Below are 144,179 nucleotides of genomic sequence, written 5' to 3' on the forward strand. Positions count from 1 at the left end.
TTTGGAAACAGACATTCCACGTACTACTTCCTGCAGAGGGAGTTCGGGACTGCCTGCAGGAAGAATTACTGCACCAGCATCTGGTTGTCTGGCCAATAGTATTTAAAGGCGAGAACCAGCAACGAACGTACGTTCACGCCGAATACCAACCTCAAGCACGTCTCCACGGAAGACTACGTCTTCGCCATCGGAATAGGACTTGGAATTAAGTGTATGTGTGTTCCCACGGACTCTTGTGGGAAACTTAGAAGTTATCTTTTGTTGCCTCTAGTAGGAAATTCTTACTGGCTTTGTGATTGTGACTTTTCGTTGTTACTTAGTCACTTCCTTGTAGACTCACGTAAATAAAAGTTGTGTTGTAAAAACTTTCAAGTTGTCAGTTACAACATATGTAATGCCTGAAGTCATTACTACAGGACAAACTGCTGGGTCAGCGTAATGCGCATTTTCCTTCGTAGTAAAGGAAAAAAGCTTGTCCACCATCTGACCTAATGCCTGCATCATTTCATTCGCAGAATATAACTCTTTTCATAATAATAAAATTTGGCATACTCAGGAACATCTCAGGCTTTAGAAGTAATATTATGTTATACCCTTTTGTGTATAACATTGAATTGATTGTGCAGTTACTAATCACACTTTACACTTGTGGTGGTGTAATAGTATATCTTCCACATAACCATTAATAAAACATGTCAGATATCGGCAAACACTACGCATATGCGAAAGTAACGCTATTCCGTGAAAAGACGTTAATATGAAGACAGATGATTCGTCGAGATCAGAAAAGACTTTAGTAGAGGCGGATTGAAACGAAAAGAGAGGTATCTTCTCAACAAACAAAAGATATTTCATAAAGAAGGAAATCGGAAGAGTTGTTTGGCTATGAATACATGAAAGGCAGTCGAAAAATGAAAGCTGAGAATCGAGACGAAGGCAGATGACCTTAGATAGTATATAAAATTTACTTAACGTTCCTACAACGTGAAGTAAATCAGTAACACATATAGCTTTCAGTATTAACTACAATTAAAATTAACTGAAGACCGAAATCTGGGATCAGATTCGAGATAGTATTCAACGTCAACCGTCTGCCGTTGTATCCCGTGCCTAATTCTATACTTATACTGGAATAATATTGTCAATACTATTGCTTGGACAATAAAATATTTAATTCATGATTCATTTATTATTATATTTTTTGTTGTTAAAAGTGGAATAAATGAAAGAAAGTTGATCTCTGGTCATATTCAACTGATTTAGACTAACCACCGGTGACAAACCGAGAGTACAATATAGCTGTTTCAATGAAAAATTCCCTACCACGGTTCGACGGGTTGGTCATCGAAACATATTACATTCAGGCCTGATGTCTCAATCCGTCAAGTATAAATGCGTGTGTGTGGAAGGGGGAAGGGAGGGGAGGGGGGAATTTACCAACGTTTTCCTGACCGATAATGCAAGGAGTGAATCTCATTTATGGGACCAGCGGAATATAAAACTGAAACGGTGGGAGTCTGTTACAGATAAGCTATCAGTGTAAGGCTAATTGCAATTACGGTACTGTTTAATCATTGATTTCTTGATTTCAAATTACTACACTCATGCTCATAAATGAAGGATAAATGCAGAATGTGGTGCCACACTACGTGGCAGTACAATAAACTGGCGCTAATACCACAGGCAAGTAGGGAACATACACGACACATATTCGTAAGTCCACGGTATTGGTCATAAGTTGAGAAAACCCGTCCCGAAACACATGTGCTACATAACGCTACTGTTTCCTGCTCGTGTACCCCGACATCAATATGGGATATGATCACCATGCACACGTACCCAGGCCGTACAACGGATTGGCATACTCTGTATCAGGTGGTCGAGCGGCTGCTGGGGTATAGCCTCCCATTCTTGCACCAATGCCTGTCGCAGCTCCTGAAGTGTCGGAGGGGTCTGAAGACGTGCAGCGATACGTCGACCGAGATCATTCCAGACCTGCGCGATGGGGTTTAGGTCTGGAGAACAGGCACGCAACTCCATTCGCCTGATATCTTCTATCTTCTGTTTCAAGGTACTCCTCCATAACGGCAACTCGGTGCGACCGTGCGTTATCATCCATCAGGAGGAAGGTGGGACTCACTGCACCCCTGAAAAGGTGAACATACTGGAGCAAAATGTTGTCCCGATACACCTGACCTGTTACAATTCCTCTGTCAAAGACATGAAGGGGTGTACGTGCACCAATCATAATCCAACCCCACAGCATCAAACCACGACCTCCATAGAGGTCTCTTTCAAGGACCTTAAGGGGTTGGTATCTGGTTTCTGGTTCACGCCTTTGAAAACCCGGCGAGAGTCACTGTTCAGACTATACCTGGACTCGAAACTTCCTGGCAGATTAAAACTGTGTGCCCGACCGAGACTCGAACTCGGGACCTTTGCCTTTCGCGGGCAAGTGCTCTGCCAACTGAGCTACCGAAGCACGACTCAAGCCCGGTACTCACAGCTTTACTTCTGCCAGTACCTCGTCTCCTACCTTCCAAACTTTACAGAAGCTCTCCTGCGAACCTTGCAGAACTAGCACTCCTGAAAGAAAGGATATTGCGGAGACATGGCTTAGCCACAGCCTGGGGGATGTTTCCAGAGTTCGAGTCTCGGTCGGGCACACAGTTTTAATCTGCCAGGAAGTTTCATGTCAGCGCACACTCCGCTGCAGAGTGAAAGTCTCATTCTGGAAACATCCCCCAGGCTGTGTCTAAGCAATGTCTCCGCAATATCCTTTCTTTCAGGAGTGCTAGTTCTGCAAGGTTCGCAGGAGAGCTTCTGTAAAGTTTGGAAGGTAGGAGACGAGGTACTGGCAGAAGTAAAGCTGTGAGTACCGGGCGTGAGTCGTGCTTCGGTAGCTCAGTTGGCAGAGCACTTGCCCGCGAAAGGCAAAGGTCCCGAGTTCGAGTCTCGGTCGGGCACACAGTTTTAATCTGCCAGGAAGTTTCATATCAGCGCACACTCCGCTGCACAGTGAAAATCTCATTCTGTATACCTGGACTCGTCGGTGAACTATAACCTGGGACCACTGTTCCAATGACCATGTATTGTGTGCTTGACACCGGGCTTTATGGGCTCTCCAGTGACCAGGAGTCAGTGGAATGCGCCTTGCAGTCTCCGGGCGAATAAACAATGTCTGTTCAGTCGTCTGTAGACTGTTTGTCTAGAGACAGCTGCTCCAGTGGCTGCGGTAAGGTTCCGAGCATGGCTACCTGCAGTACTCCGTGGCCGTCTGCAGGCACTGATGGTTAGATATCGGTCTTCTTGTGGTGTTGTACACTGTGGACGTCCCGTACTGTAGCGCCTGGACACGTCTGCTGAAATCGTTGTCATAATCCTGAGATCGCACTTTGTGGCACACGGAGGGCCCGGGTTACGACCTGCTGTGTTTGAGCAGCCTCCATTCGCCCTAGTATTCTACCCCTCATAACGTCATCAATGTGTGAACCATTTTCAATACACAGTCACCATTAGCATGTCTGAAAATGTCTGCACACTTACTCGCTGCACCTTACTGTGACATGTACCAACACAGCTCTGCGTATGTGGACTGCTGCCAGCGCCACCGTGCGACGACAGTAGGTCAAATGCACCGCTTGGTCATACCCCGAGGTGATTTCAACCCACAAACGGCCTACCAGAGCGTTGTTTCACCGTGTATCAGCATTATCCTTAATTTATGAGCATGAGTGTAGAAACTGCATTGGCATGAACTTATATCATTCTAATTATTAGTATTTGTAGTTATCAAAATTATTGTTATTAACTGATACTTCAGCGCACGTTTTGACTTGGAACCGCGGCGACTGCGTTGAAGTACAACTAGAAAGGTTCCATAGTGATTTCATACAGGCCTGTCGAACGTTCTTGACGAGCAGCTTTACTGAAGTGCTACCTCAGTGAAACAAACTCTAAAATTCTCGGCGTTGGAGTCACCGCGTGGAGAGTCAATAAGTTTTGCTGTAAACACTAATTTTAATATCATCTCTGTTATGTCAATTTCAATTATGTCAATTTCAATTAATGTGCATTTTTCCAGTGAAAGTCACGTAGAACTGAATATAGAGAAGACACACCCGCGAATCATATAGACGTCGCTAAACTGTGTTTAAAAACTTTATCTTTGTGTGTACCACGTCGTCTGGAACACTATGTAAATCTCCAAGCATGACAAACACTGATTACGTTCAGTTTCTTCGACAAATGGTGGTTGCAGTAACGTAGCATAACAGGTCTGCAGGAATGTAGATAAAGTAGACGCGGAGCCGTTCGTCCGTCGCTCGGTTTCCATACCATGAAAAAAAGAAAACAGAAGCAAGAAAACGATAGTGTGCAACTACCTGCAACACAACTGAAAAATATTTTGGAGTTTATATGCATATTTTTAATAAACATTTTATTAGCAGAGTAGACCTAAGATCTCGCCATTGCATTCCTATAGCAATCGCTGGTGTGAATTACGACTTTCTTCTGGAGATAAGAGAGGCACGATTCGACGTCCATCTTTAGTCAATTCTCATCTGGCTCTCTCTCCTACAGCCACTTAAAAAGTAAGCATCCTTGTCCTTCAAGTTAAGAATTTGTGTAATAATCATAGTAACCTCTATTTTGTCCTACTTTCGTTTACAGAGCGCTTTCGTTATCTCTTTGTCACTAATGACACAAAAAGTTCCTGTATTTCAGTGTTATTACAGTTGGAAGGAGGTAAGTTTGGTGACGTGTCGATTTGCGCGCCAATCACTCCCCATTGTATACAAAAATGGTTCAAATGGCTCTGAGCACTATGGGACTCAACTTCTGTGGTCATCAGTCCCTAGAACTTAGAACTACTTAAACCTAACTAACCTAAGGACATCACACACATCCATGCCCGCGGCAGGATTCGAACCTGCGACCGTAGCGGTCGCGCGGTTCCAAACTGTAGCGCCATTACGTACAGATTTGCGCTCTGCGGAAAAGTAGAACTTATGTAGTCTAAATATACTACACGAGGGCCGATCAGTGTTATTCAATGTAACGCAAAATTATTTTTGCAATGTATTCTATACAAACACACTCCGTAGACACAAAAATTTTCTGCTCGTCAAGAGCGATTCGGAGCCTGACAACTATCAAAGCAGGTAACACAACCAATCATATCTGACCATTCGCAGTAGAAATCGTAATAAATCGTCATTACTCGTTTCAGTTATGATTTTCATGTTCCATTCCTGCGATAGTCACTGTGTCTCATCCCGACTTCCTATCTGTTAAGATTCGAAAGAAAGCAACATTAACAATTAAAAACATAGACACATTGTAGTCTCAACATGTCTCTCCGTCTCTTCCTTTTTTTATGTGGTAATTTTCAAAGCGGGAATTCTCGTTTTTCCCATTTAATTCGGATGAATCTGTTTCGAATGCATCTAACGGCATGAATAAACCTGCCGTGCAAATATTTCGTCGAACTTTATTCTAATCTAATGCATAATTTTCCCCATGTTGTATCCACAGCCGACTGGAAATACTGGCCAACCGTGCAGTCATTCATTCCTACCGTTAGAGCTGGGAATTAAAATGGCATTCCCGTCGCTATAACTGAAAGAAACATATTGCACCATTAATCATGGGATGACGCTATGATTTCGATGTGATATTATGCAGTTATCTATAGAAGAAAATTATTATGTGTTTTGTATTATGTGTCAGTTTTTCACGGTTCTCGGTTTCGTTAAGTATGAGAATACCTCTGAAACACGTAAACATCTGCCTCTGGTAAGTGTCTTTATTCAAACAACATCATCAAAAGGAAACTGTGACACCAAAAGTCACCACAAGTACAGGAGGTAAACATTCTCCTCGTCAGCAAGTCGCTGGCACCGGAGATGAGTAATTTATGACGAATCAGACACCAATCTCTCTTCAACACAATGGTAGTGATCTGTTTCATTCTTCACATTACCATCGCATGAGGGGCATTGTCACTAAAAATGATTAAAATTCAAAGACATCTGACACTGAAAATGGGACGGTCGCACTGATAATACAGCACGTTTCTCGGGAAACAACATATCAGGACGATTAAGTCTGTTTCGATAACCGCGAAACTGATCAATTATCTCCAATGAAAATCTTCGTGGTGAATATTATGCTAAGGCTACACCGGCGTTTTTTAACGCAACCTTTGTACGATAAATAACGCAAGAAATATGGACCCACTGTTGCGATATATGACGTAGCTAAACGTTACGGAAATTAAGCTACAGTGTCGAAGAAAAGCAGCGTTCACAAGGTAGTAACAAGGACTGACGGTTCTGAGCTTGAATTACTACCGTATCTTTTCGGAGAAAACTGGGAAACAACCAGCCTGGTTACAGTGCAACCTCTCCCTCCCCACCAAGGTACCCAGGACTTTTTTAAATTCGTAATATAAATGTTTTGTCAGTACAGTTTGTTAATCCAATGATAATCTTTTTATTATTAGTAGATAAGATTAAAAACAAACTTGCTCTGATCCATTTCTACTACACTGGTACTCACTACTGGTGCAAGGTTGTTGGGGAGTGGAAAGACCGGCCCAAACAAGACTTGACCATCATTTGTATCAAGATTTTTATTAATACTTCCCTGCAAAAAAAAAAAGTCTTTGGCAATAAGGCCAACAGGAACTTGACATTTTAGGACAAAACTGTTCAAATAAATAAAATTATTTAAAAACAGTTACTGATAATCGATCAAGAATGTTATCAAATATTTCAGTGAAATCAAATAACAAAAGTTTATAGCGTTAATTAAAATATTCGCTCATACCTCTCCAAAGTCATTCATGGGAACATGAAGTATGAAAATTTAAGTTTACAACAAACGTTATTCTCTTTCTAAAAATACACAAATATTGTGTGTCCCCGGTAACTCATGTCGAAATATTTACAGTGAATTTTAATAAGAGAAGAAAGATAGTATTTCACCAATTGAAGTTACATAACAATCTCTCCAAAGTTATAATAAAGTAGGCCACAAATATCTTTAGAAAATGTTTTACTAGAATGCAATACATAATTCAGGTTTACCTAAAAAGGAGTTCTTTAAAAGGAAACAGAAACTAATAAAGCTGCTTGACATTAAACCACAACGCACAGGGAATGTGGTCTGGACAGACGGACCCGAAATTACTTATTGCAGGTCCAATATGCTCTTCACCACACTCCTTTTCTAAGCTACCAGAGGGAAGGCGCCCCAAGGTACAAACATACAATGAAAGCCTGAAGAACAGAGAAGTAACTTCTAAGTGAAACGACTAAATCTAACTCATCAGATTACACACTCGCAGCACAGAAACGACATTTGTGAAAAATCACTAAGAGGTAATAAAGTAATTGGCCAAGGCAAACACCCCGACTTATACTTGATAGTAAAGAAGGTCAGCGGGCGACCGAGAGGCATCTTCAAATCACGCCACGAGTCGGAAACACTAAAAACTATATTTAACCACCGCGCGGGATGCAAAACGTAGGTGAAAGGAAGACGCGACTTCACCTACGTACGCACAAGCTTGGCTTGCAAGTATAGCCCATCAGAATACAGGCAACTAGGTTTGCCCCAGAGACACTCATAAGCTTGCGGACTATAAATAACTAAAGGAAGAGATTTGGTGATTTAGTACAGATGGTACTAGGCAAGAAAAATGTTTTGGACGTCATGGTTAATGACACTGACACAAAGGAAATTTGAACAAGTCCCAGTAGTTTAAAACACACAGTCAGACAATGCCGAGTGACTAGGTCCACCAGTCGGGTAGACCGTTCGCCGGGTGCTAGTCTTTCGATCTGACGCTACTTCGGCGACTTGCGCGTCGATTACCAAATGGAAGCTTTATGTTTTGATACGAGTGATTTACACCTCAAATGGCCATAAACAGCAACAGGGAACAACAAAAAAGGAGGCTGAACCATGTCCAAAATAGAATCTGCAGGTCATAAACACACACAGCAAGCGAACCAGTCACAATTATCACGCTCGCAGGAAGGAGGAAGATCAGTCTTTACTAATGCCGCGTGGTGTCAGCACAAAAGCAACAAACTAAATGTAGCTCACTGAGCATACAAAGGCGCTGTGGGCTAACACACAGAGAAAATACTGGCCGCCAGAAGATATGTGGATCACAACTACCCACCACTCGCCTAGAGACCTGGTCGTCTCCCGTTTCCGGTGCATGTCCTTCGTATCCGGGAGATGCTCAACCAGACCAACTTGGAAGTCGCATGGCTGGTAGAACAAACTGACAGCCCATTGCCCTGCAGACATGTGTTATCTGTGCTCCTTCACTGACTACCTTTCCCCAGAAAACGGCCTCAACGGCACTCGAGGCAAACGGGCGACGCCCCCTTCACACCAAAGATTGAATATCAGGAGACGTGGTGTGAGCTATCGAACAAACAACATTTCAAATATCTGTTTAATTAATTATGTTTTACGTCTTGTTGTCGTGGTCTTCAGTTCAGAGTGGTTTGATGCAGCTCTCCGTGCTATTCTATCCCGTGCGAGCTTGTACATCTCCAGGTAACTACTGCAACCTACATCCTTCTGAATCTGCTTAGTGTATTCATCTCCTGGTCTCCCTCTACGATTTTTACCCTCCATGCTTCTCTCAAGAACTAAACTGGTGATCCTATGTTGCCTCAGAATATATCCTACCAATCGATCTCTTCTTCTAGTTATGTTGTGCCACAAATTACTCTTCTCCCCAATTCTATTCAGTACCTCCTCATTAGTTACGTGATATACCCATATAATCTCCAGCGTTCTTCTGTACCACAACATTTCGAAAGCTTCTATTCTCTTCTTGTCTAAACTATTTATCGTCCATGTTTCACTTCCATGCATGACTACACTCCATACAAATACTTTCAGAAAAGACTTCCTGACACTTAAATCTATACTCGATGTTAATAAATTTATTTTCTTCAGAAACGCTTTTTTTGCCAGTGCCAGTCTACATTTTATATCCTCCCTACTTCGACCATCATCAGTCATTTTTCTCCCCAAATAGCAAAACTCATCTACTACTTTATGTGTCTCATTTCCTAATATGATTGCCTCAGCATCATCTGACTCAATACGACTACATTCCATTATCCTTGTTTTCCCTTTGCTGATGCTCATCTTATATTCTCCTTTCAAGACACTATCCATTCCGTTCAACTACTCTTCCAGAAAAAGGAAGTGTAGCTCTCAGGAAATATTGCTTCTGACAGCAGACAAAAATGTATGAAAGCGACAGGCTGTAGATAGCATCAAATCAATGGGAGAAAATTCTCCTGAGTAACAGCAAAGTAAGTACAAATATAATTGTCAGTCCAAAATTGCAAGATAAGAAAAGAGAAATAGGCTGTAGTGATATCAGTCCGATAGTAATCGAGATCACAGTGTAAGTGTGTTGTATGTAAAGCTGTGTGGGATTGTCCCATTCGTGAAATACTTTGACATTCATAATATGGTGTACACCCACACTATGTTTGGTTCTCAAGCCTTCCACTTCCAAAGCGTTCGGATGACAAATACGACGAATTCCGTATGGTCCGTTACAGCAAAGAAAGAATTTGCTGAACAAGCGTCTTCCTTTATGAGACAATCTGACGATTGTTTCTTGACCTACCTGAAGTGTTTGTTTGATACCGGATGGCTGCTGGCGTTGGATCCTTTTGTCTGCAGCTCGTTTGATGTTACGTAAAGCTGTTTTCACAATTTGATGGTGTCGTAAGCAACGTGACTTAGATATCGGTACAAGTTCTCTGATTCTGTCAGGTGACAGTTTGTTTTTCAGTACAAGATACGAAGGAAGTAAGGTAGAAGCGTTGAGAATAGTGTTGATATTATCCTGAAATGTCTAGATATATTTGTCCCAATCTCTGTTTCTTGTGGCAATACAATATGTATAGCCTACCTATCTTTTCCTTAATGCGTCATCTGGATTTGAAGAAGCATGAGAGCGGGAAATGTAAATGGGTTTGATTTTCCTGCTCGAGAGAGTGCGAGTCCAATAACTTGATGTAAATTGCAGACCGTTGTTTGAAATGACCATGTCCATGTGACCAACGTCTATTGAAAAATTTTTAACAAAGGCGGCGGACACAGTTTTGCCAGTAGCTTTACGCAAAGGTGTGAATGAAGCAAATTTCGACGTGAGCTCTGCAGCTACGAAAATATAAGAGGATCCTTGTCTGCTGGTAACAACAGGACCGTATAAGTAAACAGCACAGGAATGATCGGATACAACTGAGCATAAAAGGAAGATGTTCTTGTCTTGGCTTTCTGGCATAATTGTACTTAATAAGAACACAACGGATGCGTTTCTCCATGCTAAAGAATTAAGACGTTTGACGAAGAATGAAAAAGCGTTTGCCGGCTCCATAATGAGCGTAACTGAGACGTATGTACCATATAAGTTTGTTAAGTAGATGCTCGGGAATGCAGGTAGGACTGTCAGGTGTCAACCGTTTAAACAAGATTTTGTTCCGGACGAGATAGTAGAGTCTGACAGAAGGTTTTGTTTTGTCGCGCCATTGCCGTTTGATGTCTTTCCAGATCGGATCGCTGTCTTGTTCAACAGCAATTTCGGTCATCGCCGAAGAAATAAAGTTTCAAAAAGCTACCTGTAGAATATGTAACACTCTGAAATTGGCGAGACAAAATTCTGTTGAAGAATCAGACGGAGTACCACAAAGTGAGCGAGATAATGCATCCTCGACAATATTTTCAACACCGGGAATGTAAATGACCGTAAAGCGAAATTCTTGTAAATACATAGCCCAGCGAAGTAAACCCTCATGAGAAAGTCTTGCTGACATAAGAAATGGCAACGCTCTGTGATCAGTATAAATCTTGGCATGTCTGCCAAATAAGAAGTGACGGAATTGGGAAAAGGCCCATATGGTACGTAAACATTCGAGTTCTGTTAGAGAGTAGATACGTTCAGCTGGAGACAGAATGCGGCTAGCGAAAGCAATGCTTTTTTTAACAATAATGCCGTCTTCTCTGACTTCTTGAAACAGACACCAATGGCCGTTTTAGAACTGTCAGTGGCCAAACAGAGGACATGTGAAAGATGAGGATGAGAAAGTACAGGAGCGTTCAACAACGCTTGTTTTAAATTGACAAATCCTTGCTGAGTTTGTCGTCCGAGAACCAGTTGGAGTTTTTGCCGCTAAACTGGCAGAAACGTGGGGTATCGAGAGCCTTCTAGTGCGCAAAAAGACGGAAAAAGAGCAAACCGAGATAACTTCTCACTCGACGTTTGGAAGTGGGTGTGGTGATGTCACGGATAGCTTGCAACTTATCCGGGTCAGGTTCAATGCCAGAAACAGATATGACTTGACCTAAAAAATTTATGTTATATTTGCCGAAATCAGATTTTCTGAGGTTCACTGTAACACCATGATAGGAAAAGACTTGTAATAAAGAATTCAAGGAATCACTTGATCATCCCAGGTCTTTTCGAATATGAGAATATCATCGACACTAATGGTAATATTATTTTCAATTGCTCTGTTAAAATAGAATTTAAACCTCTGGTGAATGTTGCAGACGAAATGTTTAATCCAAAAGGGAGTTTACGGATCTGACAGCATATGCTAAAACAGAGAAAGGCCGTATATTTGAGGCAATTAGGACGCATTTCAGTTTGCCAGAAACTATATTCTACATTCAGAGAGGAGAAAACGGTGACGCCATGAAATTTCTGAAGAATCTCCTCCAAGATTTCTGATGTATCGGTTTCCAGAATAATAATGTTATTAATTTGTTTGGAATCGAGAACAAGCCTCAGTGAGCCATTTTTCTTCCGCACAATATGAAACGGACTGTTGTAAGGGCTGGCTGCCGGCTCAGTAATACCTTGTTGAGGCATGGAATTAATTTCTTCTTTAACTTTCTGACGATAAACAAAAGGAATGTTGTAGTGTCGTCCAACAAAAGTATTGTGGCTTAACCTGAAATTCATAAAGAAAACCACGAATACAGCCAATACATGATAAAAACGTGAGCATGAATTTGTAAGATTTCGTGTATTTGTTGTTTATGAAAATAGGGGGTGGCTTTAGAACTGTCAGCTTTGTCCTAAATCTTCTCGAAAACATCAATCACAGTGCCGTCATCGTTGTGCTGACAGAGCGGGTCAACAGCATTAAACTGTGAGGTGTACCACTCAGTATTTCCATTTGAGGAAAGAAAATGCGGATCATTGATATCTTGCTCCTCGCTAGAGAAGCTCTGATCAAAATTTATAGATATATTGCCGTCGTTTTGTATCGTAATACAAGAGTTATTAAAATCCAGCACTTCTTTATATCTGTTTAAGAAATCGATGCTCAGAATGACTTCAGTTGTTAATAGTGGAACGATAAGAAAGTTTGCAAAATAACGTGTGACCTTGACTAGAAAATTGTAAATGAGTTTGAGATTTGAATTCAACGCTTTTACCAGGTACAGCACCATTTATTTTGATTTTATTGAGAGGTAACATCGGACAAGAATCATCGTAATTGCAGCGATTGAAAGCTGCGTCACTCATGACAGTAATGGGAGAACCAGAACCCAGAACTGCTTTTAATACGTATTTGCCTACTTGAATGGTAATAACAGCATGATAAAAATGCTTCAGACGGTGTTCAGTTTCACGTAACAGTATATCCCTGATGTCTTCTAAGCGAATCATACGCTCTATAATGTGTGCAGAATGTGATATACCCTCTGTTGGCGCAGCGTCGGCCAGCTAGTCATTGTTGCGTAGCGTCTGCTCCGTTCGGTGTGTTGGCAGAAGGGACTTTAATGATTTGAACAGCGCGCTCTGGCTCTGAATGATTTTGATTACTTTGTCGCGGGTGAAAATGTAAAACTGGTTCATTCAAGCGTAAAGACTGGTTGTTATTGAAGTGCCCTTTATTCCTGTAATTATGTTTAAAATGTTTGTTTCCCTGTTTATTTCCATTTTGACCTTGCAAATGCTGGACATTGCCATAAGAGTTTTGCTGGTACGGCTGCTGTCTGTAGTTACGGAAATTGTTCTTTTGTACAAAATTATTGCCAGATTCATTTTGAGAGAATGACTGCTGCTGTGACAGCTGATGCGGGAAAGCCTGATTTATGTGTTGTCCGGAATTAACATATGGTGACTAGACTGTTGAAAATTATGATTCTGCAGTTGGTAATTATTAGGAAGACTTTGGTTCTGCTGAAAATGTCGTTGCTGATCACCATTAAAACTCTGATTGTTGTTGTCAAAATTTCTGTTAGTTCTTTCTTTCCCAAAAAAATTACTCTTACTGTAATTGAGAAACGTACCAGAATGACCACCGTTGAGTCTGTAGTGATAATTGCGGTTGTCGTTATAAAAGTTATTGTTATTCTTCTGCTGAGAAAACGACTGATCAATCTCGAGTAATCGTAAAACGCAACGAAAAGCATGTACGTTACATGTTTGTTGACCTGCTCGTAACGCACATTTCAAATGTTCTGCAAGTTTTGAAATACAGAGGCGGATCAAACCTGATGGACTAAATGGCTCAAGGAAATGCTGGTTTTATTGTACCATGTATTCAAAGTATTGTGTTAACGTTTTAAAATTCGAGTTGTTGAAGTTCGGTAAATTTATCAACTTGTCTTTTACAGCAGGCTGTGCCTTCCCAGAGCAGTAGGCTGCGAAGAAAGCACATGAATTCTTCAACTGAAAAACACTGGCTTGCAATAGGTCGCATTCTCGCCGATATTTCCTTTTCCAAAAAGCTACAAATAAATTCTAATTCTTGTGAGATAGGCCAGTTCGGCAGCAAAGAAAAAGTAATTTCTGAATTCAGTCCAATGGATGCAGACAATTAGGACTGTTACGAAATACCTCGAATTTCCTGGCAGATATAAAATGCTTCTAGTCTCTTCTCTGACTGGTTTAGTAACCTGAGGCTGCGGAGAATGTTCTGTATTCTGATCGATACAATGCGTGGCAACGTTGTGTGAGCAGTCGTGAGAAACAGTCGGACAAGCGAGCATTAAGTTCCTGTTTGATATGACGATTAATTTGCATGTGTCCCTGCCGAAAGTTTTCAAGTGACTGAAATTTTTCAGTGTCTGTGAAGTGTACCGGTTGTGTACCGTCAGAGCGATTGCCATGATTTTATTGTAATTGTGCTACAGTGTCGGAGAGTTCATCACATTCAGCTTTGAGATTGTCGTATTGTTCGTGAATTTTGGTAGTATCATCTTTATGTGACAGTAAGTGTACAGCATGACTACGCGTTTTCTTTTGCAGAGTAACACCAATTTCATTGGGTATCGATTTACTAATTTTAGCAGAAAGTAGGGCTTCGTCTTGCTGCTGAGTTTCAGAAATGGTGTTAAGTTGTTCATCAACGGCTGCTTCTCTGTCTGACACGCGTGGATTAAGGTTGTCATGAGCTGGTGTTAGTTCGCTTAAACGAGATGTGGCATTGGTAAATTCTGTTAAAATATAATTACGCGATCTGTTAAAGCTTTGTGACTGTCTTTTAATTCATCAGAGAGTGCTTTCTCATTGTCACGAAGCATATCTAAAGATTTTTTATGCTCTCCGAATTTGTGATTAAGCTTTTCCAAATGAGTAGCCTGTGCATCAAAACGTTCTTTAAAAGATTCATGATTTTTAGAAAAATTATCATTAAGTTCTTCAAATTGCTTTGTAAGGGACTCGTTGCCGTTTTTAAGTTCGTCAAAACGAGTGTCAAAATGGATGGATTGTTCCTCAAAATGTTCATTATTCTGTTTTTGCATTTCACATAAGAACTGAAACAAACGATTGAAATGAGCTTGCGGGGAGAAATTCATAGTGTGTGTAGTTAAATGAAGCTGTTGCGTAACAGTTCTGTCGGAAAAATTCCATAAATTCTGGGTGGCGGATTTTGACAAAGGTAATGAGTCTTCCATATTTATATGTGTGTTAATAGTATTGCCGGACGGTGTGGCCGAGCGGTTCTAGGCGCTTCAGTCTGGAAATGCGCGACTGCTACGGTCGCAGGTTAGAATCTTGCCTCGGGCATGGATGTGTGTGAGATCCTTAGGTTAGTTAGGTTTAAGCAATTCTAAGTTCTAGGAGACAGATGACCTCAGATGTTAAGTCCCATAGTACTCAGAGCCATTTTTCAGTACAATAATCAAGTTAGTCCGATGGGGCAGCAATAGCGAAAAAAAAGTACCATCAATATTGTATAAGGGGCATTCAAAAAGAAACTAGCTGGAGGCATAATTACAGAAACATAATGTTAGAAGTATAGACCCTGGCTGTTGAGACACTTGTCCCACTGTGACACAAAGGCGGTGAATGGCTGTCGCTTAAAACTCCCACGGCTATAATGTTAACCAGTTCCGCACGTACAGCTGGACGTTGTCCGAGGTGAATCGTTTGCCCCTCAGAGCCTTTTTGAGGGGACAGGGAGAGAGGTCCGGACTGTGTGCAGGGTGGCCGAGAACCTCCCATTTCCATAAGTGGTCTAACAAGTTCAACTGTAAGCATATTCGTGAAATCTAATTGGGAAAGTGGCAGATTGTTTATACAAGGGCCATACGTCATTAACTTATATACTACACTAATGTCAGTGATCTGTAAAAGATTAGTTCGATGACCACACCTATAATTAATACATTTTGCATCATCATTGTGTTCACTCATCTGCATATGACGAATCATGATCAGTGTAGGGCACAGGTTCTTCCTCACAAATCAGTTATTTCTTTCTCTAGTAACTGCAAACCTATTCGATGAAAATCCTGATGATACCCAGGCGTGGTCCCTCAGACCACACAGGAAAAAGTCGCAAGACACAAAACTACGCCAAACAGGAAAACTGCAAGGAAAGAAACAAACAAGCATTGGTCGATAAGAACGAAGGATTGTGTGCGTATGTGTGCGCGCAGGTATCTGTGTGACAAAATGAACTGTAATAGCAACTTCTGAGGTTATTAAGGGTTAATGAAGATTTTTTTTTCTAGCGTAGAAATAATTTGCCACATGTCACCCACCTGCGCAAACCCATTTTTGGAGGTGCTATGTCACATGCTAAACCCTATTTTTCTTGTTTCCAGAGACCCATAGCTCTTCTCGGAATTCTATGACATAATTCGGAACGTTTTGTGGCTTTTGCAATTTTTCCCAACACATGCAATCTGTCAGCGTTCAGGGCTGCCGTGAATAGTCGCTCTGTGGGCAGTGCACAAAAGTGCGTTTGTTTCTTTGTCTTTGTGACGTGCTACTAATATGTACCACATGCAACGATAAACGTCTATGTAGTCAGGCGCTTTCACGAAACCTATCGCTCCCAGGCGTCATTTACAGCGAAGGAAGCAATCAGTACGCAGCACAAACGGTGACCGTTGGAAATTCTGCGAGAACTCTTTGTCACCTCTACTCTCAATTGTTACTTTCCCTCCGCCCAGCACGCTCCACTCTGGTCAGAGAACGAGATAATCTTATAGTGATATAACGTCATTCTGATTTACATAATTAACTTCGTCGTTATACTTCAAAAGTATTACATTTTACCGTTCTCCTTTCTTTCACTGACTGGTCCCTATCCAAGAGCGCTGAGGCACGTGCGCAAGGGGCGTGGGCTCATCTCCTCCCCTAAGCTCTCAGATAAAAGAAACAAATATAGCGTAATCGTGGTTTTTCCTTCAAGAAAACGATTTAAAAATCAGTATTACGCAGACTTTTAACTGGATCGCAACTGGAACATTTTTATAACTACTTGCAAGTCGCCATACATCTTCCAACATAATAAAAATACTCTGTACCCACAGCCGCGCGGGATTAGCCTAACGGTCTCAGGCGCTGCAGTCATGGACTGTACGGCTGGTCCCGGCGGAGGTTCGAGTCCTCCCACGGGCATGGGTGTGTGTGTTGCCCTTAGGATAATTTAGGTTAAGTAGTGTGTAAGCTTAGGGATGATAACCTTAGCAGTTAAGTCCCATAAGATTTGACACACATTTGAAATTTTTTTTTCTGTACCCACATCCCTCTACAAACTGTAGTACGGGCTTACTCGACCTCATGTGGTCTTAAAGACATAATCAAGTCAAAAAGATGTATGAGTAAAATTGATTTGTGAAAATAAATCATCATGAGATAGGCTGGCTGTGCCTGAAAATGTAGGACAGAGGGGAGTGGACGGGGGACGTGTGGGGTGGTAGCTTTTGAAATTCTAGCAGAGGGCGGCAAAATCTCTGGAGCCAGCCCTGAACCAACATGGACTACAGTCAGTAAAAATCTTTCAAGTGTATCTTTGTGAAGTTTGGCGGTACGTTTTGCTCACTAGTTTACGGGTGTCCGATGGGCATTCAATAAGTAATGTAAAACTTTTTTCCTCGACCAATTTCGATTGAAGAAACTTGGAATTTGTTGTGCGACGTCGTGGAATACTCCCGCTTCAGCCCCCAAAGATGCAAGGTCCGATACGTAGGTTTCAAACTGGCGTCTGTAGTGAGGATGCGTTCCAAGCAGACAGCTGTCACGGAGTTTCTTTTGATGGAAAACCATAGTCATTCACAGGCGTATTCAGAAAATCTGCGGAGACTTGGCAGTGAACATATGCACGGTGAGTGGTTGGGTGGGGCTTTGTCATCGTCGTAATGAGGTCGCCCATACCTGTCTGATCTCCCGTGTGCTGGCCGGCCACACACAGCGTGACTCCTGCAATGCTGGATCGTGTAGACACACTCATTCGAGGTGATCGACGGAGCAAACACCTCGCTGCATAACTGGACGTCTCTGTTGGTAGTGCTGACATACTCGTCCAGAAGTTGGGATACTGCAAGGTGACACCCGCTGGATTCCTCGCTGCCTAACAGAAGACCATAAAAAAAAGCACTCCGTCTTCAGGCCACGAGTGGCCGACCGGGACCATCCGACCGCCGTGTCATCCTCAGAGGAGGATGCAGATAGGAGGGGCGTGGGGTCAGCACACCGCTCTCCCGGTCGTAAGATGGTATTCTTGACCGAAGCCGCTACTATTCGGTAGAGTAGCTCCTCAATTGGCATCAAGAGGCTGATTGCACCCCGAAAAATGGCAACAGCGCATGGCGCCTGGATGTACACCCATCCAAGAGCCGGCTACGCCCAACAGCGCTCAACTTCGGTGTTCTATCGGAAACCGGTGTACCCACTGCGGCAAGGCCGTTGCCTAACAGAATACCATAAGGATCAACAAATGAACTACTGTGAGGAATTACTTAATGGGTTAGGAAGATGATGATGACAATGTTTCATCGAACATCTTCACAGACGATGAAACAACGGTTCATCACTTCGAACCGAAAATAAACGGGCAATCCACGGAGCGGTGCCACGTCACCTCTCGTGTGACTGTCGGTCCTAGTTGCCGTACTTAACGTGCGGATGCTCGTCGGCGAACAGTTTCCGCCAAGATGCAGTGATTTCGAGCTCTTGCACTGGCTATTCCGACTGCATATTATGCGTTATCAAATGCAACTATTTCATACACCTAAAGATGGTATTTTAAAATCCCGAAACCGGTCGTGGTTAGTATAAATAATCAGTACGTCTCAAGTGGGTCTCTCCAAATTATCATGCCTCTCAGTCCTGCATACCAAATCTTGTGCATGTCTTCATGTATAGTGATAATTTATGCAAGTTTTTACAGTACATTCCACAAATATAAACTTGCTGCAAGGGCATGTATAGCACACTACCCGTTTCTCTTCAAAGCATGGTAGTCTGTGTTGAATACCCAAAACTCTCCTAATGCTGGGTAGGGGGCTTAGTAGTAAGGTGTTTTTAATTCCAATATCCATAAACCATATAACGAGCTTCTTTGCAAGTATTTTCATGAAATATACTCTGGAAAAGTCATTATTGCTTTTGTAACTGCCATACATTACTATGCTTTTTCCGTGCTCCAGTGGTTCTGTAAAAAATGGTGCAGACCACGGCGAAATCGACGCCCTCAGCTGCAGTAAGCACATTTTGCAGCTTCATTGTGTTGTCTCTGACCATCGCTCATCGCTATTGTAGATGCAGAATCACGACCAGTTTATAATACAGATTGTTCGTCACAATCTAATTTACAAGCAGTTGCTCCCTACCCTTACCACGGTAATAGTATGCGATCAAAATCTGGACCATCCACCTCAATCCGTGGGGAAGGATTATCAGTCATGACACAGCTGCGTCGGCCGCGGTGGCCGAGCGGTTCTAGGCGCTTCAGTCCGGAACGGCGCGACTGCTACGGTCGCAGGTTCGAATCCTGCCTCGGACATCGATGTGTGTGATGTCCTTAAGTTGATTAGGTTTAAGTAGTTCTAAGTTCTATGGAACTGATGACCTCAGATGTTAAGTCCCATAGTGCTCAGAGCCATTTGAACCTTTTTTTTTTTTTTTTGACACAGCTGAAACCCAGGTGTGGCCTCTCTGACCTTGCTGCTGAAAAAACTGAACTCCGCAAAGTTGCACCTAACAGGAAAACACTATCCGATGACAATGAAGGATTACGTTTCCGTACAGCTGTGTAACTGAGATAGTTTAAAGAAACAAATAGTACTGCCTACATCTGAGGTCTGACAGACCACATATGGGTGGTTAAGGTTAGTCAGACACAGAGGGACTATTCAAGAGATCATTTTATTTACACTACAAATCGCACCAATGGAAACTGCTGCCTGGGAGAGAGAGGTACAAGTAAACTATATATCCAATGCACTGTCTTGCTCGCAGACATTTGACATCCTGCAATACCATAGCGAAATTCCAGCAACAACTATGAGAGGGATAAGGGCGCATGAGTACAATTTTGATATCAAATTTATATCCAAAATAATTAAGTTGATAAATTAATGACCCTTACCCCCCCCCCCCCGATGACGTCTTGTGTTTTCCACAGCCGGCAAGTGGTGTTCGCCCCCTACCTGTCCCCCTCCCTTCCCCTACATTTCCTCCCCCCCGCCACCCTATTGGCGGGTAATTCGAATTTTCGCGGGAAATTAAAAAGAAGGGCAGGAATTTCAGGAATAGCATCCAAGGCTGTGCTGACCTCCCACTTCACCCCTTACCCGAGAATTAGCGGGAAATTCAAACTGGCTGTGCCCTTTCCGAGACTCAAGCCCCGATCCTTCTGGACAGAGTGCCCAAGTGTACCCCTCAACATATGGAATATATCCAGATGCAGGGGAGGAAGGTTGTTATGATACTTTATTTCGTTGTTTGGGAATCTGAAGCAAAGATCGACCCTGGTTACGTAATTAATCGTAAAGATCAGTCCGAATTACATAACTATATGCATAGCACTACGCAGGCAGCGCCTACGTGCACAATACAGTTAAAAAATTGACGTCGCCATAGAATTGGTGTTATCCTGCCGGGCAAAAATTTTACATTACCACTCAAACTAGTGGCAGACGTACTCAAACTTTAACTTTCACCTACAAACTGGCGGGAAAAAAGGATGGGGTGGGAGGTACTATCTATACTTTTGGAGGGAAGTATGTTCAACTGACGAGATGCTGGTATTGGGTAGAGCGGAGTTTAATATGTTTATTACTTGTAAGCATACAGCTGAGGACAGTGTCTATCACTGACGTCAAGAGTTCACTACAGAAGCCTCCTGCTGCATAGCTCGACAATAAACCTGCAGCACAGGTAACCGAAATTAAGTGAAGTTAATAAACTCTACCACAGCTCATGGAAAGAGCTTCACTGTTCTAATCGAAACTGCCGAGAGAAATCCAGCACTCGTAACCAACGGGACGTACTGCGACACATGCACATGGGATTCGGGAAAATAATTGCCCCAAAAGTTGCACCAGGAGAGAGAGGCAGCAGTTGCATGTGTGTTCGCACTGATGTGCGGTCACGGACTCACCAACTTATAGCAATTCATACCCCTATTCATCAGTTCTTCTCCTTCCCTCTCCCCACCATAGGTAGGAATGCAGGCCTGTTCTATCTTGCTGCGGATGGTCTACAAACTGATCCACATGGTGGTAGTAATATACTGTGAGTCTACAGAACTCAGACTTCCTGCATACTGTTAAACGTTTTTCTTGGAAGGAATGGCACAACCTCGAAATTCCGGAAAACTCCCCACACTGCTTTCTCAAACGGACAGCTGCTACCGCTTCTGTATGCTGTCTTTGCTAACTGCAGCCCCCCACCGTATCTGGGAGCAGAGTCTTCAGTGCAATGTGACCCCAGCGAAGAACGTGGCTGGAGGTCAAGGCGGTCCAGACGGTCGATGTGCGTTAACGACGCCGACATACACGATAAGCCGTAACGTTGATGGCCTACAGGACATAGGGTGATATGTGATGGCTACCCTGAGTGTGACTTGTTCGTCTGAAGTGCAGCTTGCCGCACCAGCCCACATACTGCCCCCAAGTTGCCAGGATTCCACCTCCCCCAAGTTCACACTGAGTTTTACTGATGCAATACTATATCGTACTGCCATTTACGAAATGTAAGAAACAAAAATCTTAAGAGCATGTCTTACAATAGAACCTTCTAACGTCACCTAGTAGAGAACTCTGTAAGATACCTCTGATACGTCGAAAACGAATACTATCTGCGTGCAGACATTTGACTTTTTGGTCCATAACTCATCTCTACTGACCTGCGAGTAGAGTTTCTGCCACACATACCTCAAGAAGTAGTCGAAATGCAGTATAGCAATTGCAGCAGCAATAGTAGCACATTATGACATTCTAGTTTCATAAGCAATTTGGTCATCACAGAACAGTCTGTTTCACACAATCTACACACATGTTGGTAACAACACTATCACTTCTAGATTCAACAATGAGCTTAATTCAAGTGCTGTCTACTTTATTATCAGAGGTTACGAAGTATGAAATAACGCAGGACTTGAAGTTCATCTGTTTTTAAACATGCAATCGTCATGAAATTAATAAAAACAGTCATGATTACAAGAGAATGGATACAGTCGATTAACATTACTTTCATGTGGGAAACGGGTGTCGTTTTAGAGTATTCTTTGCGTTCAAGTTACAAACTGCCATGCGTGAGGGAATCAAATTTATTTCAGATGTATGAAATACCGATACAGATCTGCATCTATACAGTCACTTAGTATATTCGAGAGCAGTCCTCATAGTTATTTTGTAACATCCAATGTAGGAGAAAAGAACTACAAACTACCTGCTCCAAACTTTAACTACTCACACCACTTATTGTAATAGGATCTCCTATAAAATTTTACAGTTTCTCTCTCTTCTGATATATTGAAAAACAAATGCTGTCTACATTTTGACAACAGACATGCTGTAACACATCCAGGCAGTGTATGACTACAATTTTGTACACCGCCATATATTTCGTGTTTCTACCATGATTTTGCAGGCTGTGACAGGTGATAAACCAACATTAACACGTTGCGATCCACTGGCTCTCAAGGAAAGCGAGACATTGCATGGTGTAAACTAAGCTGCTCCTACAACACATACGATATTGGAAATGAAACACAATGGTGATGTTTATTATTATCAACAATGTGGAAGAGTTTGTGGCACTGTGGAGCGTTTCCAAACAGCTGTCTGCAAGTGATGACTTGTACAGTCAATCTGACCTTCGCCAGTGACAAGGTAGCAGATGTCCTAGTGTTCCATTTCGAAGAGTATTGTTTCCTCATTTTGCACTCATGCGCTTGATCTCTGTTCCAGTCCTGACCATTCATCGCGGGTGCTATTCATAACGCATGCTAGGTAGCAGAAATAAAAAGAAGTACTGTTATCGTACTGGTAACAAAAAATGTGGAGGGCATTGCAGTGTAAGGAAATAGGTGGAGTCTGCAGCATAGAGGAACACATCCAAATGAGTGCCTAAAGGTGTCTACATTGAATCCCATCTTCCACAGTAACAGATAGCAGATGTTCAATGTCCCCCCCTCCCCCTCCCCCCCAAGGCTCATCCCATCTCAAGAAAGTGGTAGCAGATGTTCAATTTCCCCCCTCTCCCCCCCCCCCCCCAAGCCTCATCCCATCTCAAAAAAGTGGTGTCAGTGAATCACTATTTGGTAATCAACAGAATGCCAGTGGATGGATAGGATGGAAAAGACACTGTCGACATGCGATGATGTACTGTAACAAGCACCACAGTTGATAGTGTGATCAATTTTAGCAACTGTTCTGTAATTTGAACACCAGCCAATGATGAAACACAATACTTACCAGCTTCTATATAATTGCTAAACCACCCATTCACTATTCGGCAAGTACCATATATTATACTGTGAATGCAGATAGATGACGCGGCAGTATGTCCACTCAGTCATATACACCAAAGTATACCAGACAGCGTCCTATACTGAATCAATTAGGTTATGTAAATATTTATATGACATTGATCATAGTGCAAAATTTACAGTTATGACTGGTCATCTTTCCCTGTGTGGCAGGAGTCACAGAGTATTCTCGCAATTGTGGGATAAAGTCGGGGATTGTCTGATACCTCTGCATTGTCCTTGACCAACGCATCCTACAACACAGTCGCCGAATTAATCTGCACCTGACCAGAAGTAAGAAGGTATTATATGTACTACATTCCACATCTCATGAAGAAACAGAGTGAGCTGTGTCTGTAACTGCTGTTCAGTGAAGACAATTTTGCACCAGTCTTACCCATCGCACCATCCCAGTGCACAAGATGTCTCCAGATCCATGCACGTCGTCGAGTTATCACACCTTATTGGTGTATAGTAGACATGACTGTATTGTGGCGATATAGCAGATGGTTAAGAAGAAATCTGTGGTTTATACATAATGGAACTCCAGACAGATGAAGTTTGAACGTTTTCGTAAATCAACTGTGCTATCAATTCTGGTGTCTTATTCCAGTGTCTGTAGTCAGTTCCAAGACGATACCGGCAGGAGAGAATGATCATAGAGCATAAACACACACTCCTGTGGTTACACGGTTCTGTATTGTTAAAGCCATATGGTTTCTGAAGTATTGGTTGTGCCAAATGAAATATTCCTAATACTCTAATGCTGGACATATATGTCCATCATCTGACATACAACATTCTGCAAGTTTTCTACCTCAATCACTAAAGTGACAAACTATCAGATGACAGAACTGCATCCTTCTACACTATTCATATGCCCTACGAAGTGACTGAGGTGTCCCTCAGTCAGTGTACATCCACCGCTCGAGCTGCTTAGAAAGCAACTAGAACAAAGTCAGGAGACTGATCCTCTGTCTCTTAGGAAACTGAGGAGATTTATACGCCTTTTCAAGTTGGAACCGCATGTAGCCTCAATCACACTTCCCACTTTGGTCATGCTCATTATTAGTAGTAGTAGCAATTATGACAGAGGTGGCTATACCTTACGAGGCAGCAGATCGAGGACAATGACACGAATATTTGCGATAGTTGATACACCGAGTTACCATCCACACCCTGCTGCACGAAAATGCACACGAAGAAACAGCAACTTATTACTAGGGAGTAAGCACCATAATCAGTGCCCAAAGCAGATGTAACAGTCTTATTGCTGTTTACAGTGCCTTTACCATGTTCCTGGTAGCATTCGTCTTGCGCTCAGAAGTCTGCAGTTAGATTGTTTGCTCATGTGTAGTATAATATAGCAATTTCATCCTAATACCATGTCTCTGGAGTACATCCTCTTCACAATATTAAGACTGTTATATGTGCCATCTGTTCACTCTCTTATAGAACACGTTAGGGAATGGCTCAAATCTGAGAAATGCATTGATTCTTCTCTTTAATACTTATGGAATAACATTGCTTGTGAGAATCAACAATAATTTGGTAAAATCTATATTCATGTGTGAGAACACAGTTAGGACAGGGATACATATGTTTTGCATGCTTTAATATAGTGCCTCTGTGTAATACTTATGTCGCCTTTGTTGAAGTATGTGTAACGAAAACCCACGTAGTTTACAGGTGGGAGGGGGAGGGTTAGATATGAAAGCTGCCAGAGCATAATTTTTAAGCCGGCCGGTGTGGCCGTGCGGTTAAAGGCGCTTCAGTCTGGAACCGCGTGACCGCTACGGTCGCAGGTTCGAATCCTGCCTCGGGCATGGATGTGTGTGATGTCCTTAGGTTAGTTAGGTTTAATTAGTTCTAAGTTCTAGGCGACTGATGACCTCAGAAGTTGAGTCGCATAGTGCTCAGAGCCATTTGAACCATAATTTTTAAGCTTATCTCAGACTTCTTCGAGTACCCCCAAGCCACCTCAGTTCCACACATTTCGTGGTATGTCTTCCCTACTTTTATGTGTTCTTAGTCAATTTAAGTAAATTGGCGAACTTTTTTGCGATATTACAAATGTCACCCGTATTTACCTCAATTTTACGTATTTCTCGCCAATTTCTCGTAATTACGGGGGTTTTCCTCAATTATTACCGATTTTATTTCATTTTTCATATTTATTTTGATAGTTTTCCGTACGTATATGGCCATATTGCTGGCATACCTATGTGTTGATCGATTTTAAGCAAGGATATTTGCATGTCCTATACGCCACCTACTAAAAGAAACTCCTAATAATTACGCTTTCCTGATGATCTGCATTAATGCATTTAGAACAGAAAGATCATGAGAAGCATAGTAGCCCTCACCTCGTACCTCATCGAGTGGCGCAGATCGGAAAATCGAGGTCTGTAGACAGTCGGTGTAATGCTGCGACTCGTCAGAGTGCTTCTCTGCAGACTCAGGTAGCGATGTACTTGATCGAAAGTCAATATCTGAAACAGTTACACATGTTAATTTGATTTCCACTGCACTGTGTACGAATCTGGAAGAGGGAGATGACAAGTGTGCAGAGTTGACTTTTTATGTTGCTCTGATATTTTTCCCATACCTATATATCTGGATGTCATTCCTCTCTTTCAAATTCTAAAGGTGGCAGGGGTAAAATAAAGGAAGCGAAAGGCTATTTACAATTTGTACAGAAACCAGATGGCAGTTATAAGAGTCGAGGGACATGAAAGGGAAGCAGTGGTTGGGAAGGGAGTAAGACAGGGTTGTAGCCTCTCCCCGATGTTGTTCAATCTGTATATTGAGCAAGCAGTAAAGGAAACAAAAGAAAAATTCGGAATAGGTATTAAAATTCATGGAGAAGAAATAAAAACTTTGAGGTTCGCCGATGACATTGTAATTCTGTCAGAGACAGCAAAGGAATTGGAAGAGCAGTTGAATGGAATGGACAGTGTCTTGAAAGGAGGATATAAGATGAACATCAACAAAAGCAAAACAAGGATAATGGAATGTACTCTAATTAAGTCGGGTGATGCTGAGGGAATTAGATTAGGAAATGAGGCACCTAAAGTAGTAAAGGAGTTTTGCTATTTGGGGAGCAAAATAACTGATGATGGTCGAAGTAGAGAGGATATAAAATGTAGACTGGCAATGGCAAGGAAAGCGTTTCTGAAGAAGAGAAATTTGTTAACATCCAGTATTGATTTAAGTGTCAGGAAGTCGTTTCTGAAAGTATTTGTATGGAGTGTAGCCATGTATGGAAGTGAAACGTGGACGATAACTAGTTTGAACAAGAAGAGAATAGAAGCTTTCGAAATGTGGTGCTACAGAAGAATGCTGAAGATTAGATGGGTAGATCACATAACTAATGAGGAAGTATTGAATAGGATTGGGGAGAAGAGAAGTTTGTGGCACAACTTGACCAGAAGAAGGGATCGGTTGGTAGGACATGTTCTGAGGCATCAAGGGATCACCAATTTAGTATTGGAGGGCAGCGTGGAGGGTAAAAGTCGTAGAGGGAGACCAAGAGATGAATACACTAAGCAGATTCAGAAGGATGTAGGTTGCAGTAGGTACTGGGAGACGAAAAAGCTTGCACAGGATAGAGTAGCATGGAGAGCTGCATCAAACCAGTCTCAGGACTGAAGACCACAACAACATATGCCCTTATCTCTTACCAGATGAGATTAACTAGTTTTGATTATACCTTCCAACTCTGATACGTTCCCACAACACTATCGGGACATCTAAAAAATGTAGACTTCGGGTACTTTTTATCCTAGTAATCGGTTATTCGTTAGTTGTCGGTGAGTCAACTGTGCTTAGCAAGCTGGAACATGAGATTTGGCCTTCTAAGTACCTACAGAGTGCGTTTCGTTGGCAGTGTAATTTATAGATGAACATTTATGAAGGTAAGCAGTGGAATCGCAACCGCCCACCACTGACAACTCTATGTAGAGTCATGCTCAAAACCATTCGAAGGACCTGAATTGCATTTCGCCTGACGCATGCAACCCACATAACGCATCTGTCTAGCAGGTCCTCTAATCGCTCCTCGGTACAGTCGTTTGACCATCGAAAATGGTTCCAACAAGCCACCACTAGAGAACACTACTCGGTATCGCAATAACTCAAGATGTAAAGTAATACCAAGGTAATACAAATATCAGGGAACCCCTTATCACAGATAAGACTGTCCTTAAGGCTTATAAGCTCACATTTATTACAATAAATGACATACCTGAAATGTTACCACCCTCATTATTACGTCATATTCATGATTTCCTCTTTAAAGTAGCGTACCGTACTTATTGTTTAACACAAAAAGACATAAAAATTTTAAGTTATTCAGGAGCAGCTAGTTGAGAATATGTATGAACTTCAAATGACATGACGAACCGTCTCGTTCTGCATATTGATTCAAACCCAGGTCATGCAGGCTAAGCAAAGAGTTCGTGACCGACGGAAACTAAAAGTCATTCCTAACCAGGCATACAGAGAGTGATATACCTCGTTTTTAGACAGTATCAGTTAGCAAAATCAATTTTGAATTACATAACGTAAACATTATTAACGGACGCGAATTCCTACCCATCATCTATTGTCCTTGTTATCGAACTACGAGAGATGTTAAATATTGCTTGTCAAAAATAACTTCCATGAAATGAAATGTCGTCAGGGAAACCTTTGAGTTGGACAGGGATTCTAAACCAGAACCTAATCGGATTGTTATCGAAACACAATCAACTGTGACATATCGGAATTTCTAGGCAGTAGCCAGATGTTTTAACTGAAATGACGAGACAAAACATTTTTTTTCTTCCCAGGACTCCAAACTGGCATCTATCTCTGTTATATTCCAGAGAAAACGAACGTTAAATAAGGGTTTGTTACACCAGCAGCGACATGTGAGCATGTTTGAACTAGAAATAATATGACGAAGAGTTCAGTGGTGACTGGGAATCGAACCCCACACATATCGTTGTTGACAGCACACAAATAGACGTCAGCTTCCGAATTTTTCTCCTCCAGCAGCTCGGAATAACATCCTTGAACTTACAGTGATCTCGAAAATAGTTCTATGTCTCACTGGGCATCAAAATCTTCAGATATCGTTAGTGTTGACAACGAATGAAAATACATTAAATATCTAAATTATTATCCACCAGCAGATAGGTGTTCTCATGCTAGAGCTTGATAATACATAATGAAAACTTTAGTGCCGGGCCGTGATTCGAATCCATTCACGCGCAATATGTGGAGATGTTGAGGAATATGCAGTTTTGGAGAAACAACAAATTGTAGTCGAGCTGTATTGTCACCAAGGGATCAAATTCCGCGTTAAGGACGGTCTGAGTTGCATTCCCAGTTCAGAACCAATTTTATCGACATACAGAAGCTCAAATAAAAGATGGAATAAGTGTCCTGTGACCCTACAAAGCGTTTGTTTCGTCACTAGAAATAAATAACTAGTATAAGAAAGGTTACTGTTGATAGAGTTCCTGCGTGTCGCGACTCCTGACTTTATTGTGGTTCAACCAAACGTCTACTCGGTAGAGAAGGAATATTATCTTTAACGTGAATTTCAGACCACAATGCCATTATACCTTCTTCACTTGGCGTAGCCAGAGGAGAATAGAATCTGTCTCTCCTTGTCAAAAATCATCAGAAGAAGTAGGAATCGAACCCAGACCATAAGTATATGAACCTACTGTGAATCCAATAGACCATCAAATCCTCTCCTCTTTGACTCCTTTTCCTGCCATAACAACTGGATGAGAATTCTGACACACAGACTCCCTTTAGTGGTTTGCAGCATGTTCAGTACATTCATTTACTAGGTTGACCGAATCGCCATGAACTAGCTGCCTCGGCTACCCAGTGCATACATTCGACTCTATTTTGTAATCACCGAAATAAAATCACATAACTGCCATCCATACAGAACTGCCGGCAGTGTAGGATGCAGAAATTTAAATGGGAAGTGTTCCTTTCCACTTGAGCTACTCTATTGCGCTATCTGTTTGCTGAAAACGCCGTGCAGTGCAAAAATAGTGGAACTTTGAACATAATTCCCTACACTTCTCAACCCAAAATAGTCGCATGTGGAAAAGGGCTAACTTCTGCGACATTTTGTTCTTTTCAGGTTTAATAGACGGCAGGGCAGCAGATGCACCTCGAAACTTTTGTATTATGTATGGGGAGAGCGCATCGTACCACAATACGTCAGAAAGGTAATCTCTACATTATCTGTCATGTGGTAGTGGCATTTTATCTTCATCAAACATTGTTTGACAGCTTTAATTCGAAACAAGTTTTCTACATGCATGTAATGAATAAACTGCATGTGCATTGTCATACTGTTTTAGATAACATCAGAGAATTCGCATATATCGTTGATGATTAATTTCTCTGTCATGTTTACTACTGTTTTAACAACACTAAAAGAAACCTTACGAAAATTGTGCACTTTATTATAAGAAATGGAATAAAACTACCCACGATAAGCTTGCGACGAAACTCTGTTTCAATAAAACTGAGCATATGTACACAAGCGTGCCTCCATTGGCACGAATTAGTAAAATACTATTCACTTAGATTTCGATTTGGTCTGTGTTTCATTGGTATGCTGTGTCATACTCAAGTGGTATGCAAATGTGGCATTTCGTAAATGAAGATGTATTCCTAGAAACCCAAAATTTGCTTGTCAGCAGCGGAAAGAGGCGATACCTGTTGTGCAGCATTGTAAGTTTTTCACCATTTCACTATGAGCCGAAAGCATTTTCTTGCGATTTTCTTATCAATGTTTCATCTGATTGTTTGTTGCTCTTTCACAGAACGGATGAAAACGCTACACTCAGTGAGACTGGAACTGCGAACCATATCAGACGCCTTTTCTCCGGAATTTCGTTAATGTTCCAGTCTTTCCAACAAATAGGCTTAACTAATAGCAGGAAGCGTCCATCTGTGACTCAGTTCCGCTGACCGGAGACGGTATATCACTGCCGCCAGATGGGTCACTTTGCGGATGAAACAAGCCTGTATCACTATGTAAGGTGGGTAGAGGGAGGGACTGGGAGGGCAGATTGGAGGTATGAGTGACTCTAAGTTGACTGGTCAGTGACCGCTCATCATTGAGAACACACGTGCAACAGCCGCCTTTCTCTCGTGGTGTGACCTTCTGGGAAGAGAATTTTCCGCCGTCCCCAGTACATATGTTCCATTTTGACCCGGTTGATAACGACTTTTGGTTTCTTCTTCACCACAATTTCGTTCTGTAATTAGTACAGTGGAGCATTTTCCATCGGTTGTTGCAGAGAGTATTGGCATTCCTGAATTTCGGTTACCAGGGCTGCGGGGTGATTGTCGAGCAACGCGGCAGGAGGCATATGTATTGAAACCTGACATCATACAGCGTCAGATACAATCGACAGAGGTGTGGAGGGGTGGGTTGTTTGGGGGAAGAGACCAGACTGCGAGCTCATCGGTCTCATCGGATTAGGGAAGGACGGGGAAGGAAGTCGGCCGTGCCCTTTCAAAGGAACCATCCCGGCATTTGCCTGGGGCGATTTATGGAAACCTAGGAAAACCTAAATAAGGATGGCCGGACGCGGAATTGAACAGTCGTTCTCCCGAATGCGAGTCTGGTGTGATAACCACTGCGCCACCTCGTTCGGTGGCGGTATGCTTACGGGTTTTCCACATATTTAACTCCTCTCTGTTCAACACAGCATCTCATCAGTTGAACAAATGTCCCACTACGCACTGTGTGTTCACTGATTCTTAAATTGTGGTCGGATCAGGACTCTAGCCAGGCCAGTCCATTTAAGGAATGTTATTGTGCATCTTTGTACACAATGTATTACCGTGCTCATTATCACGCTGATGATCTCCAACCTTACAAACAGGGTACGCCGTACACAGTTCTGTAAAATATGTTCCTATTCTTGTGCATTTAACGTTTCCCTAAGTGATACGAAGGGAAAGCATCCCGTTATCCACCATCCCATTGTTTCGATCATTGCACCATCTCAAGAGTTGCTTAGCATTGACTACATGTGAGGTACTGCTCGATCACTGTATCCCCTACAGGCAGTCATTGCATTAGCTTGACTGCTGGTAGCACTTTGGAACTCACGGGTGATTCTTTCCGATGGTTTCTAAAGACGTCTTACAGTCACCCTCCACGGTGCTCCACGGTGACTGTCTGCAAGTACGTGATGTCTGACTGCTCTTGGTTTAGCTGTAGCTGTCCCTTCGCGTTTCTAGTTTAATAATACCAACAGCCAACTTGGGCAGCTTTAGAAGGGTTGACAGCTTTGTTATCAAATGATATGTAATCACCACTTTCGAAGTCTGTTAGCTCTCGTGACCAACACATCCTGCTGTTACTACATTTCTGCTGACAGCACAGTACTCGCTGCCTCCTTTGATACTGGCAGTTCGCCTCTCGTAAAATTTAGTGGACAATTCCGCATTACATGGGAATGCTGTTGATCGGAGGTGTTTTGATGGTGACTGATAACTAAATGAGCCCTTTTATGCAGAGTCCTACATCTACATTTACAGGGCGACAATTATTGAACTATATGAAAAACACATAAATCAGTTACAAACTTCGGCATTCACAGGTTCTATTCAACGAGTAAACGCCACTACAGATATTCGGATTTAGGTTATGACATGTTCGATATGCTTACCATCATTGGCGATGATGTGGCGCAGATGAATAGCGAAATTCTGCATGACCCTCTGAAGTGTCGGAACATCGATGCTGTCGATGACTTCCTGAATGGCTGTTTTCAGCTCATCAGTGGTTTTGGGGTTATTGCTGTATACCTCTTTTTTAATATAGCCCCATAAAAAAGGAGTCGCATGTTTCCAGATTCGGAGAATATTGCGGTCAATCGAGGCCCTTGCTAGAATACAGTCCCAAAGTGCTCCTCCAGGACATCACTCTCCTGCTTCGATGGGGTCGAGGTCCGTATTTTATCAAGCACATCTTGTCGAAATCAGGGTCACGTTGGATAATGGGGATGAAATCATTTTCCAAAACCTTCACGTACCTCCCGCACTCACCGTGTCATCAAGGAATATCGCACCCATTATTCCATCACTGGAAATTGCACGCCACGCTCACCCGTTGAGGGTGAAGAGACATCTCGATACGAAATGCAGATTCTCAGTCTCCCAAATGGGCCAATGTTGTTTATATGAAGCTGGTATCTGTGCAGATATCATTGGTGATCTTGCAGCTCTACAAGAATGAAATTATAAAGAAAGCTAGACCTTAAGCTACTTACAGGCTTTGATAAATACCAACGGGGGCAGTTGAAAAATGTGTGCCCTGACCGTGACTCGAACCCGGGACTTCCTACTTACATGGCAGACGCTATATCCAACTTTTTTCATTTCCTTGTTTTTAGGGGCGGGTTTCTTGTTTTATTTATTTATTATTTTGAGAACCATAGGGGAAACGGAAAACTTCTATTATTCACAAAACCATAGTACGTCCTTATACATTATAACTGTCCTGGAAGGAACCTCCCTGCCGTCCTACCATGCAGCATGAAATAACAACAAAGTGGGGCCACCTCCGGCACCATTTTGAAAAGTATTTATAGATATTAAAACAAAATTCGAAGTAACATTCCACTGCTAATAGTGCAAGTGTTAGTTCTTCCTAGGTCGCATACTCGCGTAGTTGTCCTTAGCTGATCACTTTACTTGGTTGGTTTCACAACGACAGCACACCCCAAGTATATGGCGGATCCGCTAAAAACGTTACTAGGAAATTGGCATACCAATAGTTGTACTTTCGTTACCGTAACAGTTTTGTGTGTCCATCTTGCAAGTATTGCCAGTAATCCAGTACGTTCAGTATGCTTAGACGTGTGTCTTTATATATTGAAAGGTGGCTACACTGAGCCACAGCGCCAGAGATTGCGCCAAAGAGTATTATTCAGCCTCCTCCACTGGCAGTTCTTGTCGAGATGTCGTGGTGGAGAGTGCTTATCGAGATGTAGTAGTAGTCAATCGGTGTTGAGATGTTGTAGTAGGGAGTGCATGTTCCATGTTTTATGCAGTTGTTTGATGGGCTAGACAGCAGATGTTGTTAGAATGGAGATATTGTAATGATCATTTTGTCAATATACACTCCTGGAAATGGAAAAAACAACACATTGACACCGGTGTGTCAGACCCACCATACTTGCTCCAGACACTGCGAGAGGGCTGTACTAGCAACGATCACACGCACGGCACAGCGGACACACCAGGAACCGCGGTGTTGGCCGTCGAATGGCGCTAGCTGCGCAGCATTTGTGCACCGCCGCCGTCAGTGTCAGCCAGTTTGCCGTGGCATACGGAGCTCCATCGCAGTCTTTAACACTGGTAGCATGCCGCGACAGCGTGGACGTGAACCGTATGTGCAGTTGACGGACTTTGAGCGAGGGCGTATAGTGGGCATGCGGGAGGCCGGGTGGACGTACCGCCGAATTGCTCAACACGTGGGGCGTGAGGTCTCCACAGTACATCGATGTTGTCGCCAGTGGTCGGCGGAAGGTGCACGTGCCCGTTGACCTGGGACCGGACCGTAGCGACGCACGGATGCACGCCAAGACCGTAGGATCCTACGCAGTGCTGTAGGGGACCGCACCGCCACTTCCCAGCAAATTAGGGACACTGTTGCTCCTGGGGTATCGGCGAGGACAATTCGCAACCGTCTCCATGAAGCTGGGCTACAGTCCCGCACACCGTTAGGCCGTCTTCCGCTCACGCCCCAACATCGTGCAGCCCACCTCCAGTGGTGTCGCGACAGGCGTGAATGGAGGGACGAATGGAGACGTGTCGTCTTCAGCGATGAGAGTCGCTTCTGCCTTGGTGCCAATGATGGTCGTATGCGTGTTTGGCGCCGTGCAGGTGAGCGCCACAATCAGGACTGCATACGACCGAGGCACACAGGGCCAACACCCGGCATCATGGTGTGGGGAGCGATCTCCTACACTGGCCGTACACCACTGGTGATCGTCGAGGGGACACTGAATAGTGCACGGTACATCAAAACCGTCATCGAACCCATCGTTCTACCATTCCTAGACCGGCAAGGGAACTTGCTGTTCCAACAGGACAATGCACGTCCGCATGTATCTCGTGCCACCCAACGTGCTCTAGAAGGTGTAAGTCAACTACCCTGGCCAGCAAGATCTCCGGATCTGTCCCCCATTGAGCATGTTTGGGACTGGATGAAGCGTCGTCTCACACAGTCTGCACGTCCAGCACGAACGCTGGTCCAGCTGAGGCGCCAGGTGGAAATGGCATGGCAAGCCGTTCCACAGGACTACATCCAGCATCTCTACGATCGTCTCCATGGGAGAATAGGAGCCTGCATTGCTGCGAAAGGTGGATATACACTGTACTAGTGCCGACATTGTGCATGCTCTGTTGCCTGTGTCTATGTGCCTGTGGTTCTGTCAGTGTGATCATGTGATGTATCTGACCCCAGGAATGTGTCAATAAAGTTTCCCCTTCCTGGGACAATGAATTCACGGTGTTCTTATTTCAATTTCCAGGAGTGTATATGAAGGTAAGAAAATTCCCTATTTTTGATTATTTCAATGTCTTAAATAATGCGTCATTACAGGTTCAGTCAACAAAGCATCTGGCTTGTGTTCTTGTATTAGAGTGTAATTCTGGTTTTCTTGCGCAATTATAGTAGTTCTATTTTTTTTTAATTACTTCAGTATAAATGGTATTTAAAATTTCTTGTCTTATTGAAGTAGAACCGTGCCAGATGTGTACGTTGAATCACACTTCCACACACAGAACAATTACACTTGTGTTCTGGTTTCGTAGGTTTTATAGTTGCTGGGGACTTAATTATTTAATTGTGTTAACGGAAATTTTCTTTCATTCTTTGTTGTTATTCTATGCAGTCAGATTGCGTACTAAAACTAGTCAGGGCCAACCGTTTACGAGACTGCGTAACCGGACAGTTAGCTACTAAAAATAAAAAGTATTTTCATTAATATTTAATTAAGCCCCCATGCAATGTGTAATGGACCGTCATACCTGTGATCCTCGCCGCTGCGTTCGTCTTCTGACGCGGAAAATACGTTTCTTCTGGAAAAAGTTCTATGTCGGAAGATACTGCTATATAGATAGTGCGCCTTATGAACGCTGTTATCTTCCTTGCTGGAGTCCAGACAGCCAGCGCCTTGCCGCAGACAAGTCGGTGGTCGTCCGTATCCAGTACGTCGCATTGCTGACACATGGCCGAATCCGTCAAATATATTGCGTACTTTTTATAATTCGTAGGGTATTTCAGGTTCACTACAATGTGCCATGTAGACCTGACTGTTGTAGGTATGGTGGGGGGGGGGGGGGGGGTGTTCCGTGCGCCACACCACGTGATTCCATTCCACCATGTTCCGGGCGTTCTGTCGAAGAAGTAGATGGTACACGTACTTCGATGTCGACCGTCGGGACGTCGATAAACGCTCTCTAACGTAACTGTGTTCAACGATGAACGTGCACACATACGTTAAACGGGGAGATATAAGGCCGACACTGACTGGGGGAAGATGCGATGCTAGTACTAGTTGCCGCGCGGGATTAGCTGAGCGGTCTGCGGCGCAGCAGTCATGAACTGGGCGGCTGGTCCCGGCGGAGGTTCGAGTCCTCCCTGGGCCATGGGTGTGTGTGTGTGTTTGTCCTTAGGATAATTTAGGTTAAGTAGTGGGTAAGCTTAGGGACTGATGACCTTAGCAGTTAAGTCCCATAAGATTTCACACACATTTGGACATTTAGTACTAGTACTGCGATGATTGTCCCCTTAAGCGAGTGATTCCTGTTGCGCCACCTTTTGGAACGTGTTGAAGGCGGTAATCCAGTTAATTACACTATTACTGTGCTTGTGTCGACAGCAAATGAAACTGTAACTCGGAAACCAATTTTTGTTTTGTTATTACTACTTCTTGTTCATTATATTTTCAGCTTTCAACTTGTATGTACAACTTTTTAATGTTCACGCTTGCAAAAACTTATCTACGTGTTCTTTGTTGGCCTGTTAACATATGTAGTGAGGTAAGAAGCAAGGAATACTATCATATCTTGTGCGCGTCAACAAAGTGAACGATTACTGAAATGTCAAAGAGACGGAACTGGATAGAGGTATATTCCATGCAGAATAGAGTTCCTCTATTAGACTTTCAGCGCACTAGTCTCACTGTAGGTTACACATCGTCTTACTATGAAATCTTACGTATGTGTATGTGACCAATAATATCAACTTAATTTTTTAAACATGTTCCACCATTGTGCAATACCATAAATGTGATTCAGAGAATGGGCTCAAACGCTTAGACCTCGTAAAATGGATATTTGACTTTATCGTCTATGTAAGTCATTTTTCGTAATGCTAGCCCAACCTGTTTAACATAGGTTCATCTTTCTAACAGCAGCTTATTTCATTCTTTTCAAAAGAATATTTTTCGCCAGTAACTCTGCTTTCAGGAATAACCAAACGTATTACAATTGTAATGTGCGTCTACTCTGAACATCAGCTTCATTTTGCTGTTGAATTTCATTTTGAGTTTTCAGTATATATAAGGCTATATAGCATGCTTTGTGATATACCAGTGGTTAATTAGTTTGTTTCATGTTCTATGTATCATTTGCACAATATATCAAAGTGATATGGAACGAGTCATTTAATATCATCAACTTTTTGTGTAAATGTGCTTCTGTGCTGATCATTTATTAGTTTTTAAATTAAAGACAAGAATTCCTACTTGTCACCATTTACACATTACAATAATAGATAGTCTTCTGCGGAATAGGAGATGTTGTCAAGGAGCATCGTTTTCAGTTTAATTTTCAAATTTTACTTTGCTGTCTGTAAGTCATTTTGTATCACTGATTTCTTTAAACTTTAGATTACGATCGGATTGACTACTACACCAGTAAACGACGCAAGCTGGCAATGTGGATGAAACGACTACGTCTCACAGAGCTAATACATCGGAAACTACTTGGGATACGAAAGCAGAATTCGACAAATATCCCCAACGATCGAAACTGGACACGGGCACATCGGAGGCTCATCACTGGAAAATATCACCGTGGTGAACCATGGAGGTATAAACATGGAGAACATAAAGTTTTTGTCTATGTAACGTCGGTTTCAATTTTGTGACGTAATGATAACTTCCTTCCTATTTTACCCCCAAGTGCCCGACCATACATTAATAACGAAGGCAAATGAAGTTAATAGTTTGTAATTGACATGAATTAAAACACGTAACCACTTTTTGTTCAGATTTAGCCATCAGCAGCTGAAACTTATTCATATACGTAATTAATGTTTGAGACTTGGTTCTACTGCCGAAATGTAACAATATTTTAATAAAGTTGTTAGAAGTAATTTTGAAGATCTTTTGGAAGTGTACTTGAAGCTGAATTTTGCTAGTGTTTAACTTGGAGAGAAAGTTCTGTTTAAACGAAGTGAAGTTTTTTTTGCATTGAAGCTTCATTTATTTCGTATCTCCAGATGTAACACGAGACAGGAAGCTCTCTGGTTTAATGGAATTTTGTGGTCTTTATATTACTATAGTTTGGATCAAAGTGATTTTTCGGAGATTTTTCCAACGTTAAAGAAACTTCATATCCCTTCTAGAACGAAAAAACATAAACTTAGTGGTGAAATAAATTTTCAAGTAATGGTTCGTAAAAACCAGACAGCAATATTCCTGGTGACGGAAACGAAACATAAGCCAGCAACCATACCAGAATCGCAGATTGTCACAAATTGCGCTAAATGCAGCCTTAATGTGGAATATCGTCGTACTCAAGAAAGATCTCTGATAAGAGCTCAAAGCAAAAGTACTGACTAAGACAGATAATAACAATTCATTGAGTTCATGTTTTGTGTGTTAGTTACAGATTACTTTTCTACACAAACGAAATAAGCAAGACCATTATAAGGCGAATTTCACATCCCTAATGTTACAACTAGCACTAATAACAGAAAGCTAAGGCCCTCGATGATCGAGCGTTACGATATAACCTGCAAACTGAATAAACATTACTTCTGGAATGATGCAGTGGTGTGTGCCTGTAATTCGAATTACGCATTACTACAGTAGAATTTCATAACTGACAGGTAGGACATTCTATCCCGGAGAAAGAAGACGAACGAATAACTCTGCGACGCATATGGATTACCTTCATTTTTCACTCTTAGACCATGTTGTCACTCATCACACTACTAAATATAAATTCTATCCATTTCTGCCCGTATCCTCCGGCAGTATTCCTATGATGACACTTGCATTGCCTTCAGCGTTATTAGCAATCAATCATATACTATCCGTCGGATCGTGTAAGTGTACAGAGAACGGGAGTGGCCCTTTCACATTTAACTGGGTCTCTAGAATAACGTACTGCGTCCCATCACTTTTAAATTGTTCAGGCCAATCACAGATCAGAAAATTATGCGCATGATCGGACGTTCGTTAATTGTTTGCAATCTGGCGTCTTTCCGGAAATCTGACAATATGGAATCTGCATATTTGCCCTGCATCCGTTGTTCGCAGTATATGTTGCGAGAAAAGGGCACTTTCTAAATACGAGTTGATTTGTGGGTAGACGCTCTCGCTCTCAAAGCAATTTATTATACTCGTTGTAAGAATACGACCAAAAATTCTGCAGCAAACCGACTTTAAGTATATTGGTCTGTAATTTTGACACAGTAAATATAAAATGTTACAAGGAAAGAGCAAATTTTTTGTTTGAATCACAACAGAAGTTTCTTAGATTTTGTTTGTAGAAGAACTGCTCCACACTGTGAAGGTGCCAGACCAGTGGCAGTGACCAGTTCTACGTTGGACAGTGAACTGCTATATGGACACAGTCTGAATTTCGTTACAGACCTTCCACAATAAAACCGTCTCTCTTATCCAGTGCTTCCTATCTCCATGTCTTCTTCATACCTTCTGAAACCTACATGTAACCTATAAAATAGCTTCAAGGTACCGCCTCCCTGCACGTGCGTATAGTTTATAAATTTAAACCGCAGTCGACAGTGTTGTAGATCATACATTTCTTGGACTTCAAACGAGAAAACAGAAGATCATAGCCATGTTATGGTTGTTCGTGTCAAGGTTTAAGACGGCGTGTTTTACGCATTTTCTTTAATTTCTGGCGGGACAGCAACAAACTCTTTAGCGCACAATCCCCGCAACGATAGCAGTTGTGAATTTTTGAGTATCTACTCTAAAAAAAACTCAATTGATTTATTAAAAAAGAAAGAGGACTGTTAATCTGTATCTTGTGGAAAGAGGACGTGTTGGTAGGCCGTCGCTCGGAACGTATTGTTACATTTAATGAAAATTGATATTTTAGTGATAAAACCGAGTAAAGTATGTGTAAGAGTTATCAAACAGCTATGTACACAAATTTTCTGGAAGTGAAGAATATAAATATCTTGTTTCTGGTAAAGGAGGTGAACTTCATTGTCGTCGTTGTCTATCAATCGACAGAACTGTAAGTGCACAAAGTTCACTAAAATACAGGACAAGAAATGCATTCTCTATAGTTTTCATTCAGTAAGTAACAACTTGTCATAATTTCTTAATTACAGTAATTCGATTATGTTCTTGAACAATATTATGGTGATGAAGTCCACTGACCAATTTTTATGTAGCAGGACGTGTAGTTTGAAGGAAGTTTGTGCGCCAAGCAATTTCCTTTTCTCACGAAAAGCAGATTGCTATTTGATCTTCTTTACTTACAACAGTGGTCCCTTAGGTATGAAAAGCTACGAAAACTTGGGCTCATATGTATCCGCAATAGAGCCAAGTAACTAACAGAGTCGTATTTTAAAACTTCAAAACTTCAAGAACAATAACTTCCTCCAAATTGTAACACGTCACCAACTAGTGCAGAAGCTGATCAATCAAGGGGGCAACAACCAAAATTCCGGTACAATCAAAAATTGATCTCTCTCTCTCTCTCCCCAAACACATATATAAATATTTATATTATTATGATAAAAGTCGTTTTATAAATTATATAACAACTTTTCATTATCTTCGTAACAGTAAAACAGCAACCATATTTATGAGATGAAGAAACAGATAAAAATAGACAAGAAATGTAACCTGTCCTACGGTATTTAAAGTCTGTTGTTCTCTGCAAGAAATATTACAAAGTATCGCCAGGAACTCATCATTATAGCATCGTGGAATGTGTGACAAATCATCCAGTTCGTGGTTTTTGCAGACCGTAAACGTAAAGGACTTCCGGTGAAGGACACGAGGTGTCCAAGTCTAATCGTTTGCCTTGTCAATGGGACTTGCCGGAATTTCAGGATACAGCATAACAGAAGGGAGAGTGCTTGGCTGCTTGAATGTCCCCCTGGATGGATATGACAGACGTTGTCACTGGCTCGCGATTTGTTCCCGCGGTGGCGATAGCCACAGGCTATTAATCCATCACTCCGGACACGTCATTACTGTCATCTATTCGCCAATTTCCTGTTGCGCGCCGCTCCTGTTAGCACTGGTACACGCAGCTGTTTGTCTCCCCGTCATGGATTACACCTATACGTCATCTGCTGTGGCCCAAACCACCGTCCATTCTTAGAAGACAAAAAATGAATCCACTGCCGGCTTAATAGTGACATGTGAAATAAATGTTACAGCCATGTCCGTTCAATATTATCAGAGAAGGTGCATGCAGTAACACTTCTTTTACAATCCAATTCTCATAGGGGGTCGACCTCAAAATAAATTTTACAAACTCACGCATCTCATGACGATAAACGAGCGTAAATGGCGTATCCCTTGTGCCCGTTGCGCAGCAGACAATCATTGTGTTAATTATAAAAAGTGTTTCTTCATGCTACTATTCCCGGACACTCTCTGATCGTTACACTGACCTTTCGACTTTTTTCCTAGGCCACTAAACTTCCGATACCGATGGGAACAAATTCGTTGTTACCCGATTACGTTCTTGTAGATGTACGATGAGGTTAGAAGTATTTTTATGGAGATATGTAGCTTTATTACTTTTGAAAACGGACATTTTCGGAACCCCTAGTGCTAATTTACGCGATCCCTACAAAGCGGTATATGACAATAATCCATTTCTCTTGTCTTGCATTTGTGGAGTGCGCATACACTGGCAATCAACGATACCTGATGTGATGAAGAGAGTCGTCTAGAGTAGTGGAACGGCTTGGTTTGTCATGTGACTAAGTTGTTGTCATGCTCTGGATTTCATATTGCCAGTTAATGTATAATGGTCAAGATATCAAATTATTTGAGGACTGCCAGATTATGTTGGCGGTTTATGTGGATACAAAACCCAACCTGTAGCTTTTTTTATTTCTTAAGATTTATTGTACCATTACTTCAAACAGCTTTAACATTAGGTGGATCAGATCTAATGATGAGACTACAGTGGTTCGAAAACTAGTTAACGGTAGAATACAGGGTGGTCCATTGCTAGTGACCGGGCCAAATATCTCACGAAATAATCGTCAAAATAAAAAAATACAAAGACGAAATTTGTCTAGCTTGTAGGGGGAAACCAGATGGCGCTAGATGGCGCTGCCGTAGGTCAAACGGATATCAACTGCTTATTTTCAATAGGAACCCCCATTCTTATTACATATTCGTGTTGTACGTAAAGAAATATGAGTGTTTTAGCTGGCCCACTTATTTTGCTTTGTGGTAGATGTCGCTGTAATCGTCACAAACGTATACGTACGTGGTATCACGTAATATTCCGCCAGTGCGGACGGTATTTGCTTCCTGATACATTAACCGTGTTAAAATGGACCGTTTACAAACTGCGGGAAAGGTCGATATCCTGTTGATGTATGGCTATTGTGATCAAAATGCCCAACGGAATGGGGGTAAGAAATGATAGAGCAAACCGCCTGGTAGAATTTTGCGAAGAGCATAACTTAATCATTGCTAACACTTGGTTCAAGAATCATGAATGAAGGTTGTATACATGGAAGAACCCTGGAGATACTAAAAGGTATCAGATAGATTATATAATGGTAAGACAGAGATTTAGGAACCAGGTTTTAAATTGTAAGACATTTCCAGGGGCAGATGTGGACTCTGACCACAATCTATTCGTTATGAACCTTAGATTAAAACTGAAGAAACAGCAAAAAGGTGGGAATTTAAGGAGATGGGACCTGGATAAACTGAAAGAACCAGAGGTTGTACAGAGTTTCAGGGAGAGCATAAGGGAACAGTTGACAGGAATGGGGGAAAGAAAGACAGTAGAAGAAGAATGGGTAGCTTTGAGGGATGAAATAGTGAAGGCAGCAGAGGATCAAATAGGTAAAAAGACGAGGGCTACTAGAAACCCTTGGGTAACAGAAGAAATATTGAATTTAATTGATGAAAGGAGAAAATATAAAAATGCAGTAAATGAAGCAGGCAAAAAGGAATACAAACGTCTCAAAAATGATATCGACAGGAAGTGCAAAATGGCTAACAAGGGATGGCTAGAGGTCAAATGTAAGGTGTAGAGGCTTATCTCACTAGGGGTAAGATAGATACTGCCTACAGGAAAATTAAAGAGACTTTTGGAGAGAGGAGAACCACTTGCATGAATATTAAGAGCTTTGATGGAAACCTAGTTCTAAGCAAAGAACGGAAAGCAGAAAGGTGGATGGAGTATATAGAGGGTCTATACAAGGGCGATGTACTTGAGGACAATATTACGGACATGGAAGAGGATGTAGATGAAGATGAAATGGGAGATATGATACTCCGTGAAGAGTTTGACAGAGCACTGAAAGACCTGAGTCGAAACAAGGCATAATGGAAATAATGTAGTAGACAACATTCCGTTAGAACTACTGACAGCCTTGGGAGAGCCAGTCCTGACAAAACTCCACCATCTGGTGAGCACGATGTATGAGACAGGCGAAATACCGTCAGACTTTAAGAAGAATATAATAATTCCAATACCAAAGAAAGCAGGTGTTGACATATGTGAAAAATAGAGAACTATCAGTTTAATAAGTGACAGCTGCAAAATACTAACGCGAATTCTTTACAGACGAATGGAAAAACTGGTAGAAGCCGACCTCGGGGAAGATCAGTTTGGATTCCGCAGAAATGTTGGAACACGTGAGGCAATACTGACCCTACGACTTATCTTAGAAGAAAGATTAAGAAAAGGCAAACCTACGTTTCTAGCTTTTGTAGACTTGGAGAAAGCTTTTGACAATGTTGATTGGAATACCCTCTTTCAAATTCTAAAGGTGGCAGGGGTAAAATACAGGGAGCGAAGGCTATTTACAAGTTGTACAGAATCCAGATGGCAGTTATAAGAGTCGAGGGGTATGAAAGGGAAGAAGTGGTTGGGAAGGGAGTGAGACAGGGTTGTAGCCTATCTCCGAAGTTATTCAATCTGTATATTGAGCAAGCAATAAAGGAAACCAAAGAAAGGTTCGGAGTAGGTATTAAAATCCATGGAGAAGAAATAAAAACTTTGAGGTTCGCCGATGACATCGTAATTCTGTCAGAGACAACAAAGGACTTGGAAGAGCAGCTGAACGGAATGGACAGTGTCTTGAAAGGAGGGTATAAGATGAACATCAACAAAAGCAAAACGAGGATAATGGAATGTAGTCGTATTAAGTCGTGTGATGCTGAGGGAATTAGATTAGGAAATGAGACAATTAAAGTGGTAAAGGAGTTTTGCTATTTGGGGAGCAAAATATGATGATGGTCGAAGTAGAGATGATATAAAATGTAGACTGTCAATGGCAAGGAAAGCGTTTCTGAAGAAGAAAAAGTTGTTAACATCGAGTATAGATTTAAATATCAAGAAGTCGTTTCTGAAAGTTTTTGTATGGAGTGTAGCCATGTATGGAAGTGAACTGTGGACGATAAATAGTTTAGACAAGAAGAGAATAAAAGCTTGCGAAATGTGTTGCTACAGAAGAAAGCTGAAGATTAGATGGGTAGATCACATAACTAATGAGGACGTACTGAATAGAATTGGGGAGAAGAGGAGATTGTGGCACAACTTGACTAGAAGAAGGGATCGGTTGGTAGGACATGTTCTGAGACATCGAGGGATCACCAGTTTAGTATTCGAGGGCAGCGTGGAGGGTAAAAATCGTAGAGGGAGACCAAGAAATGAATACACTAAGCAGATTCCGAAGGATGTGGGTTGTGGTAGTTACGCGTAGATGAAGGAGCTTTCACAGGATAATGCAGCTTGGAGAGCTGCATCAAACCAGTCTCTGGACTGAAGACCACAATAACAACAACCTTTTACCCACGAGTTGTTCCGGCCAATACTGTAAGTGTAGGTCTACATATGTTTTCTGTACAGTTTCGAACCAGTTTTGAAATAGCCGATGATTGGTCACTTCTTTTCAGCTGATACTTGTGCCTTTTGACTTCCGTTACATGCGCTTCTTAAGATGGTATGTGGAGTGAGTCAGTTCAAAAGAAGATGCCGGTTTCCTATACTGGCTGAGCCCGTGGTTTAGGCTCGCCGGCAGAGTAGATTAGCGTGTTCGTTCAGAGAACAGGCCGACCTCTTTAACTACAAACTAAGTTATGATTTCATCGATGGAACTGGAGAGACGTCATGCGACATCCGCACAGAACCACTGACGAAAAAACGATGAAGAAATAAACTGAAAGAAAACATAAACATGGAGTGGCGACTTGGGATAGCAATCGGACGTTATGGATCATAGGTTCGATCACAGGCACTCCTTAAAATCTGATTGAAAATCGTCACCAATGGTGGCCGAAGACTTCCGTTACTAAGCGTCGCTCTGATTATGCAGAAGCCTGTGTCAAAGAGGGTGAAGGAGCGGATCGAGTTTCAGGGCACTCTCATGATCGTTGAATCGGATATCTCCCTAAAAGGTCGCAGAATCAGCAATGATAATCGGCATGAGGATGCAGAAATAAACTGTTTCGCTAAACACAAATAATGTATATTCACAGGATATGTCGCCTGCAATTGGGAAAGCTTCTCCACTGGCAAAATATAGCAGATCAGACCCCCATTCGGATTCTCGAGAGGTATTGCTCAGTTGGAGGTGACCATTTGGGAAACATTGAATGACTAGCGAAGCAGTAACTGTAAGACCGTAAGTTTGAACGTGGAATGCTCTGTATATATATAGCTGAAATCAGTAAAGTAGCCTCGCGGGATTAGCCGAGCGGTCTAAGGCGATGCAGTCGTGGACTGTGCGGCTGGTCCCGGCGGAGGATCGAGTCCTCCCTCCGGCATGGGTGTGTGTGTTTGTCCTTAGGATAATTTTGGTTAAGTAGTGTGTAAGCTTGGGGACTGATGACCTTAGCAGTTAAGTCCCATAAGATTTCACACACATTTGAACATTTTTAGTAAAGTGAAATAAAGAGAAGCCAAGGATTGTTGGTCAGTTGAGTATATAGTAATAGCAACAACAGCAGAATGTGGTGTAACGGGAGTAGTGTTCGTTATGAATACGAAAGAAAGACAGGAAGTGAGTTACTAAGAAGAGTTCAGTGATAGGATTTTCTCGTCAGAATAGACAGCAAGCAAACATCAACAATAGCCCATACGTACATGCCGATGTAACATGCATTAGATCAAAAGACAGAAAAAGTATATAGGGGTACTCAGCGAGTAATTCAGTATGTAGAAGGAAACGGTTATCTAACATCGTGAAGGACTGAGGCGCAGTAGTATTGGACAGATTGGAAGAATGAGTTACAGGAAAATATGGGCTTGGTTGTAGGAATGACATAGGATAAAAGCTAATTAAGTTGTGGTTTATACTTCAGTTAGTAATAGCAAATAAAATGTTCAAAAGTCACGAGGGGAAGAAGTACTCTTAGTAGTGACCGAGAAATATAGAAAGATACCAGTTGCGTCACATCAAGGTCAGTAAGGGAAATCAGATGTTGGATTGTAAGATATTCAGAAGAGCAGATATAGACTCGGGTCACAGTTCAGCAATGATGAAGAGTAGGCTAAAGTTTAACAGGCATTGCGGAAAGAGATGGGATACTGAAATATTAAGAAACGGTAAGATGTACTTGAAGTCCTCTGACGGTATAGATACAGCGATAGTGAATACATCAGTAGGCATTTTAGTTGACGTGGAATGGACGTTTTTGAAAATGGGAGTCGCAGAAGTTGGAAGGAAAAACAGAGATACATGGAAGGCGACTGTGAAGAAACCATGGAAACAGCTGATAGACGAAAAAAGTGCAAAAATATTCAGGAAAGGACAGGAGTACAGCAATATAAATAACTTACGAATCAAATAAGCATCAAGTGCATGGAAGCTAAGGCGAAAATGTGAAGAAATCGAAGAAGCAATGGTCATCGGAAGGACTGATTCAGCGCATACAAAAGTAAAAGCAACCTTCGCTGAAATTAAAAGCAAGGGCGGCATCATTTAGGGTGCAAGGGAAATTCCACTCTAAAGCAGGGAGGAGAAAGTGAATAGGTGGACAGAATACATTTAAGGCTTCTGCGAGGCGGATGATTTGTCTGATGATGTTATTGAGGTAGAAATGGGACATAAGGGATCCATAATTAAAAAAAGGCTGTGGAAGATTTGAAATCAAATAATTCAGAAGAAAAGATAACACTCCATCGTATTTTCTGAAATCATTGACGGACGTAGCAACCAAATTACTAACCAAACTGGTGTTCAGAATCTATGAATCAGAAGACGTGCTATCATACTTTCGGAAGAATCTCATCCGCACAATCTCGAAGGTAGCAAGGACAAATAATAGCGCATTCTATTGCATAATCACATTAACAGATCATTCATCCAAGTTGCTGACAATGACAGTATATAGACGAATAAAAAAAAAATACAAGATGTGTTGAATCACGATCAGTCTTACTTTCGGAAAGCAAAGGCCACCAGAAAGGCAGTTATTACGTTGCGACTGATACTAGAAGAAAAACTTAAGAAAAATCAAGAGTTTCACATGACTCGACATGGCAAAAGCGCTGGACAGAGTAAAATGGTGCAAGATATTCGAAATATTGGGAAAAGAGAAATAATCTAATGGGAGAGACGTCGACATGCGACTTCTACAAGAACCAAGGGGGAACAATAAAGTGTAGAGACAAAGAACATAGCACTTGGATTACAAAGAATGTAATACAAGAATCGAGCCTTTCTCCCCCGTTGCTCAGTCTACAGCGTGGAGAAAAATGGTGTCACGGAATTTTAACCCTGGATACTAGGAACCAAAATTGCTAATGTTTCGTAGGTCGACAACGCACAAGTTTTAAACTGCGGAAACTTGGCGCCACGCGCTCCGATTGGCCGCGGGATTGCCCTGTTGCCGGATGCTCTGGACAACGCATGACCGCGAATGCTTTGCCTGCTGGAGATTGTGCTCGGTGGTAGCGCGCCAGCCTTCCGCTCTGGGGGCCTGGGGGCGAATCCTCTGGGGTCCCGACGCATCCATCGTAGTTTCATGATAAGACGTACCGGGAACGAACCCATCAACAACTGTTAGTTCGCGTACAGAAAGTCTTTTGCAAAATGTGTCGGCGCTGAAAAGGGCCATTATTGTAGCTAGGACATTGTTTACTTAAAACAGGTGCTCGAAATGGCGACCCTCTGATGCGACACATGCTTGGTAACGTCGAATCGTGTTTTGCCGAACTGTTTCGAAAATTCCTGGCATTGTCCTGATGTGATTGGCGGCAGGTTGAATGCTATCTATTAATTCCTCTTCGTTCCTAGGTGGTTCGCGTGCGGGTGTATGAACTGAAACCTTGAAGAATCCCCACAGAAAAAAGGCCGGTGGCGTGAGGTCTGGTGATTGCGGGGGCCATGTCTAAGAGCACGTCTGCCCATTACCCGGCCGTCGACGATTTCATTTAAATACCCGCGTACAGCACGACTGTTATGTGCGGGCGCCTCATCGTGCTGCAACCATATGCATAACCGTATGACCAGGGGAAATATCTTCCAGCAGGCCGGGTAGAGTTTCTTGTATATTTCTTACAAAAAGTGAAGGTAATTTGACCCGGGAAGTCGAGGAGGTAGACGTACTGTCCCAATTAGATGGTTCAAATGGCTCTGAGCACTATGGGACTTAACTTCTGAGGTCATCAGTCCCCGAGAACTTAGAACTACTTAAACCTAACTAACCTAAGGACTTCACACACATCCATGCCCCAGGCAGGATTCGAACCTGCGACCGTAGCGGTCGCGCGGTTCCAGACTGTAGCGCCTAGAACCGCTCGGCCACCCCGGCCGGCTCCCAATTAGATGGTCACCCTCAATACCTGCCCTAATTTTGAGCGGAAATCGTTACTCGAGTTCGTGGACGTTCGTAACGTGAGGATTTCCCCTTGTCCGGTAATGAACGTTTCAAGCGTTCTAAAGGCCATCCAGATGGAAGGTGCACTCGTCGGTAGACAACACAATGCCGGGGCAGTCGGGATCTCGTGCAACACGTCGCAGAAACCACCAGCAAAACATTAGTCATAGTCCGCCACGGGATTTAAGTCTTCGACAGGGTGGAAACTAAATGGATGCTGGCCGTCACTCCCCGAAACATCCCAGACTAACCGATCAGTGACCCCGATGTCGTGTCCAACCACTCGAGTACTTGTCGTAGGTGCTTTCTCGAAGCGCTTGAGAACAGTTTCGACAATTGCATCATCCAGCACTGTTCGAGGTCTTCCAGCATCACCATGATATCCCGCTAACGAGCCTATTTAGCCAAGTCGCCGGTGAATTGCTGTAAACCTTTGCGGGTGTGGGTGGAGTCTTGCTGGGTACCGCTCCTCATATAACCGTCGAGCTTCATGCGCATTAACGTCGGCTAGTCCAGAAACAAAAACCATAGCTCGTTGTTCTTCAAACGAGTACTGTGTCGGCATGCTTACTGTATGACTAAATCGGATGTGACGTGTGTGTGATCCGAAGCGAAGCTTACGTGTGAATGCCTCTGACGTGAGGTGTAGACAAACAGCAAGACCTATTCGACACGTGTGCGTGGGACGTTGGGGCAGTGATTGGGCGAGGGATGTTTGTATGTGGGAACTGACAACCATAGCGCTGCCCGTCAACCGAGGAACGGCAACAGGGCATTCCCACGGACAATCAGAGCTCGTCTTGCCAAGTTTCCGTAGTTAAAAGAAATGTTCAAATGTGTGTGAAATCTTATGGGACTTAACTGCTAAGGTCATCAGTCCCTAAGCTTACACACTACTTAAAGTAAATTATCCTAAGGACAAACAGACACACCCATGCCCGAGGGAGGACTCGAACCTCCTCCGGGACCAGCCGCACAGTCCATGACTGCAGCGCCCCAGACCGCTCGGCAAATCCCGCGCGGCGTAGTTTAAAAATGGTGCGTTGTCGACCTACACAACATTAATAATTTTGGTTCCTACTGGGATTAGCTATCCAGGGTTAATATTCCTTGACACAATTTTTCTCCGCCCCGTACAGATCGAAGAAGCAATGTAGAAACTAAATGAAGAATTCAAGGTAAAAGCGTGTTAATGATTTACTTCACTGATGACGTTACTGTCCTCGGTGAAAGTAATGAAAAACTGCAGTTCTTGTAGCATGGAATGCACAGTGCAATGTGTACAGATTATGGATTAGAGTAATCCGAATAAAGGGGACAGTAATGAGTCGTAGCAGAAATCTGTTTAGTGATACACTTAAAATGAAATCTGAGGACCACGAAGTAGATGAGGTGAAGGAATTCTGTTGCCTTGGAAACAAAATAACACGATGAACGTAGCAATGACGAAATAAAAAGCAGTTTAATACAGCCAAAGAGGCTATTACTGGCCAGAAGGTATCTATCTTATCGAACATCGGCCTTCATCCGAGATTAAAATTTCTGAAAATATACATATGGAGCACTGCGTTGTATGGTAGCGCGTTATGGTTGTCCAGAAAGGAAGAGAATCGAAGGGACTGAGATGTGGTGCTACAGATGAAAATTAGATGGACTGATAGCTTAACAGATGAAGAGGTTCTCAGCAGAATCGGTGAGCAAAGGAAAACACAGACAGGAGTGAAAAATAGAAGGGATAGGGTGATAACACATGTGTTAAGACATCAGGGAATAACAGGTGAGGTTTTAAATGAAGCTTTACACCACATGGGGTAAAAACTTTAGGGGAAGTCAGAGATTGGAATACAGTCAGAAAATAAATGAGGAAATAGTGTGAAGTGTTACTTCGGGATGAAGAGATTGATGTAATCGAGGAATTCTTGGCGAGCAGTATAAAACCAGACAGAAGTACTATGACTGACAAAAATTAACATCATAGTGTTGCACTAAATGTTCTATTTTATGCGGCACACTGTCATATTCCCTTGATCTTTGAACTTACTTAGCCATCCGGTTACATGACGACCTACATTTTACCCCAACTTTTTACCACACTGCAACTTGGAATTTAACCGTTAAACAAATCGTTGCTAGAAGTAAATGAAGAGTCAGAAGAGAAAAAAAGTCATTTGATTGACAAACGACTGATCTATGAATCCTTGGATTTGTAGTCGGGAATTTTCGTAGCCACTGAACCCTACACCACCAGTCAACAGACTCAGTAACTACACCCATCAAAGTAGAGGGTGGGTAATAAGTTTACGTGTCCGATATGTGCCTGTGACTAAATACACGTGAGGAGAACCGTTCACTAGTATTCGTATGGAGCTTCTGACCCATTTCATGTATCTTAATACGGCTACTATACTTAGTACTGTACACATACTGTCACATGCCTGGGTTGCCTACATACCAACAACGAAGATAGAGGCAGGATGCATGTCATGGACAATGGAGATGACATGCAGAATAACAGAGCTCCAACAAGTAATTAGAGACTGAAAATCTAATGTGTAGCGAAAAATGAGACCAAACGAATGGTTGCATGGGGGCTTAATTAAATATTAATGAATGCAATGCAAATACTTTTAATTTTTTAGTAGTTGTCTGTCCGATTACGAAGTCTCGTAAACGGTTGGCCCTGACTAGTATTATTGCGCAATCTGACTGCATAGAACAACAACAAAGAATGAAAGAAAATTTCCATTAATACAATTAATTAATTAAGTCCCCAGCAACTATAAAACCTACGAAACCAAGACACAAGTGTAATTGTTCTGTGTGTGGAAGTGTGATTCAACGTGCACATCTGGCACGGTTCTTCGTCAATAAGACCAGATATTTTGAACACCATTTATACTGAAGCAATTAAAAAAATATAAATACTATAATTGCGTAAGGAAACCAGAATTACACAAGCCAGATGCTTTGTTGGCTGAACCTGTAATGACGCATTATTTAAGACACTGAAATAATAAAAAGAAGGGAATTTTTTTACCTTCATATATATTGACGAAAAGCACTCTGATCATTACAACATCTCCATTCGAACAACATCTGCTGTCTAGCCCATCAAACAACTGCATACAACATGGCCACAAATAGCACAGCTATCAATATCCTCTCAGCAAGATCTGCACAAGCACTCACTACGACGACATCTCAACAACGACTTGACTACTACTACCTCTCAACAAGCACTGACTACTGCCACATCTCGACAAGCACTCTACACCACGACTTCTCGACAAGAACTGCCAGTGGAGGCGGCGGAATAATACGCTTTGGCGCAATCTCCGGCGCTGTGGCTCAGTGTAGGCACCTTTCATATGCCCCTCCTCCACGGGCCAGAATTTGATGGTATTTTTGCCAGCATTGGTGGAGAAAATACCACCAAATTCGTCAGAAAAAATACAGACAAAAATAAAAGATAATATTAATAAGTAAATATCACGTAATTAGGTAAATTTTGGCTTTGCACTGACCTTTCAATAACCTAATACATAAAATACAGTAAGCAATACAAATTCTTTCATACATGTGACTTTACATAATAGTTTACACAATACACAAAAATCAGTTTATACAAACGTTCACATAAAATGCTTTCAATGATTCAAAAAAACAAGTAGTTGATAGTTCCAGCAGTAGCACCCAGCAATGTTGAACAGGTGCAGACAGCAACAAGTGACATCATTTCAGTAGAAACACTTCCAACAGTGGTACCCAGCAATGTTGAATAGGTGCAGACACCGACAAGTGACATCATTTGAATAGAAGCAGTTCCATTAGTGACACCCAGCAATGTTGAACAGGTGCAGACACCAACAAGTGACATCATTTCAGTAAAAGCAGTTCCATTAGTAGCACCCAGCAATGTTGAACAGGTGCAGACACCAACAAGTGACATCTTTCAGTATAAGCAGTTCCATTAGTGGCACCCACTGAGTGCAGGTGCAGACACCGACAAGTGACATCATTTCAGTAGACGCAGTTCCATTAGTGACACCCAGCAATGTTGAACAGTTGCAGACACCAACAAGTGACATCATTTCAGTAAAAGCAGTTCCATTAGTAGCACCCAGCAATGTTGAACAGGTGCAGACACCAACAAGTGACATCTTTCAGTATAAGCAGTTCTATTAGTGGCACCCACTGAGTGCAGGTGCAGACACCGACAAGTGACATCATTTCAGTAGAAGCAGTCCATCGGTGGTACCCAGCAATGTTGAGCAAGTGCAGACACCAACAAGTGACATTATTCAGCAGAAACAGTTCCATTAGTGGCACCCAGCAATGTTGAACAGGTACAGACACCAGCAAGTGACATCATTCAGCAGAAGCAGTTCCATTAGTGGCACCCAGCAATGTTGAGCAGGTGCAGACAGCAGTCCATAATATTCACTACCACTAATCACACTGTTCATCAGAGTTTATCAGCAGAAATTAAACATGTCCTAGTGGCACCCATCATGTAGAAAAAGTGCAAGTAACAGTCCATAATATTCACTATCACTAATCACACAGTTCATCAACAGAAATTAAACATTTCTAAGTGTCACACATCAATGTTGAACAGGCGCAGGTGTGAACAACAGTTTGAATGCACACACAATTGCTTTTACAAAATTATTATCAATGCTCTTACACTAAACATACAAACTCTAATAAACACACAAATGATATCAGTTAATTGTCGTATTAACTATTACAAATACACAAATATCAGTAAACCTATAATATTTATGGGTGTCAGTGCAAGCCACAACAAACAAATAAAATAATATTTACGAGATAGGTCGCTACCAATTATTTGGGATTAGGAAAGGAAAACACACAAAACACACTCACTCATCTTTCATCCACATTAGTGCTACTGTGTAATTGAATAGTGTTAACTGTGTAAATGCAATTCTGTCAAAATTTGATGTTCAACTTGTGTATCAAGTAGTAGTGGCACAGTGTATAACAGTCAATAATAGTTAGTCAACGTCATAGTCATCATGTCAAGACCAATGTTTGCCAATCCAAATCAAATGTACGGTTGCTGAACAACTGTCAGTGAGCCAAGATATGCAAATGCTTCCTCTCTCAAAAAAAAGTATATACTGCTTAGTGATTTAACAAAGTGTGTGTGTAGACTATCTTCCTTCTACTTGAGTGTTCTAGTCTGCCAACTTCATCTTCCTTGTTCCATATAAACCAACAAAAAAAATATGCTCCTCACTTACTTTACCTCTTATCCACCAAAACTCCAATAATCATCAGCATCACATAATCTTAATACTTCAGTAATACCTCTTACGTCGATACATATAAAACTTATCATCAATATCATTTACCTTACCTCTTGTCCTCCAAAACTCCAATAATCATCAGCTTCCCACAATCTCAATACCTCAATAATACCTCTTCAGTACGTCGATACATATAAACCTTATTACCAATATCATTTACCTTACCTCTTGTCCACCAAAACTCCAATTATCATCAGCTTCACACAATCTCAATACATCGATACATATAAACCTTATCGCCAATATCATTTCACTTCCATAACAACTCTTTCTTCTAGTCAGTCTCCTCGAACAAGTACAGATAAAATCCTAGGGCAAACTTCAGTTCATCATCCCACGCAATCCGAAGACACAGTGTCCACACACAACCTCTGTGTAATTCATCTGACCCATATCTTCTACTCATTATGAATTATAAAATACATTTTGGTTACCTTGTCCATTATTAAATACAAGGGCAGTTCAATAAGTAATGCAACACATTTTTTTTCTCGGCCAGTTTTGGTTGAAAAAACCGGCAATTTCTTGTGGAATATTTTCAAACATTCCCGCTTCGTCTCGTATAGTTTCATTGACTTCGGACAGGTGGCAGCGCTTTACGGAGCTGTTAAAATGGCGTCTGTAACGGATGTGCGTTGCAAACAACGGCCAGTGATCGAGTTTCTTTTGGCGGAAAACCAGGGCATCTCAGATATTCATAGGCGCTTGCAGAATGTCTACGGTGATCTGGCAGTGGACAAAAGCACGGTGAGTCGTTGGCCAAAGCGTGTGTCATCATCGCCGCAAGGTCAAGCAAGACTGTCTGATCTCCCGCGTGCGGGCCTTCCGTGCACAGCTGTGACTCCTGCAATGGCGGAGCGTGCGAACACACTCGTTCGAGATGATCGACGGATCACCATCAAACAACTCGGTGCTCAACTTGACATCTCTGTTGGTAGTGCTGTCACAATTGTTCACCAGTTGGGATATTCAAAGGTTTGTTCCCGCTGGGTCCCTCGTTGTCTAACCGAACACCATAAAGAGCAAATGAGAATCATCTGTGCGGAATTGCTTGCTCGTCATGTGGCTGAGGGTGACAATTTCTTGTCAAAGATTGTTACAGGCGATGAAACATGGGTTCATCACTTCGAACCTGAAACAAAACGGCAATCAATGGAGTGGCGCCACACCCACTCCCCTACCAAGAAAAAGTTTAAAGCCATAGCCTCAGCCGGTAAAGTCATGGTTACAGTCTTCTGGGACGCTGAAGGGGTTATTCTGTACGATGTCCTTCCCCACGGTCAAACGATCAACTCTGAAGTGTATTGTGCTACTCTTCAGAAATTGAAGAAACGACTTCAGCGTGTTCGTAGGCACAAAAATCTGAACGAACTTCTCCTTCTTCATGACAACGCAAGACCTGACACAAGTCTTCGCACCCGAGAGGAGCTCACAAAATTTCAGTGGACTGTTCTTCCTCATGCACCCTACAGCCCCGATCTCGCACCGTCGGATTTCCATATGTTTGGCCCAATGAAGGACGCAATCCGTGGGAGGCACTACGCGGATGATGAAGAAGTTATTGATGCAGTACGACGTTGGCTCCGACATCGACCAGTGGAATGGCACCGTGCAGGCATACAGGCCCTCATTTCCAGGTGGCGTAAGGCCGTAGCATTGAATGGAGATTACGTTGAAAAATAGTGTTGTGTAGCTAAAAGATTGGGGAATAACCTGGTGTATTTCAATGCTGAATAAAAGAACCCCTGTTTCAGAAAAAAAATGTGTTGCATTACTTATTGAACTGCCCTCGTAAGAGAAATGCATACATGACCTCTAACAGCCTTTAGTTGGAATAACTCTCAGTAAGTAAGTACGATTACGAAGTGTGAATAATCGTGATATTTCAGTGTCTACACCACTTCAAGAATCACGGCAAAATAGAAGCAAACATGTAAAGTATTTCTTGTGTCAAGTGTCACTTGCATGTAGAGTATTTCTTGTGTCAAGTGTCACTTGCTATTTCAATTGCTCACGAAGAATGCAGTGTAATAACTGTCAATGGTCTAAACCTAGTGTTGGTATGTCATGTCGTTAGCTTCCTTTCTATTAGCATAAATTTATACCGCTTCCATAAAACATCCAGCTCATGTGACTTCTATGAAGTTTCTTGTACCAATGTCGTTCGTAGCATTATAATAGTTCATTTTCTTATCTTAAAATATAAGACACTGAGCGTGAGCAAAACATGCAATAGCGAGTAAATATACCAGTAGAGAACAGAATGTCAAGCACAATCCCTACAACGATGCTCTGCCAAGCGAACAATCTCTAATTAATACCATAGTGTGACCTAAACTCCATGTTTGTACACGGTATATCAGCATTTCTATATACCAAAATAAAGAGTACTTATGACAAGAAAACAAAAATGTATAAATATGCTATCCATACGCACAGCAGCAAATATATATCTTACACAATAAACAGGTCATTAGCATCATATCAGCATAAGCAAATAAATGTTCATATGTAATCTTAATAAGTAAACATGAAGGCACAATTAATCAGGTGGCAATTATAATTTAAATAAATAAGCACAGCAGGCACATAATAGAAAAATATGACATCAGTGAAAAAGCATAGCAGCCAAGCGATGCGTAATATACACGAGTAACAACCCTGTTCATTAATCAATCATTGTCCAAATCAGTTAATGTACGCAAGCACGTCGCTTCACAAGTAAATTCATAGAACATGAAATTTAGTACAAAGTATGAATCACGTAATCGCGAGCAGCAATTTACGTCTAAGTACTTACCTAAGTGGAAATATGTTACCTGAAAAATAAACTCAATTAATAGTTGCCTTTTTGGTTAATTACTTTTTTCTTCGAAATTACATTCTTCCTGAAATTTTCTCGATAGCAAGTCCTCTTAACGTCGGACACACACAGAATTTACCTGAAGGTCTTAAATATTTTATACAACCGTATCCTGAAAAATACTGAACGTTAATAACATAATTTATCAAGTCACTATAGCTTTATACTGAATTTAATCCGAGAAATTAGACTGTGTATTTGTTTACGTCTGTCAGTGCATTCGCACTGAGCGCTCGATCAGCTGTAGGCGCGTGACGTAGGAAGTGATTGTTTGCGGTCAACGACTGCCTTGCGCGGCGCGCAGACTTAACTGTTGCTTTGAGTATGTGCCGCCGCCAAAACACAGCGCGGTATCCTTGAATTCTCTGCATGTTTACATGTAGCTGTTAGTTTCTCTAAAGTATGTCATTCCACAAAAATTTTAACGTTCGATATATGATGTATTCCCTTAGAGCACCGAGATTTAAGAGTTTCTGCTTCAACAGTGTTATCATGAATAATTTTGCGAACTCTATATGGACCGTTATAAAGCAGAAAAAATTTGCGACACAAGCCCTTTCCTTTGTGAGACAAACGATGAGACTTAATTAACACTTTTTGACCAACTGACAGTTTTTAAACGACCAGGACGCTTAGCTGATTTCTCTCTTCTAGCAACCGCAGATGCAATATTTTGCAGAACCAGGTTCACAACTTCAGAATGCCGCAGTTTCCGTGAAGGTGGAAAAGGAACTATTTCAGAAATGCGATTCGTCGGTGCTTTATTTTTTAATATCAATATAGGCGGTAAAGAAGTTGAATCATTAGGGAGTTCATTCAGAATGTTTTGAAAAATATGAAGGTACTGATCCCATGTTCTGTGATTCTGATGACAATAAAGTCGACACAATTTATTGATTTCCTTCATCCATCTCTCTGAAGCGTTAGATTGAGGGTGAAAAAGTGAAATGAAAATTGGTTTAATCTTACGACGCCGTAGAGTACGAAGCCAAATTTTAGAGCGAAACTGTGATCCATTATCTGATATAACGTTATCAACATGACCCACTTCTTTAAGAGAATGTTTGATGAAAGCATTAGATACTGAAGGAGCTGTGACTTTGCGTAAAGGTGTAAAACACACATATTTTGATGTCAATTCCACTGCTACGAAAATGTACGCAAAACCATTAGTAGAACGAACCACTGGACCGAACAAATCGACTGCAGCCATGTCCTTTAATTTTGCTGGAATGATAGGAAACAACGGTGCTCTGTGAGAAATAGGCGGCTTAGCCTTTTGACATAATTTGCATTTGGCAAGAACAAATCGAATACGTTTTTCCATATTACTGAAGTAGCAATTTTCTCGTAATTTATGAAAGCATTTTCTGGGACCAAAGTGTGCATAACTGAAATGTGTGTACCAAATCAATTTATTAACCCACTCATCAGGAATACAAACTAACCAAACAGAGTTGTCGACGGATTTTCGTTTAAAAAGAATGTCATTACGAACTAAATACTACTGTCTGATCGCTACGCTTTCCTTTCTCCTCCACTTCTCCTTAATGTCCTTCCAGATTGGATCCTTATTTTGCTCCTTAGCGATGTCCTGGAGCGAAGACGAAATAAAATTCTCAAACGCAACACCTTGAATATACATCAAACAATAATTGTTTTCCTTGCAGTCCTCCTCAGCACTTTGTTTCAAACCCATAGGTGCACGTGATAAAGCATCAGCAACAATATTTGAAGAACCCTGTATGTAAACAATACTAAAGTCAAATTCCTGTAGGTACAGCGCCCATCGTGATAATCTGCCATGAGTTAATTTTGTTGACATAAGAAATTCCAGAGCTCGATGATCGGTGTAAACCTTAGTATGTCTGCCAAACAAAAATGTCCGAAATTTTGTGAAAGCCCAAACAACAGCCAAGGCTTCAAGTTCCGAAATCGAATAATTTTTTTCGGATTTAGCGAGAACACGACTTCCAAATGCAATAGTCTTCTGTACTACAACGCCGTTTTCTTCTATCTCTTGAAATAAATGTGCACCTAGGCCTTTGTATGATGAGTCCGTCGCCAAACAAAAATCTTTAGATAAATCCGGATGTGAAAGAAGTGGAGCAGCAACTAAAGCATCACGAAGTTGTTCAAATTCTGACTGAGCTTCCTCATCCCAACACCAATTAGAATTCTTTCCAGATAGTTCACATAAACGAAGTGTGACCAAATTGTCCAATCTAACAAAGCGTCTAAGAAAATTACAGACACCAAGGAAACTACGAACATCACGTTTTGTGGTAGGTACAGCATAATTACAAATAGCGTCTAGTTTTTCTGGATCAGGGAGAATACCTTCGGTAGAAATAATGTGACCGAGAAATTTCACCTGAGAACGACCAAATTCAGATTTTTCCAAGTTCACTGTAATGCCAACTCTTGCAAAAATACGTAATAATGAATCCAAAATTTTGTTATGCTCACTCCAAGAACGTTTAGCAATAAGAATATCGTCAACATATGAAGTAATATTGTCACGAAGATAATCAGGTAAAATTTCGTTTAAACTACGAATGAATGCTGCTGAAGATACAGTAAATCCAAATGGTAATTTCCGAAATCACTTTTGGGTAAAATAGTCATATACGGTTACTCTTTACCTACTGTCTAGATAGATTGATAGTTGAAGAGTTGTTTTTATAGATACAAAGAATAGTAAAAGAGTAGGCAGCGGTGCAGAAAACTAAAAGGGAAATAGCACCACTACAGCTCGGGGCCCTATGCACGCTACGGCACATATTCACTTAGTGTAGTGAATCCCCTGAGGACTTTAATAGTCGCACATAATTTCCAGTTTGTGACTTAGTGGCCAGTTTCGTGGAAGTGCGTACATAAATTGATCTATCCATGAACATGGATGTATGTCATTCTTAGAGTTGTGAAAGATCTTAAATTTCCGAACAGTCAAAAAGTGTTTATAATCAAAGTTTTCGCCTCGTGGCGACAAAGACCTACCGCGACTGTTCCAGTCCGAATGTCGATTATTGTCAAGGTCGCGCGCCTGGCGCTCTCTTGTTGCATCCCGTAAATGAAACAAATTATTTTCTTCAAAGCCCTCTGCTATCTGTGATTCTAAATTTCTTCTGCTGTCCTTTCCTACGATTTCGCCTTCAATTTGTTTGACTTGCTTTCGTAATGCCTCAAATTCCCTTATGACGCGTTCATTAAATTTTCCCTGATTTTCAACATGCTTATTTATGTTCTGGTGCTCTTCGGTTTCTGCAAATGGTAATGGTGCTGTATCATCTGAATCTCTGTCCCCATGTAAACTAAGATTTGTCAATTTATCTGAAATCTCCTCCACTCTTTCCGATAAATCACCTATTTGTTCTTTCTGTTTATTTACGTCTTCTGTAAGTTTCGCGACTCGGGTTTCAGTATTGACACATTTATTAGTTAACTGTTCATACTGTTGTGTTAGGTTATTTATTCTGTCATCCGGTACGGATTCCTCGATTCTTTCAAGTATTTCTTCCTTATCGTGTGCACGTTGTAAATTTAACTCTGAAAATGTCTGTACTATCACGCGATCTCTTTCCTCCTGTTCTCTATCCTGTTCCTTTTGTCTGATTTCTATTGAAATTAATCTATTATTGTGAGCATTCAAAATCGGTTGTACTTCTTCTCTAATTTCTTTCTTTGATTCATCTTTCATGTTTTTGAAACATGTCCCTGTTCATGAGCCTAACTGTGTATCCATTGTTTCCATCTCGGTGTTACTTGTTCCTATTTGAGATGCCGGTGAGTCCAACCGTGTTTCCATTGTTCCCATATCTGTTTTAATTTCAGATCGTAACTGTGATCCCACTTTTTTTAATTCAGATCTTAACTGTGATCCCACTGTTTTTAATTCGGTTTTAATTGTTCCTAGTAGTGATTCTAACTGAGATCCCCAATTTAGTATAGCACCCATCAACTGCTCCATTTCTTCTGTCGTTAACCACGTAATCTGAAAATTTTTCGATTGTGAAAAATTTTGAACCGTTTCCGGACTATTTTCCCTACTTATTAAATTGTTTTCAACTTCATTATTCATCATCCTGTTCTCCTGTGTTTGCGAGTTCGCCATGTTAACAATTTCGTCATTCTCACTATTCATCATTTTTGCCTTTTTCATTGATCGCGTAATCATTTACAAAACATACAAAACTCGTCACTGTACGAAAATTACACACAATGACTCTTTATCTCCAGCAATACCATTCACACGAAATGTTTCCCTCAAACACGATTAACGAACAATTGAAATAATTGCACTAAATTGTCAAACCCGTAGACAAGACCACAAAAATTAAATTCTGCAACAAAAAAATACCATTAGAAGAATTACAATTACCAAATCTACACATGCAATATAGACTACAATTACTAAACTACAAATTACTACAACAATACTACTGTCTACTATTTTTACAATCAGAAGAATTCCAAGGGACGATGCGAAGCAGCGGTCGCCACGTGCATGGGGGCTTAATTATATAAATATGAAATGCAAATACTTTTCATTTTTTAGTAGTTATCTGTCCGATCACGAAGTCTCGTAAACGGTTGGCCCTGACTAGTATTATTGCGCAATCTGACTGCATAGAACAACAACAAAGAATGAAGGAAAATTTCCGTTAATACAATTAATTAATTAAGTCCCCAGCAACTGTAAAACCTACGAAACCAAGACACAAGTGTAATTGTTCTGTGTGTGGAAGTGTGATTCAACGTACACATCTGGCACGGTTCTTCGCCAATAAGACCAGATATTTTGAACACCATTTATACTGAAGCAATTAAAAAAATATATAAATACTATAATTGCTTAAGGAAACCAGAATTACACTCTAATACAAGAACACAAGCCAGATGCTTTGTTGACTGAACCTGTAATGACGCATTATTTAAGACACTGAAATAATAAAAAAAGGGATTTTTTTACCTTCATATATATTGACGAAAAGCACTCTGATCATTACAATATCTCCATTCGAACAACATCTGCTGTCTAGCCCATCAAACAACTGCATACAACATGGCCACAAATAGCACAGCTATCAATATCCTCTCAGCAAGATCTGCACAAGCACTCACTACGACGACATCTCAACAACGACTTGACTACTACTACCTCTCAACAAGCACTGACTACTGCCACATCTCGACACGCACTCTCCACCACGATTTCTCGACAAGAACTGCCAGTGGAGGCGGCGGAATAATACTCTTTGGTGCAATCTCTGGCGCTGTGGCTCAGTATAGCCATCTTTCATGGTGTGTAATGAGAAAGATATGAGACCACAGATAATACACATCTGAGGACAAAGCCTCTGCGTGACTAGCGCTATAGTGTGTCCACAGGCTCTAGTTGGCCAACAAGTTGGTCGCGGTTCTGCAACGACCTGAGGTCTGCACTGCAGAAGCGGTACCAGCGCTCACAGACGAAGCAGTGGTACCATATGACAGTCATTGAGTTCCACACTCACTGCCTGGAACGCATTCTGATACTACCTGCACAACGCTCTGGTTCTGCAGGGTAGCAAAGGTGTCAGGGGTTGCCAACCTTTTCCTTACCCTCCACGTACCAGTGGGAGGCAGGTGAATTAGAAAGAGAAGAAGTGGGTTTTTGTATTTCTCTAATAATAATTTTGTAATCTGACACAGATGTTATCTAGCAGTAAATGTGTGGTTATCTTGTTTGATAACTGAGTCGAAATACCAATTTAATCTCGTTCTGTCCTTTCAAATCCATACGTTCTGCATCAGAGCTGAAATACTCAATCACAGTACATTAACAAAATCATTCACTCTTCAGCCCTTTGTCTTGATAATAAGACACAGGAAGTCGACGTACGTGGTATTGTGGTGATCCGTGTCGAAGATAAGAGTGGTTATTAATTAGTTGTACATACGAAATGACATTTCTTAATTAAATGACTTGCTCAAAAAGTAAAACTGTGGTGCAGACCCTATTTAACCAGTTATTTGTCACACATCCATACAACTTGTGTTGAGTAAATCTTTAAACATGGAAACTGAGGTTCAAAAAATTGCAAGAAAAGACAGTATATTTTTAAAGTCAGTCATAACAGTCCATAACACGTTTCAGTCACATTTCACCCACGACTGGACATAATGCTGTCAATTACAAATATATCAAGATGTCCGCCACCATAGTATATTATGATGATTACATTCAGCAACTTTGCAAAAGCTAAGACTGTATTGCTCATAATTCATAACAGTTCTCTTCCCCTTAATAGGGTGATTACAATTAGTAAGCCTCCTTCATTTTCCAGAGAGTGCAACGCTCTGTTCCATTAATACTGGGTACGTAAGTCTGCAGGATTTCATGGCCGTTATCACTGAAGTTGATATCTTCTGGGTTGTTAGGTCACATCATATTTCTTACAAACGATTGACGTTCCGTTTCCTGTGCTGGGATCTTCTTCAGTAACTACTGGTGTCCACTGTTGACTGAAAACTCGTGAACACGAGTGACACAGAGTAACAAGCCAGAAAATTTTAATCTCAGTACGTGGTATGTTAGCGCTAATTACGCGCTTTTACGCAGTGTATCATTACGCAAAGCTAAATATTCTCATATTTACAAAAAATTAACAGTTTCTTTTAGCACAGGGTACCAATAGTAATAGTAGTAGGTATTTGCCATACAGCAGGTCTTGTAATGGGTTAATCCTCTTCCACTTTTGTCTGTCCATAGCCAGTCTTTTCATTTCTGAATTTTTGTCTTTTTGGATATTGTCCAACATTTGATATCTTCTTTTTCCTCTTTCCCGTTTTCCTATACCATTCCTTCTACTCCTTCCTCCAATAACAGTCCCTCGTCAGACAATGTCCAATCCAGTTCCATTTTCTCTTTCTAATGACGTTCAACATGTTTCTTTTTTCTCCAACTGTTCTTAATACTTCTTCATTCCTTACCTGGTCTTCCCATTACACTTTTTCCATTCTTCCCCAAATCCACATCTCTAGCGCTTCCAATAACAGTAAAACAAGAAATTTAATATATTGAAAAAACAGGTCGCAAGAAAGGGGACTACATAGGATTCATGTTGTATATCCAGATCACAGTTACGTTTTAAATTTCAAGTCTCCAGCTCGCCAAGTTAATTTAAAATCAGCTGCAACATACGAACCTAACGCACAGACAGACAGGAACCTTATGAAAATGTCTTCATAAAATAAGTGACTGTTGTGAAATTATTATTTTCTTAGAGAAGAGATTGCTGCTTGGGAGGATTATCCTTCTTTACGCCTATATTTTGTGGTCACTGTAACATTATCTAGGAATTCAGGCTGTTACAAGTCTGATGAATATCTTTTACTTCTGAAAACCTACTTCCTGTAGAGGAAGGGCTGACGTTAAACGAGATTCTGCTCCGACACTCCAGTCTGCAGAGTAAGGGCCATGGAGAGGGGTTTCCGATATCCGTCGCTTGCTAGCGTTGTTTTCATCAATTTATATGCAAACGAACGGCCAGAGCAGAAATGAGCCCTGAATCTCGATGCCACATATCGGATTCCGGGTGCACACGCGATCCTTGGCACCATTAATTACGTAATGGACGGGCGTTGTATGATCCACATGAAAAGCTACGCTGTCGGGTATAAATAGTCGATTTTATGTGTTGCAATTTGGTGTTGCTGTGATAGTAATAAATTTTTAGGTGTTGTCACGGACGAATAACCCCAGTCAATCATCAGCTGTCAGATTTTGTGATTATAGGTGTCTACAGCGTCTGAATATACGGTGTTACTTTTTATTTATTTTGTTCTTTTGACGTAGCATTTCACGAATTAGAAAATATTGATGAGAGAGTGCACGTCACGTGCGATATAACAGGTGGCTCGCAGTTACCCATATCAGGTTAAAAGTAGACTTAGAGCATGTGCAATTTTATATTTTGTAAAGAAACCTCGAAACTGCTGAGCTCAAGGTTGAGATTAAAGTGCAATATTCTTATGTCTCTTAAGAGCATTCTGAAAACATAAGAGGGTGATCAGTACAGTAACCACAAGAAAACGAAATACCTAGAAAACTAGTGCTACAATAAAAAACTTTAACTTGTTTTCCTCAAAAAAGAGAGTACCTGATCATTCACCGTTTGTTTCCATCTGAAAACAGTGATAAACATGTGGCAAATCGTCAGTCCATTTGTTACAGGTTTTTTTCTCTCTCTGACTTTACCCAAAACAGGCAGTCGTCATATGTGACCTGATAGACTTCTGATACGCTTGAAACAAGTTATTTTGGATGAAATATTCTATGAAATCTTCCAATGTTCTGCAAAGAAGCTCATCTGTACTTCTGCAGCTCTTAGTCCAAGAGAATCACTGAAATTACGCATATGTATCCACACACACAAAATGAACTAGCAGAAATTTGGGAGGCAAAAGTGTTCAGATAGAAAATAGTGACAGAATTATCTTGCAGTATATGAGGAAATGAATATTTACGTAATCTCTGCGAGTTTCTACCTTTATAGAAGGTGTCTAAAATTCTTGTATGCGATTACAAGCATGTGCTTATTTTTGTCATCAGATTTGTTTCGAGGAGAGGAATATTTACGTAATCACCGAAGGTTCCTACTTTTATTGGAGGTATCTAAATTCATCTCTGTGACTACAAGAATATGCGTATATTTGTCACTGGACGTGTTTAATTTTATCAACAGAAAACTTCTTCAGTGGATTGTAGTTAAACATGTACTTGGCTTGCTTTCTAGACTTATAAACATGTCTTTCTAAAACATACTAAAGTGTAATTTTACTTACGATCACACACAAGAAGTAATTTTACTTTTTTATTCGGTTAAAAGAATAGAAAATAATTCTCTTTAAACATAATAACAGGTGTACAGTATTTTACTAACTAATGTTACGTTATTTCTATACAGGTGGTACATTTGAGGCTAAATTTAAAATGTTGATAATTACGTTTTCAAGTAGAATAAATGCTGATAGATGGCAGGGCTTGTCAGTAACTTGTTGAACAGGTACCATTTTCTGTGTGCATCTGTAGTCTTGCCATTAAGTAATACCTAATTTCCACAATACTTTCGGAAGGAAAAATCATGAGGAACCCTACACTGTATGTCAACACAGTTTATAATATTTTTCTGTAAATAATTTCCTTAATATAATCAGTCATGATAAATTACGCCAGTTCTATACTTTGCCCGCAGGACTCCTATTTCTAAATCATTACATCAGACAGAAACATAACGTTCTTCAACATAATAATGTTGTTGTTAACTACGATTGTATCTCAGTGCATATTATCTTGTTATTAAACGTTACAAAATAACTAAATTTGACAATTACTTTAGTAGGAGTACCACTAGAAAGTTTCCTTACAGCAAACTAAATTTTGTGCCAGCGACTTTCTCTTTTTACTGAGCCTATTCCGAGCCTCACACATTAATTCTCTCATTAGCGTTCATCCACGAGGTCAGTTTGGAACATTGTGGCCTTCCACTAGTGTTCCTACTCCTCTCTTCTACGTGTCTTTCCACATCACTTACGATCTGTAGCATCAATGACATCCTCAGCTGTCCACGACAATTCCTTTCAGTTACATTCTTATGCTATTATTCCAAAGATTTCATTGATCTCTTCTTGTTAGGAAATGCTTCCAGAGAGAGTTTTTCTCATATGTTCTTGTCAATACCTGCTCCTTGGTAAACGTCTCTGCAGTTCATTGTTTACAGTACAAAATATCTAGGGCCGGTCGGGGTGGCCGAGCGGTTCTAGGCGCTACAGTCTGGAACCGCTACGGTCACAGGTTCGAATCCTGCCTCGGGCATGGATGTGTGTGATGTCCTTAGGTTAGTTAGGTTTAACTAGTTCTAAGTTCTAGGGGACTGATGACCTGAGACGTTAAGTCCCATAGTGCTCAGAGCCATTTAAACCATTTTGTAAATATCTAGGGCTTCAAGTACTCTCTCCACGAGTTTACGTATTGTCACACTTTCATCAGGGCTACACATCAGCCGAAGACTTTTGTGACTCTTATCCCCATTTCCAGACTAAAGTTCTTACTGATGGGCAACTTTGTTCATAATTAGATACGACGTTGCCCTGTGCTAATGTTATCACAGCCTTTTACTGGTTTTCATAATTTTTATTTCAAGTAGATACCGGTAATTTCCTCCAACTCATGTGTTGCATTCTTAGACGTTCACATTCTTTTTCGATGTTGCATTGCATCACTTTCATTATTTTCTTGCTTTCCTTCATGCCATACATGTTACATACTTAGGTTCTTTTCTAGATCATCTTTCTCCTCCTTGACAACAACGATGTCTACATACCGCAGAACAACAGAATGAAAAGTAGACTGGGAGAAATGATTGAACGGCGAAGCCAACTGGGAGAATTATGCACGGAACATAATATAACAATTGCTGACACATCGTTTAAGAATAATGAGTGAAGATGGTACACGCGAAAGAGACACCACTAGGTTTTAGATACGTGATGTAATGGTAAAAAAAGTTTTCGAAACCATTTTTTAAAATTCAAAATATTTACAGGAGTAGTTACGAAACGTAGCAACGATTTATTGGTCATGAACTACAGATTGGCACTAAGGAAATTGCAAAAAAGTAGGAAATTAAGGAGATGTGTCCTGGATAAACTGAAACAACCAGAGACTGTTGGAAGTGTGGGAGAGAACAATAGACAACGACTGAATGAAACAAGTGAAGGATTAAAACAGAAGACGAATGTGTAGTATTGATGATGGAGTAGTGAAGGAACAAGAGAATGAAATAAATGAAATTCTAATACAATAAGCGAGATGCTTTATGCGTAAGAATGCGGCAAACGTAGCAGGCAAAATGGAAAACAGGCGTCTACAAATGTGATTGACAAAAAATGCAAAATGACAAATCACGAATGGCTATAGCACAAATAAAAGGTATTGAGGCGAGCGTGACTATGGGAAAGAGGGATGCCACTTACAGAAAAAAATAAGAAAAAAGTATTTCTGGAGAAAAAGTGTTTTGGAATGCATATCAAGAGTTTAAAGGCTTAGGCAGTACAAAGAAAAGAAGGAAAGGATGAAAAATGGAATACACAGAAGAGCTACACAAAAGCGACGAACTAGAAGACAATAGTTGGGAAATGGAAGAGAAGGTAGATGAAGCTATGGGATTTGACACTGCAGGAAGAAGTTGACAGCATGGAAAAAGCTATGTCGAAACCTGAATCCTGGAGTAACGACATACCCATAGAATTATTGAGGTGTTTGGGAGAACATGCATTACAGAACTACTGATGCAGAACATATGGAGTTTGGTGAAACAGCCTCAGACCGAATAATAATGAAAAAAATCCAGTTTAAAAGAAGACACTTGCCAATAGGTGTAGTGAATGTTACAGAACCATAGATTAATTAGTTATGGCTGGATAATACCCACACAAATTAATTGCGGAGAAAAGGTAAAACTGATGGAAGTCAACTTGGAGGAGGATCATTTTGGGATCTGAAGAAATGTGCGAACTCTCAAACAATACCGATCTTACAACTCACCGTAGAAGATATGGTGAAGAATAGAAAACCTACAGTTATACAGTTTGTAAACTTACAGAAAGTTCTTCACAGTGCCGACTGAAATACGTAGAAGGTATCAGGCATACAGTCCAAGGGTATGTACAACTTGTACTGGAACCAGGTTGCAGTTTCACTAGCAGGAAGATATGAAGAGGAAGCAGTAATTGAGGAGTGGCGTAGTGTCTCACCTATTTCACTGTCATTTGGTCTGTGTACTGAGGAAGCAGCAACGGAAACAAAAGAGAAATGTGCAAAGGGAATCAATATTCAGGGAAACTCCTATTGGAGAATTTCAAGGGCTTGGAGAAACTGTTGGATGGAATGAACAGTATGTTCAGATGAGGTTGTAAAGTGAACCCAAACAAAAATAAAACAATGATAATGGAACATAGTCAAATAATATGAGACAGTAATTAGGTTATCAAATGAGATACTAAAAGAACTAGATGTGTTCTATTATTTAGGCACCAAGAATCTTATGATGTCGGAAATAGAGACGATCTGAAGAGTAGACTCGAAATAGCTAACATATGTTTCTGAAAGTGAGAAATGTACTAAAGTAGAAAAAAAAATTATGTGATAGTGTGCTGGCATAAGTTATAGCCAGCACACTGGTCAGCAAATAGGTTGCAAGAAGAACGATAATGAGCACTGAATCAAGTGCACCTACCAAGGAGAGGCCAAAGACAGATTCGCAAGCAATGTGCCGCCAACGCCCTCTGGGCTGCCAGTATTTAGATCGCCGCCACAGACCGGGGGACCCCAGTCGCAGACAGAGTCAGTCACAGTCAGCTCAGTTACTAGCTCAGTTAGTTCCTAGTTGGCGTTTGTCAGTTACGTCACCAGATACGAGAATGTAGTGTTTATAGTGGGACCTGTACTTCACCAGCAGTGAGACTAACATGGACTATTACAGAAGAACTTGTACCACAACAACTTGCCTAAAGATAAGTAGCTTCTTATTTTATGAATAAAGAACCCTGTTAATACAAGAGTGCAGTTGTGCTATGGAAGGAGGAGACTGGCCACCAAACAACATCTTCTGGTTGCTTCTCGTGGTACAAGACTCTACAGTGGCAACTATGACACAAAAGGTAGAAATATTTTTCTGAAGATACTTGGAGTGTTGAGTCTGACGTAAGTGAAATATGAAGAATAAATTGTTCAGAGAAGAAGAGAATAGAAGCATTATTTGAGAATATTGGATAGCTGAAAAGGTAGTGAATCAAATTAGATTAAAAATGCAGAGCAGAATTCGACTACAGGAGGGACCAATCAATATGAGGTATCCTGAAGCATCAAGGAAACCGATACCTCATAATGGTGGGAAGACTGTGTATAGTCGGTGAGGGGGAGTGGAGTGGCAGCAGTTCTGGGGCTTATATGCACTGTCATTATTGCAGCCTCCTGTTCTGGTGCACATTCAAGTGATTCCTCACCACATTCTTTCTGTCTCACTGCCATCTTTTCATAAAAAACATTATCTTCAGAATTAGTTGTTTATTTAACCATGAATTCTATATTGTTTATGATATACTACAATCAGTGCCAATTCTTTGATATATTGCTAATGAATTCCCTCTATGATGAGCCCAAAAACTTAATACATTGATGGAAACGAATTTGGGGATTGATATAGATATGACCACACACTTGACACAAAAACGTGGTAGATTAATTTAAAAATTATACATACACAGAAATAGTAGCTGTTTATTACTGTGATTTACAGATCAACAATACAAATATAATTTTAGGGGCTGTTTGGCTGGGATGAACACAGCTCATTAAATGTGGTAGAATGAGGAGACCAGGGAGGGGGGGGGGACGCAGGGAGCGAGGGGAGATGTCGGGCGTGTTGGGGGGCTTTAAAGTACTTCATCTCACAAATCTAATGAGTCAGTGTTACTTGCCGCCATATGCGTCTGAACTGATGTCGGTAGGACATGTCAGTTTCGTCATATAATGTGTGACTATTAAAAAAAAAAGTTGTTGGTTACACAATGTTCTTTCTTAACTGAAGGACGATGTGTTTCGCCCGGATAGGGCATCATCAGGTTATCTTAAAAGATAAGAGGACGACGACGTAACAAAAACTCCGTCGTGGTCATATCCTAGACAATTATAAAAGTAAAGTAAGCTTCAAAAACTGGTCGAATAATGCTATACAGAGAAAAGTAATGTTTCTGACGATAAAAAAATTAGTAATCTTGTGCCAAAAAGCGTACGCAAGAAAGTATGATACTGCATAAAACGTACTAAAAGGCAACCTGTACGGAAAAAGTATAAAAACTAATTAAATAAATCACCGAGATCAGGCATGAATAGAGAACGGAGGAGGAACACAAAAATGCATAGTGGAAGGTGGGGGAATTTGGCGCGTCTAAGGCATTTTGACTATAACCTTTAATGATGAGAATATCGGTTTAATTATGGAATATATACTAAACAATAATAATAGTTATCTCATAAAATAGTGACAAAAATAAAGAAGAAGACTCGTATACAAGCGATTCGTTATATCTTAAAACAACTAAAGCTTCTTCAGACAGGAGTAACAGTTATAGTTTTCAGGGCCGTACCACAAACTGCATTCTGAGTGACACCAAAAAGCGTAAGAAATACACCGGTACCATTCCTCGCCATCTTTACCGAATTCACCATATACTGCGCGCAGATACCATACACTACGCCGGCCAAAAAGCGGCGTCTGAACAGAGGAATCTATTCTTATAAAAATGATGCACTATGTTATTATGACTTCGATCATACATGCATTAACGCATCTCGTTTAGTTACCTACTTCATCAGTGCGAAACTGAAGTGGGATAAAATGACGCACTCGAACTCTGCGTCAAATTACTCCAACAACCTAATACAGAGTGACAATTATTGAACTATAAGATAAAAAACGTAAATTAGTTACAAACTACGGCGTCCATACACTTTATTCAACATGTAAACGTCACTACAGTAATTCGGATTTAGGTTACGACATGTTCGATAAGCCTGCCATCATTGGCGATGAGGTGGCGCACGCGAATAGCGAAATTGTGCATGACCTGCTGAACTGTCGGAATATCGATGTTGTTGAAGACCTCCTGAATGGCTGTCATAAGCTCAGCAATGAGGTTAGGGTTATTGCTGTACACCCTGTCTTTAATACCACCCCACAAAAGGGAGTCGCATGTGTTCAGATTCGTACTACAGAGGACTACTACAAAGCCAGAATGCGGTCCCCAAAGCGCTCCTCCAGGACATCAAATACTCTGCTGCTTCGATGGCGTCGAACTCCGTCTTGCATGAGCCACATCTTGCCGATATCAGGGTCACTTTGGATGACGGGCATGAAATCATCTTCCAAAAACTTCACGTAACGTTCGGAAGTCACCGTGTCATCAAGGAATATCCCACAGATTATTCGGTGACTGGACATTGCAGTTACCCGTCGAGGGTGAACAGACTTTTCTATCGCGAAATGCGACTTCTCAGTCCCTCAAATGGGCCAGTTTTGCTTATTGACGAACCCATCCAAACGAAAGTTGACTTCGTCGATAATTCCCATCATGCCCCGTGGCCAACCGTGGCGTTAGAACGTTCTAATGCCAACCGTTCACAAATTATGACGATTTAATTTCATGTAGCTGAATAATTATGACCCTGTAAAACCATAGTTCCACACTTACGCTTTGCTTCAGATAAGTAATACTTGTATAACCGTGAGTGTTAATGAGGAGAGATAGACATAAGAACAGAAACTTATATTTTAACGCAACCAGAATTGGCTTACCTTTTGGAATCTGGAGATAAAATATTAGAAGAAACAAAGATAAAACACACTCTTCTTCTTGAGCCCATATCTGGCAAGTAGTGGTTCCTGCGTTCCATATGCTTATTTGCATAACTGAGCATCAGATGGCAGCACCCATCAGAATAGATCAGCTCAAGACATATTGGCATGCGTCCTTTTACCCGCTACGTAAGATTCCCCCACTCTCCCCTATTACATCACGGAAGCGACCAAAGGCATAGCAGAGCAGAACAGGAAGTCGCGCACAAGATGGAATGCAATATTTATAAATGTGTGGCTACTCACTGAGTGTTGCCATCCTTCGTACCCTGCGTCCTGTGATTCTGTAGCTGAGATCGGTAGAGCTTAACTCGGCACTCCGTCCACACTGCCGGGCCAATTCGTTTCCAGGTGAAGGTTGCCTGGCACTCGACCTGGGACTGTTACCCTCACACACAGTGTCTGTTGTCGACAGTGATTGTCTCGCACGGGTGGTGCTACTGTAATATTTGAACGTTGAGATCAGTAGAAGCAGACAGTTTCAGCTACTTAAAGGTTGAAGTGTCAGAATGTAACAAAGTCCCTTCGAAGATGAAAGGAAAATGAGTAAGTCACGAACCGAGAACAGGTATCAGAATCAATGTAAGGATCGGGCTGAAACTCCGAAAACTGAGCCAACAATAGCTGAAGACGTCTAGAGAAGTCAAAGTGAGACCCCTTCGTCGAAAGGAAGACGAAAATCACTTGTTTTCAGGTTTGTGTGGATCCTCTCTCTCTTTATTTCTTTCTCTCTCTCTCTTTCTGATTGACTGATCACTCATTGCTGACCTGATCTGACAACGACTGTCTATATTTTCTTTCTCTTTGCTCTTTCACTCACTGTTTTTGAGGCTATCCCCGCTCACCAGTTTTGTTTATGGTTCTCCCACTCTGTCCTCCAGGTCGCTGAATTTCATTACATTCTATGCTTGTCACTGGTCGGCTCACTCTGAAATCTCACCCAAAAAACTAGCGACGCTGTGTAGCTATGCCTCTCAGTAGCCATTCACGTTTTAGACTGTCCGCCCAGAGGCGCCTGAGCGTTGGGTAGATGGAGGCGGAGCGACTAGTTGGCCACCCCGTTTGCCTGCCGTAAGCCTCCTGGACTTTTACCTGCGGGAGCACATAAAGTCTCTTGTGTAGTCCACTGTTGTTGTGGGTGTAACTCCATGCACGTATTGTGGCAGTCTTCATTCACTACGAACTGCACCAAGCAATTTTGGTTGTGAGGCGACCAACTGAGGCCTGTATTCAGGCTGCAGGAGGTCACCTTGAACATTTCCTCTGATACGTAACCAGAGTGTACCACATGGCATTAGAGCAGCCCAGCGCAGTTTGTCGGAACTATATCGTATTCTCCTTAGCCGCTTTTATGTCGTCTCGTTGTCACTATAGTACTATACCATGGGAGGAAAGGAGAGGAGGTTGCTTGGTGGTCATTATCCTCGTTCTATAACACAAACTGCACGCAATTAATAACTTGGTTCTTTATTCATAAAAAATTCGCTACTTTACTTACGTTTCCATGTGATGTGGTACAAGCTCTCTTCTGTATAGTCCACGCAGCCTCAGTGCTGTTGAAATAGAAGTACGCTATGTTCACTATAAGGTTGCTATGTGGCGCCTATCTCTGTGCTAGAAGCTAAGTCTGCGGCTCAGTCACGGCGACACTCTGGAACTCCACGGCGTACAGACTCGAACTGCCTGACGTAACAGGCTCGAACTAACTGGCTACGCTAGTCCTCCGATCCGCGGCGGTGATCCTAAATATGGGCGGCTGAGACGGCGTGGGCTGCATGTTTCCAGCAAATCCTGTCGTTGGCCTCAATCGTTAGTCTCGCAATCCCTATGCTGATTGGTGTGCTGGCGCCAGCGTACGCCACCACAAACTGAAGATCGAATAAATCTGATATAATGCATTCCGGACCCATGTTGACATAGCCTTTTTTCTCCTGATTGTATGATTAATCCACTCCTACAATTTTGCCTTCGGGTTCTGAAACACCCTTTACGGTGTAATATCTTTGTGATACTAGTGATTTTGTTTCTCCAGAATTGTTGAACTCGTTTGGATGATGAGAGTTATTGCTGACAGTATCAATAACGGCTTTTTGTTTTAATTTCTGTCAGCTGGAATGTGTGAATTCTGTGACGAATTAGCTTCACCCACAATGCCAGGTGATGTGTGTGTGTGGGTGTCTCGTGCCACCGGTCGCTATGTTACCTGTTGTGGCAGTTCTCAATCGCTGTCGCGCAATAAGTGGGCTGCTTCTAACTGCGAAGACTGTGGAGTCCCTTAGCCGTCGTCGTCAATCAACTTGGAAGGCTGTGACACAATTTCGCTCGCCTTCATGTATTTCTGTTCCAGGTAATCGACTGCTTACATACTATGTGATCACCTGGTATTTGCCGCACTGATTTTAATGTTCCGCCACAATTGACTTGTTTTGGTGACATAACCTGTCTGTCATCTTCCAATAAGTTTTAGACAGTCACCTCCTACTTGCTACTTAGTTATTTACTTGTTTCATGAAACAAAGCCAAGTTGTGATGTGTAATATGACAACAAAACACACGTAGAACAAAAATACATGGAAGGAAAAAGATGAGAAAGATATTTATGTGGCTACATGCTACCCGTTTACAGGTTTGATCTCTAAAAGTTACCAATTATTCCGACCCAAGAATTCCTCTGTGATACAGAAAGAAGTGTTAAACACACAGAAAGGTTGGCTGTAGGTCCTCTATTGCCCTACTTCTAACCGATATATGGCCATCACTGGTACCGGGGTAGAACCAGCTTTCATCAGAAAACGCGAGAGATCTCCACCCTGCCCTTCAATGAGCTTTTGCTTGACATAACTGACGTCGCAAATTGCGGTAGTTTGGGGTCAGTGGAATTTCTTGCTCGGAGCTGTCCTTGAGGCAATCGATGTGCAGCAGTTCTTTGTGTCACTGTGGTGAGCACTGGAGGCCATACTGCAGAGGTTACATGACAGCGGTTACATATGCGGACTGTTGGCATTTGCTGGTGACGTGCTGTTTTTTAAGTGGTGACTACAAAAGAATTATGTAGGAGAAATGCAATCCGACGCTCCACGAACTTGAGGGCTGGTCTCGAAGTCTTAAATTGCCACTAGCACCTCAGAGAACCTAGTAAGAAAGATGGAACCATTAGAAGTGCAGTAACGAGATAACTGGGAGTATTTCTGGACAAACGTAGTAACTTGGCGCTTCATATAAAGGAATCGGGCAGAAATGGTGCAAACGTGATGAACAAAATTATAATCATTGCAGACAGGCAATTTTGGCTTCTCTTGAATATAATCAGAGTATGCCATCAATCTATGTTGTTGTTGTTGTTGTTGTGGTCTTCAGTCCTGAGACTGGTTTGATGCAGCTCTCCATGCTACTCTATCCTGTGCAAGCTTCTTCATCTCCCAGTACCTACTGCAACCTACATCCTTCTGAATCTGCTTAGTGTATTGATCTCTTGGTCTCCCTCTACTATTTTTACCCTCCACGCTGCCCTCCAATGCTAAATTTGTGATCCCTTGATGCCTCAAAACATGTCCTACCAACCGATCCCTTCTTCTAGTCTAGTTGTGCCACAAACTTCTCTTCTCCCCAATCCTATTCAATACCTCCTCATTAGTTACGTGATCTACCCACCTTATCTTCAGCATTCTTCTGTAGCACCACATTTCGAAAGCTTCTATTCTCTTCTTGTCCAAACTGGTTATCGTCCATGTTTCACTTTCACACATGGCTACACTCCATACAAATACTTTCAAAAACGACTTCCTGACACTTAAATCTATACTCGATGTTAACAAATTTCTCTTCTTCAGAAACGATTTCCTTGCCATTGCCAGTCTACATTTTATATCCTCTCTACTTCGACCATCATCAGTTATTTTACTCCCTAAATAGGAAAACTCCTTTACTACTTTAAGTGTCTCATTTCCTAATATAATCCCCTCAGCATCACCCGATTTAATTTGACTACATTCCATTATCCTCGTTTTGCTTTTGTTGATGTTCATCTTATATCCTCCTTTCAAGACACTGTCCATATTAGCATCAATCGTAGGATAAGGTATGAGCGCTTGGGACCATAGACTGTAGCTAGTGAAACCAGTCTAATTCGCGAGTTCAACGAGGAGTGTTTCTTTGAAAAGGGACAAACTGTTACATAAAAAGTTTACCTGCAGGTTTTAACGAAAGCCGTCAAACTGTGGATGGTAACTGTGGCGTCAGGGAGACAATATATCTTTCAACAGGACGGTGTCCCGGCTCATACGAGCCATTTAGTCCAAAACTGGCTTTCGTATATCGCTGACACGCTCTGGTCAAAGGAGTTTTGCCCCCCCCCCCCCTCCAGAATGGCCGGATTTGAATCCCCTCGACTACTATGTTTGGAGCTTAGTCGAAAGAGTTACCAATAAGACGAGGCACCCTAATGTCGCATCTTTAAGCACCGTTATCGATGCAGCATTCGCGAACATGGACGGCGCTGTTTTAAAGAGTGCGTGCGATCGCTTCAGGGCATGTTTGGAGGCGGTCATTGCGGCTCAATGGGATTAAATCGAGTAGAGCTAATCTTATATGTTAAAAGATTTTAATTTTCGTTTGTATTTTCTTTTAATAAATTTCTCGGTTCTAGGCGCTTCAGTCTGGAACCGCGGTAATGTTCGAATCCTGCCTTGGGCGTGAATGTGAGTGATGTCCTTAGGTTAGTTAGGTTTCAGTAGTTGAAGTCTAGGGGACTGATGACCTCAGATGTTAAGTCCCATAGTGCTCAGAGGCATTTTTTTAATAAATTTCCTTTATTTAAAAAAAGTTTCATTTGTGCGATTTAACCGCATCACCCTGTAGCAGTTAGGTAACTGATTGAGGGTTTATTGTAGTCTTGTAGTAGTAGTAGCTGTACTATTTTAAAAATTTATTATCAGAATTAATAGTTAATTCATAATTTATTATTATCCAAGAAAATGTGATTCGTATGGCCTATTTTAGCTTGCAGATAATACTCTGCTGTTGTGAATAACAAATAAATAAACATCACTTTGGTGCCATCCGCTGCTCATATTGCTGCTGCAGTTGCCTCACGATGCGCCAGAACCATACATCCAACACGACGAACGTCTGTCTCGGTAGTGACACGCGGCTGTCCGGAGCCTGGTCGTCTTGCGACTGCATATTCTCTTCACCACTACTTGGAGCAGTGGCTACATACGTGCCAAGTCTTTCTGCAATATTGCAGAAGGAACATCAAGCTTCTCGTAGCACTTTTACACGACCTCCCTCAAAGTCAGTGAGGTGTTGTTATCGGCTTCTTTGACGGCTTCAAGGCATTCTTAACTAACATCAATTCACCGGGTCCAATCTCAAGAGTAACAAATGCTCACGACTGTTACGGCATATGTTTAAAGCAATCTGTTTTGCATCCACACACTGGCGCTACTAGCGCCTCTCATGAGACTGGCGTGAAATCTGAACATACACCTTTCAGGTGTAGAAACACGCCTAGCAACTTTTCGCATATGTAGCACAATTCCTTCTTGGTGTTCAGACTTTTCTTTCTATCAGCGTGTTTCCACCGAGTGCTTTTCGAACGGTATTATAGCTTTCTATTTCACACTTTCCCGTACCGAAGGTAGAATTATTAAAGGCTAATGCAGACCATTTCTCCTTTTAGTGTTGCACTTACTCTCAAATTCAGATCAATTATTGTTAACAACTGTGCTGGACTGTGAAGCTGTAATACATATTCCCAATTGCTTTAAGAGATGCATGCCAGATGTACACTTGTGTAGCGACGTTATTCTAATCATAGCGGGCTATGGAGAAGTCGGAAGTCATACAGTCCAAAATCGGTATGCCAATCAGGCAAAATCGCCGTGAGCATTGAGGCAATCATTCCACGGGCGCACCAGGCTGAATATACCCGTTTGGTAAAACAACGTGTCCTGCTGCTTGAAGGATTCCGTAACTGCCTGATGCACATCTTCATCCGAAAGGAATCGTCGACTCTTCAGAGCCTTTTTAAGGGCGTGATAGGGCGTGATAGTCGCATGGGGAGAGATCAGGACTATAGGGTGCTTGCTCAAGGATACAGGGTAATTTTCCGACTCAGTATTACATGAAAATCAACACCTATATCTTTCAGGCACTGTTTATAATGTATATGTCTTACAGATTTTTTGTTCATATCAGGTAATGCCGCACACTTTTTGAACAAATTAGAACTATTTTGAATATTTTTGGGTCTGCTGAGGGTTATTACAAAATTACAAAGGAATTGATGCATTTCTTTTTCCAAAATGCTTCCTCAAATTGATTTACCATTTAATCCAATGTTATAAATTTGAAGGAGACCAAAATTTTAGCGGATATGCATTACATGATTTCTGAGGTACTAGACCTATTTAATTCCACCTATTATGTATATTACAAGGATAAAAAATATCACATCTTAAATTTTAATTTTTTTAACATTTTTCCTAATAAAAATATATTTTTTCTGTAATTTAGTTGATTCTGCAATAAAGCTTAGATCTACTACATAAATATGAACTATTGAAATTTGCAGAAAAAATTGGAGCAATGCTTCATAATCTTTAGGAAATATTTGTACCTGAATTCTGAAAAATACAACTTGCGGGAAATTGTGAATGAAGATATGGGTCCAATTAAACTGTGCCTCAGAACATTTTCCTGAAGCATAGTCTTCATCCTGCAGCATTTCTTCATCTTCAAGTATCCTCTTGGCATTCCTTTTAGCACTTCTTGCTTCTTTGGTAACTTGAAGAGCGAATCTTTCAGCTTCGTGCACCCGTTGTCTGTCACATGCAAGCAATTGATCTTCCATATTAGAGGCATATTTTATGCCTAAATTTCTCAGGATTTCGAACCTTCCTATCACTGCATCATTGAAATATATCACTGCATCTAGTACACCAACTTTTAATGTATTTAGCCCTTAAAAAATATTCTTGGGTGATCTTTTCCATATGCAATGATCGAAACTTTCATTTGTATTCCGAGTGCCCCCATGAAGACATTTACTAAGCAAAACAGGGTCACTCAGGTCTCTAAAAATTGGTATTACCTCATCCATAACACGCTCTGGAAGAGAATGCTTATGATGGTATATTTGACCACATTTTTTGCTGTGGACAACTTATGAAAGTTGGTGGCTCATACAGCTTTTCTCATGGCTGTAACATCATTCAGAGCTGCAGTTCGTCTAATGGTCAGTCCACAGTAACTCTGAAGAAGGTCTATTTCAGTTTCTGTCAATGTGCCTCTCCCAGACAGAGATTTTCCATCAGATAGCAACTTTCCTTACATTTCTCTTCGTAGCTTCCTCAATCTAGCACCCCATTCTCTTTTGCACATATCCACAACACTCCAGTTTTGATACCAAGATATCACCATAAACACTGAACTCATTAATTTTATTTAAAACTTTAGAGTTCCCATCGCCAAAGTGCTTCGTGTATCTAACTTTATAAACGGGCACCGACCTCTGATATATTTTTAGAGCTCCATCACACTCCATACCTCCACTGTAACCATCATAATTTCTAGCATACTGATGTTCAATATGTCCATCTGTGTTACCATGGTAGGTGTGGCAATTCTTGAATAAGCACTCAACATCAACAATTTTTCCATTCTCCAGAAAAGTAGCACTTACGACACCATACAAGGAACGATGTCCTCGACCTTGCCATGTCCCATCAAGTGCAACAGCAATGCCCCTGGTTCCATTAATATTTACTGTTTCTTCTACTGAACGTTTCATGGATGCTATACACACAACCGTCAAGGCACCTAAAAGTAATTTTATGTACTTGCTGAACCTACTGGGAGGAGGAGGAAGGTCCATCAAACCATGAAACGTTTGAGCAGCCTTTTTTCCTTTTCCTATTGCAGCACTGCATATACTTCCGATTCACATCATATGAATTATGCACAATGCTGGTAGTCATTTTAGAGGTAGATTTATTGCAGGACCTACACAGAAGCTAAACCATTCCTGCTACTTTGTTGTTCTGTTATTTCCAGACACCCTACACCATCACATTATTTACATTTCGCCACTTCCTTTATCAAAGAAGATACGATGCACACATCATCAATAAATCCACTGCAAATAGCATCTTTGTTGACAAAAAAAATTGAATCACCAGGAGGCGTACCATGTAGGAGTTTCTTCCCTGAAGAACTGATACATAGGTTACTTTCAACAGTGTGACTTGCTTTGTTTGTGAACTGTTTACTACTGAATTTCCTTTCATTGAATTTCTTGATGCGTGGCATAGTTCGTATTTATTGCACACTAAAGGATATTTACATCCACAAATATATGTAGCACTTGGGCAACAGACATTCAGTAACACCTGAACAAACTGCTTCAGCGAAACAAAAGTATATACTAGTGAAGATAATCATTTACAGCCACTAGAAACAGGCACTGTTACCAACATATACTCGAACAATGTATCATACGTATAATTGCTGGAAACTTCTTTTCGAAATAACAGCGGTTTCTGTAACAGAAATAAAGGGGGGCGTGGCAGCATACATGGCCATAACATTAAAATTGGGTATATATAGGTCATTTTTCATTTGAAACACTATAATGTAAATACCATTGTAATTAGTAAATACTATAGAATTTAACAAAGTTATTAAAAAATTTTGATGTTCCCACCATTTATAAGTACTCTTTATCCTCAAGTATCTCCGACCTGACTTGACGTAACTTCTGGGTTACGAAATTCGTGACATGAAGACGAGCCTTATTATGAACCAGCAGCACCCCTTCTCGTGCCATTACATAACGGTGGTTTTCGATAGACACGCTGCCCGATATACATTCTTCATTATCCGAGGGGCGTCTACAAGTGTTGGTTCTCCGGTGGCCAAGAAAAGAGTAACATAGCGTTGGTCCTGTTTGAAAGCATTCAGTAGTAACATCGCCATAGTTCACGTTTCGCGTTTGCCACATGCACATCAGAAAGACACGAATGCCGCACTAATTCTTTTCCTACATATTGGTGATTCCTCATCGGAGTGGCGCTACGCTTCCCATTCGCTGCAGCAACGCCCTCAAGTGGAAGCTTTTTGTTTTTTATTTCTTGTGTGCAATGGACACATTTCACCTAAGTGGGGATTTTTCCCAAAATATTCTCCCATCAGATTTCAGTGAATGAAAATGTGCAAGTTAACGTACCGACTGCTTTTATTCGTGTCTCACTATGAATGGAAATGCTTGGAGGAGTAACTTATTCAGGTATGGGTGTCAAGTAGTTGATTATGATGCTACTGGAAAGTGTTTTATGTCACTTACATACTTCCCAAATGACATTTACGACATATGCTTGTTTGTGATAGATGAATTCTTATGCCACAGGTTAATACACTACTGGCCACTAAAATTGCTACACCAAGAAGAAATGCAGATGATAAACTGGTATTCATTGGACAAATATATTATACTAGAACTGACATGTGATTACATTTTCACGCAATTTGGGTGCATAGATCCTGAGATATCAGTACCCAGAACAACCACCTCTGGCCGTAATAACGGCCTTGATACGCCTGGACATTGAGTCAAACAGAGCTTGGATGGCGTGTACAGGTACAGCTGCCCATGCAGCTTCAACACGATACCACAGTTCATCAAGAGTAGTGACTGGCGTATTGTGACGAGCCAGTTGCTCGGCCACCATTCGCCAGACGTTTTCGGTTGGTGAGAGATCTGGAGAATGCGCTGGCCAGGGCAGCAGTCGAACATTTCCTGTATCCAGAAAGGCCCGTACAGGACCTGCAACATGCGGTCGTGCATTATCCTGCTGAAATGTAGGGTTTCGCAGGGATCGAATGAAGGGTAGAGTCACGGGTCGTAACACATCTGAAATGTAACGACCACTGTTCAGAATTCCGTCAATGCGAACAAGAGTTGACCGAGACGTGTAAACAATGGCACCCTATACCATCACGCCGGGTGATACGACAGTATGGTGATGACGAATACACGCTTCCAATGAGCGTTCACCACGATGTCACCAAACACGGATGTGACCATCATGATGCTGTAAACAGAACCTGGTTCATCCGAAAAAATGACGTTTTGCCACTCGTACACCAAGGTTCGTCGCTGAGTACACCATCGCAGGCGCTCCGGTGATGCTGCGTCAGGGGTAACCGCAGCCATCGCCTCCGAGCTGATAGTCCATGCTGCTGCAAACGTCGTCGAACTGTTGGTACAGATGGTTGTTGTCTTGCAAACGTCCCCATCTGTTGCCTCAGGGATCGAGACGTGTCTGCACGATCCGTTACAGCCATGCGGATAAGATACCTGTCATGTCGACTGCTGGTGATAAGAGTCCTTTGGCATCCAGCAGGGCGTTCCGTATTACCCTCCTGAGCCCACCGATTTCATATCCTGCTAACTGTCATTGGTTCACGACCAACGCGAGCAGCAATGTCGCGAACGATAAACGGCAATCGCGATAGGCTACAATCCGAGCTTTATGAAAGTCGGAATCGTGATGGTTGCCATTTCTCCTCCTTACGCGAGGCATCACAACAACGTTTCTCCAGGCAACGCCGGTCAACTGCTGTTTGTGTATGAGAAATCGGTTTGATACTTTTCTCATGTCAGCACGTTGTAGGTGTCGCCACCGGCGCCAACCTTGTGTGAAAGCTCTGAAAAGCTAATTTTGCCTATCACAGCATCTTCTTTCTGTAGGTTAATTTTCGCGTCTGTAGCACGTCATCTTTGTGGTGTAGCAATTTTAATGGCCAGTAGTGTATATGTCAAAAATATGTACATCCCCTACCTGTACGGATTGTAGGGACTGATCTCATACTGCATTCCACTCTCGTGGTGCTGTAATTATGGTTGCATCGTTTGTGAAGTTCTTGCGTAGGTCCGCAAATATTTACCTTACACAACAGCGAAACATACAGCTGGACGGTAAACATTACACACCGTAATGAAGTTATTACATTGGAAGTACAGAGGGAACAATACGACCGCACTAACTCTGCAGTGCGGTACTCCAAAGTGTTTCATGCGATAATTAAGTGCAAACGCTGCTTCACGTTTATGCCAGCGGAATGGCTTCAGCGGAACGGCTTATGCGTCTCTGTGTTAAGCACTGGTTAAGTGACACCATATTACAAAACACCGTTTACTTCCTAACAATCCAGTAAAATATTCGATGTTGCCCGGAACTCCGTTCCGGTCAGCATCCACGTTAATGGACATTTCTCGTATTCATACGCTTCAGCGAAATTCCAGTGGGGCACCTGATGCAGTATTACTAGAATCGTATTTCAGAGTAGCAGTCCATTATAGCAACCACGTCTAACGTTTAATCACTATCTGCCAATACTCTACCTGAAATTATCGTCCAGCCTTACTGAGCGTAGCAAGGACGTAACCAGGATATTGTCAATAGGCGGTCCGATTTGTTAAAGAAGACCTTGAATAGTGTCTTGTTTTTATTTGTTCAGAAAACAAATTTATTTATTTCTTACTTTCATTAACATAATTTTGGAGGCTTTCAAAACTAAGCAAGAAAAACTCTTCTTAAATACGTATGAAATGTATTATATTTATTTGGAAATATGATAACTTCATTTTATTTCAAAATGAATTAAATCTATAATGTAATGTATTAAATGTGTTGCCTCTTTGCTAATAAAACACAGCTCTTTCTTCGAATATAAGTGTGACTATCGCAGAACAGAACAACCCCAATGTTGGATTGAAAAACTTATAAATTTAGCGGGTTCAAACCTCTTTTGACAATAGCTATCTTTTCCTACTACAATCTTGTGTTTAAATTTCCGACCTACCTGAAACCAAGTCAGAATTCCTTCAAAATATCAAAAGATCCCTAGATGCTCCATTCAGTCTCCAACTACGTATCCTTCATTTCATTAAAATCTTTCAAGCTTTAGGAATCAAATTTGTGTACAAAGCAAAACGAAATACACAAATATTATGAGCTACAGTTTTAGGATTTTAGCATTGATTCTTTCATTGATTGCAAGTACATCTGTAATGAATACGACGTTACAAATGAGATTGCGCTTATCCCTGGTAACATCTTACACAGTCTTTAATGCTAATAACTCTCCTGTGATGTACAACATTCAAATCGTTTACATGACGTTTGTTTACAAATATATTAAAATTGTGACGGTTTGACTCGCTGTTCCAAGGATGTTACGAGTAAGACATTTCACAGTAGATCGTCTTCTTGCAGTAAAACTTGAAGACAAGATACATCGCCGTCCCACAAGTGAGTCATATTTAGGCATAGCTATAAAATACAAAATGACGATCGCTAGCTACCTTCCGCTCTAAATATTGCTGAAATTTTACACAAACCATCATTACAATTAAGTACTGTCTGCCCGAGAGATAAATACCTGTTCCCAAAATCAAGGTAAGTAATGGTACAATAGTAACGAAAACTCATTTTTTTATATAATCGTTTCTACAAATTAAAAGCAGAACAGTTTGAAGATCGTCACAGAGTATTTGATAACGCATGAGTTATTACAGTGTTACAAGATACAAGAGCATAAATAGTTTGCTGACGAAAGGGGAAAGGAGGGGTGGGGGGCAAGTTCGGGGATGCAGGGCGCAGTCTGGTCTAACGAACTGAAGCAGACACCTAAAACGAACGAACTGCAGAATGTGCTTTCCATACACACCCCTTTCGCTCTCCCAAACGCTTTCTAACGTTCCTTATCGGGACTGGTTTTCATGATTGAGTAACGCCTGGGTGACCGCACTGGGCCATATTTTGCCATTTGGGCTACTAACGATTGAATTTTGAGCAAACTTTTTCTTTAAAGGGATGCAACCAAATTTTTGTTGATAAATGATATTTTTGGGTGATAAAGGCAAATACAGATGTATTTCTGTGCACTGATTTTAATTTAATATAATTTGTAGTTATATTTCCCACTACGCCACCTTGTGAATTACGAAATATTGCAACTCGCAAGTTTCCCAATCTCCAAATAATGACTCCGCTACTAACATTAAATTGTTATAGATATGTAATTAGGCTACTATACTAGCACTGACATACTTTTAACTTACAAGAAGATTAGTGGACCAATCGAAATTGGTTTTCCTCTTCTTTCTTGTTACAAACTTGCCTGTAATTAGAAACTGTCACAAGAGTACTCAGAACAAAAACAATAAATGGCAGCACCTACACTGAACTTAGCTGCATGTAAGAACCGAACAGATTATCAAAACAAAGCTACTCATCTCAAGTAAAGCCCAACAACGTGCAGCATTTGGTCTTGAATAAATTATGGGTGGGCGACACCTTATAGTGCTACCGATATATCGGTAACTTAAATCTACCATTGGCGTTGTTGATTATCGTTAGTGGATATCCCTTTTCCGTCGTATGATTGAAAATCAAATATCTTTCAACTTCATTGTACAGTAGTTAGGTCGTGTGTAATTTCATTTAGGTGATAGAGGATGTCTGGACCTCTTGGATCCCCACCCCTACCCCTTTGTCCTGAGCGTAGCCGATGCAGGGTACCCCTATTATTCTACGCCAACATAATTTCGTGTCTTCACAGACTCAGTTCATGTAAATTAACGTTATACAAGCATCACGTTGATTCAACGAAAACTAGACGAAAATACATGTGATTCGATAATACTTCCTGTACATGCGTTTTTAAAGCCCAGGAGAAGTGGGCGAAGAGGAAAAAAATGACCTTGTAATGTGCTGGGTAAGACGTCGAGAACATCACGTAGTCTTTTAGCATCGGCGTTTGCCTTGTTATTTCCGTAAATTTACATTGTTTCTCTCGTTTAATTTTCTGTCTTTTTGATCTGTCACTCTAAGATGTAACTATTATTTATTTCACACAACATAATACGAACTTGCGTTAATAAAGTAGAATCCCAATTCCACAACTCCCGTGGCGTGTTCTTACCTTGTGCTCCTTGGTTGTCCGTGGCTACAGGTGTGCGGTTGTATTATACAGGCTGTTACAAAGTACAGACATTGTGATCATTGGTACCTTAATGCGTACCCACTTCAATGTGATAGTTGTTGTTTCACTGTGTCTAACAGTCTTCCCGCAAACACATCATAATTTACTACCTAATGTTTTCTGCACAGTCGTAACTGCACCATTAAGTAGACTATGACTATCGGTATAGACTAACCGTTTTGTGTCCACGTGTCCACACTTCAGCACCTGACATGCTGCCAAGGGAAGTAAGCATTTATGACATTCTATTGCATGTATTAAAAATATTAACCGATCTGAGAACATGCTACTCCTAATAACCATAAATATTAGTCTGCAAATGAAGTTAAATCTGATGCAATGTTGTTCAGTGCGCTATCTTCAGTCATCAGTAAAAACATCTACACTTGTACACGTAACAGCCTGTTAATCGAACGTGATTTTAACTCAATAAATAACCACCAAAACTTGGTAGGAAAGTTTGTTTATATTGTTCACTTACACAAACACACAGGACTACGATGCGCTGAAAATCGAGATGTATATCTGTTGCCACTCTCAAGTTAAGCAGAAAAAATACAGGGCTATTTTCGGAACGTATGGACATATGTATCAGTACGAGCATGTGATTGCTACACCATTTGGTATCGTGTCACGATTCTCTTCACAACAGTTACTACTACCGACCATTTTTAGCTGATGAAGTTGCTCCTTGTATTATAGTGGTATGAGACATCATTGTCCGCCCCCCGGTAGCTGAGTAGTCAGCGCGACAGAATGTCCATCCCGGGTCAGATTCCCGGTTGGGTCGGAGATTTTCTCCGCTCAGGGACTGGGTGTTGTGCTGTCCAATCATTGTCATTTCATCTCCATCGACGCGCAAGTTGCCGAAGTGGCGTCAAATCGAAAGACTAGCCCCAGGCGAACGGTCTACCCGATGGGAGGCCCTAGTCACACGACATTTATTTAGACATCATTCTCATGCTGTCAGGATTATGAAATGTCTGTACGTACTTATTAAATTATACACTAGGCCGCCCGGTTAGCCGTGCGGGATAACGCAATGTTTTCAGGGCGGGAAGGCGTGCCGGTCCCCTGCACGAAGCCGCCCGGCGGGTTACTGTCGAGGTCAAGTGTGTTGGCCGGTCTATGGATGGTTTTTAAGGCGGTTTTTCATCTGCCTCGGCGAATGCGGGCTGGTTCCCCTTATTCCGCCTCAGTTACACTATGTCGGCGATTGCTGCGCAAACACTATCTCCATGTAAGCGTACACCATAATTACTCTACAACTCTACGACGCACACATTGGGGTTACATTCGTCTGGTGTGAGACGAGACGTTCCTGGGGTCGTCCAATGGGGGCCGAACCGCACAATAACCCTGGGTTCGACACACACACACACACACACACACACACACACACACACACACACACACACCATTGCTTGCATCATGGCAGATAAATATGTACTACCTACTGGAGGGCTCGGTCTTCCCAGCATTCATCAATCACGACATCACCAGTGGATAGATGTGGAATGATCAGCGAGCTGAGGTCGCCACACCACAACCCCACAGGAAAAAAAATTGAACTATTAATGTCTGTTGGGTCGAGACTGAAGGAAAGTATATTCCTACCGCAATGGGTTTCTGTTGTGATTGGATAATGGTGGGTCCGCTCGTATTGCGAGGTGACTGCTGCATCTGAGCGAGTCGGTTTCCAGGCAGGTGGCACTGCACATGGTGATACTACAGCGCTGGAGGATGCAGGATATGCTGGTTGACATTGCAGCGCTGGCAGATGCAGGAATGTTGTGCCTCCAGTGGTGGCCTGCATTTTGGTGGCGTCTTCTGTACTTAGATAGAATGGCTTGCATCGATCAATGGACATGTCTTTAATGTGTAGAGTGATTGTCCTATCATTCAGTTGCCTGACTGTGTATGGACCTTGGTAGGACCGGTTCCAGTAATTTTCGAACTGGATCACGTCAGAGGGTAACGTGCTCCATCATTGCCAGGCCTTTGAAAACAATGGTAGCCTAATTACAGCACCGTTTTGTTCCACTCGTTCGCATGGTCCAGATTTCTGTGGGGAAATTTTGAGGACAGAGGGCCAGGTTATTGGTTGAAGTACACTCGCGGTACGTGCAGAGGTTTCGCATGCACCAGCTCCGCTAGGAAGGCCTGCAGGCCTTGTTGTATTAATGCACTGCATTAGCCCAACAGCACTATTGAGACGGCGTTAGTAAGCGATTCCGTCATATGTCACATTATACCCGCCTTCAAGAAATGGCGTATACGCTCCGTAATGCTCTCTGTGGCTGCATAATATAGCGAATTCCTTGTCAGGTGTATCCTGTACAACTGGGCGATTGCACGAAAGATAACTGACCTCCAATGGCCACCCTGGTCGGTAGTCAGTTGTTGGAGACAGCCAAAAAGTGACATGGTGATGGTGGTATGGTGATATGGTGAATTCCTTGTCAGGTGTATGCCGTACAACTGGGCCATTGAACCAAAGATAACTGCCTCCAACTGCCCATCCTGGCGAAAAGTCAGCTAAAACGTGACATCCAACAACTGTTGACGTTTCAGTGGGAACATCTCCAGCCACCTGGTATATCTATAGGTAGCCATGAGAAAATACCAGTAGTTACGTTCAGCTGGGTGCAGTCCTACAAAAGCCAAGTGGGAATCGTGCCTCTGCGATGTCAAAATTTGTGAGTGGAGCTCGAATACCTCATGTTAGTTCGCACTATTGGCAGGCAAAGCAGGTTTGAGTCCGTCTGTGGCAGACCTTCTGTATACCGGGCCACACAAAACACTGCGCTCCTGGCGCCTTCGTAGCACGAATTCTCGAACTGCTGAGCCTGTGCAGAGAGTTAAAACCCTGACGTCATAGAAGGACAGGCACAAATGTCTGCTGTCGACCCGCTGACAGTATATCAGCTCCCCAGTACCTGGCAGCGGCAGTGGCATGTGATACCAGTGCAGAGCCGTCTAGCCTTTCGGCAGGTCCTCATCATCATTTTTCATTGCTGCCTGCTCGACGAAATTCGGTGAAGAAGCGCTTTCCACTCTAGACGAGGCGTCAGCGGTCGCGTTTCTCGAAATACTTATAGGCACGTTGAAATCTGTTTTCGCAGGACAGAGCGGATCAGGTTGTGGAAATGGGCAAAGGTCAACTACTGTTAGTTATACAAGAAGACACACCATTTTATTCCTCAAACCAATGCACAGTTTTCTCTTTAAACAATAAGATCAATTCATGGCTGAGGGCCCGTCACTTCTCCAGAATAAGTTTAAATGATCGCTTTTAAAACACCAGGATTTAGAGTAACGGTTGAAGGCCTTACTTAAGTAAAATTACAATATCTTCTAGGATAAAGGCCAAATTATGGAAAATTCAAGTTAATCCTTCGGCTGAAAGCGCAATTAAAAAATTTCTTTACATAATAAAAGAGAAAGACTTTATAGATAAGCATTTACACAGTACAACAGAAAAACATCTTAAGAAAACTTGAAGTATCTTGTCGACTGAAGGCCCAAGCAATTACTCAAGAATAATTAAAGACAACCTTGAGATAAACATTTACAGAACATAGGCTGAAGACCGTTTCAATAATTCAAAATAATTAAAGAGGAACCTTATAGACAAGGATTTTAAAGTCACATATTCTAAAATACAGAGAAACAAGAATTTTAAATGAAACGCGGGTGAAGGCCTAATCTCAAAGTTGTTATGAATATTAATACACGGCTGGAGGCTTGGCACAGTACGTGCGACCAAATAAAATGGCAATAACAAACAACAAACAGTGGTGCACAGAAGTGTTCCATGTGTCGGCCTGGGGAGGAAACTGTAACCACAGTTTAGCTGAGACAGACAGCCAAGCGTAACACTAAACGATCGGATTGCAGCACGATGACCGGCCGCAGTGGCCGAGCGATTCTAGGCGCTTCAGTCGGGAACGGCGCGACCGCTATGGTCTCAAGTTCGAATCCTGCCTCGGGCATGGCTGTGTGTGATGTCCTTAGGTTAGTTAGGTTTAAGTAGTTCTAAGTTCTAGGGGTTGGTTGGTTGGTTTGGGGAAGGAGACCAGACAGCGAGGTCATCGGTCTCATCGGATTAGGGAAGGACGGGGAAGGAAGTCGGCCGTGCCGTTTGAAAGGAACCATCCCGGAATTTGCTTGGAGCGATTTAGGGAAATCACGGAAAACCTAAATCAGGATGGCCGGACGCGGGATTGAACCGTCGTCCTCTCGAATGCGAGACCAGTGTCTAACCACTGCGCCACCTCGCTCGGTAAGTTCTAGGGGACTGATGACCTCAGATGTTGAGTCGCATAGTGTTCAGAGCCATTTGTAGCACGATCTACGGACGGCTGAAAAACCAACCAACAACCTAATCAATTCCCTCTGTCCCAACCAACCAACTGCCTACTCTAGTATGCAGACAGCATTTATCTACTCAGTGGAGATCACAGAAGCTACACAAGGTTCCACGGAAACACACTTGCACAGGAGGAACAACCGTAAAAGCAATCACTGTGGAACCAGAAGGACGAATCAATTCGATACACAGGGAGTTTCCACAAGCAGTCGGCGACCAAATACACGTCATCCGATGACACGACCGACCGACCGACGAACCCAGGTCGTTCCCACTCAAGTTACGTATGTCTGCAAGGGTCGGGAGGGTCTTGGCTGTCCAAAGCTCACTGCAGCTCCAACCCGACTCAACCCCAAGTCCGTTCGGAACTCGGAGACACGGCGACCCGGGCACATTGGCTCGGACCCAACCATGCAGAGGTAACTCTTGCCCACTGGCCACGACATCTCTGCACAAGGAAGGAAACGACCCACGTCCAGCAAGATGGCCAAGTGACGATGCCCAGAAAAGGTCAAAAGACCAAAGATACGTCGCTCGATGAGACGACCAACCGAACGACCAACCAGCCGTCGTCCTCCTTCAATCTCCGGACAGTTCATGTGTGTCGCCAGCGGTCGGCAAGTGCTGGCTGCCCGCACCTCACTGGCGCTCCGTCCCCGACGCTCCTTCGTCCCCGACCGCTGCTTCGTCCCCGACTGACACTCCGTGCCCGGCTGACTTTTAGACACACGAAGCCCCGGAAGTACTAGCGGTCGCTCCAGAGATAGTGCTACAGTGCGACAGCGCTGCTGCTGTTAGTCACGGGCAAGCAAACCAGCAACTTAGTTGCGTCACTAAATCGAATAACAGAAAATGAGGCGACAGAGCAACAAAACCAAGTGACGAGCCACAAACGGCATGACCACGGGCTGTGCATGGCTCACTCATGTCTGTTGTAAAAGCGTAATTAAAATTTAAGAGGGTGACTTGCACTTGAAAATAGTTGCTTGATGACTGAGAAAGGGCGAAATTCAGTGGCCGATTATTCTTGTATATAGTGAAGGCATACGCTTCCACCATGAGTGAGAAGTATCTAAATGCTCCATTGGGTGGTAATTTTTCTGTGTAAAATGGTGATCAGGAGCACAGCTTCTCTCTGATCATCTTCGAAGAGATCCCTACCATAGGCCATTTACATTGTGTTGTAGCACTGCACCGACAGCTCGGGATGAGGCGTCTGAGAAAGCCGCTAATGCAGCATTGGGGATTGTATGCATAAGAACGGTAGCTTGCTTGAGGCTCATCTGTTTGGTTGTTTGATTTGGGGGAGGGGACCGAACAGTGATGTCATTGGTCCCGTCAGATTAGGGAAAGATGTGGAAGGAAATCGGCCATGCCCATTCAAAAACCATTCCGACACTTTCCTGAAGGAATTTAGGGAAATCGCGGAAAACCTAAATCCGGAAACCGGAACTGTCGTCCTCCCAAATGTGAGTCCTATCGCGCTAAACACTCCGCCACCTCGCTAGGTGGCTCATCTGGCTGACTTCGAATGCTGCCTGCTGTTCATCAGCCCAAGTGACACGTGTTGAACACGCACTTTGGGGTTATGAGGGTGGCATGGACTGGAACTTCGGCTTCAGTAATTCAGAAGAGCAAAGTCCGTAGCGACACATTCTGCGGGCTGTTTTTTGAGCCAGCTAAGTTATAACTGTGGTGATGTGCTCCTCGCAGATATGTTGTCGCTGCAGAAACCTGAAATCCAAGGAAAGTCAGCTGATTAGCACCGATGACACGTGTATCCAGCTTTGTGAGGATTAAAAAGTCGTCAAACCTCTGGAAAACTATGTAGTTGAAACCTGTTAGCCCAGGGAAGGCAGGATTCGGTTACGATTGTGGACGGGGCCGTAATCAGTTACTATTGGTTGCCTTTTACAGTTACACACATTTATTTTTAAAATAGTAATTCCAGAGTCAACAATAAATAAAAAATACCACTCGTTATTAATGAAGGAATAAACAACTGTGCAAAAAATAGTGTTTTCGGTGCGTCACAATTTAGCAAATCCATAAAATACAGATAATGTTTAGAAAAAACAAGCCACTATGATTATGGCTGAAGGCGTTACACGCCAAGAGTGGCAATATATTAAGATTGTTGAAGAACTCCATGCAATTACAAGTTACAGGCATTGCAATATTAAAAATTAAGTGGCCACAAGCACAGCAGAAGGTATCAGACACCAGGAATGGCAGTAAATTAGGTTTTAAGGCTTACTGCTAAAATACAAATATCGATTTTTTTAAAGCAAATGACCACAATCGCGGCTGAAAACTTTACACGCCATGAACGGCAATTACATAAAAAATTTAGAAACGTGCTGTAAAACAACAAATACTAGCAAAGGTTAATGAAAAGAAACAGGCAACTGACCACCAAACGGGTGAAATAAGATGATGGTAACCTTGTAACTCAACCCTTACACTACTAGATTTGATCCAGAAGGTGACCGGAACTATTAACTAGACATACATAACCTTTAATGCATGCATTGCAAGGTATGGTAATAAATAATACAATAATAATACCAGTCACATACGGTGCTCCAGGAATCGACCTCTGAGAAGGTCCGGCAACAAACACTTTCGTGAGCAATGAGATAGGGAGATAAGAGTTGCATTCACTTCACAAGATGGCAGCCTACACTAGTGGCAGTCTAACGAATGAATAATGGTAATCTTGCTGAAGCTACCTGACGTCCAATGAACCAAAATCAAGAACCGTTGGACTGCACTACGCCCCAGAATACTGTGCTTAGAGCGCCCGGAACGAGAAAGGAATCGCTACCACCAGAGTAGCAGAAACACAAACGGCCTACAATCAAGAAAGCGGCAAGGCGAGGAAACGTACACTGCCGTTACATACACTAACCTCCAGGGCAGGTAACTGGGCCGTTAGCTGCCACCAGGCAGAAAAAATACCGCTAGTTGAACTTGACAAATTGTAACTAGCTGAACTCAGTAAACAGTAATAAGAAGTCGAGGAAAGCTAATGAGATGCGCTTTCCCAAAGCACTCCACTCGTCTCGGCGAGACTATGAGCAGCAACACGAACACAAATCACTGGAAAATCGCTAGCTGTCACAGTGGTGGAGGTTTCTCTACTTTTATTGATATATACTCATCTTAAAGCTTGCTGGATCCGGTTTACGGCGACATGGTCGTGCACCCTCGTGACCACAGCCCTTCCATCCGGCAGTCCATGCGCGCTGCCAGCGGTCCCGGCGTGTCCCGCACTGCGCGGACCTGGCTCCTCCTGAGTCCCCAACCGAACTGCAACACTCAGACGACATGGAAAGACAACGACGTCGCCCGAAAGGTAGGGCTACAGTTACTACATATGGGTAACCGCGGCTGCTGCCACTAGCGGACAGGCAATGCTTGCGAAACGAGTGGCGCCAGTCAAGATCAGAAGAAGACAAACAACCGCAACCATGCATCCAAGAGAGGGCGGAAACCTACAAACAGCACCAAAGCGAGCCACAGCACGGCTCAGTAGCTTTCTTTCTTAGTCTCCAGTGGATGATGATCCCCCCAACACATCATCGATGTATTCAAGGCAGAAGTCCAATCCCCATTTAACTTCATCAATTAAGAGCTGAAATGTCTGTGCTGCATTCCATTGTTTATACAACATGAATGAGAGTTCAAACAATCCAAAGGAAATAGTCATTGCGATTTTGTAGGTATTCTCTGTTGTCAAACATATTTGGATGTGGAGTTTCACTATATCCAATTGTAAGTAGGCTGTTTAGGTTTTTTTATTGGTAACGCCACCTCTGTATGAAAATCACTGGCTGTGCTGTGTGCAGTCCGTGGCTGCTTTGCATTGTTGTAATACTCGCCATTGTAGTGTTAGGCAGCTGGCTGTGAACAGCGCGTAGCGTTGCGCAGTTGGAGGTGAGCCGCCAGCAGTGGTGGATGTGGGGAGAGAGATGGCGGAGTTTTGAAATTTGTCATGAACTGCTATATTTATATATGATGATATCAAGGTAAATACATTGTTTGTTCTCTATTAATATCTTTCATTTGCTAACTATCCCTATCAGTAGTTAGTGCCTTCAGTAGTTTGAATCTTTTATTTAGCTAGCAGTAGTGGCGCTCGCTGTATTGCAGTAGCTTGAGTAGCGAAGATTTTTGTGAGGTAAGTGATTTGTGAAAGGTATAGTTTAATGTTAGTCAGGGCCCATTCTTTTGTAGGGATTATTGGAAGTCAGATTGCGTTGCGCTAACAAAATATTGTGTGTCAGTTTAAGCACAGTCACTTGTAATTGTTCAAAAGGGGACGTTTCATACAATGTCGAAAAAATGGTGCGCCTCGTCGTTTGGAAAGCTCAGCCTCCAACGCAGGACATGGAGTACAAGTTGGCAACTATCCAGGAGTTGAGACCTCTCTGCTTAACACAGGGGCACCGGCCATTCAGTTTCTTTTATATCAGGTAAGGAGAGAAAGCTAGTTGCCTTCTAATGGCCGTGCCATGTCTGCTACGATCACTGCATCGAATTCTGCCATTGCGATGCGGACTTACTGGATGGGTGGGGGGGGGTGGGGGGGGGCCGGCAGCCGTCTGGCCCTGGAGGACCAGGTGTGGTCGTGATGTGACGCGCTGTGCTGCATAGCGAGGCAATCACAGTACAGAAATTTTATGTGACTGATGGGAACTCATTTGGCAGGCATGTCAGCGGTGGCAGCACAGTGGGTATGTGTACAGGCAGGTTTCTGCATTGTGTGGGCTGACATACAACATTCAGTGGCGTAACCTCGGCCAAAATTGAAATATCTGAAAAGATGGACATACTGAGAAAAAGAAAACTTCCATTATATCCAGGATGAGGTCGTAGAAGGGCAGGAAATCCAGCCACTGCAACTATAAAACGCCATTCGAATGACCTTCATTAACTGTCATTCAAATCTAAAATCATGAGTCCATACGTAGCTGTGAGCAAAGCATTTGCAAGTCGCAATATGAGCACGATCGCAGCTGCCATAGCAGGTACTTCGACAACATCAAAGCCAGTATCTACAAGAAGCTGCCCCTTAGTCACCCTGTCCATTACCATTAAACGTCATGATATGTGCACAGCCTGACACTGTTGGCAGGCTAGCCCATAGAGTGGGAGCGACTGTCATTCGCTTTTCCTGCCGAAGAACACAGTGATCTGCACCTGTGTGCCCTGTCGCCGATCGGACGGTGGTAAAACATTGGTTCTGGTCTGGCGAGGGCGAGCAGTGCATGATGCATCATCTGCGTGTGGGCTTGCGGTCTCGTCGTCTGTATTCACCGAGGGCTATGACGAGCCGTGTCTGCTTGTCAAGACACGGGTGTTGTAGTCGAATCGGTATCTGGCAAGCGTTGTATTAAACACCTGCAGAGCGGCGGCCATGGTTACTGTGTTCGTGATTTCTGTGAGCTTGCTCAATTTTAATTCGTGCATTAACGAGAACAGGGTGCGATGCACCTCCAGCTAGCGAGACACCCATATCAATTTAAGAGGTGGGTCTGAGGTGTCTGGTCCAGCTTAGGTGTGTAAGTGTCACAAGAGCTGAGATGCTTTCCTATCGCCAATATCCTCCTCGTACAAGAATTGTTTCAAGTGTTGCGTATTAAATAGGGAAAGCTGCTGAATGATTTCGCCTGTTGGTAACTCGTACTTAATGGAGGCACTCAGGTGTATGATTACGTCAATAGTCAGCGGCTGTTCACCACCTATGCATATGTGATCAAGTCTTGCGTTATGTGGACGGTGACGAAGTGGTTTCCGATGTTGGTGAACCAGACATGAAATCCGTCCAGAGGGCTGGTGCTATAAATTCCAAGCGGTTCATTCACGCTGCTAGGAAAGTCGCAGGGGGTGGCGGCGGGTAATAGGACTCATCGACCGTGTGGCAGGTATATGCTGGTCTGCACCTGGAGTGCAGGAGGGACAGCCCTGGCCGCCGCCAGGCATAGAGGCGTATTGTCTCCTGGACAGCGTGGTGTTCCTAGCGTTGGTCGTTCGCAATGTTGCCGATGGATAGGTGTGGAGTGACTAATGAACTGAGGTCGCTACATGTTTTATGAATAGAGTTAAGTTTTACATAAATGTAATCTACACTAGAAGATAATTAAGCAGGTAATTTAGTCAATTCAAATAGCATTGCGAGTTTCTGACAAACTGCCAGTTCTGTTCGCATGTAAATCGTGTTTATAATATATTGATTTATCTGTGTTGAAAAACCACTAGAGTAAAACCAAAATAACGGCTAAAAAGAGTGTTCCTGTGATGTACATCAAATGATATCGTTTGGTCTAAGGATTAGGAAACTGAAACCGGGTTCTTTCTAGGCAGCGTGACACAAGTTGTCCATGTACTTTTATCGATGTTTTATTTTGTTAACAGTATTTAAAACACTATCTTTAAGTAAGCATAATCGCCACAGTCAACGTATTTTGACCTCATGCTTCTAAAGAAGAATCCTAATTCCTTTCTAGAAATGGTTTCATAATTGATATGACCACTGGTCTCATATAAGGCTATCTCGATTAGGTGATGGAAACTATCCAACCCTAAATCAAGTGCGTCACTACGAAAAGCAGAAGCCCCTGACTTGTAAAACTGAGGATAATTTCTAAAAGAGAAACCAAATACAAAAACTTTCACCACACAAACATAGGTGGTAAAATAAATACAAGCAAAGAGATCAACATGGAAAGGCATGGAGAAAAAAAAAAGTAATTTTGTGTAGTGGCCGAAAGTATCTGGTTTTACTGTTATTTATTTGGCCTCCAGAGTGTGGGCTGTAATTAGCCACAGAAAACACATGCTCACTGTGGTATCACGTATTGATATCACCCCACAGACGTCATAGCAGTGAAACTGTAAGTTTCTATGAGACACCAATAGCAGTTGCGTGGAATCTGGCGGACTAAGTGGGGCATGCCTGCTGAGCCACACCTGCAGCAGCTCCGTACTTCGAGCGCCCTCTGCTGTCGCAATACGGTATGGCCAGCAGACGGCAACGACTCACTCGAACATGCTTGGAGTTACTTCGTTTCGGGAGCCTATCAGAAGCCGCCTCCTCCATAAAAGTCAACATGGATTCCGCAAACAGAGATGCTATGAAACTCAGCTCGCTCTGTTCCTCCGTGAGATCCACAGCGCAGTGGACAACGGCACTCAGGTTGACGCCGTGTTCCTTGGTTTCAGTAAGGCATTTGACACCGTCCCGCATTGCCGTTTAATGAAAAAATTACGACCTTAAAGAGTATCCGAGCTGACTTGCGATTGGATTCAGGACTTTCTTGCAGATAGAACTCAACACGTCGCTCTTAACGGTACAAAATTAACAGATGTAAAGGTAATATCCAGAGTGTCACAGGGAAGTCTGATACGACCTTCGCTGTTTACCTTATATATAAATGATCTAGTAGGACGCGTCGGATGCTCTTTAAGGCTATTCACAGATGATGCAGTTCTCTGTACCAACGTACCAATTCCAGAAGACAGGAAGAATTTGTAGAACGACCGGCAGGGAACTGATGAATGGTACAGGCACTGGAAGTTGCCCCTGAACGTAAATAAATGTAACATATTGCGCATATGTAGAAAAAGAATTCCACTACTGTACAGCAACACTATTGATGACACACTGCTGGAGACAGCGTCTGCCGTAAAATATCTAGGCGCACCTATCCAGAGCGACTTTAAGTGGAATGACCACATAAAACAGATAGTGGGAAAAACGGATATCAGATTCATCAGAAGAATCTTAAGGAAATGTAACTCATCCACGACAGAATTGTCTTATGAAGCGCTTGTTCGCTGGATTCTTCAGTATTGTTCGTCTGTCTGGGATACCTATCAGGTAGAACTGACAGAGAAGATCCAACGAAGAGCAGCGCGTTTCGTCACGGGGCCGATTAGCTGGCGAGAGGGCGTTGCGGAGATGCTAAAAAAACTCCACTGGCAGTCGTTACAAGAGAGGCGTTGTGTATCTCGGAGAGATTTGCTTTCGAAATTTCGGCACAGAACTTTTCAGGAGAAGTCGGACAACATATTACTTCCCCCTACATACATCGAGCGTGTTGACCACAAGGAGGAGAAAACTGGAGAAATTCGAGTCGATACAGAGGTTTACCGACAGTCACTCTTGCCACGCGCTATTCGCCAGTGGAACAGGGTTGAAGGGATCAGGCAGTGGTACCGAAAGTACCCTCCGCCACGCGCCATTAGTGGTTTGCGGAGTATGATGTAGATGAAGCTGTAGATGTAGTCGGTGTTCTAGTAGCTGGACTCAGTTCCTTATTGCATTACTTGTGATATCTTTATTCGCTTCGAGAAATACGAGTTAAGTAAATCTTCTGTTTGCTGTATTACTCTTCACTAATCAGTTCTGCTGCTGCTCAGCTCTCATACGACAGTTGCTGCATCTCTCTGTAGCCCTTATCGTTGTGCATGAAGTCGGACACAACAGTCACTATATACATTGAGTAGTATTTAGAGAACACACAAATGCGTATTTACGTATATGAGAGTTGAAATTGTAACAAATTGTCCACCATGAAGAATTGTTAACAATTAGATTTAAAAGTTGGTTAAACTGTTTTAATTTAATAGTGCACACCATTTCTGAAATTTCATCACAAGCAAGGTATAAAAATGTAATATGTATACCATTAAATCTACAGATATTTTCAAATACCGTTGAGAAAACAAATAAATACTTCATAAAGTTGAATAAAACTCCATCCGAAACAGGCCATGAAGGCCAAATGGTGCCGACTGGCCGCCATGTCATCCTCAGCCCATAGGCGGCACTGGATGCGGGGCACGTGGTCAGCACACCGCTCTCCTGGCTGTATGTCAGTTTATGAGACCGGACCCGCTACTTCTCAGTCAAGCAGTCATCAGTTTGCGCTAAAGGGCTGAGGGCACCACGCCTGGCAAGAGCGCTCGGCAGAGCAGATGGTCACCCATCCAAGTGCTAGCCCAGCCCAACAGCGCTTAACTACAGACGCCTGACGGGAACTGGTGTTAACAATACGGCCAGGCAGTTGGCTCATAAAGGCGAATGGCTTTCGTAAATGAAAGAGACGAGGCTGATTGAGGAAGGTGCTACCCTGCATTCAGCTATGTCTTGAAAAAGTGCAAAGATGCTCATTCAAATTTGAGACACGAAAGCAACATGTTGTTTGAATTAGATTGCGACTCAAAATCACACTCACGTGAAGGGAAACTGTAAATGCTGATCAGATACAGGTTTAGACGGAAATAAGCGTGGCTGAAGCGGAGTCGAATAATCGTGGAAATCCTGATCGGTCGAAATGCATCACCGAAAACCACAGCTTTGTGAGAATTCTAGGTTGTAATACCGAATAATAACCAACTTTTATTTTCTGTGTCACGTTCCACATCTCTTACCATTGCTGAGGCTCTTGACCTCACGTAAGTAGTCTTTGTATGCCAGTTTCAAATCAAGCACAATCCCAACAGATGCCGCTTGCTTCGCTAATACGTCAGTTTCGTCATTATAGTGGATACCAGCATAGAAATGCTCCCACAGAAAATGTCTGCTCATCCGTTTACAGCGAACATATTATAAAACTACATCCAATATCTAAGGACTGGGTGTCTTGCTCCATCGCTGGTGTACAGTATTTTGGAAGACGCTGTGGGAGTCAGACACGATTAATACCTTCCAGATGGGAGTTGAAGAAACAATGAGTGCTTCCAAATGTGCAACTGTCTCCGGCGTGAAAAATAGAAGCACTCTGAGGCAGTTTTAAGGCTTTCTTGACCTCAATCTGAGGGCGCAGAGAAGCACATATAGTATAATAGTCTCTTGGAGTTACAGATCCATCACTAGATATAATCAGGCCACTTAGTTGCAACGCGACGGTTGAATTTGTAATTAACACCAACACTCTCCGAGCTGGTTGTAGTAAGGTAATAGGCTGGACTCTGGCAGGTGAGTGTGGCGAAAGCATATTCAAATAAAGGCAACCTCACCCCACGATACGGGTGAGTGAGCGAAAGCCATTTAAAGCTTCTTCACACGAGTTCGACTGTGAGTCACCCAGCTTAACCGAGAGTCTTATGTCATTCCTAGGAATCGAGCATGAGGTTATATATGGAAAATGTACTTGCCACACGTAGTGTGACCGTCAGTCAGAGCACTGTTTGATTTGTGAAAAGGGCGATCACCGCCTTCTCAGTCGAAATCGCCAGACCGTTAGTTGACAGCAATTCATCTATGCGTGTTATGATAATAACACCGTTTCTGCCTGAAGATACGAATCAGCAGTGAAATAAGCACATCGTTTGCACCCAGCAGAATTTTAGTGGGAGCTGTCATTGTGTGTTCTACACCATAAGTATGCTGTGTGTAAAAGAGATGGCTTAACATAGAACCCTGCGGCACGCCTTAAGAAATAAGAAAAGGTCCGAGAAGGTGCCTGTGAGTCTGACGTAGTTTATTCTTCGACTGACCAGGGTACTGATACTATTAATCATCCTTGGAGGAATTGCGAATCCCGCCAGCTTGTCCAACACAATCGGCATATGAACGTTATCATATGCTTACCAGGGATTAGTCATCCCAAAAGAAACCATTACAGCATCACATAAAACCGTGTAATATCACCCCAGCACTTGATAACCGCCTGGATTATGTTAGGAAGCTAATCCGTAAGTCTGTGCAGGTACGTCGCATCCAGGTGAGGCCGCTCGCTGAGGATTTTATCGCGCAGTTCCAACAAGTCACACAGATTTTCTGTGGGGCTTCGTTCGTCAGATGATTTTCCGGACCAGAGAGGTACCAGGGTGGAGAAGTGTTCAGAAAACCAGTTGCATGTTCTTCCAGCCCGGTGAACTTTGTTGTTGTCGTCTTTGTCTGCTTGTGTGAGCAATGACCTCTAGCGATGTGACCGACTCCAAATTTTCATTGCAAGCAGTTCCAGTCGCAATGTTATCTTGCTAACATGTGGGGATAAAACTTCATTCACTGCCTGCAGCAATTTCTGTCCAATTTTGATTCACAAGCAGTGAACCGCCTCTCCGGTTCCTCTGAGTCAGGATTCTTTTCCGACCATAGTTGTGACGTCGTGTGTCGCAGACAAGTGCGTTACACCGCTGCTTGCACACAGCTTGAACCATCCATCGTGAAACACCAGCAATCCAGCAGTTTCACATACCTCACGGTCATGGGCACGCCCAAACTCGATTGCCACTTTTTGCCATTCTGTCAGGTCCTTACATTTATCCATGTTTACTTACGATTTCCACTTGCAACATAAATGTCTCGCTGATGGCTAGTGCCCTACGCTTACGTTGAGGCTGTGGGATATCGGTTGAGCACACTGCGCTGTCTGAAAAGGGTGAACGATTCATCTGTGCTTGTGCACTGGGATGAGCCCTTCTCTTACTGATGGTTCTGGTGCCTTAACGTAAAGAAAAGCGGCGATGGCTCTTTGTTAAGTTTGTCAGGCTGACGTGATATCCATAGCAAGCGAAAAAAAAAATGTCCGTAGTCCCTTTGGCTTTTTTGAGTTCTGAGTCCGAGGCATCAAATTACTGTTTTAAATAACTTTTCCTGTGTCCTTTCTACCATTCACTACAGTCAACACCTGTAGACAAAGCGATCTGTCGATAATTACAAGCTTTATTAGGATGTTTCCCACTTTTCAGAATTGGGACGATTTCTTGCATCGTATATGTTTCCGTGAGGTCCTGTTGCATCAAGTACCAATTGAAAAAATTCAACAGCTTCAGTGAGTTCTTCTTTAGTGAAAGGACGAAGCAAGATGTTGGTCAACAGGAGATGTATGAGTGAGGAATGGGACCATGAGAGGAAAAATCTTGTCGATGAATTCTTCTAACCAGACAGTGGCAGTAGGTGGAGGTGAAGAGAATCTACTGTCTCCTAAGAGCTTTCGTTTAATACCAAATGCCTGTCACACTATTACTCTACTGAAGAAAGAGTAAAATTTAATCAAACTGTGTTTTTTTTTCTCTTTCTCAGGAATTTGTTAATTCACTCATTTTCTCTTTTCACTTCCTAGAAGTTACCCGCTGTGGCACTAGGTTTTCAGAGGAAGTCTGCAACTGATCGAGAGCATTCGGGAGTCCACCAAGGAGGACAACGTTGCTTTGGAACAGTATATTCTTTTTTCTTAGAAGTGCTGACATCCGCTGCAAATTCGATAACGTTGGTTAAAGAACCATATACACTAAAGAGCCAAAGAAACTGGTACACCTGCCTAACATCGTGTAGGGGAACCCGCGAGCACGCAGAACTGCTACAACACGACGTAGCATGGATTCCACTAATGTCTGAAGAGGGAATTGACACCATGAATCTCGCAGAGTTGTCCATAAGTCCGTAAGAGTACAAGGAGGTGCGGATCTCTTCTGAGTAGCACGTTGGAAGACATTCCAGATATGGCCATAGTGTTCGCGTCTGGGGTAATTTGTGGCCAGCGGAAATGTTTATATTCAGAAGTGTGTTCATGGAGCCTGTCTGTGTCGATTATGGACGTCTTGGGTATCGCATTGCCCTGCTGGAACTGCCCAAATCCGTCGGAATGCACAATGCACATGAATGAATGCAAGTGATAAGACAGGCTGCTTACGTACGTCTCCCCTGCCAGAGTCTTATCTAGACGTATCGGGGGTCCCATGTCTCTCCATCTCCACTCGCCCCAATCCACTGCGGAACCTCCACCAGCTTGAACAGTCCCCTGCTGACATGCAGGGTCCATGGATTCATGAGGTTGCCTCCTTACCTTACACGTCCGTCCACTCGATACAATTATAAACGAGACTCGTCCGACCAGGCAACATGTTTCCAGTCATCAGCAGTCCACTGTCGGTGTTGTCAGGACCAGGCGAGGCGTAAAGCTTTGTGTCGTGCAGTCAGCAAGGGTACACAAGTGGGCTGTCGATTTCGAAAGCCCATATCGATGATGTTTCGGTGAATGGTTCGCACGCTGACACTCGTTGATGACCCAGCATAGGAATATGCAGTAATTTGCGGCAGAGTTGCCCTTCTGTCACACTGAGCGATTCTCTTCACTAGTCATTGGTCCCGTTCTTGCAGGATCTTTTCCCGGTCGCAGTGGTGTCGGAGATTTGATGTTATATCGGATTACTGATATTCACTGTACACTCGTGAAATGGTCGTACGGGAAAGTCCCCACTTCATCGCTACCTCGGAGATGCTGTGTCCCATCGCTCGTGCGCCGACTGTAACGCCACGTTCAGACTGACTTAAATCTTGATTAACTGCCATTGTAGCAGCCGTAACCTGTCTAACAACTGCTCCAGACACTTGTTGTCTTATATAGACGTTGCCGACCGCAGAGTCGTATCTGCGTGTTTACATATCCCTGTATTTGAATACGCATGCCTATACCAGTTTCTTTGCCACTTCAGTGTACGTCTCCTTCCCTAAGTGACGTCCCATATTTTCGAATACCCGTCGAACTGTGCCCTTATACAGTGTGATTCAAAAAGAATAAACATTGGTATAAACAGTTTACAGAGAATGGGTGTTTGCGCAAAGGGAAAAGTTCTGGACGGCCGAGAACGAGTGATGAAAATGTAGCACGCATCCAGCAAGCATTTGTTCGCAGCCCAGGAAAATCGACTCGCAGAGCTAGCAGAGAGCTGCAAATTCCACAATCAACTGTATGGAGAGTCCTACGAGAAAGGTTAGTTATGAAACCTTATCGTCTGAAATTGGTTCAAGCACTGTCGGCAGCCGCCGCCAGGCAGCCCGTGACAGAGCACTTCATCACTGGCCTCCAAGAAGCCCTGATCTTACCCCCTGCGATTTTTTCTTATGGGGGTATTTTAAGGATATGTTGTTTCGGCCACCTCTCCCAGCCACCATTGATGATTTGAAACGAGAAATAACAGCAGCTATAAAAACTGTTACGCCTGATATGCTACAGAGAGTGTGGAACGAGTTGGAGTATCGGGTTGATATTGCTCGAGTGTCTGGAGGGGGCCATATTGAACATCTCTGAACTTGTTTTTGAGTGAAAAAAAAACCTTTTTAAATACTCTTTGTAATGATGTACAACAGAAGGTTATATTATGTTTCTTTCATTAAATACACATTTTTAAAGTTGTGGTATTCTTTTTGAATCACCCTGTATTTCTCTCAGTTAACTGCCTCTATTATCCACATATTTGCGACATCATATTTGCGAAGTGTGAACGTTTATGTTAATATGAAACTCAACTGGGAGATGATCGGATGCCATTTATTAGCTACAGTAAAACATCAGGTGCAAAGCGTTACATCAACGCAGAACTTCTACAGAAAGGTGAATAGACTACAGCAAAGTGTCTGTTATATCTATGTGTAGAAATTCAATAAGATGCAGGGTGTGCAGTATGGAACAGTCGTGGAAAATACTGCAAGCACCTTAAGATAGACGGCCAGCTTGCATCAGCAGCACCTGAGTGCAGATGCTGTAAGTTGGGTTGCCTATCTTAAGGTGCTTGAAAGACTTTCCTGGCCAGTTTTACTTTTCCGATCCTGTAGTCCAAGAAGCAGTTTTTATCTGGAGGAATGGTTTTGGAGCAGATTGAATGGCTGCAATCGAACCCCGATTTATGAAAAGAATGACCACTTCAGTTTGAAAGTTCATCTTCTAAAATGGCCTGCTTGCTGTTGACATAGCCTCACGGTATTTATCTCTCCCCTGTTTCATACTGTCCGATTTTAAATATCTGTTTCAGAAGGTAGTTCCACATCTACCTGTCGTCGCACTGCGGGGTGGAAACGATACGGACTGGGAGAGATCTGCTCCCTGGGCCACATGCATGCTGGAGGTCCTGTTAGCGTGCTGTGGCGGCATGACTTCCCGTGTAACGTAATTGCGAGGCTCCCCCACACCGACGCCGCCACTCGGCGCCGCTGTCCGTCACGGCGGCCGCCTGGCTGGCTGGCTGGCTGGCGGCTGGCTGGCTGGATGGCTGAGCTATCACTGGCCGCGCCATCAGTCAGGATGGCACTGTGCGGTCGCCGCCCGGCCGTCAATATCTGCCGGCCATATTTACTTGTCACTCACGCCTGATTCACTGAGCGGGGCCGCGCGTTTGACACGGCGAACATGCCGCTGCCGCCCGTCAGACCTCGTCACGCTTCCAGCTGTAAAAGGAGCCGGAAAGACAACTGGCACTACGAAATACATGGCGGCTAAAACGGGAACACTTGTTCCTGTACACAGAAACGTGGGTACCGTTTGCGACCTACCCATTTCGTAGTCATTGCAAATAAATACAGGGTGTTACAAGAAGGTACGGCCAAACTTTCAGGCAACATTCCTCACACACAAATAAAGAAAAGATGTTATGTGGACATGTGTCCGGAAACGCTTAATTTCCATGTTAGAGCTCATTTTAGTTTCGTCAGTATGTACTGTACTTCCTCGATTCACCGCCAATTGAAAGAAGGTAATGTTGACTTCGGTGCTTGTGTTGACATGCGACTCATTGCTCTACAGTACTAGCATCAAGCACATCAGTACGTAGCATCAACAGGTTATTGTTCATCACGAACGTGGTTTTGCAGTCAGTGCAATGTTTACAAATGCGGAGTTGACAGATGCCCATCTGATGTATGGATTAGCACAGGGCAATAGCCGTGGCTCGGTACGTTTGTATCGAGACAGATTTCCAGAACGAAGGTGAACCGACAGGAAGACGTTCGAAGCAATTGATCGGCGTCTTAAGAGCACGGAACACTCCAGCCTATGACTCGCGACTGGGGAAGACCTAGGACGACGAGGACACCTGAAATGGACGACGCAATTCTTCTGCAGTTGACGTAACCCTAATGTCAGCGTCAGAGAAGTTGTTACCGTACAAGGTAACGTTGACCACGTCACTGTATAGAGAGTGCTACCGGAGAACCAGTTGTTTCCGTACCATGTACAGCGTGTGCAGGCACTATCTGCAGCTGATTGGCCTCCACGGGTACACTTCTGCGAGTGGTTCATCCAACAATGTGTCAATTCTCATTTCAGTGTAAATGTTCTCTTTACGGATGAGGCTTCATTCCAATGTGATCAAATTGTAAATTTTCACAATCAACATGTGTGGGCTGAAGAGAATTCGCACGCAATTGTGCAATCACGTCATCAGCACAGATTTTCTGTGAACGTTTGGGCAGGCATTGTTGGTGGGTGATGTCTTGATTGGGCCCCATGTTCTTCCACCTACGCTCAATGGAGCACGTTATCATGATTTTATACGGGATACTCTACCAGTGCTGCTAGAACATGTGCCTTTACAAGTACGACACAACATGTGGTTCATGCACGATGGAGCTCCTGCACTTTTCAGTCAAAGTGTTCGTACGCTTCTCAACAAAAGATTCGGTGACCGATGCATTGGTAGAGGCTGACCAATTCCATTGCCTCCACGCTCTCCTGACCTCAACCCTTGCTCTTGTCTACGCAACCCAGATACCAAATGTAGAGACTTTTCGTGCTCGTATTGTGGACGGCTGTGATACTATACGACATTCTCCAGGGCTGCATCAGCGCATCGGGGATTCCATGCGACGGAGGGTGGATGTACATGTATCCTCGCTAACGGAGGACATTTTGAACATTTCCTGTAACAAAGTGTTTGAAGTCACGCTGGTACGTTCTGCTGCTGTGTGTTTCCATTCCATGATTAATGTGATTTGAAGAGAAGTAATAAAATGAGCTCTAACATGGAAAGTAAGCGTTTCCGGACACATGTCCGCTTAACATATTTTCTTTCTTTGTGTGTGAGGAATGTTTCCTGAAAGTTTAGCCGTACCTTTTTGTAACACCCTGTATATCACTCGCCTTGTGTGTAGGTAAGGGCAACGGCCTTGCAGCAACGGATACACCGGTTCCCGTGAAATCACCGAAGTTAAGCGCTGTCGGGCGTGGTTGGCACTTGGATGGGTGACCATCCAGGCCGCCATTTGTTGTTGCCATCTTTCGGGGTGCACTCAGCCTCGTGATGCCAATTGAGGAGCTACTCGACCGAATAGTAGCGGCTTCCGTCAAGAATACCATCTTGCGACCCGGAGAGCGGTGTGCTGATCCCACGCCCCTCCTATCCGCGTCCTCCAGCGAGGATGACACGGCGGTCGGATGGTCCCGGTAGGGCACTCGTGGCCTGAAGACGGAGTCTTCTGTGTATGTGAAGGTATCTTGTATCGAAATTTCGTTTCAACACTAGAGAGATTTACTGGGAATGATTCTATTGCCTTCCGCTGATCTTTCAGCAGATTTATGCAGAACTTGGACTTCAACATTTGCTACATAGAAGTAGCGTCGTTACCGGCATCGAACCGACAGGTTCATTTTCAGACGACTAGTTGACGCACCTTTTACATTAGCTTTCGCCTTTTCATTTTCCAACTCACGAAATTTCCATGGGATCGTGGTGGCGATGCACTGGAACGTAATGGCGCTGATTCTTCACCGGCACCACCACCCCAAGGATATTTCATCAGTCGGGAAAACAAAAGGCTAAAGCAAATGTACAATGTATGTATCTTAATGTGAACTAGCCGTCTGAAGATGCAGCTGTTGGTTCGAAACCGGTAACGGCGCTATTTAAATAAAGATATAGCATTCTAAAAAGCGGCTGGTTGCCGTTATCTTCTGTATAAGAGCCAACCTATATTTTGTACACAGCCACGGGATCAGAATGTCAGATTTCGAGAAAATAGCCGGCCGATGTGGCCAAGCGGTTCGAATCATGCCTCGGGCATGGATGTGCCTGATGTCCTTAGGTTAGTTAGGTTTAAGTAGTTCTAAGTTCTAGGTGACTGATGACCTCAGATGTTAAGTCCCATAGTGCTCAGAGTCATTAGAACCATTTTCTACAAAATAGCATTAAACGTTTCAGCTGTACCATGATGCTACTGGTGATTGAGGGCTACAATAGCGGTAATTGAACTCTGAACTTTTCAATTTACTACATGCCCTTCATACCAAAAAGAAACTCAGTAATACAAATGGAGGGAGACCAAAGTGATAAATCGTTGACGGATACAATGGGAAACGTTGAAAGTACTGCGTTACGAATAATGCCCTGAGCACTATGGTACTTAACACCTGAGGTCATCAGTCCCCTAAACCTAACTAACCTAAGGACATCACACCCATCCATGCCTGAGGCAGGATTCGAACCTGCGACCACAGTAGCAGCGCGGTTCCCGACTTAATACGGTAAGCTTCAGAAGGCTTTTGGAGAGGAAGTTATGTCAAAAAAAGTGGTTCAAATGGCTCTGAGCACTATGGGACTCAACTGCTGAGGTCATTAGTCCCCTGGAACTTAGAACTAGTTAAACCTAACTAACCTAAGGACATCACAAACATCCATGCCCGAGGCAGGATTCGAACCTGCGACCGCAGCGGTCTTGCGGTTCCAGACTGCAGCGCCCTTAACCGCACGGCCACTTCGGCCGGCAGTTATGTCAAGAGTTAAAGTTTTTTGTAGGCATAAAATGTTTAGTAATGGCAGAACCTCTTTGATTCCAAGGGAATTGTTCATAAAAAGTGGGTGCCTCCTGGACAAACAGTTAACTAATATTACTACAAAGAAATTTTAGAAAGACTTCGTAAAAGAGTTCTTCGTGTCCGTGCCAACATTGGTGATAATTGGATTCTGCATCACAATAATGCGCCATCCCATACTGCTCTGTCAGTTCAGCAATTTTTAACCTCAAAACAAATTCCAGTACTATCACAGCCATCTTATTTGCCAGATATCGCTCCGTGCGACTTTTTTCTATTTCCATAAGTCAAAACGGCGATCAAGGTACACCATTTTCAAACAACACTAGATGTCCAAAGAGCTGTGACGAGGGTCTTGGAGGATATTACAGAAGATGAGTTCTAGAAATGTTACCATCAATGGCAGAAGCGCTGAAAAAAGTTTGTGCAATCAGAAGGGAACTACTTTGAAGGAGACAACACTAAACTTGATTAAAACGGTAAGTAACTTTTTTTTTTCACATCAGTTTCACTACTTTATTGTCGCACTTTGTATATCGCGTAGTTCTAGACGGAATTGCAGAAGGCAAAAATTGTAAGGGAAGGCAGGCATTGTTACATATCTAACAAATAATGGAGGAAGCTAGAAATGCTACTCTGAGAAGGAGTTGGAGCTCGAGAAGGAGCCATGATAGGCCGCATACAACCTGTCAGAAGACTTACGAGAAAATAATTTATTCCTCTCAGGTGCCTCTCCAGCTATGATTCCCATGTGCCCCAGCATGTTCACACTACATCGTTGAAAATTGTTATGGCATTCTTGACCTCTTCTTGGCTAACTCCATGTTGGCTTCCGTCCCGGATTCTTCGGTCGACGTTGCTTAGATGCACATCTGACGTTTCGCCAAGACTACTGCCTGTCGTTGTCAAAGCTTCCTGGTGATGGACTGGAGTCGACTCCGCGACCGAAGATTACACACTAATCTGCCAGAACATCACGACCACCGACCTACTACCGATGTAAACCCGTCCAGGCGATACCAGCGTCACCTGGTGAGGATTCACTGCTAGTCAGACACACACACGGAGCATGTAGCGTCTGTAAGAATGCTGTCCGTGTGTAGAATGCAGACGCCCGCGATCTATCCGTGTTTGACCGAGGGCAGATTGTGATTGCCCGGGCTCTCGGCACGAGCGTTTTGGAAACTGCATGACTTGTCGGGTGTTCATAGACTGCTGTGCTGAGTGTCTTCAACACGAGGTGAAACCAAGGTGAAACCACGTCCAGACATCGTGGGGTTGGGCAGCCACCTCTCATTACAGATTATCAGACGCCGTAGGATAGACACACTGATAAAACACGACGGACAGTGAACTGTGGCGGACTTTAAAGCCGGGCAGAGAGAGTACAAGTTTGTCTGAACACACCGTGCACCGAACACTCCCAACGAAGTGCTTCTGCACTCGAGAACCCATCTATATCAACGTCTCAACGTTAACACCATGAGATCGGCAACTACGACTGAAATGGACACGTGACCATCGGCGCTGGATTTTGGCGCAGTGGTAGGGCGTAGAATGGGCTGATGAATCCCGATATCTTCTTCATCATGATGGGAGGGCGTGAAACTAAGAAAGCCTTATAAAGTTTCATCGTTCCCATTAAATATCTACCTTATTGACACTAACGTGCTAATATTCTCGCTACTGTTTCATTCGTATTCACCGATTTACTTTTACTGATAATGGCGTTAGTATGTAATTGCTGTATTTTATTTACTAACATTTCCACCTTCGCTTCATATTAGTATCTACTTTGAGCAAAAGTATCCAACGAAAATTGTATACATTTCTGCAGAATCATAGTGGTGTTTTTATGCAAATACTGTATTTCATTTACTAATAATTTCATCTTTATTTACACATCTGTGTCTATATTGAGCAAAAATATCTGACGAAAACGGTATAAACACTGGAAGAAATTTTTCTTTTACTTTTCATTGCGCTTGGTGTCACCATTTCTCCGCACATTGAAATGCAGCGATCATAACAAGTTGCATGTTCTTTCTATCTTATATTTCCTGACTTTGATTTTGATTCTTGCTTCTTCTATGTAGCAGATATCGTTAAGTTACTTAGGTGTATTATTTCTCAAATTTCTGACGAATGCGTTTGATACTTTATCGTAGGAACCGTGAACAGCAGGTAATAATTTCTGGAGCCCAACTTCTCATGTTCCATTAACATTGCTCTCATCAATACAGTAGCAGCATTAAATTTTTGGCCGATGATTGTTTACAATTAGTTACTTATTAGCGCTATCTGGTGCATATTACTTATTACAATATTTCATAAACGACCGCATTCATGTAAAAATCGCTTGTATAGCTTGCTTTACTATTTTTTCGTACATACCAAAGGAGCCTAGGTAGAGCGCACAACTTCTCATATGAGAGTGAACTACTTACGACAGGTTACTCTGTAGATGTATGTGAGCGGAAGATGGCCGACTTAGTCCGAAAGCGGTGATTTGGAAATAGAAAGCAGCGAACTGAACTCTGAAAAAATTAGAAGGTTTTGCATACATAACGATGGCGAATACTCTCCAGTAACGAACATTTCTAATCTTCATAAAATAGGCTACTTCCGCTGACGTATGCATACCTTTGTATGACACAAGTCTACCAGGTGTAGAAGTATGAAACAGGAATTTCCGCATAGATGGTGCTAGCCGTCAGTGTAGGCCCCGTGAGACTTAGAGAGCCTGTATAGGGAGAGAGTGGTCAACAGGACGATACGGCGGCTATTTTTCTGCCAAACTGCGGGCGGGACTTTTGAATGGCCAGTAGTGGAGTAGTGGAATACACACTCACCGAATCAAAAGTACAAGACAATATGGCGAAATCGTTCGTTAAATGCCTTTCTTTACAGCTATAATATACTCATAGTAGCCTACTACGTACAGCGCAGGAAAACTTGATACAGTGGCTGTAAAAATTATTCGTTACTTGCATTTATCTCCTTTAATGTTCGTTTACTAGACATATTGAAATAAAAGCAACGTAAATATAAAAATGTAGTGTATAGCATTTGTTTTGTATCGGAAGTGCATAACGCTAAGGATTTAACGTACCTGTATTACGTCAAATGAATGAAAGTCGTAAGCCGCTCTTTACTTGTAACATGCAAAAAGTGTGAGACGTATTAGTACTTCTTGTCACGTCTTCAAACTTTTCACACAGCCAATTTACAGGTTTGTTTTCAAATTTAACTACATATATTGCAAGTTGTTTTATACGTAATAAAAAGCAAAAACTACTTACTTCGCATAGATAAGACAACTTGGCTGGTTTCCACAAGGCTCCTGTTTGATTTATGTCAGCCGTGTTGACTGCGACTGTCCACTGCTTTCGTCTTTCTTCATTGCGTGGAAATGCTAACATGCGAAATCCACCTTCGCCTCTATTGGAACAACCAAATGCAGCACAACCTGGCATCGTTTACGAACGTCTGCAGAAAGAATGACAGTTATCAAAAACAATACTGTACAATTACTAAAGTGTTTACTTCAAACGTGTAGGAATACCGACTTCATCACAAAACGCTTCATTATTTCAACTCGTATTTAAGATCGCAAACGCTAATTACGTACTAAAAAAGATATACAACTAAATCGAACATCCATGCACAACGCATAACAAGTTGTAAGTAGGCTGTTTAGGTTTTTTTATTGGTAACGCCACGTAGCGCTCTATATGAAAATCACTGACTGTGCTGTGTGCAGTATGAGGCTGGTCGGCATTGTTGCAATAGTCGCTATTGTAGTGTTGGGCAGTTGGCTGTAAACGGAGCGCAGCGTTGCGCAGTTGGAGGTGAACCGCCAGCAGTGGTGGATGTGGGGAGAGAGCTGGTGGAGTTTTGAGAGTGGATGATCTGGACGTGTGTCCATCAGAGACAGTTAAATTGTAAGACTGGATATCATGAACTGATATATATATATCAGTTCATGATATATATATATATATATATATATATATATATATATATATATATATATATATATATATGATGACTTTGGAGCACTATTAAGGTAAACACATTGTTTGCTAACTATGCCTATCAGTAGTTAGTGCCTTCAGTAGTTTGAATCTTTTATTTAGCTGGCAGTAGTGGCGCTCGCTGTGTTCCAGTAGTTCGAGAAACGAAGATTTTTCTGAGGTAAGTGATTTGTGAAAGGTATAGGTTAATGTTAGTCAGGGCCATTCTTTTGTAGGGACTTTTGAAAGTCAGATTGCGTTGCGCAAAAAATATTGTGTGTCAGTTTAGTGTTGATCAGAATAAGTAAAGAGAGTAATGTCTGAGTACGTTCAGTTTTGCTCAGCTGTTTGAAAATCAAATAATGTCAGAGGTTTATCAGCACAGTAATTCATTAATTTTTCTAAGATGACGTTTCGAAGTCTCTCAATAATTCAAATACCTTTTAATCATTTTCTAAAAGTCATCAGAACTTCAATTCAACTCAAAAGCACGGCGAACATAGGAAGCGTGAGAGACGTTTGGCAGAAAATTGGCGCCAAAGCTAATCAACCAGTCACGGGCAACTTCACCTATGGCCACTCCCTCTGTATACAGGCTGTCTAGTGAGACTGCGTCTGCAGCGCCATCTGCTTCCTGTAACGGCTGATGACGAGTGTGAACACACAGTAACCCAAATGCCATACATCGGTACCTGTTTCAAAACCTTAAACGCGTCACGTTTTGTGCTTACAAACCACGATTTGGAGGTAACATTTGTTTTCTGTATCATTTGAAGAAAACTGCTGCAGAATCGCATAAAATGCTTGTCGAAGCCTTCAGTGAACATGTTCTTCGGAAAGCACAGTGTTTCGAGTAGTTCAAAACATTCAAAAGTGGTGATTTTGGTGTGAGAAACGACGAACGAGGGGAACCGCCGAAAAAGTTCCGAGACAACGAATTGCAGGCCTAATTGGATAAAGATGATACACTCAACAGGAATTCGCGGAACGATTGAATGCGACATAGAAAGCTGTTTCTGTTAGGTTGAAAGCTATGGAAGAGGTGCAGAAAGTGTGAAAATGGGTTTCGAATGGAATGAATGAAAGACAGCAAGCAAATCGAAAGACCAATTGTGAAATGCTCCTCGCCAAACACAAAATAAGTTGTTTCTCCATCGAATACTGACAGGTGATTAAAAATGGATACATTTTGAGAATCCTAAGTGCCGTAAATCATGGATGAATCGAGGAAAACCATCGACATCCACAGCAAGACCAAATCTCTTTCGAAAGAAGACAATGCTTTGTGTTTGATGGGATCAGAAGAGTGCCATCTATTATTAGCTGCTAAAACCCGTTGAAACCGTGAACAGTGATCGCTGCCAACAGCAAATACTCGATTTAAATCGAGCAGTACGTGAAAAACGACTGGAGTATGGAGAAAGGCAACATACAGTCATATGACTCCATGATAACGCCCCATCACACACAGAAAAAACAGGTCAGGGAAACAATCTAGACACTCAATTGGAAAATACTAGGGCATACGACTCGTTCTCTAGACTTGGCTCCGTCCGATCATCTTCTATTTCCATCACTGGGACACGCTCTCGCTGAAGAGCTCTTCAGTTCGTACGAAAATGTGCGAAAATGGCTCGCTGACTGGTTCGTTTCAAAAGATGGTTTCTTTGAGGTGCCATTCATAGCCTGCCGGAGAGGTAGGAGAAATGTATAAATAACAATGGAGATTATTTTGAATAAAATATTGTTGATCAGTTTCAAACAACAGACGTGTAATTATTGCAGTCAAATTCCGGTTTCATACTTCTATAACTGGTACTCTGTGATGCTCAATGTAGACTGCTATTTCATCCGTTTGTCATTCCTACTGTAAATAGCTAAGTAGAGAGGCAAAACTGCACCGTTTAGGAAACAAAAGCCGTTAGTGACAGAGAGCATTTTCTGCCGTTCATCATATTATCACAAACACGGACTTGCCGTATAGCCCTTGCATAGCTGATCACACGGTTCTTCCACTAACGCGACGGCCTCATTCCACAAGTTCGCGACAATCAGATAGCGCTCGCGATTTACACGCGTTCGCTTCCATTACTGTACGCTGAACCAGTAATAATTACCCAAGACCCGTCGTATCACACAAGCATATTAGTCCCTGCAATTTCCTGTTCGTTTAATTGCTGATATAACAGTTCTGCTCTGAAATTCATAGCCACATCCACTGCCTCTAATAGTGAACGTCACAACGTTTACAGAATTAAAGGTCACGTGATGAATGGCTGATAGCAGTACCATTTTCCTTCGGTTGTCTGTCACACGCCAGAACTGGTAATTAATTCCAAATATCCCATATTGTTAACCCTGTTGCCCCACTCGTTGCTTGCTGAAAAGAGCATACATTCCTCAAGCAGTTCGCTCTACCCAGTTGGACAGGGAATGAAAGGTGGAATAGCTTCGATATCTTGTTCCTAACTTCAGTTATCCTTCTCAGCTAATAAAAGACCAGGCAGTAATCCCAAGATCCTAAATTGTTGACTAGATTAAAACTAAAAAGGCAGAAAAATAATGTGAATGTGGTGCATGTGTATTCAAAGGAACACAGGAAAAAATATGTTGTAATTTATGCTACCACAGTGCCTTCTGGACTATGGCGACAGTAATGTGTTACAGCATTTAAAAAAAGTTAGTAATAAGAAGTAATGAGGTGGATCTTACGTGAATAGTGTTTATGTCAATAGTTCTAATTAGAGCATAAAGGCTGATGTAAATCTCCTATGTCGAGAAAATAATGAACCAAGAACAATAAACTTTCCAGACTGTGCTGATGTTAAAGTTGATACCATTTAGAATGTTTCGGTGTGAAAATTTGAACGTTCGTCGTTAGTCATATATTCTATGAATGTGCATCGCAAGTCTGAATTGCGTGTTCGCACAGTAAGCAGTACGGGGCAGTTCGTCGAGTGGTTCCTTCATCTCTTCGGAAGATTAGTTGTCGAATGCCACTATCGTTTCTTCCTACAATCCTTTAGACGCTTCCCGTAAAAACTGAATGGCATATAATTAAAGATTATACTGACAGCTTTTGCGGACAGTGAAAATATTTGTTAGATATCTAATTTAAGCACCGCCGGATTAGTCTTACACTTCCTAAATCACCGATTGGCCATGAAATGGTAATAATATCTCATCGACTCTTGATTTTGCAATCATCATCCAGTGATTTGTCAAAAGTACTGCCCTTAGGCAAATCATCGATCTTTTATGTGCCGTTACATTCCCAAGGGCATAATATATTTTCCTAAACAGTAGTTTAGCAGTTTCCTATCAGTATCTCAGACACAACTTACGTTGCATTCCCTGTAACTACATTTCATCTTGGAGAATATAGCGCTGATCTTACAGCGATAAACCCTTTTTCGGATTTTTCTCGAAAGTCACTATAATAATCTATCCCAGCTTCTAAATATCATTAAGGAAGAAGACAACAGAAACAGTGATAGTTTCATCTGATCAACGATTAACGTTACCATATCCCGTCTTGACCTATCTGACGACAGCATGTAGGTCACTTCCTCACATTTTTTCACCAGTGGTACTCAATGCAGAATGTATCTTGAGAAACACTTTAATTGGAAACGAATAAGTCTCTTTCAACATGTAATGAGTAAAAAGTTAGTGTCTAGCGAATCACTGTCAAGAGAGTCACTTTTACTCTGTGGTCCAGTCACCTTTCCAGTTTGGAAAATGCTTCCAGTTACCGTCGACTATACATTGCACGTACCGTCTCTAAAACTACTGGCGGAAACAGTGTTGCTGTTAAATTAGCACACAGCAATTTTATCGAAATTATACAATATAATACGTTACTTGATTCAGGACTACACTGCAGATTGAACTCAACACGTCGTACTAAAGGAGGCAAAATCCGTAGATGTGTAGGAATGTTCTGAGGATATACTATTTTCAGTACATATAAATGGTGTTTTGCATAGGAAGGTTGCAACTCAAGAAACTGAAATACAAGGAGGCCAGCGGAGAATATATGATTGGTATGGAGCTGGCTGTTGACTTCGAACGTAGGTAAATGGACCGTATTGCATATAAATAGATGAAGATCTCCCAGTATCGTTTGACTATTGGCGGGAAAACACATCTACAGGTATAAAATTCCTGTATAGAATCGTCTTAAGCGACCTAAAATGGAATGACAATATGAAACTAATTCTAAGGAAATCAGACGCCATGTATAAATTCACTCAAAGAATATATACGAAGAGGGAGAGAGAGAGAGAGAGAGAGAGAGAGAGAGAGAGAGAGACAGGAAGTGGGGAAAAGTTTCAAACCTTTTGTCACGCGATTTTTTAGTGAACATTACCGGAATTGCTCAACAAACTGTAGTGCAGCCGTAACAGGGGAAAAACTCAAATTTGACTCATACAAAGGTTCGTCAACTTTCGGTCTTCGCGCGCGGTAGTGTTATACCTGGGAGGTAGTGCGCCTAGGAACACGTGACCTTTCTTTGTTTGCACTGGCGACCGTTTTTTAGGAACACATCAGGGGACGAGCACTAGATACTGCGATAATCACTTTCTGCCGTTTTTTACAGAGTCACTACAGAGGTTGCGGTTTGTACTGTGGTGTCACCGCCAGACACCACACTTGCTAGGTGGTAACTTAAATCGGCCGCGGTCCATTTACTACATGTCGGACCCGCGTGTCGCCACTGTGTGATCGCAGACCTAGCGCCACCACAAGGCAGGTCTCGTGATACGAACGAGCACTCGCCCCAGTTGTACGGACGACGTAGCTAGCGACTAGATGTACGAAGCCTTTCTCTCTCATTAGCCGAGAGACAGAATAGCCTTCAGCTAAGTTAATGGCTACGAACTAGCAAGGCGCCATTAGCCTTACAGTGATTGTAATTAAAGTCTCCTGTGTATAGTCAAGAGCGATGTACCACAATGATTGATTAAAGATAAGTATTAATCCAGCTACGTACTTTTCTTCATAGCATTAATTACGTAGCCTGTTCCAGTACTTCACGCCCGTCTGCGTTAGTCTAGCGTGCATTTTCAGCCATCTCGATCTACAAGGTGTTGGCCCAGCTGCCGACACATCACATGGCGACGAGTCTACAAAGGATCTTGTGTTTTACTTTGCCCTAATTTATTTGTGTCATGGCTTCGCCACATTCTCCAGATGTACTGTCCGAATTTTATCACTTGCAGAATCAGCAGACGCAGGCGTTATTGGATGCCCTTGGACAGCTCGTCCAGGGTCAACGTGCCATTCAAACCGATGCGGCCGCCGCCGCTTCACCGGTACCGCAGCCACCACCTGCCGTTGCACCACCATTTCGAAGTTTTGATGAAACCCACGAGACTTGGCGGGAATGGTCCCGCCAGTTTGCCTTCCATCTCGCCGCCTACAGAATTCAAGGTAATGAGCGGCAGCCGTTTTTGCTTTCTTGTGTCGGTGTGTCCACCTACCGTGTGATAGTGAAATTGTTTCCCCGACGCGACGTAGCAACTCTGTCCTACGAGGAAATTTTGTCTGCTTTAGATGCCTATTTCAAAGAAACAGTTAATGTGGTTGCCAAACGGTATACGTTTTTTCGTACAAAACGTACGGCCGGTCAAACTAATAGGGAGTGGGTAGCAACATTGCAAGGACTTACTAGGGACTGTGCCTTTGACTGTGACTGTGGTCTTTCTTATTCAGATATGATGGTACGTGATGCTATTGCACAGAACGTTTGATGTTCGCATACGGGAGCAAATATTGAAACTTGTTAATCCCTCCCTTCAACAACTGATAGACATATTGGATAGACAAGACACACTTGATTGTGCTCAGGAATCTTTTGAAACTTCGCCAGCAGTGTGTAACATTAACCGGCCCGCCGGGCGAGCTGCGCGGCCCGGTCAACTGCCATCGCACAAACAAACGCAGCTGCCGCCGCGCTCTAAGCCACGTGTGCCGCGCCAGCCCACAAATGCAGTGAAATCATGCCCGCGGTGTGCTACTAGACATTCGCGTGAACATTGCCCGTCACGCCAAGCTATTTGCTTTTTCTGTAATAGGAAAGGACATGTTCAAAGTGTTTGCCAGAAAAAGCTCCGATCAGACAATCACATTCATTCCAGGCCCTTTGCTTCGCGCCGGAATCGAACCAAGGACACTCAGGATCGTCGACCTTTGCCCATGGACATTCATGTCGTTAATTCCGCTTCGTCCAGTGCCACTTTCTCTAACAGTGACTGTGTTCGTCCCACAAAACCTATGCGTCGATGTCGCCGGAAATCACGTCAATTAGCAAGTGATTCTGTACCAGTGTCTATTCAAATTGCACAAAACAGTCGCTCTTGTCGTCAGCAGGACAATAAACTTTTTGTGGACTTAGACTTTGAAGGCAAAGTGATACCATTCCAGCTCGATACCGGAGCTGCAGTTTCATTGCTCAATCACGACACGTACAAACAACTGGGCACACCTCCGTTGCGTGCCGCAAATGTTCAGTTAAAAAGTTATTCCGGACAGACAATTCCTGTGTTAGGACAGTGCACTCTTTTTGCAACATTTAAAGGACAAACAAAACTTGTGTCGTTTTACGTTCTTCGTTCTTCTACTGCAGTGAACTTGTTTGGCTTAGATTTATTTCAGTTGTTTAACATGTCTATTGTAAATCAGGTGCTATCAGTGAATCAAACTGTGCCTTCAGACAGTGTTTCTCGTCTGTGTGACGAATTTGCAGACATTTTTGCACCGGGCTTAGGTTGCGCTAAAAACTATGAAGCACATTTGGAACTGAAGGTCAACGCGCAACCGAAATTTTTCAGAGAGCGCAATGTTCCTCACGCATTGCGTCATGAAGTCGCAAGAACATTGAACAATGTAGAATCACAAGGTGTGAGTGAATGTGCGCAATGCCTCTTCTCTTTCAGCTCCGCTTCATCGCGTACGCCGTGCAGGTGTTCCGTTTCTCTGGACGACGGCATGCGGACGCGCTGTTCGCCAGTTGAAATCGACGTTGCTTTCTAATACTTGCCTCACGCCTTTCGATCCCCAGAAACCCCTTTTGTTGATGGTAGATGCATCGGATTTCGGGATCGGTGCTGTCCTTGCGCACAAAGTTGGCTCGCATGATCGCCCTATTGCCTTTGCGTCCAAATTGCTCTCGTCTGCGCAAAGAAATTATTCCCAGATAGAGAAAGAAGCTTTGGCTCTCGTGTTTGGTGTTACTAAGTTCCATGATTTCTTGTATGGTCGTCATTTTACCATCATCACAGACCACAAACCTTTGACATCGCTTTTTCATCCGAACAAGCCTGTACCTCCACGTACAGCGTAGAAATTCATTCGCTGGTCTATTTTCCTCTCGCAGTACCGCTATGATATCTTGTATCGGTCCACTGCTAAGCACGGCAACGCTGATGCGTTGTCCCGTTTGCCTGTTGCTGAGGATAAAGCATTCGATTCTTCCGAACTTCTTGCATGTTCATTGATTCGGAAACCGATGAAGTGGTCGAATCGTTTCCGATCGATTTTCGTCGTGTCGCTACCACCACAGCTGCTGACCCTGTCCTTGCTACTGTTTTACGTTTTGTTGCTACGCAATGGCCTTTGTCAAAGTCTCGGATCGAGGATCCGTTGGTTCGCCGATTTTTTGCTCACAAGGAGAGACTTTTTGTTCGACGTGGTGTTTTGTTGTTGCGTTCTGATAATGATCAGTCCAGAGTCGTGGTCCCACGTTCGTTACAGTCCTCTGTTTTACGGCTTCTTCACCAAGGACATTGGGGTATAGTGCGAACGAACAACTTGCTCGTCAGCACTGTACTTGGTTCGGAATCGATGCTGCGATTACGAATATGTGTTCTTCTTGCATGGCGTGTGCCGAACAACAGTCCGCACCGCCGCGGAAAGTCTTTGCATGGCCAAAAGCCACTTCCCCTTGGCAACGCTTGCACATTGATTTTGCTGGCCCATTCTGGACTGCTCGATGGTTGGTTCTGGTCGACGCCTTCAGTAATTTTCCTTTTGTTGTCCGGATGTCTTCCACGACGTCCTCCGCCACCATCCAAGCGTTGTCTGCTATCTTTTGCATTGAAGGTCTTCCGCAGACTATTGTTTCCGACAATGGCCCACAATTCATGTCCGCAGAATTTCAGTCATTCTGCCCGGCCAATGGTATTCAACATCTGACATCCGCGCCGTTTTCGCCTCAGTCAAACGGTGCCGCTGAACGATTGGTCCGGACTTTCAAGTCACAGATGTTGAAATTGAAAGAGTCGCATTCTCGGGAGGACGCATTGTTGCTCTTTTTGTCCTCGTATCGCTCTCAGCCCCGCGATGGTCGCTCGCCGGCTGAGTTGCTCCATGGTCGTCCTCATCGCACCTTGATGTCTTTGCTGCATCCGCCGCATCAGGTTCCTGTGCAGCGGCAGACTCCTGCTTTTGCTCCCGCCGACGTTGTATTCAATCGCAACTATCGCGGTTCACGGCGTTGGCTCGCAGGGCGCATTCTTCGCTGCCTCGGCCGCGCGATGTATTTGGTTTTGGGGGCCTCTGGTGAGGTGCGTCGGCATCTCAATCAGCTGCGCCTCTGTCGTCGCACGGGTTCTGCCGCTCCCCGTCTGCTTTCAGCGACGGTGCCGTCCGGTCAGCGCCCTGGGGACCCATCTACTGGCTCGCCTCATCCCCAGGTGTTACCGACGATGCCTTCCATTTTACCCCATGGCGACGCGCCGCCGCAGCAGCCGCCGCCGCCGCCGCCGCCGCAGCCGCCGGTCCTCCGGCCGGCGCCGCCCGCATTCGACGCTTCGCTGCAGCCGCCAAGCGCCTCCCTGGGTCACGCGCCGCCGATCGCTTCCCGTGACCAGCTGTCCTCCGCAATGGACCTCTTGCCCGTTCCGGACCACATGACGTCATCGCGCGTCGGCTACCCCGACGCAATGGAGGTCGACCCTTCGGCCCCTCCTGTTTCTTTACGGGCGCATACACCGCATGTTGACGTGCACCCTGGACTAGGTTTTCAGGCGTTTCCTAGCTCCCCTCGGACCGAATGGCCGGATGCGGGAGGAACAGCCTCGCCTGTTGTTAGGCTCCCCACCTCATCGCATACGTCAACATGGGGTCCTCCCCACGGCGGGCGGAAGCCTTATCTCACGACCGTTCGCCGATTTGCGGGGGAGGAATGTGGTGTCACAGCCAGGCACCACACTTGCTAGGTGGTAACTTAAATCTGCCGCGGTCCATTTAGTACATGTCGGACCCGCGTGTCGCCACTGTGTGATCGCAGACCTAGCGCCACCACAAGGCAGGTCTCGTGATGCGGACAAGCACTCGCCCCAGTTGTACGGACGACCTAGCTAGCGACTAGATGTACGAAGCCTTTCTCTCTCATTAGCCGAGAGACAGAATAGCCTTCAGCTAAGTTAATGGCTACGAACTAGCAAGGCGCCATTAGCCTTACAGTGATTGTAATTAAAGTCTCCTGTGTATAGTCAAGAGCGATGTACCACAATGATTGATTAAAGATAAGTATTAATCCAGCTACGTACTTTTCTTCATAGCATTAATTACGTAGGCTGTTCCAGTACTTCACGCCTGTCTGCGTTAGTCTAGCGTGCATTTTCAGTCATCTCGATCTACAAGGTGTTGGCCCAGCTGCCGACACATCATGTACAATGTTTGTAAATATTACGACTTCTACATGTTCAAGTATTAAGACGGATATTTTGCAAGACTGCGTTTATTTTGCCATAAAACAGTATCAATGAAAGACGGTAAAGTAGAAACAGTGTAAAGAATACAGAACACAAATATTTGCAATATGCCTAACGGTAGACAAAAATGTTCTTCGCTTTTCCACACAAATTCCGATAACAGGTTAATGTGCTGAGAAGGGGAGTGTGGCCATCTCTGGCAGCAATATGCATATCTGACAACGACGCGGCATACTGTGAATAATATCATCAATCTCATGTTGAGGCAATGATGCCCATACTTCCTGCAGAGCTGCTCGCAAGTGTGGGAGAGTGGTTGGTGAATGCTGACATAATGAAACCCTTGTCCGCAGTGAATCCCAGACATGCTCTATGGGAGTCAAATCGGGAGAGCGAGTAGGCCACGTCTTGTATCCAATATCATCCGTTTACAAGGAAACATCAACCACACGTGCTGTATGAGGTCCAGCGTAGTAGTCCATCAATACGATGTCTAGGCCTGCAGCACCTCGCAACAACCGAACGTGGGTACTCAAGATCTCTTCACGATACCTGACAGCGGTTAAGCCTTATCGATTCCCCCGTACAATTTTATGAAGAGTTGTCAACGTAATCCCTGCTGAAACCGTTAGTGATCCTCCTCGATATCGGTCTCTTTCCGCAATGTTTGGCACTAGAAATCGTGTTCCACTTTCCCTCTCGATGCGAATCCGCCGAGAGTCACTCTCTGTACCAAACCGGGACTCACCTTTGAAACGAAGAGAGGCCCACTGTTCGTACGTCCAGGTGGCATGTTGCCGACAGCACTCTAGATGTTCCCTTCTGTGAAGACGCATACAGCAGATCTCCGACAACAAAGGACACTCTACTAAAGCCTTCTGTTTACCGTTTTATGTGTAAGTGTAAAAAACTATTTTTCTGATCTCATTAAAACCATACGAGAAGTTCGACTTGAAGAAAATGTAAATTACTAGAGAACATGTTGACATTTAGTATTTTGTAAGTACTGGTTTTAACGTTGAACATATTGTAGATTCTCGTTTTATCTTTAACATGTCAACGCATTTTTCGTCAACTGTTCAGTTGTTTAATAAGACATGGAGTACATTTATATCGCAAATTGGCCACGTGTATTTACCTGTACTGAGGTATGTGTAAAATAATTCAATCTATGTATTATGTACGGTGGGGCAAATAAAAGTGACCCAGAAAACTGAGTTCCATGGTACAAAAAGAAAAAAAAATACAGCAGAGGCAAGTAAATACAGTGCTAAGCTTATTACAGCAGATGCTGAAAGTGACCACCACTCATCTCTTGACGCTTTAGTACCCTGGTCAGCAAGTTTCTGAAGGTGAATCGAAGCTGGACTGCTGGAATTGCCAGTCTCATCTTCTGCTGCAGTTTTTGAACCATATGAAGGTTGTTGCCACACCTTAGACTTGACCGCCACACAAGGTAATCGTATACCTGGATCGCCAGCTAACACGGCGACTAGATTGACCTCTGTTAACAACTCTGTCAGGAGTGAAGATGGTGTAATCGTGCTCCAAGCAACGGCTAGCTGTATGGACATTTGTTCCATCCTGTTGGAAGTAGGCGTAGGTCTTTTCATCGACAAATTCATGTCCAATCGTATCTGGCCGTCCAGGCCACTTTTATTTGCCCCACCTTGTATTAATGATATGTAAGCTAGATTTCATAATTCAATATGCTTTACACTTTATGTGTAATGTTCATATATCAAATGATGGCAACTCAGGGTACTGACATCGGTTACCATAAAAGAATATTGGGGCTATTCGAAAATTAAGGTCCGATCGGGTGTGAAAGGGAAACCACAGTGAAAATCCAATGAAGCTTTGCACAGATGCGTTGGGCAGTGTCTCTAGTACGCCCGTCGATCGCGTCACGTCATTCTTTTCAGTTTTGAGCGCACAATGAGCACATAGAGATGCCTAGAAAATGGTATCTGCCGCCAAATATGAGGGCCTGGTGAGAGATTTCGCCAGGAGTCATGCAGCCCACACAACATAACTGTGATGTGTTTCCTTATTCATGACAAATCTCTACTGCACACCAAAGGCAGCGTTTTCGATGGGAAGTGTTAGATCACACACCACACAGCACGTAACTGGCTCCCCCTTCAGATTCATCTCTGCTCTCGCCAACCGCTGGCTCTGAAAACAATATTTTCGCACAGACAACGAGTTGTAGCACTGGCGGCTGTTCTCTATGACGAGGGTATTGGAAAGTTGGTACAGCGCTACGACAAAAATCTAATTTGGAGCGGCGACTGTGTAGAGAAGTAGCTGGAAGGCGTAGTTTAGCTGTTGCGCTGTGGTTTCCATTTCGTGACCGATCGGACCTCACTTTCACAGTAGCCCTCGTATATTTTATAAATGCGATCCTGGCCGAGTTGTCTTTCTTGAAGTTTATTATTCAGCATGAGCACGTTAGGACTATACGAAGACTGAAATCACGATTTTGACCTTGTCTGCATCGTATAGTATCTTCATGGAGGGTATCAAGCAATCCATTAATTCAACTGTATCGACAAGTACGATAAGTAGCGTAACGTAAGCCACTGATCGGCTCCGTTACTTGCGTCACGTACCTGGAACGCGTAGAGGCTGGCATTCAGGCTCGATGCAGACAGTGGCCAAAATGTCTCGGTCGATCAGAATAGACTCAGAAGTGCAGAGGGCGTATAAGTCTTCCTCGGGGAACCCGAGCCGCAACATCAATTTCACTCACTCCGCGTTTTTATAAACGCCGGTAGTTCTGTAACCTACGTTATCTTCCACAGGCTCCATGAGCTGACGTATGAGGGTTGCCCAGAAAGTAGTGCACCGCATTTTCTTCTTCAACAATTCATTATTGAACGTAATGAGCATTGTGCAAATGAATGGTGTTTTACCTACACACCCTATTTTTCCACGTAATCTCCATTCCGTTCTGTGGCATTCCTCCAGCGTGAAACAAGGGCGTGTATGCCCTGTCGGTACCAATCCTCTTCCTGGTGTCGGAGCCAGCGCTTCACTGTGTCAATCACCTCCTCATCGTCCTCAAATTGTCTCCCACGAATGGCAGCCTTTAATGGTCCAAACAAGTGGAAGTTCGAGGGGGCAAGGTCAGGGCTGTAGGGTGGATGGGGTAACACAGTCAAAATGGCTCTGAGCACTATGGGACTTAACATCTGAGGTCATCAGTCCCCTAGAACGTAGAACTACTTAAACCTAACTAACCTAAGGACAGCACACACATCCATGCCCGAGGCAGGATCCGAACCTGCGACCATAGCGGTCGCACGACTCCAGACTGTAGCGCCTAGAACCGCCTGGCGTAAGACAGTCCAACACTGTTTTGCGATGTGTTCACCAGTCCTCATACTTGTGTGGGCCCGAGCGTTATCGTGTTGCAAGGATACATCTCCTGGGTTTCTGTGACGCCGAAGTCGCCAGAGGAGCGCTTTGAGTTTTGTTAATGTGTTAACATATGCTTCCCTATTAATGTACCGCCTCTTGGCATCACATCAATGAGATCCACACCTTCACAGTCCCAGAAAACGAGGATCATGACCTTACCGGCGGAAGCAGTTGCTTTGAATTTTTTTTTTCTGTGGGGTGTGATAATGGTGTCATTCCATCGACTGTCGTTCTGTTTCGGGCTCAAAACAGTGAACCTAGGTTTCATCACCAGTCACAGTCCGGGACAAGAAAGTCTCCTCCTCAGCTTCAAAACGTAGCAATAAATCAAGGTTGTTCTTCTGTGCGATGTGTGATGCATCGATAGACATAGCGGGACCCAACATGCACACACTGTTGAATATCCAAGAGTGTTGATAATTGCACGCACAATTCTTTTGCTGATTGACAGATGCAGCGGCAACTGGCGAGTCGTAATGCATCTGTCCTCATGAATGAAATCGTCATCTCGCTGCAACATGTCAGGTGTGACAGCCGTGGATGGTCTCCCTGACCTCTGCAAATCGTGGAGATCCACCAAACCGCCTTCTGATGACCTCACTCTCGACAGCAGATGTTCTATAGACTTTACACAAGGGTTTGTGAATACTGCACACAGTGTCCTTCTCGCCAGTGAAAAATTCAATGACGGTACGTTGCTTGTACCGTACGTCACCTACAGACGCTATTTTGAAACTGTCCTTCAGCTACGCTATCAATTGCATGTGACGGAAACTTGGCACCCTCACTCAGGCGATATCAAATACTACTGGCCATTAAAATTGCTACACCACGAAGATGACGTGCTAGTCACGCGAAATTTAACCAACAGGAAGCAGAATATGGAATCGGTGGGTTCAGGAGGGTAATGCGGAACGGCGTGCTGGATCCCAACGGCCTCGTATCACTAGCAGTCGAGATGACAGGCATCTTATCCGATGGCTGTAACGGATCGTGCAGTCACGTCTCGATCCCTGAGGCAACAGATGGGGACGTTATCAAGACAGAAGCGATCTGCACGAACAGTTCGACGACGTTTGCAGCAGCATGGACTATCAGCTCGGAGACCATGGCTGCGGTTACCCTTGACGCTGCATCACAGACAGGAGCGCCTGCGATGGTGTACTCAACGCCAAACCTGGGTGCACGAATGGCAAAACGTCATTTTTTCAGATGAATCCAGGTTCTGTTTACAGCATCATGATGGTCGCATCGGTGTTTGGTGACACCGCGGTGAATGCACATTGGAAGCGTGTATTTGCCATCGCCATACTGGCGTATCACCCGGCGTGATGGTATGGGGTGGCATTGGTTACACGTCACGGCCACCTCTTGTTCACATTGACGGCACTCTGAACATTGGACGTTACATTTCAGATGTGTGGCTCTGCCCTTCATTCGATCCCTGCGAAACCCTACATTTAAGCAGGATAATGCACGACCGCATGTTGCAGGTCCTGTACAGGCCTTTCTGGATACAGAAAATGTTCAACTGCTGCCCTTGCCAGCACATTCTCCAGATGTCTCACCAACTGAAAACGTCTGGTCAATGGTGGCCGAGCAACTGGCTCGTCACAATACGCCAGTCACTTCTCTTGATGAACTGTGGTATCGTGTTGAAGCTGCACAGGCAGCTGTACCTGCACACGCCATCCAAGCTCTGTTTGACTCAATTCCCAGGCGTATCAAGCCCGTTATTACGCCAGAGGTGGTGGTTCTGGATACTGATTTCTCAGGATATACGCACCCAAATTGCGTGAAAATGTAGTGACATATCAGTTCTAGAACAATATATTTGTCGAATGAATACCCGTTTACCTTCGCATTTATCGTGGTGTATCAATCTTAATAGCCCCGTGGTCTAGGGGTAGCGTCTTTGCTTCATAATCAAAACGTCTTCGGTCCCGGGTTCGATCCCCGCCACTGCCTAAATTTTGATAAATAATCAGCATTGGCGGCCGAAGACTTCCGGCATAAGAAGTCAGCCTCATTCTGCCAACGGCCTTGTCAAAGAGGGCGGAGGAGCGGATAGAGGTTCAGGGCACTCTCTTGTCCTAGGGGTGGTAAATTGCCCCTAAAGGCGGAAGAATCAGCAATGATCAACGACATGAGGATGCAGAAGGCAATGGAAACCACTGCATTAAAGACACGTAACGTGTATCCATAGGACATGTGGCCTATAATTGAATAAGTGCCATCATGATCTCTCCATTGGCAAAAGATTCCGGAATAGTCCCCCATTCGGATCTCCGGGAGGGGACTGCCAAGGGGGAGGTTACCATGAGAAAAAGATTGAATAATCAACGAAAGGATAACGTTCTACGAGTCGGGGCGTGGAATGTCAGAAGCTTGAACGTGGTAAGGAAACTAGAAAATCTGAAAAGGGAAATGCAAAGGCTCAATCTAGATATAGCAGGGGTCAGTGAAGTGAAGTGGAAGGAAGACCAGGATTTCTGGTCAGATGAGTATCGGGTAATATCAACAGCAGCAGCAAATGGTATAACAGGTGTAGGATTCGTTATGAATTGGACGGTAGGGCAGAGGGTGTGTTACTGTGAACAGTTCAGTGGACGGGTTGTTCTAATCAGAATCGACAGCAGACCAACAACGACAACGATAGTTCAGGTATACATGCCGACGTCGCAAGCTGAAGATGATCAGATAGAGAAAGTGTATGAGGATATTGAAAGGGTAATGCAGTATGTAAAGGGGGACGAAAATCTAATAGTCATGGGCGACTGGAATGCAATTGTAGGGGAAGGAGTAGAAGAAAAGGTAACAGGAGAAAATGGGCTTGGGACAAGGAATGAAAGAGGAGAAAGACTAATTGAGTTCTGTAAGACGTTTCAGCAAGTAATAGCGAATACCCTGTTCAAGAATCACAAGAGGAGGAGGTATACTTGGAGAAGGCCGGGAGATACGGGAAGATTTCAATTAGATTACATCATGGTCAGACAGAGATTCCGAAATCAGATAATGGATTGTAAGGCGTACCCAGGAGCAGATATAGAGTCAGATCACAATATAGTGGTGATGAAGAGTAGGCTGAAGTTCAAGACATTAGTCAGGAAGAATCAATACGCAAAGAAGTGGGATACGGAAGTACTAAGGAATGACGAGATACGTTTGAAGTTCTCTAACGCTATAGATACAGCAATAACGAATGGCGCAGTGGGCAATACAGTTGAAGAGGAATGGACATCTCTAAAAAGGGCCATCACAGAAGTTGGGAAGGAAAACATAGGTACAAAGAAGGTAGCTGCGAAGAAACCACGGGTAACAGAAGAAATACTTCAGTTGATTGATGAAAGGAGGAAGTACAAACATGTTCCAGGAAAATCAAGAATACAGAAATACAAGTCGCTGAGGAATGAAATAAATAGAATGTGCAGGGAAGCTAAGACGAAATGGCTGCAGGAAAAATGTGAAGACATCGAAAAAGATATGAAAGATACGATTGTCGGAAGGACAGACTCAGCATACAGGGAAGTCAAAACAACGTTTGGTGACATTAAAAGCAACGGTGGTAACATTAAGAGTGCAACTGGAATTCCACTGTTAAATGCAGAGGAGAGAGCAGATAGGTGGAAAGAATACAGTGAAAGCCTCTATAAGGGTGAAGATTTGTATGATGTGATAGAAGAAGAGACAGGAGTCGATTTAGAAGAGATAGGGGATCCAGTGTTAGAATCGGAATTTAAAAGAGCTTTGGAGGACTTACGGTCAAATAAGGCAGAAGGGGTAGATAACACTCCATCAGAATTTCTAAAATCATTCGGGGAAGTGGCAACAAAACGACTATTCACGTTGGGGTGTAGAATATATGAGTCTGGCGATATACCATCTGACTTTCGGAAAAGCATCATCCACACAATTCCAAAGACGGCAAGAGCTGACAAGTGCGAGAATTATCGCACAATCAGCTTAACAGCTCACGCATCGAAGCATGAACAAGCATGAACAAGAATAATATACAGAAGAATGGAAAAAAAATTGAGAATGCGCTAGGTGACGATCAGTTTGGCTTTAGGAAAAGTAGAGGGACGAGAGAGGCAATTCTGACGTTACGGCTAATAATGTAAGCAAGGCTAAAGAAAAATCAAGACACTTTCATAGGATTTGTCGACCTGGAAAAAGCGTTCGACAATATAAAATGGTGCAAGCTGTTCGAGATTCTGAAAAAAGTAGGGGTAAGCTATAGGGAGAGACGTGTCATATACAATATGTACAACAACCAAGAGGGAATAATAAGAGTGGACAATCAAGAACGAAGTGCTCGTATTAAGAAGGGTGTAAGACAAGGCTGTAGCCTTTCGCCCCTACTCTTCAATCTGTACATCGAGGAATCAATGATGGAAATAAAAGAAAGGTTCAGGAGTGGAATTAAAATACAAGGTGAAAGGACATCAATGATACGATTCGCTGATGACATTGCTATACTGAGTGAAAGTGAAGAAGAATTTAATGATCTGCTGAACGGAATGAACAGTCTAATGAGTACACAGTATGGTTTGAGAGTAAATCGGAGAAAGACGAAGGTAATGAGAAGTAGTAGAAATGAGAACAGCGAGAAACTTAACATCAGGATTGATGGTCACGAAGTCAATGAAGTTAAGCAATTCTGTTACCTAGGCCGCAAAATAACCAATGACGGACGGAGCAAGGAGGACATCAAAAGCAGACTCGCTATGGCAAAAAAGGCATTTCTGGCCAAGAGAAGTCTACTAATATCAAATACCGGCCTTAATTTGAGGAAGAAATTTCTGAGGATGTACGTCTGGAGTACAGCATTGTATGGTAGTGAAACATGGACTGTGGGAAAACCGGAATAGAAGAGAATCGAAGCATTTGAGATGTGGTGCCATAGACGAATGTTGAAAATTAGGTGGACCGATAAGGTAAGGAATGGGGAGGTTCTACGCAGAATCGGAGAGGAAAGGAATATGTGGAAAACACTGATAAGGAGAAGGGACAGGATGATAGGACATCTGCTAAGACATGAGGGAATGACTTCCATGGTACTAGAGGGAGCTGTAGATGGAAAAAACTGTAGAGGAAGACAGAGATTGGAGTACGTCAAGCAAATAATTGAGGACGTAGGTTGCAAGTGTTACTCTGAGATGAAGAGGTTAGCACAGGAAAGGAATTTGTGGCGGGCCGCATCAAACCAGTCAGTAGACTGTGTACATAGTAACGTTTCGCATTCGTAGCATTGTTATCGAGTGGAAAAAAATGCGGCGCATTACTTTCTCGGCTACCCTCGTATTTTAGCTGGGTAGTTCATGTTTCTTATTCTCTGGAGGTGGGTAATGTTCCTTGCCACTGGATAATACGCAGGCCGTTCCCTCAGGCCATCCGACTGATTCCCGAGGAGACGTCACCGTGTGGGCGGCGCCCAAAGACCATGCTGCCCGGCAGTGTGTGGACCGTTTGTGGGCGGCGACTCCCACGCGAGGCCACACCACGGCACAGCACCGTGCAGCGCAGCTACGGCCCGTGGCGGCTGTTGGCGGCTGCTATGCCGTGATTTATCGGCCAATATCGGCGCGGGCAGAGGCGCGGCCGTGATCCAAGCAGGCGTGACAGGGGAGGGTGTCGGCCTGCGGCACGCGTGGCTGCGCCTCCACAACGGGGATTACTGCGACGACGCTGCGAGGGCCGCCGCAGCTGGCGAGCTTCATCTTCAGCAGTCCAACTTCTCAGTCGCCAGCGCGCGACCTCGCGCTACATGTCCAGTCACAGGAGGGCTTGAGAAAATGTGGAAGCGATATTGACCGAGACTGGAACCGGACCGTTCCAAGGGAGGTACACGCATCTCAAGATGAAGATAATACGAGGGGCTTTCAGTAAGTAATGCAACACTTTTTTTTCTTTTTCACTTTCGGTAAGAAAAAATGCAGAATTTTTTGCGCGACATCGTTGAATGAAACTTCCTGGCTGATGAAAACTGTGTGGCGGACCGAGACTCGAACTCGGCACCTTTGCCTTTCGCGGGCAAGGGCTCTACCGACAGAGCTACCCAAGCACGACTCACGCCCCGTCCTCACACCTTTAATTTCTCCAGTACCTCGTCTCCAAGTAGTACTAGGCACGTGGCATTGCAGACTAAAAGGAGGCATCGCGTGATGACATTAGCACATTGTAAGGAGGAGAAAGAGGTGACGGCATTGTATGATGACATAAGCACATCGTAAGGAGACCTCCCGTCACGACACAACACACCAGGGGTACCTCAGACATAAGATTCCTGCCATACAGAAACAGCAGCACATAAATATTATAACTAAAGAGTAACAGCTATGAAACTACCTGGCAGATTAAAACTGTGTACCGGACCGAGACTCGAACTCGTGACCTTTGCTTTTCGCGGGCAAGCGCTCTACGAACTGAGCTACCCAAGAACGACTCACGCCCCGTCCTCACAGCTTTAATTCCGCCAGTACCTCGTCTCCTATCTTGGTAGCGCACTTGCCCGCGAAAGGCAAAGGTCCCGAGTTCGAGTCTCGGTCCGGCACACAGTTTTAATTTGCCAGGAAGTTTCATATCAGCGCACACTACGCTGTAGAGCGAAAATTTCATTCTAGAAATATCCCTCAGGCTGTAGCTAAGCCATGTCTCCGCAATATCCTTTCTTGCAGGAGTGCTAGTTCTGCAAGATTCGCAGGAGAGTTTCTGTGAAGTTTGGAACGTAGGAGACGAGGTACAGGCAGAAGTAAAGCTGTGAGGACGGGGCGTGAGTCGTGCGTGGGTAGCTCAGTTGGTAGAGCACCTGGTCGCGAAAGCCAAAGGTCCGGAGGTCCAGTCTCGGTCCGGCACACAGTTTTAATCTGCCAGGAAGTTTAATATCAGCGCACACTCCACTGCAGAGTGAAAGTCTCATTCTGATATCGTGGAATGTTCGCGCTGCGGCCCCTGTATCTACATCTACATAGATACTCCACAAGGCACATACTCTGCGTGGCTGAGGGTACTGTGAACCACTATTCGTCACTTCCTTTCCTGTTCTACTCGGAAGTACAGCGAGGCAAAAACTACTGTCTGTATGGCTTCGTATGAGTCCTAGTTTCTCGTATGTTATCTTCGTGGTCCTTACGTGCGGTGTATGTTGACGCCAGTAGAATCGTTCGGCAGTCACCTTCAAATGCCGGTTCTCTAAATTTTCTCAATAATATTTCTAGAAAAGAGCGTCGCCTTCCCTCCAGGGATTCTCATTTGAGTTCCCAAAGCATCTCCGTATCACTTACGTGTTGTTCGAGCCTACCGGTAACTAAATCTAGCAGACCGCCTCTGGATTGCTTCGATGTCTTCCTTCATTTCGACCTGGTACGGATCCCAAACACACGAGCAGTACTCAAGATAGGTCGCACATGCGTCGTATATGTAGTCTCTTTCAAAGGTGGACCACTCTTTCCTAAAATAAATGATAATTAGTTGAAACCCTCAGCTGCCGACAGCAGGAGATCCGGGGTTCGAGTCCCGGTCGGGGCACACATTTTCAGCTGTCCCCATCGAGGTACATCAACAATACCTGTCGGCAGCTGAGGGTTTCAATGAATTATCATTTATGCTAGAGAAGCTGCGCTGTCATCAATGGTATTTGTTCTTTCGAGGTTACTACCTTCATATATATATACTCTTTCCTAAAATTCTCTCAACAAACCGAACTCGACCATTCGCCCCCCTGCCACAGTTCGCTTACCTCGTTCCACCTGGTATCGCTTTGCAATGTTATGCACATTAGTAATACTGTAACAGATTTCTTCACATTTAGGGCTAGCTTCCATTCATCACACCAACCAGAAATTTTGTCTAAGTCGTCTTGTATCTTCCTAAAGTCACTGAACTTCGACACCTTACCGTACACCACGTCATCATCAGCAAACAACCGCAGGCTGCTATCCACCCCGTCCGCCACATCATTTATGCATACAGAGAACAATAGGGGTGCTATCACACCTCCTTGGGGCACTCCTGACGTCGAGGGCAACATACTGGGTTCTATTATTTAAGAAATCTTTGAGCCACTCAAATATCTGGGGGAAATCTAGAAATATGAAATCTGCCTGTTTCCCTTCATCCACAATTCTCTGTATATCGTGTGAGAAAAGGGCAAGGTAAGTTACTTTCACTCGAGCGATGCTTTCTAAAACCATGCTGATTCGTGCTCATAAGCTTCTCAGTCTCAAGGAAGTTTACTATATTCAAACTGAGAATACGTTTAAAGACTCCGACTGGCGTAGTTTTACGTAATTACGATAGGTGGCGGCGATATGTGTAACATTCAAAGTTGCGTCTCTAACGGAGGTGCCTTCCAAGCAGACAGCTGTCACTTGTAACGTTCCCTGGCAGCACACACACTATTAATCAAAGGAAATGACATTTAATTGTACTATGTACGCTATGAAGCAATTCGTATGTACTGTAAGTGTTTAACAAAAATATTATTTAATTTTGTATAAAGGACATTCGTTATTATTGTAATATTTTCTGTAATAATATTCTCGATGTATTTATGATTGTAATATTTGTATACTCATAATGTAATTACGAAATATGTTAATATCTGCGATAAAAAAAATGTAAAATACAGCCACAGAGGGGAGTAATGTTGTAAGATTGCAAAGAGACATTAACGGTCGGCAGTGGTATAAATAGGAATACATAATGTGCATTCTTTGTCGTCTTCCTCGAGAGCTGAGAGAGAGAGGAACCTGTGACGTAGCATTTTATGAATGAGTAGATTTCTTTTGTCTGTATCTATCTTTAGCCGCCATTAGAGGAGAAATTACAAACTAATGTAAGTTGAATTATTGTTGTGGTCTAAATACATTATAATTTATCAAAATTGTGTATTACTAATGTAAATTAGCTTGCCCATGTCATCTACAATATTTCTTTAAAGAATTTTCAGTATTTTTAGCGATTATCGTTGGTGTTGCTGGGCTGTGCCGCGACCGAACGATTTGCAGCGGCGGCACATTTGAAAAATTGTTCCGCTAAGAAAAATTAACCAAACCCGTAAATCGGGAGCAGATAAAATTAGCAGTGAATTACGAAAATATTTTTCTTTTACAGCAATCCTGAGACTGACGGAATTTATTACTGGTTTCACATATGTGCATTCATAGGCGGATAGTTACCGTTGAAGTTTAACAATCTGTTGGTTCTTTCAATTTATAAAGCAAATAACTTAAACGTATAGTGAAGTGTGTTTTATCAATGATAATTTAACGTTCAGGTCGGCATGGCAATATTTAACCATTTTCTGCTAACAGAGACAGTCTTGTGTTCCATAGCTAACGCCGGGAAAGAATTCAGTAAATATTTAAAAAACCACTGCATTTAGAAAATGTGTGCCAAGGCCGAAATACGTAAAAAATTTAATGTATACAATTTTCAACTAAATATTCTTAATCAGTTAATATGAATTTATCAGCATGAGAGGGTTGACTAAGGTTCACGTAATTTTAAATGTTCTGAATTCTGTCTAAATGAACTTTTATTACCACACATAAATAAGAGGTTCTACAACAAAGTTCGTACTGAAAGAGCAAATAACAAAAACAATTTAAAGTAACATTTCTCCCCTCCATTTTCATCCACTTTCATTCATTTTATTGCTTTTTTTTATTTCATTAAAAACTGACTTTCTTAAAGTGGAAAACTGGAGCATAGCAAGTATTCATAGTGGCTTGCACACAATGTCTACAGAGACATGGCAGTGAACATGACCGTGGTGAGTCGTTGGCAGAGGCGTCTGTCACCATAGCAGCGATGTCGGGCAAACCTGTCCGATTTCCCATGTGCCGACGGCCGCACACAGCTGTGATCCTGCAGTGTTAGAAGGTGCGGACACCCTCATTCGAGGTGATCGACGTATTGCAGTCAAACAACTGGCTACTCAACTGGACGTCTCGTCCACAAGCCGGGATGGGGTAACAAAATGTGTGTGCCTGATGGGTTCTTCGCCACCTAACAGAAGACCATATAGACCAACGAAGATCATCTGCTTGGCCCAATGTAGGACACCCTCAGCGGGAAGCAGTACGTGGATGATGGGGATGTTATTGTGCAGCAAGACGTTGACTCTGACGTCGGCCATTAGAGTGGCACCATTGGGGGTTCAAATGGTTCAAATGGCTCTGAGCACTATGCGACTTAACTTCTGAGGTCATCAGTCGCCTAGAACTTAGAACTAATTAAACCTAAGGACATCACACACATCCATGCCCGAGGCAGGATTGGAACCTGCGACCGTAGCGGTCACGCGGTTCCAGACTGAAGCGCCTTTAACCGCACGGCCACACCGGCCGGCCTCCATTGGGGGCATACAGGCCCTGTCAGTGAGGTGGCATAAGCCTGTCGTATTGAACGAAAATTATGTTGAAAAATGGGATTTAATAGCAAAAGTGTGCAGAATAATATCGTGATTGCAATACTGAATATAACCAACCTGATTTCTGAAAAGGAATGTGTTGCATTATTTGTTGAACGCCTGTCGTAGACCTTTGACGGTTACCTCAGTTAAGGCACCTCTGAGAAACTTCCGTGGTACTAGAGGCGGCCCTAGAGGACAAAAACTACACTCCTGGAAATGGAAAAAAGAACACATTGACACCGGTGTGTCAGACCCACCATACTTGCTCCGGACACTGCGAGAGGGCTGTACAAGCAATGATCACACGCACGGCACAGCGGACACACCAAGAACCGCGGTGTTGGCCGTCGAATGGCGCTAGCTGCGCAGCATTTGTGCACCGCCGCCGTCAGTGTCAGCCAGTTTGCCGTGGCATACGGAGCTCCATCGCAGTCTTTAACACTGGTAGCATTTCGCGACAGCGTGGACGTGAACCGTATGTGCAGTTTACGGACTTTGAGCGAGGGCGTATAGTGGGCATGCGGGAGGCCGGGTGGACGTACTGCCGAATTGCTCAACACGTGGGGCGTGAGGTCTCCACAGTACATCGATGTTGTCGCCAGTGGTCGGCGGAAGGTGCACGTGCCCGTCGACCTGGGACCGGACCGCAGCGACGCACGGATGCACGCCAAGACCGCATTATCCTACGCAGTGCCGTAGGGGACCGCACCGCCACATCCCAGCAAATTAGGGACACTGTTGCTCCTGGGGTATCGGCGAGGACCATTCGCAACCGTCTCCATGAAGCTGGGCTACGGTCCCGCATACCGTTAGGCCGTCTTCCGCTCACGCCCCAACATCGTGCAGCCCGCCTCCAGTGGTGTCGCGACAGGCGTGAATGGAGGGACGAATGGAGACGTGTCGAATTCAGCGATGAGAGTCGCTTCTGCCTTGGTGCCAGTGATGGTCGTATGCGTGTTTGGCGCCGTGCAGGTGAGCGCCACAATCAGGACTGCATACGACCGAGGCACACAGGGCCAACACCCGGCATCATGGTGTGGGGAGCGATCTCCTACACTGGCCGTACACCACTGGTGATCGTCGAGGGGACACTGAATAGTGCACGGTACATCCAAACCGTCATCGAACCCATCGTTCTACCATTCCTAGACCGGCAAGGGAACTTGCTGTTCCAACAGGACAATGCACGTCCGCATGTATCCCGTGCCACCCAACGTGCTCTAGAAGGTGTAAGTCAACTACCCTGGCCAGCAAGATCTCCGGATCTGTCCCCCATTGAGCATGTTTGGGACTGGATGAAGCGTCGTCTCACGCGGCCTGCACGTCCAGCACGAACGCTGGTCCAACTGAGGCGCCAGGTGGAAATGGCATGGCAAGCCGTTCCACAGGACTACACCCAGCATCTCTACGATCGTCTCCATGGGAGAATAGCAGCCTGCATTGCTGCGAAAGGTGGATATACACTGTACTAGTGCCGACATTGTGCATGCTCTGTTGCCTGTGTCTATGTGTCTGTGGTTCTGTCAGTGTGATCATGTGATGTATCAGACCCCAGGAATGTGTCAATAAAGTTTCCCCTTCCTGGGACAATGAATTCACGGTGTTCTTATTTCAATTTCCAGGAGTGTATATCAGAAGTGAGATACTGGACGAATGCCACAAACAGTCTAGTTTTGCCTGTGGCTGCTAATCTAAGATGAAGAGGTTCTACATCTTGACGATGGAAAAAATGTAATAGCGTAGGCAGCCCACTGCTTGAAATAATCTGACAAAATCCTGTGCGTCCGTCCCGTAGACAATCCAGACACTGCTAACAGGCCGAGGGGTACGTAGTGTAACGTCACTGGCTATCTTATAATCTCCTTTTCAGCTCATGGTTAAACACAGGTAAAATATGTCAGATTTCCACGCACAAATATTTCGACATGAACAAAGTCGCACATGAGAAAAAGAACAATGAAGATACGATAGGGTGGTTTCAGTTCGAATGTCTGAGAGAGGAGCACCATTTGGTACTAAGAGCTACTCTTACAGTGCTTATAACAGGGACAAGGAGGCACTAGGCCAGGAACTCTTACATCCACACTCTGCATTTCATGCCAAACAGATGTAATCACTGTTCTGTAATTCGTACTGCCCCTTCATCACACGAAAGTTTTCCGTCTCTTTCCGTTCTGAATATTTTTCGTCATTCCACCACTGGTCCCATATTACTGTTGCTAGGAAAAAATATTCTTTAACAACGTACTGCTGAAGAAGCTGTTATGTTTGACTAACGATTTCATTCGCCTCATCTTCAAACTTTGTGACGCGTTTTTAATCCAGTATTTCATGTAAACCGTTCTGATTCATTGGTTTACGGGCGTTGCGTCGAATGATGTTGAGAAACCTGCAGATTTTCAGGTGCTTACTGGGGTGTTCTGCAGTGGCTCGTCGACATATGTGGTGGCTCACTAGAAAAGCGCAGACACCAGTGGGTGGAGCTATAACGTCATCTTCGATGAATCAAAGAGGGTTTCGACATCCAGACCATCTGACGGAGTAAGCAGCCACGGTCTCCGCATGCGCGGCCTAAAATCATGGCTTCCCACACGCGCGGGCAGTGTGTTGGCGCCCAGTTTAAGTGACTTCACTCCGATACCATATCTGTGCTGACTCTTTGGTCTGCGGCCGACAAATCTTTAGTTCCGCCAGTGCTGGTTCCCATGCCTTGCTAAGTTGAAATCCTATGTTTCTATTAATCCAGTCTGTATTTGCACATGTTTCTATCGCTCTTTTAATGACGGAGTCACAGTACATGGAGGTGGACCACAGAATCTTTCCCTCCGCATACTTCACGTTACGCCCTGTGTCAAGACAGTGTTCAGCAACAGCAGACTTTTCTAGTGGACCTAATCTGCTGTTGACATCTGATGTATAGCGCATCTGTCTTTATGGGAACCCTGAATGCTCAGGTATATTTTTCTTGGAAACTACTTAAGATATTATGATGAAATTTTTACAGGTTGTTAAACAGGCATTATTTAGTGTTTAAAATTTTTTTGGGATGAATGGATTGTAATATAAAAAAATAATATTTTTTATCTGAAACCTAATATTTTAACAAAAATATCCCATAGACTATCTCATAACAATTTTACTGTAACATGAAATTCAGTAGAATTTTTTAAAAGTAATAAACATACATATTACAACAGCATGTGAAAGTTAGAACTCTGTGTGTATTGTAGTTTTGAAGAAAATGGAAGATTTAAAATCTGTAACCTGCTTTGAACATCCCCGCTGCATAGGATGGAACGTCAGGGTCTTCAGTCTCATCTAACGGTTTTCTTTTTACACTTTTTTTTCTGTTGAAGTTTGTTCTCATAACCATTTTGTACCCTGGCAGCACTTCTTATTCTTTCAGAGTCTATCGCAGCCATGGACTGAATTGTGAAGCAGCCTAGTTTTAGTCCTAGACTCTTCAAAACTTCACAGTTGATCTCTCATCCTTTATTGTAAACAGCTACTGCATCATTGACTGCAAAATTGATAGTACTAGTTTCAACACAAACACTTTTGGGAACGTGACTCCAGATTACATTATTCACACTTTCATTGAAATTCTGTTTTCCCATGTCGCATTTCTCCAATAATGTTCCATCTGATAGTTCTCTAGATATTGGTTTCATTTCTTCTACAATTGCTGCAAGTAAATTGTTTTTGTGGTCAAATATTTCTCCCGTATTTTTCTATTTATTGTATCTACACCATAACGACTGTACTTAGGTTTTGCATCTGTGGACATTGTGTGAAAAAATAATTTCCAAGTTGCCTTTCTCATATAACTTGCATATTTTCTATTCTGCCTTATACAAAGCTCAAGACGTGTCTGCAATCTGTCTATGACATCATCAGTCAGCCTGTTCCTACCTCCAGTATAGTTTCCATCAGCAAATTGCTTTCTTCCTAATTTTACTTTGAGCTGCCTCAGTGTTGACCCCATTCTCTTCTGAATGTGACCAGTACACCCCAAGTTTTTTTATTTGGATGTCATTATCATACGGTTTCAACTCTTCAATTGTTTTGAAATTTTTACAGTCACCACCACTTCGGAAATTGATACATCTAATGTTGTACCATGAGATAGACCTTTCAAAAATTTTCTTTACCCCTTGAACTTCCATACCACCATCGTTTCTCCTATAATTCGCTTGACAGACAGCTTTCACAATGTTTATTTTTAATTCTGTCAGGGCATCTGCAATATTTTGATAAAATTACATCAGCTTTGCAGTGTCTCCACTAGTGGCTGTTACCACGCCATTGCGTGACTGATGCTTTCTCTTTTGCCAGGAACCGTCTAAGCCTACAGAAGGTCCCTTTTGTTGACAGTATCAATGACACTAACTGCGTCTACACCTGCTTCCTGCATCGTTTCTTGTGCAATTTCTTCCACACCAGACCCAAATATTTTATTGTAAATACTAAATTTTGTGGTAGGCTTTGGTAAGTTCATAAGACCACATATCATTAGCCTTGCAGTTGCATCTTTTGCAATAGGGCGAAGGTCATAAACCAGTCTGAAATTAAGTTCAAATAACTTCTCAAATAACGTCCCTGACTAACTTTGCACAGAGTGACAATTAAAGAAGGATTCTTTGTAATCACACATATCACATGATAGTATTATTTCACCGGGAAGGCCAACATGTCGCTTGAGTTGAAGCTCAAGACCTTCGTGATTACAATTGTTACACCTAATATAACTTCCAAAAATATCTGACAGGCCACTTATGCCAAATATTTCATTTACGTTGTTTTGATCTGTTTACTGAGACATGTTATTGTAACTGTCTTCACTAGTATTCAGTTTCCTCTTGGATGCACTGCACTGGACGGGGGATGTCTCACTATCTCCTTCAGACCTAACCTCCATATTTTCAGAAATGTTCTTCCAGACATACTTCTTCGCTTTGTCTTCACGTTTTTTAAATGTTCTATTACTCACTCGCGGCATTTCCCCTAAAAAAAAGATATTCAAACAAGAATGTGCCCGCTCTGTCTACCCACTCAACACTCTTCAGGATAACACTCTCAAAACCGCGCTCGAAAACCAAACAACAACAACAAACTTCGATGTACAAGTGTCTTATTTTCTGCCAGAGCTGTCAACCTCTGCATGCAAACCACACAACGCAAAATCCTTATGGCTATCGCCGAAGATAAAAGAGGGAAGTTCAAAAGATTTATGTAACAATCTTTCTCCGACAAATCAAACAAAAGCAACTTGCCAAATGGGTCAGGAAACGCCCACAAATAGCAGCACAGGCCCTTTTCATTTATTTATTTTTAAATACAATTAAGGTAGACGCGTGATTTCTGAAGCAAATTGATGAGGAAACTCGCTGAAATTTTAGTACACAAAAAAAAATTTCATATTTTTCATATTTTTCACCTTACATGTGCCCTTAACAGTGCGACGCATCTGGCCATTCGGAGTCAGGACACATAATGGGCGCTGACACTACGCCCTCACGCAATTTGCGATTTGGGGCGCGATTTGCCACGCGTGCAAGGACCGTGGGACGTTTCTCCGACAGGGAGCTCTGGATGTCGAAGTCCTCTATGATTATTAGTCCCCACCCTTGGTGACTGCGCTTTTATAGCGAGCCAGCGTATATGTCGACGAACCACTGCAGCAACACGTCAGTAAGATGAAATTATATAACGTGATGGTCGTGAAGAAGTGAAACAGTTACTTCGTCGGGAAAGTCTCAAACAACACATCTTCGTTTTGTTTTCTATCTGTCCGACAGGTCCCTGATGATCTTCTGGAAAGTCATCTGTCAACCGCCTGTAGGCGCTTCTCTTCTGTCAACACTGTGCAGTATTCACAGTCATACTGCGCCTTACTAGAGGCGAACATAGTGACAATTTATGATTTCCCGCACTGTCCTTGAACTCTTGTTTTGAGTTCAAATGCTTTCATAAGAAACACTTTTCTTCTTTCAGGGAATCGGAGATTCGCACGTTATAGATACAGGGGAAGTTTTTACCAACGTATCTTTGGTCTTCCAACGTCCTATCCACCTTCCGGTATATACGATAAATCTTTATTATTCTGTTGTTCCTTCTTACACTATGTTCAGCTCTAACGTCCTTCTTTACGTGGGTTCGTTCTATCTAATATTAATAAATACGCTGACTGACTAAAAATGTGAAAGATTCAGAAGGGTAAGAGGACACGAAACTTTACAGGTTCAGATAGTATGTGATGTTATTTCTGTGATCGAAAAATGTAAAATTCTCAAAGAACTTGGCAGTTTGAGCCCAATCATAAGTATGTCGTTGCAGCCTCTCTGGCCTACATGCAAGCACCGTTCCGATTGATAAAGGTATAATAAAGGAATTTTATCCTCTGCTGAGTCTAGGTGGTTCACAACTACTTTAACTGGACCTTAATATCGTATATAATGGCAGTGATGTGGAGATGACGTCCGTGCTGGACCCACCCAAGCTCGTTCGAGGTTCGATGTGTGGCACTTTCTGGCCACAGGAGTATCTCAACATCACGCAGACAGTTCATAGAGTCACGTACCATGTGGGGACGAACGTACTATTGAAAAATAGCATTGCTGTACTATCGCATGGGAGGTAATATAAGGGCTCAGTGACTTCAGAATTCCCTCGTTCACTACAAGTCGTGACATGAAGTCGTATCTGATGGCTTCCAACACCACGACACCTGGAGAACCATCTCGGTGCCTTTCCAAAATGCTGGAAGTAAGGAACCTCCCCTAAAAGGTCACCGTCATATTCGCCGTCGTTGGTTATCCGCGGTAGCACGGAAAGACAATTCATCGCATTTACACTGAACTTTGGGCCAATACACCACCACGGTCATTTCCCCGTTATTGTATACCAAGTTGCAACATAACAAAGACGTAAGTAGATTACCGTAATGAACAAGGTAATGAAAACGGGTACATTGTGTTCGTTTCCTGCCTGTCTCGAGAGTGGCCGAAAATCCCTTTTCTGCACTTACTTACGGCGTCCAACAATCTGTGTTGAGATGTCAGCTTCTTTGCTGCTCACTTCGTCAAATACAAATATATTAGTGTAGATCTGCTGATGTTGTTGTTGTGGTCTTCAGTCCTGAGACTGGTTTGATGCAGCTCTCCATGCTACTCTATCCTGTACAAGCTTCTTCATCTCCCAGTACTTACTGCAACCTAAATCCTTCTGAATCTGCTTAGTGTATACATCTCTTGGTCTCCCTCTACGATTTTTACCCTCCACGCTGCCCTCGAGTGCTAAATTTGTAATCCCCTGATGCCTCAGAACATGTCCTAC

The sequence above is a fragment of the Schistocerca americana genome, chromosome 6 (assembly GCF_021461395.2).
Source record: "Schistocerca americana isolate TAMUIC-IGC-003095 chromosome 6, iqSchAmer2.1, whole genome shotgun sequence".
NCBI classification, from domain to species: Eukaryota; Metazoa; Arthropoda; class Insecta; order Orthoptera; family Acrididae; genus Schistocerca; species Schistocerca americana.